This window comes from Podarcis raffonei, chromosome 1 (genome assembly GCF_027172205.1).
Source record: "Podarcis raffonei isolate rPodRaf1 chromosome 1, rPodRaf1.pri, whole genome shotgun sequence".
NCBI classification, from domain to species: Eukaryota; Metazoa; Chordata; class Lepidosauria; order Squamata; family Lacertidae; genus Podarcis; species Podarcis raffonei.
This window is the reverse complement of record NC_070602.1, coordinates 15,809,028-15,912,123: the sequence shown is the minus strand read 5'-3', so window position 1 is coordinate 15,912,123 and position 103,096 is coordinate 15,809,028. Positions and strand designations below refer to the sequence as shown.

The following is a 103,096-nucleotide window of genomic DNA, read 5'->3' as shown; positions in this document are numbered from 1 at the left end:
GGTCTCACTTATTTTTGTACTACCTACCTATCCACTAGCATTACTGATTAAACCGCCCCCCCATTGTATCATTGACTTCCCTTCTAGGATAGGTGTTCACCTCTATATTTTGGGGAATCTGATGCTTTGGATGATGGTCATAAATTTATTTATACCAGTAATACACAAACTACTTTCCTTGTTAGAGAGAGTTATAGAAGTGGATTTCATTTCAAAAGGGTAGAATATAACAAACCTTGAGAGTACCATTTCAAAACCCTGTATTTTAATAAAACGGCATTTTTATTTTTCATTTAAACGGTCATTCTGAAAGCGACTTAAGAATTTTCTTGTCCCTGGCAGATACAAGGCCCCTCCCCCACAAAATATACTTTCAGATATTATTGGCTCTTTTAGCACAAATGCACAATGTGTTCTTTGAAGTGAAATTGTATTGAGCATGTGACAAATCGTATTTTAACTGATAAAGCATGCCCATGCTGTTTAAGCTTCCGTGCTACAGGAATCTGTTGGGAGAGCAACAGCAAGACTAACTTGATCTTACGAACGACGCATGCAGAGAAAATCTGCCCATTTACATAATTTGGAAAATAAATCTTTACACAAGATTGCACTCAAATCAGATGTAACATACTCCAGAAGACACTAAGTAGACTCGGGTTTTGAAACTACCAAACACCTTCCCCGCTGCTTCAATCTATATCTCCACAGTCACATTTACAAAAATACACAAATTCAGTTTCAACACATCTTAAATAAGAAGTACTGTATCGTATTTAATATAAAAGTAGTAACAATTCCATTCCTACCAGAGCAGCACAATTGGAACAAATGTATGACCCACTTAAGAGGAAATAAAATTGTACATCGGGAGCTTTAAAAAAAATGAAGTGCAGACTGAGTTATGAAAACGGTGCTCACGTAGAAAGGCTCCTTTTCCTTTTTTTTTAAAGTTAAGCACAAAAATAATAATATTGTAGCATCTTGCTGCAGCATTTGAGAAGATAAGGCACTATTGCTGTTAGTGTACCTTTCAAAAGTATTGGCGAGCACAAGGGATTCTTAGTCCATCAGTAACCACCTCTTCTTCCCAGAGCAGGCAAGTGGTAGTGTTTCACAGGGGATTTAAATTCCTTCTGTCTTTCAGACTGTTGGTGAGACAACACAAGTTAAAATGGGCTGTTAATTACTTGTCTAAAATTGTACAATCTGATAAGCAAGGCAGAATTACCTTGCAGTGTGTCCCAAAATATGTTATGGGCTGCAACACTTGGACTTGCCCGTTGCTTGCTGGGAGAGGAAAAACTGACTGAAATGGAGGATTAGGGTAAGAAGTCAAGTTGGTTACTTCAGGAACAGCCAGTTTGGGCAACTCCACTGTATAGGGAAATCCACGACGTCCCAGTGGATTCTCCTGGGCTCTCCTAAGAAAGTTCTTTTAAAATAAAAATAAAAGTTCAATTTTTTTTGAAATCAGTATGTTTCGTGTAGGCTAAATGTTAAGTGTTTGACGACCTGTGTTGGTCTGGTTGACATTGCTGCTGTGATGGTCTAAGCATGTATACAAACTTACAACCAAAATGGTTCTTCCCGAGTAGCGCTGCTTGTGTTCTGTGATCAACCTTCAGAAAGAAACACATAGATGGATGTACTTTAAAGGTATTAGGATTAGTGTAGGAGCAAATGTCGATAATGGTAACTACACCAATACTGGTATCCAAACACTACTGGAGAAAAGCTGGAGCATATTGGAAGGTGGATACTTACCAGGAAAATAGATTTTTTGCTGCTCTAATTTTAAGAGAACCAAGAATTTCAACTGTGCCACAAGCTAAGGCTTGATTAAACTTGCTCTGTTAGTAGCATGAGATTAATTTCTAATTTCTAAAACTGCTCCCTAGAACAGCTATTGGAATACCTTTTAAATAAGACAAAACATTGGTTAGATCTGACATAGAATTTGATAGGGAAGGTGTTGTCAACTTAAACCTGGTGCCTTCAGAATTCCATGGCGGGAGGGAAGCTAAGCGTAGTGGTTTCAAAAGGTAAGATCGGGCACATTTCATCCTGCCCCCTCCCCTTGCACAGGTGATCCAATAGATCCTTGAAAAGCTTTATTAGAATAAGTGACCCTCTTTTCCCTGCTTGGATTTTAGTTTGGTAAGCACAGAATCTTGTTTGGGTGCTGGCAAATGGGATACTGATAGCTCAAGTGACAACTTGCATCTGGTTCAGCCAGATTCTTCCGATTTCATAGTTCTATAATTAATGTACAATTTGCAGGGATGATTTAATAAGCCTGGATGCAACAGCAGTCATGCTCACAGAACATCTCGAGAAAAGATGTGTAAATAACCTGTTCCAGCATAATTACATGTGCATCTTCATAAGGTCACTAAAAGTTTTCTGAGCGCCAAATGCTATACTGTATGCTCCTCCAAGCTGTAAATCATAATATTCAGCACCCTGACATTAGCCTGGTAGTGACTGGCAACAAGAAATTCCATGCAGGCAGATGAACAGGCTTGTAGAGAAGGGACAGAACATTTCCCCCATCCACTCCCAAGCTAGAAACTAAACAGGCTGCCAGGAAGCCTCCCTGCAATTCCATATAAATGGAGCAGGTTACTGCAAGAGGGATAGAGCCCTCTTCCCGCAGCCACCAACAAGCTAGTAAATATTTTTGCAGGCTAGTAGCTTTTGGGAGCTTATTTGCAATGCAGTATGTATGCAAAGCCCTCTCTAAAGCTACCTGTCTTGCTTAGATGGACATTGTTTGTTTAGATCAGAAATCCATACAGCCTTGGATCCTTTTGAGACAAAAATCCTAAAATACGTTTTGCCTATTGGACACTATTCATCATATCATCACATTTGACACAGGGCTGTTCTGTTGGCAATTTTAAAATGACATTACTTAATTAGGTTTATTACTTATTCATTGATTTAAAGATTACCTGCCTTTGATCCTCCTTTGAAATACGACGCAAGCTGAGAGTCTCCCTTTCTACTGGGTTTTCTGCTAATCTCATTCTTCTGCGTATGGTCAAAGCTTGTTTCTCTGCCAACCTGTTCAGCACAGAGCCAGACAAAATCCCACCTATGAAACTCAAAATTTGTTTGTGTCAACTAGAGAGTCGAGCCAACATAGCAACTCCCGTTTTTCAGCCGTACTAAACAGTAATTTAAAACGCAGCTGTTAAGTACCCAAACCTAGTGAAGTAGGTCAAGATTTAAGCTTGGATGCTATAGATGTAATTTAAGTCCTCTGGGTGATATCCAGTGTTGAGTTGTGTTTGCACCAGTGGGACTTTCCCTTCCTCGCAGCCCACCCACCTGCCCCTGTGGTCTGCTGTAGCTAGCCAAGGGCCTCTCTGGAGCAGTTTGGGAGGATTAATGAGGTTGTGAGAGGAAGGGAAGTCCTGTTCATGCACTGTTGCAATGGTGGACCTCACTCACTGATTTTAAGTCTGGGATTAAGAAGCTGGAGACACCAGCAACTCCACACTTATTGCTCAATTCAAGAGACACTGAAAGTTTACTTACCTTAATTCTCTGAAGTAAGGGTGCTGTAGGGCTTCATGGGCACAGATCCTCTCGTCAGGATCATATTGTATCATTGCATACATAAGAGTTAGGCTCTTGTTTGACAAGCTAGGCATAAATGGAGAGATTCCTTTCCCTTTTCTGATGGGAAAATCAAAGCTCATCACTCGTGACCTGCATTAATCCAGTGAAAGGAAACACATTCCTGTCAGGAGGCTATTAATGTCAGCCTTACTGGGGAGGATGGGGCAGGGATGCCAAAGAGATAAAGCTGATGTAGAAAATCTTGAAGGCTAAATACACATTTTGCTCTTTGTCTGACCTTCGATTTGCCTACCCAGAAGCAGCAGGTTCACAGTTTGTTTGTGCTTTTGGCTCCAGCTCTGTCACTGCAAGCCTCAGCAGCTTAGAAGTGCCTTTTACCAACGGCAATTGCTTTGACTGCTACAGCCATTCTTGGACCAGAAAAACCTGGCCACGGCAGTTCAGAAACTGAAGACTGGATTGCTGCAGTGCGCTCTAGGTGGAGCTTCCCTCGCACATGATCTAGAAGCTAAAGTTTGTGCAGAGTTGCTGCAGCACAATTACTGACAATAGTGAGACTTTGTCAGCATATAACACTTTGTCAGAGATCTGGCTACCGGGCCGTCTTCAGCGGTGCTTTGCAACCCATAGCCTACTTAACATATACGTAGCATTGTTGAGTGTTCAAAGGACTTCTCATACATTAATGATCCACGTTATTCCCATGTTATACAGGAATGAGGTTGAGAAGACAGTAGCTTGCCTCAGGGCACCTGGCGAGGTCATGGCAGAGGTGACTTCCTGACTCACCATCTTGGCCATTAAGTAAACAGCAGCTATCAGGGTCTTTCCGTGCTTGAGGAGGTATTCATTGATCACAGTTTAAAATACCACAATGCTGGAGTAGAAGCATGTGTGACTTGTGGCATAGGGGTGAGATCTCTGGGGAGGCAAAGGGATAAATGCATGTCCCTCTGCTGGACCTGCTCTGTGCTTGGAGCCTGAAGCTGGTATATCTGTACCACTTAACACTCTGAAGCAGAGATCTAATTTGCTTTTGAATGGAAAAGTAGACAGCGAGCAATCTAATCAATTCACAAGATGACATGATTTGGAGTGTGACCTCAGCTCACAACCGATGAAGTAGCCTCAGGTTACACTGAATTGTTAGTCTACAGTGTTTTAGCTACGAACTAGCAAACAGCTTCCTTGACATGATGTGTGAGCATTCTCCTCTAAATTAAGACATTTATTTGTTCAGGTTCGATCACAGAGAAGATGCACTATTAAATCCCAGAATTCAAAATGTACTTACTGCTTGAACTTATTAAGAATCTTCTTGGGAGGAGTACCTACAATATCATGGATTTTTGATATTTGGTCCAGTTCATTAGATCCAGGAAAGAGTGGGTGGAAACTAGAAACAAGAAAAGAGGAATTGGTTGGCCAGTGTGGGAAATTAAACTGCCAGGGTTGAGGGTTTTCTCCTTGTGAGAAAAACTGTCCAGTCTTAAATTGTGGCACAGGTGTTGGTAGTATTTGCCCCCTGCGCCAACTATTGAGGAGATTACAGGTGGAATTCAGCATTGTGCTATTGCAAACATTCCATCTGTGCAAGCAATGCAGCTTGCAAGACAGAACAATCTTCTCTCCCTCCCCATGTGCTGTTCTGGGGTTTCTTCCATCCCTCTCAAATCCACCCCCACCCCAGTGAAGACTCAAGTATATGTTTACTAGCAAGGCCAAAGACTATATCTAAAACCTCCACGCAAAAGCATGTGCTTTCCACTGAGCTTTACCTGTTGTTGTCCAGCTTTTCACAGTATCTGAAATTGTTTCCGTGACACAACTGTGAACACTTCATGCCATCTACACAATCCTACCCTTATGTGAATTTCACTCTAAGTCAAGGGCGGTGTGTCCCGTTCTGCCGCCCGAGGCAAAATGGGAAGGTGCTGCCCCACTGCCAATGCCTCCGTTACCTGGGTTGCGAAGTGGTGGCAGGAAGCCGCCACCGCTGCTTGTCTACTAATGACGGGGCAGACAGGGGTGCCACCTCATGGTGTTCCACTGCCCAAGGCGGCTGCCTCAGCCCACCTCATGGCTGGGCCGGCCCTGCTCTCAAGTCAAACCACCAATTCCTTTAAGATAATGTACCTTGCAATTTCATAGAACACACAGCCAGCACTCCACATGTCCATTTTATAACTGTAGTACCCATCTGTGAGAAGACATTCAGGTGCCCTGTACCAGCGCGTAGAGATGTACTCTGTATAAGGCTGCTTGGAGTGTATACTTCTGCAGGAACCAAAATCCCCAAGCTTCAGAAGATCCTGCTGCAGTTAAGATAGTTGTGGCATCTCAAATGAGAAGGCATTCATATAAAATCAATCATGTGTAAAGGTGCTTAATTTGAGAATTAAATCTGGCTATTACATTGCAATGAACTCTGGTCCATGGCTATTTTGGGCAGAGTGCTTATAGTCTTTGGAAATGGCGAGAAAATGTAACTGCAGGAGCACTTAACATGGTAACGGGGTGTAAAGGTAAAGGGACCCCTGACCATTAGGTCCAGTCGTGGCCGACTCTGGGGTTGCGGCGCTCATCTCGCTTTATTGGCCGAGGGAGCCGGCGTACAGCTTCCGGGTCATGTGGCCAGCATGACTAAGCCACTTCTGGCGAACCAGAGCAGTGCACGGAAACGCCGTTTACCTTCCCGCCAGAGTGGTACCTATTTCTCTACTTGCACTTTGACGTGCTTTTGAACTGCTAGGTTGGCAGGAGCAGGGACCGAGCAACGGGAGCTCACCCCGTCGCAGGGATTCAAACCACCGACCTTCTGATCGGCAAGTCCTAGGCTCGGTGGTTTAACCCACAGCACCACCCGCATCCCCATAACGGGGTGTACTTAACTGGGGGGGGGGGGGGAAGCTTGAAACTTTGGTCACAAGAAGACTTACCAGGTTATAGAATATTACTTACTCCACTTCATCAGTAGTGTTTGGGAAAGGCTAGGGACAATACTGCCACTTATCTAAACTGGGCACCTGTAGTTCCACATCCAAAACTAACAATGCACTTTTCTCTTAGGTACAAATGCACTTCCAAACTGCAGTCTTAGCATAATGAATACAGAGTTTCAACATATTTATCGCTTGTGCTACGGCTGTGTTTCCCAAACCTACAACAAACCTCTTTTGAGTTTAGTCTTACTGGTGTGACCCTTCTCAAGCAAATATAAATTGGGGGTATTTTTAATAATACTATTTTATTTATGATAAAATAATAAATTCTGCCTTGTACTCTTTGAAACTCTTTCACGTACCTGGAGGGGGGTGAGACACATTTTGAGAAACACTGCACTAAAGACTGCTTACCTTTATTAATATGTTTTCTGGTTTTACATCTCTGTGAAATAACCCATTCCTGCAAGAGAATTATTCAGGGCAAGTAAGTATTTATATACCAAGAATAGCGTACAGAAAGTCCCCTGTGCGTTGGGGTTTTCCTGCTCCCCACTGTCCCATTCCCAGTCCACCTTATGAACACTCCTGAAAACCACCCCTGGCCTAGAGATTGGGGGATGCTCCAGAGAAGAATTTGCAGAGCCAGAGGCTGCAGCTGGAATAGATACATCAAGGCCAAACTGCATGGATGTTACATGCAGAGCCTGCTGCTAGTGGCTTACTGGTTTTTTCTGTGCATAGTGTTTTTAAACTGTGATTTAAGGTTGTTTTAATGTGAGTTTATGAAGATTGTAAGCTACCTGGGCTCCCATGGAAGGAAGGACAGATATATATATATATTATATCAAGATAGGGGGATTAACTTGATTCCTTTTATTTTGGAGAAAACTAGAATGGGCTCCCAATCCACATTGGAGCCCTATACCATTCCCCCACCTGCTGAAAATCATTCTCTTATGGCTGTTATTAGCCCCAGCAAATGCTGTATATTGCCATCAGTAGTCTACTTTTTGGAGGCAAGCAGATGAGCAATTTTCATGAGTGTGAAGTCAGAATAAATGCACATTCTGGATAGGGGCCCCAAGGCTGCTTTTTCTCCAAAATAAAAGCAGCCCCACGACTAATATCCTATGTACTTTGACCCTCACAGCAGTACCTTTGGGGTTTTCACTGGACTCTCCAGATCCCGGCTCAATAATATAGCCAAATACTACATTTGCAAAAATAAATACAAATGGCTGCCTTACCTGTGCATGTGATCAAGAGACTTGCATAACTGGTACATATAATTCATTATTTTTCCTTCAGGCAATGGTTTTTTCCTCCCTAGAGGAAACAGTCAAATGAACGTGGTACAGTTTTATACAAAGTTCACTTTATGATGGAGAGCTTGCAGTCACTTCTGCCAGTTAAGTGAATTTTAAATACAGATGTGAGATGGTTTGCCTATGAACCATGGTAGAGTGTTTGTTTTCTTTTTACATTTTCCATAGTGGTGAGGAAGAACACACTGGGCTGGTTTAATCTGTTTCTAATATACTGTTGATTTTTTAAAAAATGTTTTAAATAGTTGTTTTTAACTGTATTCTCTTTGTAAACCACTTTGAGGGTTTTTGTTTACAATCAAGTAGCATATAATTTTTATTAAAATGCATTCATTCATTTAATGAGGCTACCATTAAGAGTTCAGCAGTCATCTATCCCCCTCCCTAGAGCAAATTCTCCTGCTCAGCCTTAACCACTGTTAAAAGAAACACAGGCACTCACCTAACCACAGTTAACACATGCCAGAGTTCTGGATAACTGCAGACAGAGTCAACGCGGACTCTTCTCTTAATAGTGGTCAACATGATATGAAGGTTTGCTCCCCAAAAATGTGGGCAAGGAGGAAGTGTTGATTCCTAAACTGGCTTTCCAATCTCTGCTGAAAGGGCAGCCACTGTTGGGAATACCTAGGCCCATTCTGAACAGTGTCAAGTACATGCCTTAGATGTTTACTTGCCCTCCAGGAACAGAAGAGCAAACTTCCATGCCTAGAGGGAACCTACTATCGGATACTCCCTTATATGGTGAGCTCAACCACATGATACGGTTGGTGCATAGTAAACCTGACAGGAGATATATCAATCTAACCAAAGCATCTGAACTTTGGGAAATGCGGAGCAGAATGCCCTACTCCAAGATGGTGAAACTGTGGCCTCTCAGAAGTTGTTGGCTTCCCAGAGCCCATTGATCCTAGCCAGCATGGCCAGTGGTCATGAATGATGGGAGCTAAACAGCTAGAAGGCCACAGGTTCCTTTCCTACACAATAGGCAGTAGTAGCCTCATCACATAACCACACCTGCCCTGATATGGCTCCTCCAAAGACTGCTTTCAGTATTACAGAGGATAGATATAACAGGACACCAAGGGTGTTTGGATGCTGGCAGTAGGATGCAATGCATGAGAAGGAAAAGCTTTGTCAAGACCCCAAAGTATCACAAGCATGCGTATTTTTTTATCTTCCTGCTCAAACTGCTACATTGCTTCATTTAAGGTAGCATTGGCATACTTGAAGCAACCATGACTAATTTACTCACTGCATTTTCAGCATGAACTTTACTTCTCAAGTTACTGCTTGAATAACCTACAGCTGTTTGGGATGTTAAGGGTGAATGAATGCTCCTGACTGACCAATGTACAGTGCTACCTCGGGTTACAGACACTTCAGGTTACAGATGCTTCAGGTTACAGACTCTGCTAACCCAGAAATAGTACATCGGTTTAAGAACTTTGCTTCAGGATGAGAAAAGAAATCGCGCAGCGGTGGCGCAGCGGCACGGGAGGCCCCAATAGCTAAAGTGGTGCTTCAGGGTAAGAACAGTTTCAGGTTAAGAACGGACCTCCGGAATGAATTAAGTACGTAACCAGAGGTACCACTTTATTCAATTTGGGATGGGGGGGGGAGGTAACATTGGTCATACTTGGATCCAGATTAAGATAGTCATGCTTTAGTCTCACTGTAATCAGTGGGATTAAAAGTATGACTAATTTAGCCTGGATTCAACCTACAATGTAGTAACCTGACTCCTAAGACACTTCACCCTCAACTATTTAAATACAAAATACCTTTATAGTTAGCCATCAAATGAGCCATAAGTTCATGAAGAAGCTGAACAGCCAGACATCTGGATTTTATATATATTGTCCCATAGATCTCCTGTTATAATATTGTGTCTCTTTTCACAGACATTTTCAGAATATTCATCATGGAAACTCAGTCAAATTTTCATAAGCCTTAATTGCTTATTTTAATGCATTCTAGATGACAGACTCAATTGGCTTTCTAACTCACAGTTATTGCTATGCAACTATCGCCATTAGAAAACTATTTCCATTCTAGTTGTTGCTTCTGTGTATTGTACTATCAACTTATTATTTTTCCTTAGCTAATTTAATGAGTGAATGCAGTAGATTATTCCAGTCCTTACAATCTCACCCGAAGAAATGATACTAAAACCCCAGCAACTGTGGAGCCTCATATTCTGCAGTTTGTTCACATTTAAGATCAAATAATGATTTAAGATTGAACCCCCAGTATCTATGTCACTCCTTTCGAAAGGATTATCAAATGGAAAAGACCTCAGCCATCACCTTGCCATGCTAAGTGCCAACTCATACATACCGTATTTTTTGCTCTATAAGACTCACCTTTTCCTTCCTAAAAAGGGGAAATGTGTGTGCGTCTTATGGAGTGAATGCAGGCTGCGCAGCTATCCCAGAAACCAGAACAGCAAGAGGGATTGCTGCTTTCATTGCGCAGCGATCCCTCTTGCTGTTCTGGCTTCTGAGATTCAGAATAATTTTTCCCTTGTTTTCCTCCTCCAAAAACTAGGTGCGTCTTGTGGTCTGGTGCATCTTATAGAGCGAAAAATACGGTACATTATTTTACTCTGCATCTACAAACAGAATATGGATTCACATCAGCTTGTACTAGTGTGAGCTGACTCTCCTGGAAAGCATCGCATCTGAGGTGACCTCCGGAGCAATGAAAGCATCCATCTATGAAGGCCCACTCAGACAAGTGAGTCACCGCTAGGTGTTGTAGTCACTAGCTGCTGAACATGTATGAGTGAACTGTCCCCCAGAAGATTCATCGCTGAAGGAAATGGAACTGGCATCTAAAGAAAGCAAGCCACATTTTCTTTATGTATGATACATATACCAAATGGCCTGAAGGACCAATGGGTTGATTAAACAGAGGCAAGAGGGAAAGTCTATTTTTGCAGATTCTCTCTTCTGGAGAAAAAAATTAAGGTTGGAGGAGGGAGGGGTAACTGGTGAAATTTATCTCCTGCGTTCTGTTGGGAGGGGCCTCTGCTAGATCAAAAGCCCTTCCACAAGCAGGAGGACATTGGCTGCCACCCAATGAGTCCTTATAAATATCAATACAATCAACGAAAGCCTTACCCTGTAGCAACTCAAGGACAAAATTATTATAAAGGCACTGAACTGAAGAAACTTGATTACCACCCTTAGAAAGTGGCTTGCATAGAGAAGCGTGCTTTTTAGTTTAGAAAGCTGCTTCTGTCATCATTCTGCAATTTTTTGCATTTGTATGTGCGGCCACATTCAATACTAGCTAAGACAACCGTGAATACTTGTCTTGAATTCTGAAAGTTCTGAGTTCCTAAGACTCTTTAGATAAACATAGAGTTAGCCTAAAAAAGGAAGATGGTGGAGCTGGAACTTTTAAGATTCATTGCATTAAAATTACTTGCGGCTCATGGTACCAGACTTGTCCAGCCTTTCATTTTTCATCAACATACAACCAGCATTTGAAGCATACACTATGCCATTCCCTCCAATACTCAGCTATATTTTACTGCCGGGGGGCAACAACCACAGGCCAAGATCCAAACAGTGCTCAGACTTGAAAGTGATTCCACTTGTGGTGAAAAGGATTGCTGCTGGAAAGGAAAGTCAGTAACTGCTATCTACCCTTGCTCTGCAGGGACCCTCAGCCAGTGGCATTGCAAGGGGGCGCGCGTTCGCACCGGGTGCCATGTGTGGGGGGTGACAAGAAGGCACCCCACGGGGTGCTCACCCCGCTGCCCCCGGGCGCGGTGGCGCAAGCAGCCATTGCGCTGCAGCAGCCGCATGTGGAGGATCCTCTGTTCACGGCTGCAGCTGCAAGCAGAGAATCCCGCTGCCGGCCGTACAACATTCAGGAGGCGCCACCGGCAAACCACTACGTACAACGCATGCACAGTGTCGCACGCATGTGCTGTACGTAGCGACGCTGCACACGCGCCCTATGTAGTGACACCATGCATGTGTCGTACATAGCGGTGCAAAGCGTGTACAGCCGGCGGTTTCCCCTGCCCCGGGTGTCGGTTAGCCTTCGTTCGCCCCTGCCCCCAGCCATCAGTAATAAGTTTTGAGGTGTGCAAGAAAGCAGGTGAGTGCAAACTCCTGTTCTCACACACATGCACATGGCCAAGAATGACAAAGGAATGGCAAGAAAAGATAGGGGAATTAATCTCTCAACAGCACTGAAATGTGATCGTGGATTTCTAATCTCAGCCAATCAGTTGTTTTGAATTGTAAATATATAGATTTGTGATGTGTGAGCTGTTATAACAGGACTCTTAATTACAGAGCAGAGATGACACAATTATTAGCTGCTGTTCCCTTTCTACACAGTCTTCCCACCTGCACCTGTTTCCTCCTTTCCAACACCGTCAGGCAGGTGTTTCCCTTCAGTATCTGTAATTATATGGAAATGTCATCTCCACATTTCAAAATCTCTCTCTGCCTTCACCTACTGGGAAGAAGACTATGAGCGGTAAACAGCCGAATTGCACAAACAGAATGACTTCAGCTTGGGCAACAGGACTGGCCAACTAGAGATATCTTGTGGTCCTCCAGATGTTGTTGGACAACAACTCCCTGACAACTGGTCCTCCAGATGTTGCTAGAGAAAAACACCCTGACAATTGGCTATGCTGGCTGAGATTGATGGGAGTTGGAGTTCAACAACATTTAGTGTGTCACAGGTTCTCCACCTGCCCTATTTTATTCTTTTGGTCAGTCATACTGTACAAATAGTTGGGTTTCTGCATAAATAAATAAAGATAATCTCTGCAAATGACTTTCTCATTGGCATGATCTACATACCTTTGATTAGTTCATAAATGTTCATGTCCATGAGTTCACATATCAATGCCACAGCACCGGCTTTCTTGTCACTGAAGGGGGGAAAAGAGTGATCTTATTTAACTACATGGAAGAAAGGATAAAACTACTTATGAAATCTTTTGGTGGATAGGAGGTGTTCTCATATGTAAAAAGGCTAGAACTCAAAAGCAAAAGTTCTGAACTTATGTGGAGACAAAAGTCACTTTATTCAATAGAATGCAACAGCATGAAAAACGTTTTGTTATCATCCACTGACCACCTGTAGTCTTTTATTGGGCAGGTGGCATAAGATAGCCCACCTTACAATACGGGCAACTCCCCATTTACACAGGGGTTACATTCTGAGGCACCGTGTGTTTAAGTGAAATCACGTATATTGGGAACACCATTGAAAAAGCCTGCAAGTACCCTCCTAACCTCCTTGCTCAAGCTCCAACTCTCGACAGGCCTCAAAGTTTGGGGCAAAGGCTCCTGGGATTGCACTCGCAAAGGCTTGTGGGATTGCTAGACACTGTTTTCATGCAATTTCTGCTGTTTTTTGCTCTCTTTTAGGGCTGTTTTTGCCCCTTTTCATGCCACTTCCAAGTTCATAGCAATGCGTGTGCGCATGGTCACACGTGCCTTCAATGCATGTAAATTGGGAGTTGCCTGTACATGTAATTCTCCTAAATAGTGTCATTACTTGAGTCCTTCATTGTACTTTTCTTGTACTGTTGGTGCTGCCATCATCTACACTACCAGAGAACACAGATAAAGATGGAATAAAAGCAAGTTGTTCCTTAAAACTTGTACATGTAGAGTCTCGGTGTTCATGCTACCAGTGGCTCAATGGCCTTACTTAGATATATTACTCAGCCATTCAAGTGCAAGTGATTGGCAGCCCCAGTAGGCTCACTTTCCAACGCAAGGGTATTTGCTGCCCTCCTGGGAGCAGGGGTGTAGGAAAAGGCAGAATCTCATTCATTTTGCCACAGGAAAATAGAGGAGCTGTTGCCTCAAGCAACTGTAACCAGATTAAGACTGGTCTGGCAAATGAAATTGTGATTCACCAGCTCCGCATCATCTTAGGGAAGAATACTTAGGGTATAGAAAGGGAAGGTGAAAGAAAGCATGCAGCACTTACAATATCACTTCATGCAACGTGAGGATATTTGGATGTGGATTCAGTCGCCTTAGTGCTTGTATCTCTCTCATACTGTTCACGTGGTCAATACTTCAGAATATATAGAAAAGGGAAAAGATTAGGCTACCATGTTAAGGTCGCTTTTGTTTGTTAAAATTACAGAAGAGTAAACACTTCATCCCCCCTCCTCTTTATTGTTGCTCTGCTCAGTCTGTGAATTGGGTCACACATAATCTCAAGAGATGTGTGAGACACATGCTTGGATGAGTGAATTAGAGCATTTCAGGGTTTTCTCTTCCGGTATCAGAAGAGTGTTATTTATTTATTTTATTTATGTATTACATTAATAGCAGAGGCATCTCATGGCATTCCCCCAGGTTATGAAAGCGGCTTATAAGACAGCATGTAAAGTACTTCTGTAAGAGATCACAGGGAAGCCTCTGTCTCTGGTCACCAGCTCCTACACCTTTGATGGTTGTGGGATCCGGAGAAGGGCTACATACTATGTTTAAAGCTCGGGACAAAAGAGAGACAAATTTGGATATGTCAGCCGAGTCCATTATTGAGAAATGTAGTGGTTGTAAGGTTAGTTGTCCTCTTTGAAGGCACTCTTTTTCTGTATAATATTTATAAATATTCAGAATCAAACTTTGATCATCCAAATTTCAGTATTTCAACATTTAAGTAAAAAGAAAATTAAAAAGCAGCTGCACCTACCTTTCAAAATGCTGTTTCATTTGTTTACATGCATAATATTGTCCATCTTTGAAATTTTGTACCTTCAGAACATCAGAAAATGTTCCCTCGCCAATCTTACCAATCGTTTTATATTCTAAAAAGGTCAAAATTTTAAAAGAAAACTATGTTTTAGTATCGATAGCAAGCTTAATATCCTCAAGATTGCTTTCATTGGACATGTTTACAGTTATAGCTTACTTACTTATTCAACCAACTCTCCTATCATCACTGTATCTATCAAAAACTAAGGCTTGCATCCCTCTACGCTGTATAAGGATTATGGAAATACAGCTTTTATTTATGGACAGCTGTGTGAGGAGCTCCACCTTGCTTAAAATTGCATTTGCTGTAGTAACTCGAAGCTTTTCTTTGCTTAACTGCCTATCAGATGCTTCTTCAGCAAAGTGTGAAATAGTCATTTTACTCCCATGGTCATTTATGAGATAAAATGTTAATCAAATTAGTGTCAATTTAGTTTTCAGAGATTTGAGTTTGCTGTGTAAGAGTATCAGAAATTTTTAAAGCTTGACCACTATGGCGTTTAAATTCATGCCTATCTAGCCTTTAAGTTGGGCTGTTTTGATTCTTAGAATCAAAGAATCATTTTTATTATTATTTATTAAATTTCTATACTGTCCTATACCCAGAGGTATATTGTTGGAATCCTTTAGTGAAATGTAGCACATGTAAGCTGGGATCACAGCTGTAGCTACATCTATAATCTCCTAATGCTCTGCTATGTAATTCAGAGCGTTTTACTCATGTGTGACATTACCACTCACACAGGGATAGCTGCCCATGGATATGGCTGTTGGCACCCATATAGACAGCATCCCTCTTGCTATCATATTGATCACTCTCTTAACCATTCTTTAACCTTCTTTGGTGTTAAGCATCTGCAGACTGAGTCAATTCTAACTTTCTTTCCAATTGTCTTCTGTAGATACCTCTGTCCTCTCTAATTTGGTTTAGTCATCTCCCATACATATCACCTCTACAGCAACTGCTTCTAAAAGCCTCCACTGGCTAACTTCTTATGACAATTAACTTCTTCAGACTGCAGCTAGCTGTAAAGAAAAAGTAGTTCTTTCAGGGAGGGATGCGGGAGGCTCAAATTGCTCTGCAGCTGGAAAAGCAGATGCAGGTGTCTGCAACTCAAGGAGTGCATTGGCTCATAACTGTACACCATTGATAGCTTTGGAAACATGTGTTTAAAACAGTTGGTTAAAGCAAATAACCCCACTTTTAAAACTTTAGATTCGTTGAAGATTATGGAGTCTGAACATGTAGACAATGAATTGTGCGCTAGCATCTAAACAGGTATGGGGTCTTCCACATATTCTTGGAGTAAAAAACTTATCATCCTTAACTACTGGCCATGCTAGTTGGGGCTGATGGGAGCTGGAATGCATTGACATCTGGAAGGACACAGCTTGTCTATCCTCACCTACCCTTCTTTTAAATGAAGTGTGACTATCAGAGCCACTTATCTAATAATGGCAAAGCACCTGGAATCTGAGCCTATCCCCAGTTCAAACAGTAGAACACAGACTACAAAGAGTGAAGTACATACCACAGTCATGGTAAGAATTGCTTGTGTACCCCACCCCCCTATTAAAGATCTCTTTTTACAATATATATCACTGCTTGATAATAAATCAGACCATTGCTGTTACCACCTTAGGTATGTTTACTTGACAACTCTATATAGTAACAAAGGCAGAGTGGGGAAACTGTAGCCCTCCAAATAATGATGGTCTGCAACAGGTGTGGGGAACCTTTGATCCACCACAGATTGCTGAACTACAACTTGCATCAGCCCTACCAAGCATGGGTGATGTCCAGGGATGATGGGAGTTGTGGTTCAGCAACCTCTGGAGGGACGAAAGTTCCCCACAATTGGCTATGTTGGCTGGGGATAACTGGAGTTGGAGTTCAGCACCATCTGGAGGGTCAAAAGTTTCCCACTCCTGAAGGAAGGCTTGTGCTTGATACATACATGAAAGGAAAACCCATTAAATTGTGTTTTGAGTAAGCATTATCAGATCAGGGGCTAGGAAGAGTTTTAAGGCTGGACTGCAATCTGAAACATTTATCATGGCATGAGCTTTTGTAGATCATGTCATATAATTCTCCAGATGTATAAAGCAGGCTGAAAATATGATAGGCGTTCATATACACCTGAATTGAAGCACACATCCTAATTCAGGCATCCCCAAACTCCGCCCTCCAGCTGTTTTGGGACTACAACTCCCATCATCCCTAGCTAACAGGACCAGTGGTCAGGGATGATGGGAGTTGTAGTCCCCAAACAGCTGGAGGGCAGAGTTTGGGGATGCCTGTCCTAATTATTGAACATGAAATTAGAATAGGATACATACAACAAAGCAGAAGAAACACCACCTACAATCTCTGTTAAAAGCCTGAAAAATGATGTCCTTTGAGAGGCAGTACCTAGCCCAGGCTTTCTAAACCTCTGCCCTCCAGATGTCTTGAGACTACAATCATGCGAGTTGTAGGCCAAAACATCTGGAGGGCTGAAGTTGAGGAAGTCTGACCTAGCCCAAGGTCACTCGGTGAGCTGCATGGCTGGCCCAGAGGGGATTTGAATTCTTTTATCTCCCAGGTGGTTGACACTCTAACACAGTTTTCCAAATTGTGTGTCACAACACATTAGTGTGCCAGCGTGTTGCATGAACACTCCCCGCACTCCTCCTGCAGCTAGAAAGGGGTTAGTTTAACCTCCGGTTTGCTAGTAAAAGGTTACCAGATGTCCTCGTTTCCCGGGGACAGTCCTGGATTTACAAACTAGTCCCCATACAAAATCCATTGAAGTTGAAAAGTGTCCCTGGATTCATTGAAAAAAATCTGGTAACCTTTAGTAAAACTGAATTACTGCGTCACAAAATGATGCATGTCTAAAAAGTGTGTCACCAACATGAAAAATTTGGAAAACTCTGCTCTAACCGCTATTATTGTTGGCACTCTACTGCCTCTAGAGACCATTGAGTGTGCCTCTGAGGGTGAAGTCAAACCACTGCATTAACAGCACCAAAGTGACCTCCCTGGGGTACAAGCCTGGGCAGCGTTTGTGGAGTTCCAGGGCTGCCTAGTCGATGACCCCCCCCCCCCGCTTGGCCTCGCTGATATGATCCAAAGGAAAGCAGAGCAAAATGTTGGGCACCAGCTTGGCTGCAGCAGTTGCTGGATGGAGGCGTACAAGGCGCCATCCAACCATCTTAGGGACTCCTTTCTGGATTTGTGTAGGGTTTTTACTCCTAAGCCTTGTCTTCTCCTGAATAAATCATGCAAGGCAGAGGTTTAGGACTGGAGTTCTCCTTCTCCAAACGGGCTACCTTCCCAGGTTGGCAAGCCCCATCTGCCCCTCGATTCCCTCTACAGCACATGCAGAAACCACTATACCACACTGTTACAAACACCTCTTCCCCTTCCCGACTGGCTTCCCCTCCCCACCCCCCTTTTTCTTTGCACACAGCTCTCATCCCCTCCCCTCCCCATCCCCCACCAAGCGGGATATCGAATCAGACACCTCTCGCTATAAGAATTTAGCATCTCTGTTTAACTAGCCGGCTGCCAAAAGATATATGCCGGCCTCAGCAGCCACCGGTCGCATCCTTCCAGGACCTGGAACAAACTTCTCCGACGCGATGTTGTAGATCATATACGTTACACACGTGTACACACATACACACGTACACATATATATTCCTTTAACCCCTCCTCCCCCGCCTCCTCGCGATCCGCCTTGAAAGGCGAGCTGCACCGGCTCCTCTCCTCTCTCCCCCTCCCCCCCATTCCCCTCAGGGAGACTCGCCGCTGCCGCCGCCCCCAGCGAGGCCGCCCCCTTACTGTTCATCCTCCGCTTGCTTTCCCCGCGCGTGCCCTCCGGTGGGGAGGGGGGTGTGGGGCGGCGAGGGTCCTCTCTGAAGCGCCAGGGCCCCCCGCCCTCCGCTCCCCGCGCCGAGAACTTGTCAGCGCGCCATGTTGTATCCCCGTCACCCTGGCAACCCCAGAGCGTCAAGCTCCCTCAACCCGGGGGCGCGACCGTGTCAGCCCCGCCCTCGGAGCGGCGCAAGCGCAGTTGCTAACCTCCGCCCTCTCCTATTGACTGCGGCAGCCGCAGGGCGGGCTTCATGGCGGCGGCGGGGCCTCCGAGGGGCGCATGCGCACACCGCGGCGCCTCTCCTTTCTGCGCGCATCCTCAGTCGCCTCGCCCTATGAAACCCCACCCACCCCCGCCCCTCGGGCGATCCTTGCACATGCGCAGTCACGGGAGAGCCTAGAACCTTAGCCGAGTCGGAAGGGGCGCCCCAAAGGTCATCTAGTCCAACCCCGCTCGGCAATGCGGGAATCACACTCCATGACAGATGCAACCTCTGCTTTAGAATGATCAAATGAAGGAGAGTAAGTTTATCTGGGAGTAAGTCGCCGTCGAACTTCCCTGTAAGCATGCTTAAGTTTGAACTGCAAGGGGCAGCAGGTAGAATTACTCAAGGAGCTATACATGCGGGCAAGTTCCATTGCACTCAGCGAGGCTTACTTCCGAGTAAGCATCTCCTGCTCCATGAAGACACATCTTGAACATAGTTAAGCAAAATATAGTTGTTTTGAATAGGAGCTATGTTACCAAAACCAACCACCACCCACTGTCAGAATTACAAAGTAATTATTTTGGAGTGGGAGTTGACGTGACAAGCATTCAAAAGGAAAGAAATAACATGCTGGTTGAGTCGCTCTTGCAAAAGTCGCCACTTCCAGTACAGAATTGGGATTGCAGGGGTGTCTGCAATCTGAATAACAGATTTTGAAAATCCAGATTTGGAAGGTGTATCCAGCTCTGAAAATCTACCAGCTGTTACATCGTTTGCTCATAACCCTTTTCTCTAGCTGTTAAAAAAGGCAAAGCATAGTGTTGACTCGTGTAGTCGATGCTCTGTATGTAATAAATAGCCATTAGACAGTCATTAAACGAAGCAGCCCTTTTTCATAACCGCAGCTACAATTTTTCTCACACTCTCAAATGGATCACTTTTGAACAGCATGCAGATCTGCTTCGTTTTACAGTGAAACACACATTTGTGATTCAAAGAAACGACATGCAACTCTAGAAGCACAGCCATTAATACTGTATACGAATTCCAATCTTCAAAGTTGAGTCACCGAGTAGCAGAAAGAAAGCCAAGGCAAAATGTTCTCCCAGTGGCCGGTTAGCTCAGTTGGTTAGAGCGTGGTGCTAATAACGCCAAGGTCGCGGGTTCGATCCCCGTACGGGCCACAAGGAAGCCTTTTGCTTTTCAATAAAATGTTCGTCCGCCACAAAGCAAAACAAACAAATGCTCCGTTGCCGTAAAATGTCGCTTAGAAAAAAGCAAATTTGTTCATTTTGCAAACAGCAAAAAAGGCGACGGTTATACGATGTTGAAAAACTGTTTCTTTTTTATGTTTAGGATTTTAAGGAAAAAAAGGTTGACTTACATTTATTTTTAAGTACAGCAACAAAAACAGAAACCTGTGCTCCACCCCGTTTAAGTGAAAACCACCCAGGCTTCCTTCTGCGGAGGGGCTGTGCACATTTCCGTACAGTACAGGCATTTCTAACAGATCGCTTTGGAGACAAAAGTCAGAATACTCATGTTTTGTCAATCTATTTAATCTGCTCGGCGTTTAGAACCTCGACTTTGGCAATACCTTCCATTTTAATAATAACAATAACAATAACAATAATAATAATGAATTTAAAGCTTCCCCCTTGGATAATGCAAACAAAACACGGCCCCTCCAGGCATAAATAAGTTGCGATTTTATTTATTCCCATTTGCCCGAAATCCAGAACGTGCCCACCGAGTTCGCGTCAAGGAGATGAGCGAGCATACGAGGGGTTCGAAGAGAGCACTAGGACTCTAGGGAAGCGACTAAACGCTTTTGAAGCTAATTTGACCCCGCTCGGCTCCCACCGCGACGCTCTAACTCTTGCTCCTCCTCCCCACTCCACCCCTTCGCTGTCGTCCCGTACCCCAAACAGCCGAGCCCGATTCCTATTGGTCCGGCGCTGTTTGTTCCTCATGCGCGCGGTAGGGGCGGGGCTTAGGGAGACTTCCAACCGTCTCCCCTGACAGCAGCTACTCGCTAAGATGGCGGCCTCTGAGGCGAGGGGGCCTGTGGACCCGGACTCGGCGCTCGGCCTACAGCAGCCGGGCGAGACCTTGCCCCTTGGGAAGCAAACGGGGAGGCCCGTGGGCCCCCGTATCGCCGGGGCTGCAGCATCGCCTCAAGGGCGGGAAGACTCTTCTCCAGTAGCCCAGGACGACGGCCTCGCGGCTTCTCATCCCCACTTCCCGGCTAGGGGCTTCTGCTCGGCGACTTCCGCCTCTTCGGCGGACCCGCCGGTGTCCAGTATGCCGTACGACGCGGCGCAGCGGCTGCAGAAGGTGCCCCGTGTCCCCGCCAGGCTCCTGCCGCCCAAGGTATAAGAAATAAGCCTGTGGGGTTTATGTGGGGATTTTTCGTAAGGGGGATCGCTGATGCTTAAGTCGTAGAATGGTTAAATCGCTGCTTGCGGGGCGGAGGGCTGCTGCTATTTATTTATTTAATACATATTTATTTATGTATTTATTTAATAAATAAATATACCGCTTTTAATCCGAAGATCCCAGAGCGGCTTACAACATAAAAACACCAAATACGTATTATTATTATTATTGCTATTATTACAGTATTGTTAAGTATTTGGTGTTTTTATGTTGTAAGCCGCTCTGGGATCTTTGGCTGTAGGGTGGTATATAACTATAATAATAATAAAGTAATATAGGGTCACCAAAGTGCTGCTTTACATGGAGGCGAATAGTTTAGTGTCCTCTTGGGAGGAAAAGAAATTCTGGATCTCCTGTGTACAAAGCAGGCACGCCTTTGAAGCAGTAGATTTATCAGAGAGCAAGGTAAGCAGTGCTTATCCATCACAACCTCGCCTGGGGCGGAGCTTCCCCAAAGTTGTGAACTTCTTTGGGGAACATCACCAAAACGTGCTTAGCTCCGACACGCTCCAGCCCCCCATCACGCCCTGCCCTCCCCCCCCGCCCACCTCCACTACTGCTTTCTGCCTATTCTAAAGTTGCACAAGCATCTGCTCCCTCTGCTGAACTGAGGGGTGTACAGTACCATAAAGAAATGAAAGGAGATTCCCAACTTTCACAAATCCTGTCAATTAATTTCCCATGGATGAAACACCAACTGACCATGCCAGACTTTTACCCAGCAATCTGCTTAACAATAGCAGGTCAGTTAGTTAGCAGTTAAAACCACATGATTTCTCCCCTTCCTGTCCTTGATCTCCTTCAGGTCACTATTAAAAATTTACTCCACTCCCCATAAAACCTTAACTTTAATCCTTACAATGATATGACAAGTAGATAAACGTGTATTATACTAGTTTCAGGAGTATGCAAGCTAGAGTATTATTTTTTTAAAAAGTCAATTATGCTACAATTTCCAACCAATCTTGACTTTGTTTACTTGGATTAAAAGAGACTTTTAAAAACTAGTGTGTGGTCATCTAGATCAGTTTCATTTTCAAGAATGTATAGAAAACCTTATATGACTTTGTGCTTAAACAAGCTTTATTTTTTCTTACAGCCATTGGAAACCATCTGTGTCCAAGTACAGCCAGAACAGAAAAAAGAGAAAGAAAGATCAGAGCTGTCTCTTGCAGCAATTCAAAGATCAAAAAATGTAACTATGAATCAGCCATTTGAGAAAAATTCCAGGATTGTAGCACTCAGTGTTATTAACCCACATATTGCTACAATGCCTAGATCACAGCAATTTTTGTTATATAAATCTTCTGAACCTACCCTTCAGCTGCTTCTGCAGAGACCTTTACATCCTCTTGGACAAGTTTCCTCAGGCAAGATAACACATGAACTACTCAATGGCCTCGCTGTCAATGGACAGAAAAACATATCTGTTGCAATAGCTGCTTCAGATTCTCCAAATGTTACTCGCACCCCATCTTGTTCAGCAAATTCACTCACAAACCACGAGAAGTACAAATACAGAGTTAAAAAATCTCTAAAAGTGAAAACTCGTTCTGGGCGGATTTCAAGGCCTCCTAAATATAAAGCTAAGGATTACAAATTCATTAAAACTAAAGACTTGGCTGACTGTCACCAGTCTGATTCTGATGACTATGCTGAGCTAAGTCTAGAAGACGATGAAGGAGGCGGCAAGGAGAAGGAAGTGTGCTCGTTATTTGGTCCCTTGAACTATGACCTGAAGCCAAAATTGTTTAAATGTCAAAGCTGTGAAAAATCCTACATAGGAAAAGGAGGATTAGCACGGCATTATAAACTTAATCCAGCTCACAGGCAGGAAGAATCTTCACAATCTTCTATAAATAGACAGTTGCTGGAGTGTACTGGGCAGACAAGTTGTGAAAGTGTACATCAGATGCTTTCACCACCACCAATTAGTGCCCCTTTAATAAATGAAATTGGATCAGCTGGAGACTTGAAAAATAATCTTCCTATAGAGAATAAGCAACAGGTAAGAGAAATATATATAGTTCTATTTCAAATTATCCAGGGAATGGTCAGCTCATGCCCTCTGCCTTTCCAGAGCAAGCTGGATCTCCCTTTGCCACTTATCTAAATCCAGTTCATGGCTACAGGAATCTATACAATAGGCTTTACTGAATGGGATTGCTGGAATATTTTAAACAACTGCACTATTGATGCTTCTAATTCTAAATGCTAGTAGCTCATTAAAGTTAGGAGAAAAACAGATGTATGCCATTCTTATCCCTGCAATATGAAGAGGGAATTAGTCTGGGATAGAGGCTGCTGGTAATGTTTAAGTATTTAATGGACACTCTATTCTAAAGGCAATTTCTAATCAATGTAATGGGGAAGCATACTATACAAAAAATCCTTTTCATGAATGGCATTTGTCATATGAAAGCAATAGAGTATTGATACATGCATGTCTTAAAAGATCTTCAAATACTGTGAATTATTGGTAATGATTACTGGATAGATAAGGTAACTGGTGTAAAAGTGTTGCTAGTGGTCTCATTGCCTTCCTCCTTCTAAATTGCAAGATTCATTTTGAAGCTTCCTTGCAAGTAGCAAGCAAATAATAATAATAATAATAATTTATTATTTGTACCCCACCCATCTGGCTGGGTTTCCCCAGCCACTCTGGGTGGCTTCCACAGAGACCAAAAATACACTAAAATGTCACACATTAAAAACTTCCCTGAACAGGCTGCCTTAAGATGTCTTCTGAATGTCAGGTAGTTGTTTATCGCTTTGACATCTGATGGGAGGGCGTTCCACAGGGCGGGCACCACTACCAAGAAGGCCCTCTGCCTGGTTCCCTGTAGCTTTGCTTCTCGCAATGAGGGAACCGCCAGAAGGCCCTCGGTGCTGGACCTCAGCGTGCAGGCAGACCGATGGGGGTGGAGACGCTCCTTCAGGTATACTGGGCTGAGGCTGTTTAGGGCTTTAAAGGTCAACACCAACACTTTGAATTGTGCTCGGAAACGTACTGGGAGCCAATGTAGGTCTTTCAAGACCGGTGTTATGTGGTTTCGGCGGCCGCCCCCAGTCACCAGTCTAGCTGCCGCATTCTGGATTAGTTGTAGTTTCCGGGTCACCTTCAAAGGTAGCCCCATGTAGAGTGCATTGCAGTAGTACAAGCGGGAGATAACTAGAGCATGCCCCACTCTGGCGAGACAGTCCGCAGGCAGGTAGGGTCTCAGCCTGCGTACCAGGTGGCGTTGGTAGACAGCTGCCCTGGATACAGACTTGACCTGCGCCTCCATGGACAGCTGTGAGTCCAAAATGACTCCCAGGCTGCACACCTGGTCCTTCAGGGGCACAGTTACCCCATTCAGGACCAGGGAGTCCTCCACACCAGCCCGCCCCCTGTCCCCCAAAAACAGTACTTCTATCTTGTCAGGATTCAGCCTCAATCTGTTAGCCACCATCCATCCTCCAACCGCCTCCAGGCACTCACACAGGACCTTCACCGCCTTCACTGGTTCTGATTTGAAAGAGAGGTAGAGCTGGGTATCATCTGCATATTGATGGACACCCAGTCCAAACCCTCTGATGATCTCTCCCAGCGGCTTCATATAGATGTTAAAAAGTGGGGGGGGGGGAGGACAGAACCCTGAGGCACCCCACAAGTGAGGGCCCAGGGGTCTGAACACTCATCCCCCACCACCACTTTCTGAACACGGCCCAGGAGGAAGGAGCGAAACCACTGTATAACAGTGCCTCCAGCTCCCAGCCCCTCTGGACGGTCCAGAAGGATGTTATGGTCAATTGTATCAAAGGCAGCTGCGAGATCCAGCAGAACTAGGAAACAGCTCTCACCTTTGTCCCTATGAAATGAAAACTGCTTACCAGCTGCAGTAATTCCAGAGGCACCATTGTTTTGCCTTGTTGCTCTATCAATGCTCCTTACCGTGTCAAAAAGTAGGTAGTCCTTGTTTCTGGAAGTAGACAGGGTTATGTGAAAATAAATCCTAAAACAGCAAGTTAGCAGCACATGCACACCATAATGATGTGACATCACGGTGCATTAAAGGTAGGAGAAAAGGAATTTGCCATCTTCCTTGCCTTGCAAGTGAGATGTGGGAAGTATATGTGCCTTTTAACTCAGTTTTATAGGATAATGTTAGTATAATGATTCCAAACTGAAAAATTAATACATAAAGTCAAAACTGTTTAAAGCATTCTTATGAACATTTTTTAAAGTCTTCTACATCTACAGAAGATGGAAAATTAATAGAACATCAAAACACCGATTTATTGTATTTGGGTCCTGGAAAACCCCGACAACCAAGAAGGTGTGGCCGACCAAAGACAGCTGAAAGATCAAGGTATTCTGGAAGATATAGCAGACGCAGTCAGTTCTCTTCAAAGTGTCTTAATAATATGTCAGCAGATCACCACAGTATATTTAGAAGGAAAGCTAGGCTAAAAGAGGTATGGTTCCTTTTCACAATTGTTCATGCTCGCTTGCCTAGTGATAGTTTCTCCATTAGGCTACAGTGCTCACAATACAATCTTAAGCATGTTTACTGAGAATTGGGTCTCAATGCGCTCAGTGGGACTTACACCTTAGTAAAAATACTTAGGATTGTGAACCTAGAGAGGCCTGGACGTTCCCCACTTCTGAACTATCTAGCCCTCTGGATTCACACCAGTCCGTCTCCTCACTCTCCTGGAGTGACTTTGCCTAGCTGGAATGTGCTGTTGTACCTTAATAGTACCTTACTTACTTGAATGGAGAGATATGTGTGTGCATGTGTGTTGAAACCTATGACTTTTGTGTAGTTGGAAAGAGATCCTACAGTAACCACTTTTGCCAGCCGCCCTTGCCACCATTGGCACATGGCTTCAAGAACGTTGCTCATGAGGAAATGCTGCTCCAGGATTGACAAAGGTTCCCCATCCCTTAGTTAGACCCAGCCATTTAAAATGTTTTGATAACTTGAAAAGGTGTCTCAAGTTGGGCAACACACATTCCTGAAATTGATATAAGTATAAAATGGGGAAATGGCTGGTGCTATCTTATAAGAACCATCCCTTTCTCTTCAAGCAGGAGGAAATGTTTCTAAGGGTGCCTGCTGCTTCATCTAAGAGGAAGCATGCCTTTCTCATCTAAGCTGTTTATACAAATGTGACCATTTATGCAGATTCAACCAGTGTGGTGTAGTGGTTAAGAGCGGTAGTCACGTAATCTGGGGAACCGGGTTCACGTCTCTGCTCCTCCACATGCAGCTGCTGGGTGACCTTGGGCTAGTCACACTTCTCTGAAGTCTCTCAGCCCCACTCACCTCACAGTGTGTTTGTTGTGGGGGAGGAAGGGAAAGGAGAATGTTGGCCGCTTTGAGACTCCTAAAGGGGAGTGAAAGACGGGATATCAAATCCAAACTCTTCTCTTCTTTTTCTTAAAACTCCTACAACTTATTTAGTTATCTGGTGAAAGACTTACTATTTTTTCTTTCAGAATCTTCCAGCTAAGATCCTACTTGATAGCTAGCCTTTCATGTAGTAAATGAGGCTTTGAAGAGGCTCTCTTGAAAACTTGGATAAAGTGTCTGCCCATGGCAAAATAATCCAATTGTGTGTGCTTCACACAAGTTGTACAGGTTTTTTGCATTAGTTTTGATAACCTCCATGAAGGACAAATGTTGTGTGAGTTGGCCCCTAGATATAACTGCTGGGATTTAAAAATTGAATTTATTCTGGCAATGACTCTAGGAACTGTCTCCTAACATTGACACTTCTCAGTGATTTATCTGTTTTCTATAATAAATTGCTCAGATATCATGCATTTTTCTTTGTTCATTTCCATGTATTTAGACTTGGCGTTTTAGCGATTTGACTTTATGGCTTCTCTAAAGAAATTATTATGGTCTTTAATAGCTGATTCAGCAATGTGCTAATGAAGATTTTATGGAGCTGGCTCTTCCACGCTTTACAACACTTGTTACTGTATCTGAATTCCTATTGATGAAGGTAAGATACATCTTGCAAACTTAGTGTAAAATGCACAATATAAATGAATAATAAATACTATCTGCAAATGTGCATTTAATTTCCTATAGTCAAACTCTTTAAACTTGAGTGTCTCATGCGGGTATGAACAAAAATTGGATGAAACCAGATTAACCAGGAGGAGTACAAGGAATTACATGGTGGAAGATTGAAGAAGTGGGACACATCACTTTCCCTGCCCTATTTGAAGTTATAGTTTAGGGGAAAGTCAACAATTTTATTTCACTCTTTATGGAAATATAGATTAGTACAGTAAGTTATTCCAGTGAGATATTTTTCTCATAATGGGTAGATAGGAGTTATGGTTCTTAACATAATCTTCCTGGACCTTGAACCACAGCCTCTGTTGTCTAGTTTTCTTAACTCCACAGTCCCTACTTCTCCAGACTCTGTTTAACATAAGATCAATTTAAGCCAACGACAACCAGATGGACTGACAGCTCTGATCCAAACCAATGTGGTCAAGATAGGGGACTTGCTGGAGAGGTTCAGATAGTGCTTTCTGCCTTTAATCGCCTGTTACTTGTTTGCATTATAATAGGCTTGAATGATACTTACAGCACGTGATTGTGAATTTGCTCATATTCATGTAGCTTTTGTTACTAAACAGGTAGAAAAAAATTATCCAACCAAAGCACTTTTTCCAGAAGTATACCGGGAATTTGAAGAGCTGCACACTATAGTAAAGAAAATGTGCCAAGACTATTTGAGTACTCCTGAATTAAACAACCCTCTGGCAATAAAAAACCCAAAGGTATGTTGGGTAGTTTCGTGTGTGGCTGTGAATCAAGATCCAGTAGCTAAACTGAGTGCAGCAGGTGAAACTGAACACATTTTCTTTAAAAGAAGGAGTGTGAAGATAAATAGCAAATACTGAAGATAAGCAGAAATTAAGTACATCTTATTTTATATTTGCGCTTCTATCTTTTGCTTTTAGGCCTACTTGCTAAGATCAAATATAGTACCAGATTTTGAACCCCCGCGACGGGGTGAGCTCCCGTTGCTCGGTCCCTGCTCCTGCCAACCTAGCAGTTCGAAAGCATGTCAAAGTGCAAGTACATAAATAGGTACCGCTCCGGCGGGAAGGTAAACGGTGTTTTCGTGTGCTGCTCTGGTTCGCCAGAAGCGGCTTAGTCATGCTGGCCACATGACCTGGAAGCTGTACGCCGGCTCCCTCGGCCAATAAAGCAAGATGAGCACCGCAACCCCAGAGTCGGTCACGACTGGACCTAATGGTCAGGGATCCCTTTTCCTTTACCTTTAAATCAGCTTTATTTACAAACATGATACTCAAAATATTAACAAAGAAGAATTGGTAAGGTCTAATAAAACCATCCTCGAAATAATCAAAGCAGGTACATGCCCTGCTGACTTACCGCCTGTAAATAAGAATTTTGAAATAATAAAATTTACTGTGAATAAATTGTGTATTATGGGTCTAGAACAAAAATATTGTGTCTCGTCTTTCATAGGTGGCTGAATCTCTAGGAATTATAGGCAGTGATCTTGAAATGCAAATGGTTCAAACAATAGGATCTTCACCTGAGTGTATTAAAATTGCTGATGCACCTGTATGTACAGAGATTCTGGAACAGAAACGAGCAACTGAGGTATAAAATAGGTGAATTCTGCCACATCAATAATACTGTACAAACCTTGTAGCATATTTAACTTTTCTTGTGCTTTTTTGCTTGTATATGTCTTGCTGAAAATAAGCTGTTGCATATTTCATCTTCCATACAAAATTGGTCTTTATAAGCAAACCATACTTTTTTGGCATAAGTTCATTCACTTGGATTCTTGTGCGGCACAAAGTGCTGCCAAATGAATAGAGCTTTTTAAAATATTGGAATAAGTTTAAAAAGTTGATGTTTGATGAATATGCTGGTAAGTTTATTTTCTCTCTCAACAGGGTTCAGATGAAATGTTGCCATTTGCAAAAAAGATCAGAGCTGAAAATTTGTTAGAAAGTGTGACTATCAGTTCAAGTCAAGGTGAAATAAAGGAAAGAAGTCCTGCATATGAAGGTAGTGGTATGTGAATTCTAATATCTCCACTCTCTCCTGAAGATAAAGTTACATGCAAATAGCTAGGAAGCTGAAAGAGTACAATGACCTTTTAAACTGTAGCGGTATAAGTCTAAAAATAATGTTGAGTAGGGAGAGAGAGAAAGGAAACTTAGCTAAAAATTTGCTGTATCCTTCACACTTGCATTCTCCTTAAGGTACTTAATGCATAGGTTTTCCAAAAGTAGTTTTTTTTCTTTATTGGTGATTTGAATCCAGATTTCACTAAATGAATGTCAGTATTGCTGTTTTAGAAACACGAGCTTAAAGCCCCACTGGGCATACAAAACTAACTATACCTTTGTTTAACTCTTAACCTGTATTGGAAGGAAATGTGATATAATGCAAGTATTTATTATTGGTAAATACTCCACCACCTGGCTACTTTCTGGGATAAATGTTAACACTGCCAAGCAGATTTTTAAAAAAATCTGTTGCCAAAGTAGAAGCTGTTTGTTTATAAACTATTTATTCTATTATACTACTTAATGCTTAATATAATATTTAAACAGCTTAATTTTTTATATGGGTAGCATATACCACAATTATATACCACAATCAGGTGGTATATAATTTTTATGAAATAAATATTTTATAAAACACTTTCCTTTTTGTATGTTTTGAAAAACATGCATGTAAACTGAAGTTTTGTGTTTTGTAACTTGATTTTTTTAGGTTTTCCCCCAGAACAGAACTGCGGAGCAAACATTTGCACCGAAAATACATTACAGCAAAAGGAGCACCACAAATCACTTGAACTAGAAGCTTCAAATGAGATTGCAGATACAGATCAGTTCCTGCAAGGGAAGGCTGAGATCTTACAACCTTCAAGTGTATCAGGGTTGGATTGTTCAGGCTACCTATTCTCACGGAGTGAAAGGTTGCCACTTGCCAGTTCAGAAAGTTCACAAGAAAAGATGGTGGCAGCGTACTCGGGTAATGCAGCAAGCGGACTAAGTGTGTTTGAGATTTGTAACTCCACAACATCAAAAAAAGCTAATCAAAATCCTTCCTTGTCAGAGCATGAAGAAAGCAATCATAATGAAAAATATCAAGAATCTCAGGAAGAAGCGAGGATTTTGTCATTAATAGATTGTGAACATCCTAGGGTATCTAATTAAGCAAAATCTTCCCAAATTAGTAACATGGCAGTAGCTAATCCATTTGGGTCTCAATGAGATAACATTTCTATATGATCTTAGAAAACTCATTGACAATCTATTAAAAAGATGACTGGATGAGCTAGAAACTCTTCTCTAGGGCTATGAAATAGTTCAGGCTTTGCCCCATCCTGGTGCTGCTGTCTTTTTCAACCAGTGTTGTAACCAAATTGATGATCCTGCTATGCACTTACACATTCAAGTTCTTTGGAAAGTACAGAGGCTCTTTTAACAACATTGTTCACACAGAGAACTTGCTCAGAGTAAAGCCGTTATGAAAATATATGGTTTTTTTAAAAAAAGCAATTTCTTAAAATGTCTATTTTTGTTATTAAATCTTAATTTTCTGCTGCTTGTGAGCTTTGTGCAATTACAACTAACATGACTGAAGAGTAACTAGAATTCCAAGTAAACTGCACTGTTTACCAAACTGATCTGTTTTTTTGGACACAACTTATTACCAAAATTACACTGCTTTTTGACTAAACGGTAAGATCAAGAACCAGCTCATTGGTAAGAATCTTTTTATAAAATTGAGAATCTGTGCAAACAAAGGTAATGGCATTCAGTGCTGGATATCAAACTGTAACTGATGGTTTATCTGGTTCAAATTAAAGGCACTACATATACTATCCTTGACACCTTGGGTGTGTCAGGTCATTTTGATATTTTGAACACAGGAGCTGCTCTAAAGCTGCTAAGCATAGAGAGATTGTATTGCAGTCAGTTACGAAGTGAAAGCTTCAGTCTGGTAAGTAGGTCACTTTCATATTTAGATATTATCATCTGGAAGAGTGGGCCTTCATGTCCCAGAGATGAATCCAATCCCCCAACATACAGACTTCAGTGACAGACTTCAACGAGGCTGTTCAGATTTAGATAATTTCCCAGAGTAGCGGCAATTCTAAAAAGCATATGCCTCTGGGCACAACCTGAGCCGAAATGGTAATGTAGCATTTGCCTAATGTTAACAATTTTCTGTTCACTAAGGTAGAAACGCAAAAAGTGCCTAATAGCCATTGGTGCCTGAAAAAAATGGGCCTGGCAGCTAGGATTCTGAGAAGGGCAGGAGGCTGTTAGTGCTTTGCCTCTTTCCTGAAATCCCCAGAGGCAAGGATGGGCCTTTATGTGATTTAAATATCGGCCTTGTAATTCAAGGCATGTGTTAACTTTCTCATAGCCCTGGTGAAAGATCCAGCTACAGTCATATTTAGATTATAAATGAGAAGAGAGTGCTAGTGCACTCAGGTATTGCTAGCAGGCTTTCCACAGGCATATAGTTGGCCATTGAGAACAGTATGCTTGACTAGATAGACCATTGGCCTACTCTAGCAGGCTCCTCTTATACTCATGGTGTGAAAGTTCAGACTTTAAAACAAAAGAAAAAGGAGTTCCACTGGATATTGAAATCTGTGAAAGCAGATTTTTAGAGACCCTAAAGTTAATCAAGCTCTGTTTTAGAATTGTTTTGATTCTATTATTTTACAAAATTTATATAAATCTGGATGGTACTAAAACCTCTTAAGTGGTTTTGTTTGTTGTAATCCCAATATGGGACCTGCTAGGTAGATATAATCTTAGAAAATAAAACAGACTTTATTAAAAAGTTGGAACGATACAAAAATAAACACAATGCAATTTATATAATGTATTAGCAGTGCAGTTCAAGGCAAAGGCAACTTTATAAAGTGGTAGGAAAGGTTAGACCAGCCTGTGTCCCGTTTCCAATAGCATGCTTTCTAGTAATACTTGGCTGGTATTCTCAATGTAGGGCTGGTATAACCATGACGACAAGTAGGCCATCAGGAGATCTTGGTCAGCGGTATGAGCAATCTCTTGCACAATCGTTTGCTTGAGTTTTAGTTCCTTTGAGTACATGTTCAAGAGCTTTCCAGAAACTTCATCTGAAAAAGATAAATTAAATCAAGAAGTAGCTCTGGAAATACATAGGCATTCCGAATATGGCTTAGGACAGCAAATGAAGAGAAGAATGTGCACTAACTTTGTCCCCACCCTCCTCTCAATTAGATGCTGTGTTTCCTAGCAACTGTCTGCAGTGGGAAAACATCCTGTACCCCTGTGCACTTTGAAAGCCTGATTTTTTTTTTCCAGGGTTTCAAAATGCATAGATGCAGCCATGATTCCAGGAGGCTTCTCTGCTGCAGACGGTTTGATAGGGAACCCATGGCGAATGTGGTACAGCTACCACACCCTCAGAGTGCATACTCTCATATGTATTGACGAAGCCATAATTCAGAATGCCTGAGTAGTGCTCTGATTTTGCTTCATATTACAAATGCTGAACATACTACATTGCTAGCTAGATTGCTTGCCTATAGTTTTTAAGCTTTAGAATTAGTTAATTCATCTTCCATCCCTCAAGTTCCATATTTCTCCTGTTGCGCAATTTTTAAAAAGATTATCTGGTTTCAACATATGGAATTCTAGGAATTGATGTGGGTTGATGATGTGAAGCATTCTCTCCTGAGAGCTATAGTTGCCTTGCAAATTTGCAAGTCAAGCAATATAAGCTAAATTTAATTTCTTTAGCTCACAGTATTCCACTCTCATTTTCAAATGAATATGCTTCAGCAGAAAGAAATAGCAGTATCTCAAAAAGGAAGAATTTACTTACAGAAGTAAGGAATGGGCCACGTGTGAAAGAATGGTGTCTTCTGATCTCCATGATATGCTTCTAAGTCGCAGATCCCTTTAGTAGTTGAACATAGTTTTTCCATTTTCTGTTGTATTTTTGCCTAACAAAGTTTTTAAGTGTCTGTGTAAGAAGCTAATATTTTTGTAAACAACAGTACAGAAGTCACATTGAATTTTATGTTGGAACTGCCCTGAAATCTGCAGATGAAGAGCGGTATGCAAATTTAATAAACTATAATTAATAAATATCATATTTATGTGAATCTAATGCACCTTCAAGGGACGCGGGTGGCGCTGTGGGTAAAAGCCTCAGCGCCTAGGGCTTGCCGATCGAAAGGTCGGCGGTTCGAATCCCCGCGGCGGGGTGCGCTCCCGCTGCTCGGTCCCAGCGCCTGCCAACCTAGCAGTTCGAAAGCACCCCCGGGTGCAAGTAGATAAATAGGGGCCGCCTACCAGCGGGAAGGTAAACGGTGTTCCGTGTGCTGCGCTGGCTCGCCAGATGCAGCTTGTCACGCTGGCCACGTGACCCGGAAGTGTCTGCGGACAGCGCTGGCCCCCGGCCTCTTGAGTGAGATGGGCGCACAACCCCAGAGTCTGTCAAGACTGGCCCGTACGGGCAGGGGTACCTTTACCTTTTTAATGCACCTTCAAATCTAATGTGCACCTCAGTTTTCAAAACCTTAAAACCAAAAAAAGTACAGTAGTACCTTGGGTTAAGAACTTTACCTCAGGATGAGAACAGAAATTGCATGGCGGCAGGAGGCCCCATTAGCTATAGTGGTACCTCAGGTTAAGAATGGTTTCAGGTTAAGAACGGACCTCCAGAACGAATTAAGTTCGTAACCAGAGATACCACTGTATCTGCTATGTCTGTGTTTTTCAAGCTTGCAATTGAATCTAATGCACCATCAAATCTAATGCACACACTAATTTCCGTGACATAATTGGGCCAAAGTGGTACACACTGCATATGAGTAAATAATGTAGTAATAATAATAATAAATGTGTTTTTGTCCTGAAGTGGCAATCCTAGTCCCACCTACCTGGCCTAACCTCAACTGAATTCAGTGTGACTTATTTCTGAGTACACATGAATACGACTGCAGCTTAACATATGTTCTATCTGTGCAGGCTACTCAATCCCTACTTTCAGAAACTTCACAACCAGGGAACTTTTATTACAAAGACTGGATAACTGGATTAGAGACAAATCACTAATTAAAGTATTCAGTCAGTACTGGACTAAAATTAGTAGTTCTCAAAGGGCATTTTTCACAACAAAACATTAAGAATAGCTTCAGTTCTCCCTTCTGAATATTTTGCACAGAAGAGATTCATTTTTCATTTGGTTGATTCCTCCATTAGGTAGATTTGCATATAATTCTTATACCTTCTCTTGTGAAGGGATGTTGCCTTGAATATTCATGGAAAACATTGTTGAAAAGAAGACCTCTAGATCTCCCACAAGGGGCTATGGCCTCTCCCTCTCCAGAACAAGGGTTCAGAAACTGTCCAGGAGTTTCATTTAGGTGGTCAGCAATGTGTCCATAAAAATACAGTGGTACCTCAGGTTACATATGCTTCAGGTTACATACACTTCAGGTTACATACTCCCCTAACCCAGAAATAGTGCTTCAGGTTAAGAACTTTGCTTCATGTTGAGAACAGAAATTGTGCTCCGGGGGCGCGGCAGCAGCAGGAGGCCACATTAGCTAAAGTGGTGCTTCAGGCTAAGAATAGTTTCAGGTTAAGTACGGACCTCCGGAACGAATTAAGTACTTAACCCGAGGTACTACTGTGGAGTTAAAAATCACACAGCATCTAGCAGTGTGTGTTATAATTGCTTCAACTGGCAGAAAAATCACTTAACTGGTCCCCTGGGCTGGGGAAAGTTTTGTGAACCACTGATCTATAGGAGGATGGTGGAAACAGAAAAATGCAGTGGTGGTTCTAATAAGAAAAATAGTGTACCATGTTTTCAAAAGTATCAAGTAGTTCTGTACAGCACTCCTCCAATTCTACATTGTAGTCAACTGGTCGTCTTCCGGACTCTGAAGCAATATTATCATGTTCTATTTCCAACTTGCTGTCTTTGCACCTAAAGAAAAATATCATTCACTGTACATAATAGAAGTTCTGTTCCTCTGACAACTCCTACCCCTTGTTGCCTATAATATATAGGGTCAACTGTAGTCAGTGCATAATGCAAGGTAAATTGTTACATTCATATCATGCAGATTTTAAAAAGTGATGGCCTAAGGTAATAAATTTGCACTGGAACCATCGACAAGATCTTTCAGTATACTTACTCTGCAGAAATTTTGATGTTCACGATTTTGGTGGCAGTGGTAAATCCCTTATTATTCAGAGTTTCCCACTTCATCATTAAATTATGCCAGTCTGCTGCATTATCTTTAATTTTTCTTGCACTGATGGATAATACAGGTGTCTTGGGAGTCGAGCCTTTGGCTAATCAAAAACACAACAATAAAACCCTTTAAACAGGAAGAGGGAAAATATTTATGTGAGACATTTTAGGCTGCTGGCGACATTTTTTTTGTAATGTAATAAAATAAACAACACCACCATTCTCATTGTTTTGTGAAGTTTCAGCCTCTACACTTGGCACATTGCTTCAAACTTTCAATAAGAGGTTTTATTTCATTGATAGAAAACTGACAGGTCTCTGCCCGCTGCAACACCGTGCGCCTGCCCATTGCCCATCACCCAAACGTGTGAAGAAGATGACCAACCCAACCCAACCGGAAGCCGGGATTGTAGTAGCATCGCAGGATCATCTCACTTCCTTCGCAACGCCACAACCAGTTCCCAAAATTCACCCTCCCCCCTGCCTACATTCAGTAACAGCCTCTCTCAACTCCTGCCACGGCTGCCTTGCAACATCTCCAGTGTCAGATTTACGTATAAACTAAACAAGCTACAACTTAGGGCCCCACTCTCTTAGGGGCCCCAAAAAAAATTAAAGGAAAAAAACCCTGGATGTACATTTCCAAAATATAAGATTAAAAAACAAATAAAACCTACATACAGCAACAGTGTTTTGTGCTGTGTAGGCTCCAATGATGGGCCCCGCCTGCTAGCCTGCTCCCTAAAATATCACTGGTTTGCTCATTTCTATATATAGGGTGCCTACATTCTGTATTGTGCAAATGGCTTTAGATACCTATTAGGTCCATAAATTACTATATAGCAAAAATTCAACGCAAAAAAGCGACTATTTGTTGTTGACAAAGGACAGCTGGACATATAAAGGGCCCCATTACCTTCAGCAGCTTAGCGCCTCATCAAACCTAAACCCGGCCCTGAACATCTCCTTATAGTTCTTAAGCCGGAGGCCAACCCTGCCTCCAGTGGCGGGGAGTTCCACCGTCCCGCTACCCTTTCATCTTCAGCTCCATCGCACGCCCCCCCCCTCCCATCCCAGTCCTGGTACAGTATTACTTGAGAGCGAGGAAAAAACTGCTGGGTTTCTCCAGCAACCGCTTTCCCCGGTGGAGGCACCCGGGGCCTCCTTCGCTGAAGGAGGTGCAGGCCGCGCTCCCGCCCGCTGCCTGGGGAAGAAGCGCTTACCGGCCATCTCCGCCGACACCCGAGGCCGAGGCCGCTCCCTCCCCTCGGAAGTGCGCTCACGTCCGGCTCCGCCCAGCTCCGCCGCCCAGCGCTGGAGACCCAGCGCCGCTGGGCCTGGGGGCGACGCGGGAGCTCCGGCCCCGGCCCTTCTGAGGTGAGGAGGGCAGCCTAGCGCGGCGGGGAGACGGGGTGGGAGCCTCCTGGCTGGGCGGCCCTCTCTTCTTCCCTTCCCTGGCTGCAGGAGGCGATAAGAAGCGGAGAGAAGGACGCTCACCGCCCGGAGAACCCCCTTTTTACGCATTCCTTCCCGGGTTTCCCTCGAGAGACCTGGTGCTGGAAACACGTGTCGAGGCTCCGTCCTGACGAGCCCTGGGCGGTTGGTCGGCTTCTCTGCCCGCCAAGGCGCGCACAGAGAATGAGGCTTGCCTTGAGCATCTCTTGCGGGGGTGAAGCGGGGGCGCATGTTTGGGAACCGCCGTGTGCTGGGTTTGTTTACCTTCTTTAGTGTATTTCGGCCGCCTGTCTGCCTGCCTGTACTCTTGTTTGGTTCATGCTTCAGGTGGGGTGGTTGGGCTTCCCAACAGTGCTGATTATTAAGCTATCGATTAATGGGATCATTTAATTCTGCTCTCTTTTATCACTTATGGGTTAGAATTGTCACTCTGCATTGAGGAGGAAGGACAAAAATCCACCCAGAAGTTTTCCCTTCTCCCATTAGTCCTGTCTTTCTTTCTTTCTTTCTTTCTTTCTTTCTTTCTGATTTGTGCTTTCCTCTTCATGCCCTTCTTAGCAAAACAAATAATACAACTTCTAGACGGCATTAAAATGGGGGTGGGTGGGAATGATATCTCTTTAAGCAACTCCTCTCACTGCTGCACAGTTTGCAGAATTAATATTACAGCATCCACCCGTAACAGCTCCTGGGTTCCTGAAATGAAAACATATTCCAAGAAGCTTTTCCATCCTAAATATCTGTAGCTAGGAAAGTGGCAAGGATCCTGATACTTGAGCTGTGCATTTACTAATTCTGCAAGCTGCAGATGTTGGCACAGCTACCTTGTAGTCCAGTGTACTTTGGTTATTTACTTTTTTCACTGTTCTGCCTGATGCCTGTTGAATTCTTCCTTGGACAAAGCATTTATTTGTTACAAATGTATGCTTTTGAAAAAGGTAGCTCCCCTGGGACCTGGTTTTATGTTCGTTTAAAAAGCAAAACAGTTGATGCTGTCCCTTCAAAGTGATTTAATGGTTTCATTATTTGAGCTTCTGTTACTTCAACAGGAGGATAACACACATTGTTTTCCAAAATTGTCGTCTGCAACAAAGATGTATCCTGCCTTAGGGTAGTGGACTGAATGTGATGAACTGGCTGCTTAAAGCCATAGGATTCTTCGATGGAAGACTAGCAGAGTGAGTGCACCATAACCCTTGGTTTTGACATGAAATTTAATATTCTGTTTTGAAAAAAGTACCGGTATCCGAAATTTATTGTAACCTTAGCTCACGAAATAGAAGTTCCCTAAAAACTCTTAAGCGCACTGTGTTAGCAGAGCTTAAGCAATCCAGAGGGCTGTCACATGAGAACTGGGTGTGAAAATTAGCAAGACATTCACTTTGACCTTTAATGGTGCCTAATTCCAATGCTGGTTCTTCCCTGTGCGTACATAGGCAGGTAAATGACAGCTGGCCACCCCATGTTCAGTGATGAACTGCATTTGGGTTGTACATAATTTTCTACACTTAAGGCAACTTTATAATGTATGAGGAGGTCTTCAATGCATATTTAGATGTCAGTAGTAGGAGTAAATCATATGACCGAATGCAAGAGGGATGCCAGGATTTAACTAGACTCCCCCCCCCCTTCTCCACTATTAGCAAGGGACAATATTTATTTGGAACTTTTACTTTCATTTTATCTCAGAAGTGCCTTTCGAAAGAATACTAGTTCGCTCAGCTTCTTTTACTTGTATGTGTGGCTTTTACTTGTTATGGTCTTGAGTGCTTGCATAGACATTAATTCTGCATAATTTCCTGTGGTGGCAGAGATGGAAGCATTGGCATTGGCTTGAATGAACAGGATTGCTGATCTAGCACATAGTGGCTATGTTTGCAAGTTGTGGCAAGCCATAGTTAATGGTTTTCTGTCAGCAACACATGTGACTTCCACATCACTCCTCCCCAAGCATGACTGGGAGGAACAAACCATGATCCCTGACTTAGTGTTACATCCAAGCTGAGTACCATGGTTTGTTTTGCTCCAAATAAACCATGATGTGAAGCCAACAGTTGTTCTTGACTTACCATTAGGTGTGGGGATGGGGAAGAGATTTGGCACTAACATTAAGATTCACTGTTACATCTTTGGATCAGCCTCTTAGAGAGTATTTTTGTTTTTAAACTGTGTGGGATTTATAAATGGGACCCAGGGCACAGAGGGAATCGTGAATTTTGCATTCTGTGGGAACATTCCCCAATTGTAGTGATGTTAAATCAGGGGTCGGCAAAGTTTTTGTGGCTTGGGCTGGTTCACTGTCCTGCAGATGCCTCAGTGGGTCGGAGTGCGCACGCACGCACAAACACTATTTCCGGCGTGGAGGAGGCGTGTGCAGCTTCCCATTGGCTGCAGGAGCTTCCTGCAGCCAATGGGAAGCCAGCCAGCGTCGCGGAAGGCGGTCCCCGCTCTGCTCTGTGCCGCTTTAGCGTGGCGCATGGGAGCCGACTGAGCGGGCAGCGGGGGTCCGTGGGCCAGTTAAACGACCCCCTTAGGTTGCCGACCCCTGTGTTAAATGAAAGACAGGAATCTTGTGCGTCAATTCACACTGCTATTCGCTGTCCGAGAGCTTGGTTCTGGAGGAGAAGAGGGAAGCTAGGTAAAATGCATGTCTCCCATCCCTAGCTTATTGAAGCAAAGCTCCTTTGTAAACCACAGTTCAAAGTTGGCTTATTTCTGCAAACTATTGTTAAGGCTAACCACAGTTAGTCTGGCTTTGAATGGAACTCTGAACCGCAGTTAATGGAAGCGATTTTTTTCCTACAAAATATTGAGAACACCAGTTGGCATTCATCAGTTTTGGAGACAGTGGAAGAGTGTTGGAACATTTGCAACTAATTGCTTTGTGTTCTCCTTTTCATAAGTTGAAAACCTTTGTCATGCATAAAAAAGAAATCACAAAGTATTGTTCTGGGTTATGAGACACAAAATGTTATACAGCGTAAGCATTATGTTAAGCCAACTAGTTGCAGAACTGTGGTGCAGTAAGTATTACTATTAAACTTTTCATGAGGGAGAAAAACCACTTTTTCCCACCAGCATTGTACGTACTCCCAGTTGTATAGATACTAAGGGTGGCCGCTGAAATAAATACTTCTTGTTTTCATGGGCTTCAGGAGTACATGCAGTTTATCTTTTCCAGCCTCTAGGTAGCACATACAGATGTTTGCCATGGCATCGGCGACTCCATCGTTTACCTTCAAGGAGTTCTGTCCCTTGTACTATCTTCTCAATGCCATTCCTACAAAGATCCAAAAGGGATTCCGTTCCATTGTGGTATACCTCACTGCACTTGACACTAACGAGGACTACATCGCTGTGGGCAGCAGTATTGGAATGTTGTATTTATACTGCAGGCGCTTGAACCAGATGAAAAAGTACAATTTTGAGGTATGAACCAACACTTAACAGGACACCTTCATTTTTTAAAAGGTGTGATGAGGCTTATGCCTTGGGTTTTGTCAGTTTTAGCATATTGAAATGTGCAGAAATGTAAAGCTATAGAGTTGGTTAACTTGAGGAAAAGTGGTTGCTCTGGCTGTTGCTAAAATTAGATTAAGAGTCAGCATCTATTTGTGGTCTATAATTATTTTATCTCACACAGCATGATTTAGGGGTTTGTTCTCAATTCTATATACTTGCTTCTCAGTAAGGCATTCTGTTGTTCATCATCTGTTTATTTATATGCTGCTTTTCCACTAGAGATAGACCCCATAGTGGTTTGCAGGGCATAAGGAAATGAGAGCTGTAATATATTGCAAAATATAAACGTTAGTACATCAGAGTTCAACAGCAGTTTCATACCATATAGATTGCAACAACATAATATCAACCTATTTTATTTATTTATGCTATTTGTTTATTTTTTATACTGCCCTATACCCAAAGGTCTCAGGGCAGCTCACATAAAATATCAAATACATAAAATCAAAACAACAACAACCCAATAACCCCCCCCCCTCAAAAAAAGAGCCAGCATTTTAAAAAGGGTATAGGATGTAGATCAAGTCAGGCAAAGGCCTGGTTAAAAAGAAATGTTTTTGCCTGGTGTATATTGAAGGCGCCAGGCGAACTTCCCTGGGGAGAGCATTCCACAGACAGGGAGCCACTGCAGAGAAGGCCATTCTCGTGTTGCCATCCTCTTGACCTCTTGAGGAGGCACACAATTATAATTCATATTGATATTTCATTTATTTGGAAAAATTTATAGACCACGCTTCATCACAAAATTCTCTAAGCATTGCACATGCTAAAATTGCCAGTAAAACACAGCTAAAATCCACAAAACTATTTAAAAAATACATAAAATAATTATAAATATAACACAAATTAAAATTGGTCACTATGTAAAAGCAACTTTAGGTGACTAAATTGTATGTTTGGGTAGACTTGCTGAAATATAACAGTTTTCAGCAGGCATCTAAAACAAAATAGTGAAGGCTCTTGTTTAATTATCAGCAGACAGGAAGATTGACACCTTATATATGGTAAACAATAATTCATATAGCATATCAAAAAATTCACACAGCTGATAAAAAACAGGTAATAAAACAGTTTGTTGCAAAGTCAGCTATCAACACATCAAGACATTCAATAATATGTTTCAAACATTAATATTATTATAATAGCCAGTGCAATCATAATTATCCTATAAAACATACAAAAGAATACCAAAAGTGGCAGCAACAACACAGCACTTGAAAAACAAACAAATGCCTAAGCGACAAGTAAAACCCTCAGAAGCAGCAGCAATACGATATACTCTCAAGAGCATCCCAGAGCCCAGCAGGCAAGTCTGAGAGTTTAAAAGCTCTTTCCGTGTTGGGAAAATCTGGTGCAAAATGCGCTTTAAAGCTCTCTGCCTTGCATGTAATTAATTCGCAGGATTTCAGACTGCTGGCTTTCAACCTTGTAAGGTTGAAATCATGCAAGTTAATTGCACGCAAGACAAGATTGTTTTGTACTGTGCATCCACAGTATAAAAATATGTACGTTATGAGCAGTTTCAGCAACAGAGCAAATTTTTATTCAGCATTAGCTAGAGATCAAACCGCAGCAACAGGCCCTTCCTAGTCCAAAGGTCCTTCTAAGCAAAGCGGTCTTCACTAGCCTATGGAAAGCCCCCAGAAAGCTAGCCAGCTGAGCCTTCTTAGGCAATGAGATCCACAGGGAAGAAGCCCACCACAAAGACAACTCTGCCCCAAATCTCCACATACTTGAACTTCAGTGGTGGAGAAACACGCAGCAGAATTGCCTCAGGATCTTGAGGTCAGCAGGTGAGGAGCGAAAGCTCTCCTTCAGGTATCCCACTTTTGTCTCGGCCGATACGAATAAACACAGCATCTTAATTTTGCAGCTGTCTTTTTTTCTTTTCCTTCTCCACCAGGGGAAAAATGAGTCTATCACTGTCGTGAAAGTCTTGAGCTGCTTTGATGATCTTGTTGCTGTTGGGACAGCTTCGGGCAAGATTGCTATTTTTCAGCTTGTCTCGTCCTTGCCAGGGAGAAACAAACAAGTAAGAGTCAAACTTGGTTACAGCCTGTGCTGTTTCACATTGTGTGATTAGGTTAATGTTTCACATTAATTGTGTGATTAGGTTATTGTATTTTAGTGTTTTGTTGGAAGCCACCCATAATATTATTATTATTATTATTATTATTATTATTATTATTATTATTATTATTATGCTTCAGCTCAGTGGTAGAGCAGCTGCTTTGCAATCTCCACTGCCTTGTGGTACATCTTTGGGAAAAGAAAAGACTCAGAGGAAACCCAAAGACAATTGGATTCCTCCTTGTACGCCTTTTTCCTGCAGCCAAGCTGGTGCCAAACGCCTTGCGTAGCTTTCCTTTTGACCACACCAGCGAGGTCTTGTCGTCTGGGCAGCCCAGGACCTCCATACACGCTGCCCAGGTTTGCATCCTGGGGAGGTCATTTCAGTGCTGCTAACGCAGCAGTTTGGCTTCACCCCAGAGGTGCACTCCATTGTCTCTCAAGACAGACGGATGCCAATAATATGTTAAAGCAGGGGTCGGCAACCTAAGGGCCATGGGTTGGAAGTGGCCCACGGAGGCCGTTCAACCAGCCCACAAGCTGCCCCCAAACTGAGCCGCCTGCTAAACCGGCACAGTGTGGCACAGGGACTCTCTTCCGTGGCGCCGAAAACCGTTCTGTGCATGCCCAGATGCCGAAAATCGCTTCTGCGCAGGCGCGATTTGTGGTGTCGCGGACATGCGCAGATGCAATTTCCGGCGTCGCGCTGTGCCGGCCCGGCCCACGGAGGATCTCCGTGGGAGTGATCCAGCCCATGCCCAGTAAGCCTTGCCAACCCCTGTGTTAAAGTGTCAGTTGGGGCTTTTGTGACATTGCAATTCGCTAACTGCACAGATCTCTCTGGAAACGTGCATGAGCATTAAAATGAAGTAGCAGGACCAATAGAGAAGTGCCTTTGATAGCTACATCAATGAATAAACCCACCCACTGTAGGCCTTCCGCTTTCTGCTTGGTTTCTCTCGTATGCTCACTGGTGTCTGTCTTTGCAGCTTCGGAGATTTAACGTGTCTGGTATCCACAAAAGTAGCATCACAGCCTTGGCGTGGAGTCCCAATGGAATGAAATTGTTCTCTGGAGATGACAAAGGGAAAATAGTGTATTCTGCTCTGGATCTGGATCAGGTAATTGGTTGTTTGCCCAAACTTTTGGTACCTGGGATACAAATAACAGTGGTACCTTGGTTCTCTAGCTAAATCCATTCCGGGAGTCCGTTCGATTCCCAAAACCATTTGAAAACCAAGGCATGTCTTCCGATTGGCTGCAGGAGCTCCCTGCACTCAGTGAGAAGCCACGTCGGATGTTCGGCTTCTGACAAACATTCGCAAACCAGAATATTCACTTCTGGGTTTGTGGCTTTTGGGAGCTGATTAGTTTGGGAGCCAAGCCGTCCAAGGTACCATTGTATTCAAAGCGTATATAAAAACTTTTCCTATAGATTAAAATTGGAGGGTGGTAGTTAAGATGTAGAGATGGTGGAGCCTAGGGGCTGTAAGTAAGGGAGCAGTTACGTAAAATTCTGCCACTTGTGAGATGGCATTTATTGAGGGTTTATTCCCCTCCTGCCCTGACCACTATCTGTAGTTGTTATGTTTTCCCCAAAGCATTTATTTACTTGAATCCCTGTGGTGGGTGGTATTGATCTGCAAGACCTGGCGTCGCATCTTTGCTCAGTCATGGGATCAGTTGGTGGTCTTGAACATTGTCTGCCTTTCAGCCTTGAGGCTTTTACTTGGAGAAATATCTTAAGCAGAAAGAAGCACTCCAAAATGCTGTGACAGTAACTATGGGAAGTGAATTCTAGTGGATCCCCTACAAATTGTCGAACGCTAGATAAACCAGCTTTAACATAAGCTTGCACAGGCCACCCGGCAAATTTAGACAACTTAACTTGAAATATGACAGCTCTGTATATTCACACTATGTCCTTCCAGGGTCGTTGCAACTCCAGTTTGGTACTGGAAGAGCCTTCTTCAGTCGTGCAGCTGGATTATAGCCAGAAAGTGTTGCTGGTCTCCACATTACAGCGAAGTCTGCTTTTTTACACTGAAGAAAAATCTGTCAAGCAAGTTGGAAGCCAACCCAGAAAAAAGTAGGTCTTCTAGATTTTTGCCCAGACATTTAGAGATGAGATTTAAATAATGCATATAACTCTGTATAATTCTGCTAAGGTATTTCATACACTGTTGCCCTCTTCTAAAGTTGTTACTAAAGGAGGCAAAATAGATAATTTGAAGTACCGTTCATGTTTTTATTCTTTTAATCATTCCAATGGGGAAGGACTCTGCTGAAGTGAAAATGTAAGAAGCTTCCAGCTATGGTGGGCAAGAAATTAGTATCCTGACCCTATTTGGTTCCGTAATTATTTTCTCATGATTCCTGAACTTAAGGGCTAACTCACATTGCCTTGTTCATTCACACAATCCTCTCCCAGTATTTTATTATTATTTCATCCCAAACTCCCCAAACAGGTAGCGGAACAAAGGTTTTTATGTGCCATAGCACTAAGGTGAACATTCTTTTAGCGCAAGGATTTTCCCTTGCTCAGTGGAACGTTCTCCCTTTTCTCTTGCCCACACACTACCACTAAATCTGTTAGGAGTGTTTCCCCAGTCCTCCAGAGCAGACAGGAAACAGCACAGGGCACACACAACAGGGTAGGCAGAATAAAAATAAGCAAAGCTGTTTATACCAAAGCTGTTTATACCAAATTTGCTAATCCCTCTTTGTTTTCTTCATACCCTTGTGTTTTGAGGGTTTAAAATATTTCCCATCCAAGAAGAAGAAAGAGCAAGTATCTATCCAGGTTGTGAACAGCCCTAACTGTGAGCCACAGTACTTCCACGTGCACCTAGTGTAATGGTCAGTGGATGCATTGCATTCTGCTCTGGGACAAATCTTTTGACTCCCAGAAACAGTGTTTAGGAAGACACCTAGGGTTGCAGCAAGAGGAAGAGGATTGGAAAAATCTCTGGAGCATGCATGGTAGACCATGCAGAGCCCTTTGGCTTCCAGCACATGTTTTTCTTTCTCATGTATTGCATGTTGGTAACGCGGGTGGCGCTGTGGTCTAAACCACTGAGCCTCTTGGGCTTGCTGATCAGAAGGTTGCCGGTTCAAATCCCTACGACGGGGTGAGCTCCCATTGCTCTGTCCCAGCTACCAGCCTCGCAGTTCAAAAGCATGCCAGTGCAAGTAGATAAATAGGTACCACTGCAGTGGAAAGATAAACAGCCTTTCTGTGTGCTCTGGCACTCATCACAGTCCTCCATGTGCCATTAGCGGTTTAGTCATGCTGGCCACATCACCCAGAAACCTGTCTGTGGACAAACGCCAGCTCCCGCGGCCTGAAAGCGAGATGAGCGCTGGAACCCCATAGTCGCCTTTGACTGCACTTAGCCGTCCAGGGGTCCTTTACCTATTATTATTATTATAAATATGCTGCAATTATTTACTCGCAGCATAAGAACCATGTTTTCACTTACGCAGTTTGCTGCAAAGTTTTATCAGTTTGCACTTGGAGACAAAAGGGTTTTAGCATTGTTCATCTTACCAGTCCCACCACTCCCCGCCCCTGAGTATAATAACCACGTGGTTTGTTGTTTCTTCTGCTTTTACATTTTTAGTACTGGCAAACTTGGAGCATGTTTTGTACCTGGGCTGTGCAAGCAAAGCGACCTGACCCTGTTTGCTGCAAGGCCTGGGATCCGCCTTTGGAAATCGGATGTTCATGGGACTGTTCAGGCCACGTTTATTTTGAAAGATGTATTTCCTGTTGGAATGAAGCCTTTTGAATTATATCCCCGACTGGAGCCCTTAAGCAACAGCAGCTGCAATTTCCCAGACAGGCAACTTGGACTCATTTCCTGCTTCTTCCAGGAAGGATGGGTGCTGAGCTGGAATGAATATAGCATCTATTTAATTGATACAGTAAACCAGGTGAGTCAAACCAAGAGAGCAGTAGCATTTTAAGCTGGGCGTGCGTGGCCTTTAATCTGGAACAGTTAAATTACATTGATATTTAGAGGTCTGCTAAAACTATCTGATCTGCACAAATAGGGCACAGGTTTAATTAATCCCTAGCATCTCCAGTTCAAAGGGTTTAGTAGCAGGTGATGGGAAGGACTTTCTGCCTGACACCCTGGAAAACCACTGCCAGTCAGAGTAGACAGTATTGAGTTAGATGGGCTGGTGGGTCTGACTTTGTACAGATCAACTTCCTTTGTTCCTATCTCAACATGCTTTCTAGACATAGAATTGCTTATGATAAAGCAGTGACACTTCATATTAACTCACCTGCCATGGAGCCACTGCACATTGCAGAGGAATTCTGGGGCATGCTCTGAGACGCACTGTCAATTCAAACGGGGTGGCCTGTTGGTTGCCTGAGATGAAATCTGGAAGCATCCCAATACTTTCCCCTCTTTTTCCTTAGTGTTCTGTGTACGAGGGCTCAGGTCTGGAGCTGACAAGTAGCCTTGAACATGAGCATTTTGAGTGGCGTGGCAGGATGCTGTAGGCAGGGTGAAAATGTCTATTCCTTCCTAGAAAAATCCTCGTATAATGCAGGGAAAAGTTGCTGATTTTTAAACCCCCACCCCATCTTCTTATAAGCTGTTAAAGGTTTGAGCAGGTCAGTTCCCTCTCCTTTCCTCACTCCCTTCCATTTCCAGTTCCTTTTCTTTCTCAGTTGACACTTCAACGTTCAGTAAATCCTGGACCTTCACAGGTCTTCCTCCTTCCATTTTGAGCTCTTAGTTTTGTTTGTTTGTTTAATTTGCAAACTTGCGTATTTAGCAGTCCCATTTCTCTTCCAAGCTGATGACACGTTCAGCCACCCTAGCCTGCTATTAATGGGAATCATTTTGCACTTGGATATAAAGACCATTGACAGTGAATTCCAAATAGGTCACGCAAATTAGTTGAGTTTATACAAGTTACCTGCATATTTTTTCCCTTTATCTCAAGCAAGTCTTTAAGGGCTTCTGCCAATCTTTTGCTTCTTTGGGACTTGGAAGTGTCTATGATCGGGGGCTGAAGCTACATTTCTTAAGCCAGGAGTGAATTATCACAAACAGAGCTACGTTTATAAAACATTTATAGCCCATTTCTCTTCTTAGCCAAGCTTTACATGAGTCACCCTCTTCCCCCAAGCCTGCATTCGTTCTTCCTTTCTTTGAGGACTGCTGTTTTGCTCCTTGATTTGACTGTATAATATTGCTTGCCAAAAATAAAATCAGGCCTCTGAAGTGTTGCTTGCATCCTAAAATGCTTCCTGGCACATTCATTGCTCAACTTTAACTTCTCTTGCTTTCACAGACCCTGATTGGAAGTTTGGAAGGATCTGGCGATATTGTGTCTGTATCCTGCACAGAAACTGAGATTTTTCTCTTAAAGGGAGACAGAGATATCATTAGGATCTCAAGCAGACCAGAAGGATTGGTCTCAATAGGTTTGCATACATTAGCATACTAAGCTTATAGTAATTAAAAAAAAAAATATGTTAATGCATAGATGATTGTTTTATTCCAAGGAGCTGTGTCTGGGGCTGTGCGTGCTTTGCTGCCACTGCCCTTTTTGTCCCTCAAAAAGTTACTCCTGGAGATTGGTGGAGTTTCTGGAATGGCATGGAGTTATGTGTGGGTAGGTGAAGGGGGTGGCTACACCTCAGGGTCGGGATCAGTAGAAATCGGAGACCATCACATGCAGAATGGAAATGCCTTTTTGATAATGGACTCCCTTGGGCGAAGGCTAGCAATAGGGAGCAGATTTAAGACTCTTATCGGGTCACTCACCCAACTCTATCTGTTGATGGATGGCCATCCTGACTCGGCCCCAGACACACTGACCAGATGTCTGGAAGCTGTGGCTGGATGGTTACGTGGGAGCCGGTTGAAGCTAAATCCTTCGAAGACAGAGGTCCTGTGGCTGGGACGGAGTGATATGGGATTGGGGGGGGCAACTCCCATCTCTTGCGGGGGTGCAATTAGTGCCAGCACCGTCCGTTAAGAGATTGGGTGTAATCTTCGACACCTCCCTTTCCATGGAGGCGCAGATTGCAGCTATAACAAAGGCGGCATTTTTCCATCTCCGCCAAGCTAAGCAGTTGGCTCCTTACCTCTCTCGCCCTGACCTAGCCACTGTGATCCACGCGACGGTCACCTCCAGACTGGATTATTGTAACTCGCTCTACGTGGGGCTGCCCTTAAGACTGACCCAGAAACTCCAGCGGGTGCAGAATGCTGCAGCGAGACTCCTTATGGGGTCTTCGCTGCGAGATCACATTCATCCGGTGCTATATCAACTGCACTGGCTCCCGGTGGAGTACAGGATCAGGTTTAAGGTGCTGGTTTTAACCTTTAAAGCCCTATACGGCCTAGGACCCTCGTACCTACGGGGCCGCCTCTCCTGGTATGCCCCACAGAGAAACTTACGGTCTTCAAATAAAAACATCTTGAAGGTCCCAGGCCACAGAGAAGTTAGGCTGGCCTCAACTAGAACCAGGGCTTTTTCGGCTGTGGCTCCGACCTGGTGGAACACTCTGTCACAAGAGACTAGGGCCCTGCGGGACTTGACATCTTTCCGCAGGGCCTGCAAGACAGAGCTGTTCCGCCAGGCCTTTGGCCAGGGCACAGCCTGACTCCCTCCCTCGGCAATCTTTGCGGAGCTCTGGCCCAATGGTGGCCAGTGGCTTGAATTTAATTAATTTTATAATGAATGATTTTAGAGTGTTGTTTGTGTTGTACTTTTGTATTGTTTTATTGTTGTTAGCCGCCCTGAGCCCGGCTTTGGCTGGGGAGGGCGGGATATAAATAAAATTTATTATTATTATTATTATTATTATTATTATTATTATTATTATTATTATTATTATCACTCAGCCTACAGATTCTACTTCCTCTTGTTCTTGTCATTAGAATGGGTTGGATAAATCTTTGGAGAATAGGGCTATTGGTTTTATTTTGGGCTGCCCTGTCTTGTAGCAGATTACCTATTGGAAGGCTATGACCAAGGTGTTCGGGGACAAATGTTGGGACTATCTCGCTGATAAAATGTCACTATAGGACAAGATGCTATCCTAATTAACCCAAAGCAACATGCCAGGATACATTTGGGAGCCACGAACACAGGACACCTCTTGCATGCCTCTCTCAGCAGCCAGATGTCTCTGACAAATGTGCAAAGCTCCCATTGAAGCAAAACAAACAAACCAGCCTTGCCCTAATATGAATGTGGCTTTGTTTACTGCATGCAAGTCTGTACCAATGCATCACAATAAATTCTGGCTTGCTTAGAATGATTTTTAGGACACAATAAGACACAGCTTTTAAAGAAATGATTTGAATTTTCCTGATATTTTTTGTTGAATTGCAGCCTTTTAATGAGATGAGTTTCAGTGGTATCACTTTACTTCAACAGTTTGTTTGTTGTTATTGTCAAATTTATCTTGGAAATCACATGCATAAAAGCATATTTTTATTTTGCTGTTTTGCAAACCCCTTGATTGGACCAAATCTGGTCAACCATTTCTATTTCCAGTCAGATGCGTCTGTGAAACTTAAAAGCAACACATGAAGACATTAGCCTTCTGCTGTCCATCACCTAGCAATCTGCTATATATTTTGGAAAGTCGTTCGTTCTCTTTGCATTCAGACAACTCTAAAGATACCATAACCAGATTTTGCATGATGGTTCCTGAGACCAAGGAGCAGATTGCCTTCTGCTTGGATACATTTTGAGTCAAGTTGCTAGGCTGAAGCTTTGAAAACTGCACTGATCTCAATTACTAATTTCAAAACAGCACTGATTTTTTGTTGTTCTTCCTTAGAATACCGTAGCTGCTAGTCTGAGAGATAGATTGGCTGCATTCTCACATAACACTAAACTATAATTTAGTACAGTGTTCACAAGCTAGAACTAGCCCAAAGTTTACCCTCGGACTCGCATGCTCCCCTTACTCCTCCTGCAACGCTGGGAGGGAGTGTTCAGTTCTAATTTCAAATAATCCTGACTTAATGTTACTTACAAACTAGGGATCATGGTTTAAAACAAACTCTAGTTAGCTGAACAAACCAGCTTCATAAACTGCGGTTTGAAGTTGGCTTGTTTGGAAAATGTGCTAAATTGTTTGGAATTTGCATTAAACCACAAACTCTGGGGTCACATCTACACCACACGTTTAAAGTGCCTGGCTTCCCCCAAAGAATCCTGGGAACTGTAGGTTGTTGGGAATTGTAGATCCATGAGAGGCAAACTACAGTTCCCAGGATTCACAGAATTGTAGAGTTGGAAGGGGACCATGAGGATCATCTAGTCCAACTCCCTGCAATATAGGATTTTTTTTTGCCCAGCGTGGGGCTTGAACCCACGAACCTGAGATTAAGAGTCTTCATGCTCTACCAACTGAGCATAGGCAGATGCAGGGTCTTTCTTTCAGGCTACAGCCAACCAGACATAGCTGTCAACCGTCCCTTATTTGGCGGGAAACTCCCTTATCCCAGTGCTGTGTCCCGCTGCTGTCCCTTATTGATGATGTCCCTTAAATTTCCTGGGTTTCAAAGGAAGCAGCTCCTCTCCCTCCCTGCTGGAGGAGGGAGGCTCCAACTGTGTTGCTTGGCTGCGTTCCTCACCCAATAAGGAGTCTAAGAACGACTGGGGGGGTGGAGCTTGCATGCCTTGTGCCCGCCCCGTTGCCTTTGCTCAGCGCTTCCCAGCGGAGAGGTGACAGTGGTTTTCCTTGCTGCATCCCCTTTGCCGGGTTGCTGTTCTGTGGGAAGCACCGCTTGAGGCTTCGTTTGGCTGCTGGCTGGGCTTTCTGCCTTTGGCTCGGAGGGGCTCAGAAGTTGAACATACCTGTGCTTGGAAAATCCCTTATTTTGGCTGCTGGTCCCTTATTTTCGAGGCTGCTGGTCCCTTATTTTCAAATCTGTAAGTTGACAGCTATTCAGCCAGGACATGATTGTTAAGCCATGACTGTGCTTTAAAAGGTATGGTGTGAATGTGACCTGGATCATAAATTCCTCAAAGCTGGGATTCTTTGAAAATGAAAGAAAGGCAACAAATGTCCCTTCTTCTGACCTGGGGGGGGGGGCGGGAACATTATCACTTGTGTGCACAAATTTACATTTTAGCATTGTATGCAATCCAACCCTCATTTCGTCTATCATTGCTAACAGCCAGAAATCAGCAAATGCATGGGGGGCCTGGTCTAATTCTTTTTTTTTAAGCTGTCTGAGCTAGCAGCCGCCGCTTCATCTTGCAGCAGCCAGTCCCCTGGATTAATCATGTGTTCTTCTGTCTTGTGTGAGAAAGAAGAATGAAGACAGTCCATGAATTTCATTGAGCATCTCCCAAGTTCTAGCATTACAAGGAAGGGAGAAAAATTCCTTTCCCATTAAGCCATGGTTATATTAAGGGAAATATAACCATGGCTTAATGGGAAAGGAATTCTTCTTCTCCTTCTGCCGATAAATATCTAGTTATCTCCCGCTTGGACTAGTGCAATGCGCTCTACGTGGGGCTACCTTTGAAGGTGACTCGGAAACTGAAATTAATCCAAAATGCGGCAGCTAGACTGGTGACTGGGAGCGGCCGCCAAGACCATATAACACCGGTCCTGAAAGATCTTCATTGGCTCCCAGTACGTTTCCGAGCACAATTCAAAGTGTTGGTGCTGACCTTTAAAGCCCTAAATGGCCTGGGTCCTGTATACCTGAAGGAGTGTCTCCACCCTCATCGTCCAGCCCGGACACTGAGGTCCAGCGCCGAGGGCCTTTTGGCGGTTCCCTCGCTGCTAGAAATGAGGTTACAGGGAACCAGGCAGAGGGCCTTCTTGGTAGTGGCGTCTGCCCTGTGGAATGCCCTCCCAGCAGATGTCAAGGCAATAAACAACTATTTTGCTTTTAAAAGACAACTGAAGGCAGGCCTGTTTAGGGAAGTTTTTAATGTCTGATGCTGTATTATTTTTAATATTTGGTTGGAAGCCACCCAGAGTGGCTGGGGAAATCCAGCCAGATAGGTGGGGTATAAATAAATTATTATTATTATTATTATTATTATTATTATTATTATTATATCATTCTTTGTGCTCCAATTTCAGATAGGAATGGAAAATCGATTAGCCCGCTATCCGATACGAGCCCGAAGTTACAGAGCCCGTACTCGGTTGCTGCAGCGTCTGTGTCGTCCGAACCTTCTCCAGAAGCAAGCCAAACGCGGAACAGCTTCCCTTCGTCCCAAACGCCTGGTGACAGGAATGGCTCTGTCGCCAGAGCAGACCTGGAAGTGGCCCTGCTCACAGAGAGGATCCGTTCCCAGAGCTTCAACGGGTTCGGGGACTTGAGCACCGACCCGAGAAGGCGGGGCTACTCAGTGGCCAGTGAGCCCAGGAGCAGGAGCACCTCGGTCAGCTCTGTGGGCAGCGGCTGCAGTTTTGTGACCAGTGGAGAACAGGCCTCAGTCCAGGTCCAGAAAGAAGGTGTGCTTTCTTTGCAGCGGTTCAGTGTGATCAGTTCTGAAGACTTCAACCAGGAGTTGGTCGTCAAGCCAATCAAAGTGAAGAAGAAGAAAAAGAAAAGATCTGGTAAAAAAAATATTATTTTTTAATTTTTGCTTGGCGGTGGGTTTCTTACCCACTCCTTATCGTGCTCTGAGCGGACAGATTTGTATACCGCCTTTCATAGATCTCAGGGCAGTTCACGACATAAAAATGCAATATAAATAAACACAAAATGCATAATGATTTATCGGCTACTTTTAAAATGAGGCTTCATTTTAAATTGCATTTTAACCTGTATTTTAAATAGTCCCCCCCCTATTATGTTTCTACTGTGATTTTACTGGTGTTAGCTGCCCTGAGCCCGACTCTGGCCAGGGAGGGCGGGGTATAAATAAAATTATTATTATTTATTATTATTATTATTAAAATAGGAACAAAAAACCCACAAACCAATAACCCCACTCCCCATCATAGTTTCACTGCTGTTCGAAGATGATAAGCAGTTTAGAGCAGGGATGGTCAACTGGTCAACCGTGATCGACAGGTTGATCCCTGATTATTGCAGTCGATCGCGGGCTCTTTTTCTCCACGGGGGAAAAGGAGCATCCGCCCCGCCCCCTCGTTCTGTCCTTTATTCACACACGATTTCAAGAATGGAAGACGGTGTTACCGCTGGTGGGACTACTACTACTACTACTACTATTGTGATGTTTGTCGTGCACGTCCTGCCCCCCCCCAAGCAGCAGAACTATTGGGTTCCCCTCCAAAATGTGTAGATCACTGCTATTTATTTTTTCCCAGGAGTGAATTGCAACTCTTGGGAGTTGGACGTCCCTGGTTTAGTTCATTCAGAGTTTTGTAATACTTAAAATAACCCTGCAGTATAAATCAGTGTTACTTCTCCCTCTTGGAGAGTGGGGACAGAGGCTGAGAGAGAGGATTTCCCCTTTGACAGCAGTGGGGTAGAGGTGACATTCAAACCAGAAACTTCCTGAATCACAGCTCAGTCCCTTGGCTACTACAACAGAACAGTTAAGATTGCGTTGATGTTCTGCTTTGGTGGCAAGTTCCGCACTGCCGAAGTAGGCAGTTTGGCCTGCCAATATATTCCTGGTTGGTCAAATTCAGGAGCTTCAAACAGATGGTTTCTTGTTTTTCGTTGGCCCTAGAATGGCATTCCCTTAATTAACAAGCTTCTTTTCTCCCTCTCCTCCTCTCTGCCCCTCGGCGTACCTATTTCCCTCTCCCACCTTTCCTGGCTATGTGTGAGCTTAGAAAATTCGAGATACCTCAGCTCTCTGGAGAGCACACCGTCCTGTGAACGTCGAGACTTTGCTGACAGCCCTCACTCTGTAAACGTGGACTCTTTCTCTATTGAATCTAGCCTCATGGGCAGTTCTGAAGACCAGGAAAGTGTATTCTGCATCGAATCCCAAAACGTGCCACAGGAGGAAAATGGTTCTCAGACATTCAGCGTCCTTCATTCGCCGGAGTCGGTAGCTGCTCTGACGCCAGAGGACAACGATGCGCCAGAAGTCCTGAAAGGTTCCAACGGCGAGAGCGAAGTGGGCACATCTCCCGCTAGGAGCTCTTTGGCTTCCGGTTCTCCCTTGCTTTTCGCAGGAGATAAAGCGCTTAGCGATGGCGCTGAATGTAATTGGAGCCCTACGTCTGAACAAAACGAAATCGTCTCAAAACCGCCAGCCCAGGATGAAGAGCGTTGTTCTATCCTGCATAAAACAGAAGGCACTTTAGCTAAGTTAGGTGTTTTAGATTCTCTGGAAGAGACAAGCCCTGAGAAAGGGATGTCTGGAGATATGAAAGCCAGCCTTAGTCCTGAGGACTCATCTGGTCAGGAGGCGGGAGTTGAGACCCACACGGAACAGAAGCAGCAGCTACCTCTAACGGACCCAGTCCCCCCCAGTCCCCTTCCTGCCCCTTTTAAAGAGGAGAGCGGTCTTCAAGAGAGTGCATTACCCGGGCAGGATTTCAGGGAGCCACTGACGGCTAACCCCAAGGCTAGCGCTGCCAGTGAATGGATAAGCAACACCTCTGATGCAGCAGCTGAGAGATCTGCATCGAGTGATGAAGAGGATATCTACAGGCACGGTTTGCCTTACTCATCCTCTGAGACTAGTGTGACAGAAATGGGGGGCTGCCTCCCGCCCCAGGAAAAGGTCAGAACCAGCTTAGATGAAGGAGCGCTTTTAAAGTCGGATCAGGTATGCGCTTGAATACAAACTTGCATCACACCCTAGAGCAGGCATAGGCAAACTCCGGCCCTCCAGATGTTTGAGACTACAGTTCCCATAATCCCTGGCCACTGGTCCTGTTAGCTAGGGATGATGGGAATTGTAGTCCCAAACATCTGGAGGGCCGGAGTTTGCCTATGCCTGCCCTAGAGGCTCCCCGGCGTGAGTGGAAGGTCCATGCGGCCCCACCAGCCATTTCCCCATTGATTTCTCTCACTTCTGCTGCAGCCCTCCAAACCACAGTGTTCCCTGCAATCCCCACAAGTGGATTCAGGCAGCGGGGGGGGGGGGGGGGAGAAGCAGGAAAGCCATCTTGCGCTCCACGTGTGTTTCCTCTCAATCCAGGCCCTATTTTATTACATCTTTAAAATGAAGTACAGTGTTTAGGATATTGGGGCCAGTCTCTTATGAGCCAATGCCACAAGTTGACTTTCTAGAATACTGGCTTTCCAGAAGCTTAAAAAAACAAATAGGTTTCAACAACTAGAAACTGCAAATATGCTTTTGTTTGGTTTACGGAAGTAGGAAGAGAGCCATGGGACACTGGAGGCGTTTGTTATGAAGGAGAAGACGGTTGCAGTGTAGCAAAGAATGATTACCCCTTTATTTCTGGCACTTAAATTTATTACACCAAGCCAATTTATTCTTGAAGCTTCAGCACAGAGCATCCATACCCTGTCAGACTTTACCTGCCTCTGGTCAGCATAAGAAACGTACTTTTGGATTCACATCTAGGAGCCATCATTCCAATGTCTAGGAATTAATGGTGTTTTCCTGGGTCTAGAAATCCCGCCATAACTATCAAAACAGTTACCAGGGTGGGTGATAAAGCTGAGAAAACTCACATTGGATATAACTAAATAAATTTATGGAGACTGCATTGTTTAATGTTTGTCTTGCAGAAATCAAATGATCTTTTTTTAATGGAGCATTTCAAGAAGATACAATGAATGCACTCTCCCCCCCCCTTTCGTAATGTCAAAATTTGTCCGATTTCTTGCACCAATAAAGATTCCTCACCTGCATTCTAACTCTCCAGTCTTTAGTTTGCAGAAAGCTGGATGGGCTACGCAGGTCCTGGCTATGGAATACTGAGCCTGGTTGTCTCTGAAAAATACATCTGGTGCCTGGACTACAAAGGCAGCCTGTACTGCAGTGCTTTACCTAGTGCTGGTCTACGCTGGCAGAAGTTTGAAGATAACGTCCAGCAGGTGGCAGTCTCTCCTTCAGGTTAGTTAGCCTGGCGTTGTTTTCATCATCATCACCATCATCATCATCATTTTGCCTTCTGTACTTGGTTTGGTGGGAGGGGAATGGCTTCTGCAACTCTGCTGCAAAAGCCTCGTTGCAGCTGCCCTCTGATTAAACTTTGTTTGCCTTTTCTTGTATACAGAGATCATTCTTCCCACAGACAAGGTCCATGTGTGACCCTTGAAATGATTATGAGCAATTTACAAATCTCGGTAGCAGAACCAGTGCACTTCTGGTGCATACTTCTAGAGCCCAGAATTAAGTTTGGGGCTGGGGTTAATAGTCTGTTACGTTAATACAGAAAACAATAGGCTGAGGGCGTCTGGTTGCATGTTGTAGAAAAGCAGTCAAGCTTCCCTGAACTGTTCCACCATAGGCTGCAAATATAACCTTCCCCTGTTTTATCAGTTCTCCTGATTGTATGTTCTGACTCTCCTACCTGCCCCTTAAGCTGTGCCTGATTTTCTGTGACAATTCTGTTCAACGTCTTTGGAATTTTAGCAGCATGCAGTATAATGCTACAGGGGGCAATGCTGGTTTATTTAATTTTTTTACCAGGGCTTACCAGGCATCTCTCAGTTCAAATAAAAACCTAGTGCACCTCAAACAATTGTAAAATAATACGATAATGGTCAAAGTACTAAAAGCAGTGTGCCTTCTAATGGGTTTAAGACCTTTGGGGGACATTTCCAGCAAAACATTTTGCATCCACAGGGTGGATAACGAAATTATTCCAGTAACACAAGACACAGAGTTATACAGGCACATCTTCAGTAGCTGTCCTGTGAACTACAGCTGTGAAGGCCTTTGGGCCCTGCTTAAAGGAAAACCTTGCAAGCAACTTCTGTGGCTGTGCTGTCCATAAAAATGCTCTTTGCCGGTATGTCATTGCGGTGAGCTCCCGTTGCTCTGTCCCAGCTCCTGCCAACCTAGCAGTTCGAAAGCACACCAGTGCAAGTAGATAAATAGGTACCGCTATGGCGGGAAGGTAAACAGTGTTTCTGTGCGCTCTGGGTTCCATCACGGTGTTCCGTTGCGCCAGAAGCGGTTTAGTCATGCTGGCCACATGACCCGGAAAGCTGTCTGTGGACAAATGCCGGCTCCCTTGGCCTGATATTCACTTATGACGACTTAATCATCCGGGGTCCTATATATATATGTATATATATACACACACACAGACACACACACACACACACACACACACACACACACACACAGTGGAACCTTGGTTTTCGAACTTAATCCATTCCAGAAGTCCGTTCTTAAACCAAAGCCATTCTTAAACCGAGGTGCACTTTCCCTAATGAGGCCTCCCGCTGCCTGTGCCCTTCCACCATTTGGCTTCCGTTTGTAGACCTAGGTAAATTGTGCTAACCAGGACACTACTTCCGGTTTTGCAGAGTTTGTATACAGAATAGATCATAAACAGGGCTGTTCTTAAACCGAAGTATCACTGTATATACATATTCCATAAAAGTAGGTCTATCAAGCTTTAAAATGACTGTAACTAACAAATAAAATTGGAGCGCCTAAGAAGGTCCAGAGGTGTTCCCTTGTGCTAAACATGATTCATCTGACTAATGTGAGGCTCCTTCCTCAGGGACTCTTCTCTGGAAGGTTGAGCACAAAACCAATAAAGCCTTTGCCTGTGGAAAAGTGACTATTAAAGGAAAGCGTCACTGGTACGAAGCTTTGCCTGAGACAGCGTTTGTATCTTTGAGTGATGACACTGCCTGGATTATCCGAACAAACGGCGATCTGTACCTGCAGACAGGTACCTCAGTTAACTTGCTTTTTTGCTTCTTCTAGGGTGGTGGTGTTTCCCTCTCCGCCCCCCCCCCAAAAAAAGTGCATTTGGGAGAACCCTCTGGTTCTTTGGAAACTTCTCAAGGTTGTGACAAAATAAAGCAGACATTTTTCCTGCCATTTCCCATCCTCCTTCACCCCCTCCCCTTGCCAAGGCACATCATGACTCAAGTTATTGAAAGCAGTGTTATATACGCAGATAAATATAGATTTTTTAAAAAACCATTTTTATAATTGGTAAATGTCACACAAGCAAATACGTAAGGGAGAAACAAACAGATCAGTAATATTTATTTATTTATTTATTTTAAAACTTCATTACCTGCTGGCATTAACAATAAGAATATTCCATCAGTCCTGATTTAAATGTATACATTCATTTAGGAAGTCCAAATGTCTAAAAAGGTATCTAAAAGAAAGGGATGATTGTGAGTCATGCATTCATATGGAAAAAGTGTGAAATCTTCAGACCACTGGGCGATAGACATTTTACAGCAGAAGTCTCTTAGGCACCGTAGAGGCTTGCAGAACCCACTTTCGTTGCCCACAGGAATATGATTTAAGAGTGTGCGAACATCCACAGATATCAAGGCTTTTTTCAGAATGAAATTGATAAGAGCAGTAATTTCTGACCAGGAAGAAAACACCACAGTCCGTTCCCATAAAGGAATGTGCTAAGAGAGTACACTGTGAGCTTAAAGCATGGCCATAATAACCACAGGAAGATAATTTATGAACCCTGAAGGTGAGCACCGTAAGCATAAAAAGTGAGTTAATGCAATTTATTTCTACTCTATATTTTACTTGAAGGCCTGAGTGTGGATCGTCCCTGTGCCAGAGCAGTAAAAGTGGACTGTCCCTATCCGCTCTCGCAGGTCACAGCCAGAAATAATGTTGTCTGGGCATTAACTGAGCATCGTGCGCTTCTGTACCGCGAGGGGGTAAGCAGCTTCTGCCCTGAAGGGGAGCAGTGGAAATGCGATGTCATCAGGTAAGCAGTGTTTAATCAGCAGGTATGTTCTGTAATAGTTGTTCCCTGATCTTGCAACACCTTAGTTTGGATTTACACATCTTTCGAAGGCCACTTTCCTAATCGGGGCACTAGGTTTCATTGACCTCGCGTTACATTGCGCTCTGTTCTGAAACTGTACAAGAGGCTGAAAAGCAGCCCATTTGTGGAAGCAGCACGAGGAAGTTGTATCAGCTGGCATTTAATATTGCACAATTTGATAACAGCTGTGCATTCATGTGGTCATGTTCCAACGAGTACTAGAAGCTTCTTTGATTTACCTTCTTAGACGCAGGGCTGTGCGTTTTCAGGTGTTGGGTGGTGTATGCACTGTGGAAGCTCAGCCAAGCGATTAAGCTCACCACAGAAAACAGCTATTTAGCGGAGTGTCTTTACAAGGCCAACTCCAGCATACAGTTCAGTTGCTTGCAAAGTTCTGCAACTGATAGAGTTCTCCGAGTTCTGGAAATTTTCCAACTCCTTCCTCAGTACGATCTCCTCTGAATGCCTTCCCTCGGATCCACGGTTCCAATAGATAGCCTTGGCAGTTTCTGCGATCTCTTACCACGACCCACACAATATGCTGCAACCTGAGCCATACATATATTTTTTTTAAAAAAATATTTTTTATTAAAGAATTTTTATAACCACAAAAACATAAACATTACAGTACAATAAACACAACAAATACACAAACAAACAAAAACAAAATCAAAGAAACAAGTACAATTTCATATCCTAGTTTCTTATACCTTTCTTCTCCGACTTCCTCATGCCTCCCTTTTCTGTATTCCAATTTCTAATCAATTATTCAGCAAATCTTCCCTTAATTTAATTTAATTTAATCTTCCTTATTCTCCTTGTCTTAACCATTACTAATAGTAACCGTTTATTTTCTGGTCCAACATCATTCTAACTCTCATAAATTTTGTAATATTTCTTTAAATAGTCCTTAAATTTTTTCCATTCTTCTTCCGCTGCTTCTCTTCCCTGGTTTCGGATTCTGCTCGTCATTTCTGCCAGGCCCATGTAGTCAATCACCTTCATCTGCCATTCTTCCAGAGTGGGTAGATCTTGTGTCTTCCAGTACTTCGCAATGAGTATTCTTGCTGCTGTTGTAGCATACATAAAAAAAGTTATATCCGTCTTTAACACCCCTTGGCCGACAATACCCAAGAGAAAGGCCTCTGGTTTCTTAGGAAAGGTATATTTAAATACCTTTTTCAGTTCATTATAGATCATTTCCCAGAATGCCTTAATCTTCGGGCACGTCCACCAGAGGTGAAAGAATGAACCTTCCTTTTCCTTACATTTCCAACATTTATTATCAGGCAAATGGTAAATCTTTGCAAGCTTGACTGGGGTTATGTACCACCTATAGATCATTTTCATAATATTTTCTCTTAAGGCATTACATGCCGTAAATTTCATCCCGGTGGTCCACAACTTCTCCCAATCAGCAAACAAAATGTTATGACCAATGTCCTGAGCCCATTTAATCATACTTGATTTAACCGTTTCATCTTGTGTATTCCATTTCAGCAGCAAGTTATACATTTTTGACAAATTTCTAGTGCTGGATTCTAACAGTTCAGTCTCCAATTTTGATTTTTCCACCTGGAAGCCAATGAGCCATACATATATATACCGTATGTTTTGCTCTATAAGACTCACTTTTTCCCTCCTAAAAAGTAAGGGGTATGTGTGTGTGTCTTATGGAGCGAATGCAGGCTGCGAAGCTATCCCAGAAGCCAGAACAGCAAGAGGGATCGCTGCTTTCACTGCGCAGCGATCCCTCTTGCTGTTCTGGCTTCTGGGATTCAGAATATTTTTTTTCTTGTTTTCCTCCTCCAAAAACTAGGTGCGTCTTGTGGTCTGGTGTGTCTTATAGAGCTAAGAATACGGTATAGAGAGAGAGAGAGTTGTGTGCAAGGCTAAAACAATAGCATTCTACTGAACCGTCTTAGCTTCAATTCACAGAGCTGTAAATAAGTAAATCAGAAAAATTGGCAGGGCATGGTACGGGCTGTATATTTGGGGAGGGTGGAAACACTTGTGTGCAAATGTGTTGTGACTTTTGTTCATTTTTGCAGTGAAATGCAAGCTCTAGAACCAGTGTATGTGACTCTTGGAGACCAGCAGACCATATGGGTTTTAGACATCCATGGCAATCTGTGGTTCAGAACGGGCGTTGTTTCCAAGAAACCACAAGGGGATGATAACCACTGGTGGCAAGTAGGCATTCCTTCTTCTACTTTCAGTAAATGCAGAGGGCAAAGTACATGCTTTGCACGTGTAAGGTCCCTGATGCAATATGACCTAAAGGATCTCGGATCTGAGAAAAGCCTTGGAGAGCCACTACTGATCAGATGCTGGTCCGGTTTGCATGTCACGCTTAAGCCAAGCATGAGAAGAGATTGTGGACACTTTGATCCTCCTCCGGTCCTGCTGCTCCCCCCTCCTGTCACAGTGCTGTTCGTTGAACCGTAGTTTGGCTTAGCCAGTCGTTCAAACCCATGCTCTTGGTATGCCCCACTGCAGACAAGCCACGAGGTGTAACCATGGTTTGTTCTTGATTTACAGCTCATGGTATGTTTGCAGGAAACAAAACCGCAAGCCTGGGTTCAGATGACACACTAAGCCATGTATGTCCAACGTATTGATCGCGATTGACTCGTAGATCGTGTGATGGATCTTCATCTCAATCACCCTGCTTTGCCCGACGCCCAATCAGCTGGCTGGCCCGGAAAGGTGCAAGGCACCTCCCCCCCCAAGCCTCAGCCCCAGGCAGGGAGGCAAAGATGAGGTGTGCGGGCTCTGCACAGGGTGCATCTGTGGAGGCGCCCAGTCAGCTGGCCAGCTGGAAAAGGGAGCCGAGAGAAGGGCAGCGCATGAGAGAGACAATGACATCCCTCTCCCCACTCTCGCCAGTTCCCATGGGAAGAAAACACCCTTTCCTTCTTAGTTCTACATGGAGCTTTCCTCACCTTTCCAGCTCCAGCCTAGCTGTGTTTACTCAAAAGTAAGCTGCTCTCCCTTTTAGTTCTGCGTGGATGCTGAACTTTCCCCACCTTTCCAGCTCCACCCTATCTGTGTTTACTCAAAAGTAAGCCGCTGCCCCCCTCCCTCCCCAAGGAGCTCTTCATCGGTAAAGGGGGAATTGGACATTTTAGGGCATGTTGCCTTCCCACGTGCACCAAAGGCCCTGGGGGGTGTAATAATTTGTTATTATTTTTATTATCATCATCATAATTTATTATTTATACCCTGCCTATCTGGCTGGGTTCCCCCAGCCAAATATAATATGTTTAAGTTGAAGAATGACAGTGGGAGAGTGTGGTAGATCACTGCCAGATTTTGATACTGGATGGTGGATCGCAACCTATTGGAATTTGGATGTGCCTGCGCTAAGCCAAACTATGGCTTAGCACACCACAGCAACAGGACTGGAGGAGGAGAAAAAGCAGCCTCTATCTCCTCTCCACCCAGGACGCAGGTGGCGCTGTGGGTTAAACCACAGAGCCGAGGACTTGCCGATCAGAAGGTCGGCGGTTCGAATCCCCGCGACGGGGTGAGCTCCCGTTGCTCGGTCCCTCCTCCTGCCAACCTAGCAGCTCAAAAGCACGTCAAAGTGCAAGTAGATAAATATGTACCACTCTGGCGGGAAGGTAAATGGCGTTTCTGTGCGCTGCTCTGGTTTGCCAGAAGCAGCTTAGTCCTGCTGGCCACATGACCCGGAAGCTGTACGCCGGCTCCCTCGGCCAATAAAGCGAGATGAGCGCCGCAACCCCAGAGTCGGTCACGACTGGACCTAATGGTCAGGGGTCCCTTACCTTTATCTCTTCTCCAGGAGCCTGGTGTTCACAGTAAGGTCACAACCATACCCTACATATAAAGAACTCTTATTCATGGCTTCTCAAAGCATCCTGGGCGAGGAAGACCCATCCCAGAGAAAGTGTCTCTGGTGGCACAGGGCTGGTGCTCAGCAGCCACTTCTGATATTTTTAACTTGCTGTGAGTTTGTATAGAACTGTATTACTTAAATGACGAATTTGTTTTCTGTGCTATTTATATGCTGTTGTGCTTTTGATGTGACTATAGCGATTGTAATGTTTGCTCATTTTAAAGGCGGTTACTGTTGAGCTGCTCAATATGGTTGTCGGGAAATTGACGTACTACAAACATTGAGTCAAGTAAAAAACATCCGATCAGCCCTGGGAACTGCAGTTTTAGGGTGTCGTTGCAATTCTTGGCTCCCTCAACAAACTACAGTTCCCTAGGATTCTCTGGGGGGAAAGCCATGACTGTTAAAGTTGTTTTTGCAGGGATTGTAGTGTGGAACTGCCAACAGACATGGCTTTATATATGATTTCTCTAATAGGTTAGTTCCTAAACGCAAGATAAAGGAGTCTATCTGGTCCTGTTCCCATTAGAGCCACTGAAGAAAAAATAGAGATAAAGAACTAAACTCACATTTATCTTGCTAAGTGAGGTATCTGAGCTCCTTCCTTTTGCTAGTCGCAGTGTTCTCACAAACCTTCACTAATCTCCAGCTGTGGAGTGAGACAAATGTTACTGTTTCCTCTTTGCAAAATATCAGCCCTGTTACTCGGATTTTCTTGTCAGGTGTAGGGTTTTCTCCCTGCTCACCCCCCCCCTTGTTTTTGCACATACTTTCTCAAAAGGAACAGCTTGGCTGCTTGCCTTTGATGTAACAACCAACCCTTCCAAAGGAATTGAGGTGCCCCTTTGCAGTTTTCACTAATCTACACATTGTTCTGCTAGGATATTTCAGAGCCACCTAATTTTTTGATTAACAGCACTCCAGATTGGAGATCTATAGTGCTTGTTTCTTTGTCACTTCTCTGGTTCCGAAGCATAAAACTAAAAAGCATAAAACTAAAAACAGCTTCAAGAGCGAGGCAAGCAGAATTCAGTATTACACAAACTGCCTTCTGCCCGTCCTCACTATTTGTTGTTGCCAGTAGCCAGAATAACTGCAAATATTCAGGAAGGGCAATAACCCAATTGTACATCATATGCGGGGGGCGCTGTGGTCTAAACCACAGAGCCTAGGACTTACTGATCAGAAGGTCGGCGGTTCGAATCCCTGCGATGGGGTGAGCTCCCGTTGCTTAGTCCCTGCTCCTGCCCACCTAGCAGTTCGAAACCATGTCAAGTGCAAGTAGATAAATAGGTACCACTCCGGTGGGAAGGTAAATGGTGTTTCCATGCGCTGTTCTGGTTCGCCAGAAGTGGCTTAGTCCTGCTAGCCTGTCTGTCTGTGTACAAACGCCTGCTCCCTCGGCCTATAGAGTGAGATGAGCGCCACAACCCCCAAGTCGTCTGCGACTGGACCTAATGGTCAGGGGTCCCTTTACCTTTATGCTTTGCATGTAGAAGGTCCCGGGCTTAATCCTCTGCATTTCCAGATAGGGCTGGGAGCGACCCCCGCCTGAAACTCTGGAGAGCCGTTACCAGTCAGTGCAGACCAGCGTTCTTCAACCTGGGTCCCCAGATGTTCTTAGACTAGCACTCCCATATTCCACAGCCACCTGAGCCCAGTGGGTCAGGGATGATGGGAGTTGTAGTCCGCCAACATCTAGGAACCCGATATTGAAGAACACTAGGTAGGCAGCTTCCTATGTTTCTATTGGACACAATGCAGACAAAGTGAGGGTGGTCTTTGGTTTGGACTCAGTCTGACCCTTATGTTTCCCTCCCCTTATGGTTTTGATCTATGAGCTACTATTAAAATGAGGCTACATTTTGAATTTGATTTCTAACCTGTATTTTAAATTGGTGTTCTCGTCGTCGTCGTCCCCTTATTATGTTTTTATTGTAATTTTACTGGTGTTAGCTGCCCTGAGCCCGGCTCTGGCTGGGGAGGGTGGGGTATAAATAAAATATTATTATTATTATTATTATTATTATTATTATTATTCCCACTGATTTCAAATGTGGATTTTTCTCCTCTTGAAATCAGAGAGACTTACAAACCTCATTGATAATACATTGGGATTTTGCCTATTATCCAGTCTTATCTTTCTATTTCGCTGACCTGGTTCTTTTCATACATTTCCCCCCCCCCCCCAGGTAAGCATTACGGATTATGTAGTCTTTGACCAGAGCAGCCTTTTCCAGACCATCATCCAGGCAACCCAGACAGTAGCCACAGCAGCTCAGGCCCCCGTCGAGAAGGTGGCAGACAAACTCCGCACAGCTTTCTGGCCACAGCCGCTTCAGTGTCAGCCAAGTCTCCTCGCTGTCAGCAGCGGCGGCGTCTGGATCTCGTCGGGGAAGAACGAGTTTCACGTAGCGAAGGGAAACCTCATAGGTAGGCACGCTTTTGGTTGCTGGCTTCTGTTTGCAAAAGGCGAAGCCAGGCGGTTTGTCCACATTTAGCAGCACAACAGTGTGTCTTCATTCATGCCAACTGCTTAGAAATGGAAGACTCCCTAGAACCTCCCATGGCAGCATGTACTTGCGTTGTAATGGGATAGCTCAGTCAGTAGAGCGTGAGACTCTTAATCTCAAGGTTGTGGGTTTGAACCCCACATTGGGCGAATGATTCCTGCATTGCAGAGAGTTTGACTAGAGGACCTTCAATGTCCCTTCAAACACTAAAGTTCTGTGAGAAACGGTGGTCAACCTCTTTGGTAATTCTGCCATTCCAAAGTGGGCAAAAGCAGAAGTGGATCATTTAACACCATATTCTGAGTAATACATATTTTTGGAAACATCACTGTGAGTGGAAACTCTACTCCATATCCACAGCAATTTTCATTATATGAGAGAGATGAATGCATAGATGATGATGATGGTGATGAAGAATATTATTACAAATAATAATATTGACTAATAATAATATGACCAATAATATTAGTCACTTCTTTTTCAGAAAGGTGAACTCAGAGCAACTTACAAAAGCAAATAAAGACGTTTCTGCCTGGCACCTAAAAACAGATAGTGATGGTGATGCCAAGTGTGCCTCACAGAGCATTCCACAAACAGGGGGCCATCCCTGAGAAGGCCCGCTCTCACACCTCCCTTGGAGGGAAGGGTCTAAGATGAGAATTCCATGGTGTTTAGAATAAAAACTTGAAGCAGGAATCTCAGGAGCACCAGAAGAGTTTGGGAGAAAGCTGGCTGTTTCCATGCTAAGACTATTCCTCCTTCCTTCTCCAGGTACTTATTGGAATAACGTCGTGCCTCGCGGCACTGCTTCGGCCACAAAATGGGCGTTTGCGTTGGCTTCCGCAGCTCCAGCAAAAGAAGGTAACGTCTGTCCCGGGGCTGCCTTGCAAGTTTATTCTGCTTTTTCTGACACACCGGCGAAAGATAACAAGCTCTTTGCATCAATATACTCCATCCATTGATATTGGCAGGTTTTTCTAAGGGCATTAATGTGTACTGGACACAGGGGTGGAGGAAGGGGGTGCAGTGGGGGCGGTCCGTCCCAGGGGTCACTACTGGGGGGGGTGACAAAATGCCGGGCGGCACTCACCCCAGAGCCTGCAGCATGCCCGAGCCACACGCATCTCTCCTAGGAGTGACGTGGTTGCTTGGGCACCCGCCACCTCTCCACTGGCCGAAACGGTCCACCTGCCACCTCCCCCTCAGCTGTAGTGTGGCTGAGTGGAAGGAGGCAGGCAGACTCCTTGGAGGCCTGTGGAGCGTCCTGCCCCAGCTCGCCCCGCCCTGTGGGCAGCTGGCCCCGCCCCTGGGCGCCGAGCATGTGCCCCAGGCGCCCAATCGGCTTCCTGCGCCGCTGACTGGCAGGGCCTTGCAGAGCCAGGCAGAGGCCCAGGCCAGGTAGATAATGTGCCCCCCCTTTTTTTTACCCTGGGGATAACTGTAGTCTTATAAATAAGTATATAAATTTTTTCCACAAAAGTTATGCTGGCATATAATTTTATTTCAAGGCTTGAACCATATCTGCATATAAAGACAAAATGGAAAATATAGATATACAATAGTGCTTTTTCAAAATACATAGGGAAAAGGATTATTTTAAGTATTTACATTTAAAAATGCTTTCCTAGCTTTCTTTTCTGCAAATTCTTGAATTACGCAGGAAAAATCAAGCAACTTCGCCTTATCGTGGTTTATGTTTATCATTGCGATAAGAAAGCCAACACATCTTTAAGATACGTGTGGTTTTAATTTTTGGAAACAAGATTTCAAACAAAAACTCACCAACTTTTAACAGCATGAAAAACATGGTCCACCATCACGTTCGCGGCGCGCTGGCTGCTGGAGCCTTGGTTGCCTCCACCCACCCGGCGCCCGTTCTGCACTCCTCTGCGGAGCCAATCGCAGGCCCCGCCCTGGACGCCAGGGAAGCTTTTCTCTTGCACTGCCAGCCAGCCATGGCCCCAGGGAATCTGCCCACTGCCACCGCTGCCTTTACGCCTCTGTGTTCACCCCAGTGCATCCCCTGCGATTGTGAATATGCTGACCGAGGCCCCCTTTGGAATCGGAGGCCCGGGCCAGGTGGCCCATATGCCCCCCCCCCGTCTGGGCCTGCTGACTGGACAGAAAGGAAGGGCAGACCTGAACAATGGATTCTAACCCCATGGCTTAGCCTTTGCTCTTCACTGCGGCACAAGTAGGAAAAAGAGCACAGGTCAACTTAGCTAGCCCCATAAATAATCATTAACGTGGGCAGTTAAGATTTAAGGTTCACAAACAATTAACAAAAATGAAGCATTAAAAGCGTGTGGTCTACTTTCGGTTCACACACACAGACAGACACACGGTTTTAATTGCGCTCACTTAAGCCAAACGATGTCTGCATCTTTGATTTTCACATTGCCATGTTCCTTTTGTGGTTAAGCTGGTGCCTTGTCTGCACTGTTAACAGTTCTTTTGGTCGTGTGATGGAGTAATCCTGAACAGAGAAGGGCAGGAGGGATGTTCCACCACTTTCCCAAACCTCGCTGGCTTGCACCAGCCAGAGCAGGAGCTGTGTTGCATGTGGCGTGGGTGTTTTTCCTTCAGCCCTGATGATTAGCATGTGTTTAATTCCATCACTCCCATTATTGAAACCAATGGAGCATTGGTGAGATTATTCACAGCAGCTCCAAGCTGGCAGAGGTAGTGAGCCTAATTGCGGGTTCTCTTCGCAGGAACAAAAGAGTTTTTGGATCCAAGGCTGCCTCCAGCCCAGGCCCAGAATGCATTGCTTCAGAAATTAGCACTGGCTATTGCTGGCTGAAATACAGGCAGCAGTAGATCTGGACCCAAAGGGTTTTCTGCAGGTGTTGCAGGGGCTTCTGCCGCAGGTGTCTAGGGTGGGGGCCAGAGGGGTACTGCCATTATTAAACCATCAGTGGAGAGGCACTTCTTCCCCATCCTAACTCATTTCAGCCAGGGGTTAGGATTATTTGAGGGCAGTGATGATATGCCAAGAGTTCCTGGCTGATTAAGCAGCATAGGAAATTGTCTTCTCCTGAATCAGACAATCAAGCCCACTATTGTCACACAGCATGGCAGTGACCCTCTCCACTGAGTTCCAGGCAGGGAGTCTGTGCTTGGCCCAGAGATGCCAGGAATCTCCTGCATGCAAAGCACTATTATTATTATTATTATATTAGGTAAAGGTACCCCTGACCGTTAGGTCTAGTCGCGGACAACTCTGTGGTTGCGCGCTCATCTCACTCTATAGGCCGAGGGAGCCGGCGTTTGTCCGCAGACAGCTTCCGGGTCATGTGGCCAGCATGACTAAGCCGCTTCTGGCAAACCAGAGCAGCACAAGGAAACGCTGTTTACCTTCCCACTGGAATGGTACCTATTTATCTACTTGCATTTTGATGTGCTTTCGAACTGCTAGGTGGGCAGGAGCAGGGACCGAACAACGGGAGCTCACCCTGTTGCGGGGATTCAAACCGCCAACCTTCTGAATGGCAAGCCCTAGGCTCTGTGGTTTAGACCACAGTGCCACCCATATCCCTTATTATATTTATTTATACATACATACATACATACATACCACGCCCATCTGGCTGGGTTTCCCCAGAGTGTCTCCCAACAGAATATAAAAAACACGATAAAAGATCAAACATTAAAAACTTCCCTAAACAGGACTGCTTTCAGATGTCTTCTAAACATCAGATAGTTGTTTATTTCCTTGACATCTGGTGGCCACTACCGAGAAGGCCCTCTGCCCGGTTCCCTGTAACCTCACTTCTCGCAGGGAGGGAGCCTCCAGAAGGCCCTCGGAGCTGGACCTCAGTGTCCGGGTTGAACGATGGGGGTGGAGATGCTCCTTCAGGTGCATTAGCTCCCTGAGCAACTCTGGAAAACTCATTGTGTGTGTGTTGATTTGCCAGACATAAAAAAAAACTCGCCTCCAGTAAATGGTCTTGTGTAAAAAGTATAGCATGAAATGAAGCAAGGACATACTTAAACTGTGGAGCTCCCTACCCCAAGATGCGGTGATAGCCACGAACTTGGATGGCTTCAAAAGGAGGTTGGACAAATTCATGGAGAATAAGGCTGCCAGTGGTACTAGCTGTAGTAGCTCTACATTACCTCCAGGATCAAAAGCGGCATGTCTCTGAATACCAGTTACTGGGGAGCAGCAGTACAGCAGCAAAAGGGTATTTCTTTATGTCTGCTTCTTGGCTTCCTGAACTTGGATGGGCCTTTGGAATGATCCAGCAAGACTCTTACATTACTAAGCAGCTATCTTTCAGCCTCAGCCTTCCCATCTGCATTATGGGGATAATGCAGCCCTCCCGTACAGGGCTGTTTTGCCAAGATACTGTAAAATTTATATACTGTTTGACTGTTGAAAAAACATTAAAGCGGTTTATGTATGCAAAGTTTATTGAGCGCACGGTAGAAATAGTAATAATACAGTCATACCTCTTGTTATGTTCGGTTCAGGTTATGTTTTTTCAGGTTGTGTCCCGCGGCGACCCAGAAGTAACTGAATGGGTTACTTCCGGGTTTCGCCGCTCACGCATGCACAGATGCTCAAAATGACGTCGCGCACATGCGCAGAAGCAGCAAATCGCAGCACGCGCAGACATGGATTGCGTTCTGCTCATGTTGCAAACGGGTGTCCGGAACGGATCCCGTTCTCAACCAGAGGTACCACTGTAATAGTAATTATTTACTACAGTGGTACCTTGCAAGACGAATGCCTCGCAAGACGGAAAACTCGCAAAAAGAAAGAGTTTTCCATTTTTCAAGGTGCTTCGCCAGACGAATTTCCCTGTGGGCTTCCTTCGCAAGACGAAAGCCCATAGGGAAATCTCCGGGGACAGCGGGGAAGCGCAGCGCGTTTTCCCCACTGTCCTCGGACCTCCTCCGAAGGCTGGCGGTGGGGCGGAGAGACCTTCTACCCCCCGCCAGCCTTCGGAAGGCTGCTCCGAAGGCTGGCGGTGGGGCGGAGAGACCTCCTCCCGCCGCCAGCCTTCGGAAGGCTGCTCCGAAGGCTGGCGGTGGGGCGGAGAGACCTCCTCCCGCCGCCAGCCTTCGGAAGGCTGCTCCGAAGGCTGGCGGTGGGGCGGAGAGACCTCCTCCCGCCGCCAGCCTTCGGAAGGCTGTTCCGAAGGCTGGCGGTGGGGCGGAGAGACCTCCTCCCCCCGCCAGCCTTCGGAAGGCTGTTCCGAAGGCTGGCGGTGGGGCGGAGAGCCCTTCTCCCCGCGCCAGCCTTCGGATGGCTGTTCTGAAGGCTGGCGGTGGACCGCCAGCCTTCAGAACAGGCCCGGGGACAGAGGAGAAGCGCAACGCGCCTTCCCCTCTGTTCCCGGACCTGTCCTGAAGACTTGCGGTGGGAGGAGGGTTTTCCTTCCCACCGCCAACATTCAGAATGCTGTTCTTAATGTTGGCGGTGGGGAGGAAAAACCCTCCTCCCACCGCAAGCCCCGGGAACAGAGAAGTGCTGCACGCCTTCCCCTCTGTTCCCGGACCTGTCCTGAAGACTTGCGGTGGGAGGAGGGTTTTCCTTCCCACTGCCAACATTCAGAATGCTGTTCTGAATGTTGGCGGTGGGGAGGAAAGCCCTTCTCCTCACCGCAAGCCCCGCAAGCTCCGGGAACAGAGGAGAAGCACAGTGCGCCTTCCCCTCTGTTCCCGGACCTGTCCTGAAGGCTTGCGGTGGGGAGAAAAGCCCTTCTCCGCACCGCCAGCCCGGCAAGCGGTTTCCATAGGAATGCATTAATTGGTTTTCAATGCATTCCTATGGCAAACCGTGCTTCGCAAGACAAAAGACTCGCAAGAAGAAAAAGGTCGCGGATCGAATTAATTTCATCTTGCGAGGCACCACTGTACATTCAGTCTAGGTTTGAATACTGATACTTAGACACTGAATGGCGAAGGCTTCTGGAAAAGCAGATTTAACCATGAAAGTGTTGTCCCTTCCACAGGAAGCTTTCTGTGGTTGTGCCAAAGCAGCAAGGATCTCTTTTGCGTCAGCGACCAAAACCCGCAGTTTCATCCTTCGACTGTTCAGCTACCCCCTGATGATGAAATAGAATACTATTCAGCCTGCCAGGATGCCATATGGTGCCTGGACCACCTGGGACGAGTCTTCATAAGGACACTCTCGCCAAATTGCCCAACAGGGATGCACTGGACCAGACTGGACCTTGCCCAGTTAGGTAAGACTCCTTATGAGCTCCTTTGTCACCTGCAAATTTCCCAACTTAAACACAGACTGACGGGGAGCATTTCCTCTGCATACCTGGTGAGTATTTGAACACAAACCTGCTCTGACCCGTGACACCTGTGGATAAAGCATTAAACATGGATTTGGCTTCATAGAATTCTTTGCCATCTTAATCTCAGAGAAAGGGTAGGACAGAGAACTGCAGGGCCATTTTGACTTGGCTGGTTTTTGCTGATGGAAAGAAAAGATGATCCAGATTTTCAAAAAAGCAGAATAAAGGTGCCATCAGAGCAAGGTGTGATGTGCTCTTTGGGAGCATCCTTGTGTGGACATCCCACAGGTGCGATGGGGAACCTGTGATCCTCACATCATCCCTGACCTTTGGCCATGCTGGCTGGAGCTGATGATAGTTGGTAGTCGCAACAGTATATGGAAGGCCAGAGGTTCCCATTCCCTGCCCTACAGGATGAAGGTAGATCAAGAATTAATGCTATCCTGGCCCACAGAGGATCAGGATGTCTGCCACTTCCCTGTGGCTCTGCCCCACTTCTCCAGCTGTGATAAAACTGGAAAGGGTTTCTTCCCATATGAAGGTGTCCTGCCCACCAATATCTTGCATGCTTGTGGTGTGTTAAAGGGAAAACTGGATGAGCTCATCTTTTTTTAAAAAGAAAGCAAAAAGTCTTCTACTTGAAATGTAGATTCTACTGGAAATCAAACTCAAGGCAAGTAACACCTGATGAAATGGCATTAGCAAATAAGAGGCTTAAAATAGCATACCAATAGGTTTTGAGACGTCTCTTGCGCAGATTTCTGAGGCATAGCATTTGACGTGATCAGAGCTGCCCTGTCATATCCCGGAGTTCCAAAAAATGAAGCGGGATTCGCTTTGACAGTGTGCTAGCAAGCAGAAAGATTTGTTTCTCTGGATGAGCAATTAGCATCAGCTTTGGAGAAAGGAGGGAAAACCCAAGGTGCAATAGGAAAATAAGCCGAAAACGTTACATAAGAGAAGTGCGCATTTGGATATCGGATTGTGCTGCATATGTTAATAAGTGCCCAGCGATGCAGAGCAGGTGATATGTGACCCCTTGTTCAGAGAGCCCTGATGCTTAGCTAGATCAAAACCAACAGCTGAACCACTGAGGCCCAAAGCCACCGTGATCCAGGATGTCTGTGCCGGGAGGAGTAACAAGACTTTATTTTAAATAGCGCTGCTGAATGTCAGACCCAGAGGAGCAGCAGAATTATGCTGATGACTCTCTTCCCCACCCCACGGCTATTTTGAGCCGGGCAGGTCTTATGTAACGGTGCTAAAATAAAGATAGAAATCAAGAAGAACCTATATGAGAATAAGCTAGGAGAATTCAGGTGCTCAACACATTGGTTGTTTTAACCCATTTTGAATAAAGCCGCTTCAAATTGTCATTTTATCACTTAGCATATTGGTATCCCTTTCAACCTCTAGGGAACATTGGGACAGTTCTGAGCCGCCGCTCCCCCCCCCCATTTTCTCTGTGGTCTCTTTCTTTGACGTACAGTGGTACCTCGGGTTAAGTACTTAATTCGTTCCGGAGGTCCGTTCTTAACCTGAAACTGTTCTTAACCTGAAGCACCACTTTAGCTAATGGGGCCTCCTGCTGCCGTCGTGCCGCCGGAGGACGATTTCTGTTCTCATCCTGAAGCAAAGTTCTTAACCCAAGGTACTATTTCTGGGTTAGCGGAGTCTGTAACCTGAAGTGTATGTAACCTGAAGTGTATGTAACCTGAGGTACCACTGTACATGTGGGCTTCTCCCATTTATGCAGGAGTTTCTAGACTGCAAACTCAGGACAGAGCTGGTGCCATTTCCCTCAACTGGAGAGATTTTATCTTTGTTCTGTACATGAAGGAAGTGAGCTGAGTTCTTTTGAATACCACAAGACCAACAATGCAGATACATATCCCCCCCCCCCGATAGCTTTTCCCCTCAGTGAATCCTTTCTTTCTCTCTCTACAGACCTATTACTTAATTCAGTTTATATTTTCTTTCTTTTCTGCCACGCACCTATGGTGCGAAGGCCTTCTTTAAAAGCCACAATTGCATTAGGGATAAACCTGCATTCTGCCACGGCCATTCTGAGGAGAAGAGCACAGATTCCATTTTTGCACTCAGAGAGAGAAGCCATGGGTTTGGCTTCGCATGTTGGCCAAACATCGAGTTGTAGTCACAGTTTATCCTTGACTACAGCTCATGGTTAGAAAGGAGAGACCTTTGCCATGAGCCTCAGTTCAGACATCAACCTTAGCCCAACCTTGGCTTAGCCTAACATGGGATTTTTTAAAAAGAGAGAGAGAGAGATAGAAGATCAAAGTGACTGTGAGCTGTTCTCTGGGATCCCACACATTTGTGTGGCTGAAGTAAGAAGCCATGCTTTGTCTTGCTGTGATGTGAGAACGAAACCGTTGACAAGAGATGCAAAAAAAACCCTCCACGTCATTGCTGCTCTCCCATAGAACAGGATGCCGCTTCCAATTCTGTGATACTTGAGAACGTTAAACTACCATTGCATTCTTTTAAAGTGCCTTAAAGAACTACAAGGGAGGTGGAAATTTGCCTGTGGCTTATGTGGCAAAATGGCATGTTCCTTGCTCGTATTTTATTTTTTATTTTTAGTAAATTTTATTTTGCTTTAAACAGATACAGATAAATATAAACAACCAAAATTACAAAAGAAAAATCCTTAATAATGGAAAAGGCTAAAAAACTACAAAAAATATCAAAGTACATGGCATAGAACATAAGCCATTATGGGAAAGAAAAAAGAAAAAGGAAAGGAGAAGGAAGAAAAAAAGGGTGGAAGGGTGGAAATGAGCCAAAACACAAGAAGGCTCGTCTATGGTACGCTTCTGTCAAGGTCACAACAGATCATTATTCTTAACAATTCTCTCTGTCTGCATTCCATAGAATCCCTCATCTTGGTATCAGGGAACATTTCCCTATGCGGTATCATTCTAAACATAACCAGGTCTTTATTGATGTACCCTTATCCCCTAGATAATTATTTAAACTTCCCATTTTCTTTCACCATCTAGTTCTTAACGCAACTCAGTTTTTTAGACTTCTCTTTCTCCCCCATCCAGGTGTTTCTGCTACAAAATACAGAAGCACTAGACATGATAAGGTTGGCCTTGGTTTATAAACCGTAGGTGATTTCCCCCTTTTTCCTTGAAGTGCCTTTTTCAGTGTAAATAGCATAGCTGAAGTTTCTAGGAACAAGTGCTCTCGCTGATGGATGACTGCCTAATGACCTGAGAGAGTTGCTTCACAGCTTTACACTTTTCTATTTCAGTCCTCGGGGAAGCAGCAAAGTTATGATGCTGCCGTACGGCTGAAAATAAAAATAACCTGTTGATGGCACAGTCGTTTTTTTGGAGAAGAGCTCCTTGCTTGCGTTGCATACTAGAAATGAAAGCAGGCTAACTCTGAAATACTTGTTCCATAGTTCGGCAGCCACTGTTTGCTAGTAACATTTGGAATGTTAAGCGCTAACATGTATTTATAGACCTGGTCTGTAAGCACGACTGGCTCCCTGGGAGAGTTCACTTGAGGTCATGTGAAAAGTTGCATCTCTAGTTTAGACCAATCGCATTGCATGAAGGGTCCCGCCCCCACCCCCACCTGTTCCTCTTTGAAAATCATCGTTTTAAATGTCAGTGATTTGTGGACTACACTGTGTCCTGTTATCCTAAGGCACTTCATAGAAGGGACCACAAGAGTCATCTGGTTCAATCTCCTGCAATGCAGGAACATCTTTTGGGCCATTGTGGGGCTCGATCCTGGAAATAAGAGTCTTATGCTGTACCCAGTGAGCTATCCCGCAAACCAGCTTCAGTGTTGGTGCTCACCTTTAAAGCCGTAAACGGCCTTGGTCCAGTATATCTGAAGGATCGCATCCATCCCCATCGTTCTGCCTGGACACTGAGGTCCAGCGCTGAGGGCCTTCTGGCAGCTCCCTCACTGCGAGAAGCAAAGCTACAGGGAACAAGGCAGAGGGCCTTCTCGGTAGTGGCGCCCTCCCATCAGATGTCAAAGAGATAAACAACTACCTGACATTTAGAAGACATCTGAAGGCAGCCCTCTTTAGGGAAGTTTTTAATGTGTGACATTTTAATGTATTTTTAATCTTTGTTGGAAGCCGTCCACAGTGGCTGGGGAAACCCAGCCAGATGGGCGGGGTATAAATAATAAATTATTATTATGATGATGAAAAGGACTCGCTAAACAAGCAGAATCAACATCTTACATTGCACCTGCCACCAACCAGCTGTCCTATTTGTTTTGCATTGCTAACATAGTGAAATGTTCTGTGCCCTCCTTAGGGTAGACATAGTATTCTCTTGTGTAAATGATTCAGTTCAGGTGAATTCTCCCAAGTAGTGGCTACATATGGGGTGGGGGCGAGGGAGCCAGTGGGTCCTTCTTGCCCGTCTTGCACTCAGACTCTGCAAAAGTCAATGCAGGGCTCTAACATCTGCACGCGGGTCACAAGTCTGAAATCTTGCAAGCACAAGTCCAACTCGTTCTGTCCGTTTCCTGGATGGCGCACAAGATGTCAGCCATGCAGTTCAGGCCTGGATTTTCTGCTGAGAGGGTCCATATTCTCACATACATCCAGTGAGAGGTAATCTGTAGAGTTGGAAGGGACCCAAGGGTCATCTATTCCAATCCCCTGCAGTGCAGGAATCTCAACTAGATCATGCATGACAGGTGGCCATGCAACCTCTGCTTAAGAAGAACCTCCAAGGAAAGAGTTCACCGCCCATCGTTTTTCTTTGTAGTCTTAAGTGTCCATGAGAGACTCTGATTTTTTTTATTGCAATGGCAGCATTGGGGGAAGGGGTTTCCAGCCCTCCCCTCTCCCCTTGCACCGCTGTCTTCGTGGTCTGACTCCCTTCCTCCTGAAGCTGATTTAGGGGGAAACGAAGGGGGAAACGCAGAGTTTCCAAGCACGATTCAAAGTGTTGGTGCTGACCTTTAAAGCCCTAAACGGCCTCGGTCCTGTATACCTGAAGGAGCGTCTCCACCCCCATCGTTCAGCCCGGACACTGAGATCCAGCGCAGAGGGCCTTCTGGCGGTTCCCTCATTGCGAGAAGTGAGGCTACAGGGAACCAGACAGAGGGCCTTCTCGGTAGTGGCACCCGCCCTGTGGGACGCCCTCCCATCAGATGCCAAAGAGATAAATAATTACCTGACATTCAGAAGACATCTTAAGGGAAGTTTTTAATATGTAATGCTGTACTGTTTTTAACACTGATTGGGAGCCGCCCAGAGTGGCTGGGGAAACTCAGCCAGATGGGCGGGGTATAAATAATAAATTATTCTTATTCTTATTCTTATTCTTATTCTTATTCTTATTCTTATTCTTATTATTAGAGTAGCTTTGTAGCTCGACCCTAACTAGCGTCATAAATCAGAACTGAAGATGGCTGGTTGAATGACTGGATGCCCCTCTTCCTCTCTTTTTTCAATTAGGTGCTGTGAAACTTAAAAGTTTGGCATGTGGCAAACAGCACATCTGGGCCTGTGACAGCAGTGGCGGAATCTACTTCCGGGTCGGGACACAGCCGCTGAACCCCAGTTTGATGCTGCCTGCATGGATCATGATTGAGCCACCAATCCAGGTAGAAAAACAAGTTGCCTTGTTTTTAATTCAAAACCATCAGAATGCCTATATCCAACTGTAAAAGCATGTAAACGTAATAGGCTGTATGGTAACAACTGCAAAGTTGTTTGCTAGAAACTACTTCTGAAAAATTAGATACAACTTCTCATAGTGTCAAAATCAACATTGTGACATAATATATTAAAATGTAGCTTATTCAGTTGACAACCAAGTCCAGTACAGTGGTACCTCGGGTTACATACGCTTCAGGTTATATACGCTTCAGGTTATATACGCTTCAGGTAACAGACTCTGCTAACCCAGAAATATTACCTCAGGTTAAGAACTTTGCTTCAGGATGAGAACAGAAATCGTGCCGCCGCGGCAGCGGGAGGCCCCATTAGCTAAAGTGGTGCTTCAGGTTAAGAACAGTTTCAGGTTAAGACCTCGGGAATGAATTAAGTACTTAACCCGAGGTACCACTGTATGTACAAAATACAAATCCTATTTTGTCAGTGCCATAATACATTCATTTCTAATTTCTTCATCTTGTATTTTACCTTGACTGAGAACCTGTTACAAATAAGTTCCATGTAGCTGTTATATACAGTACTGAACTATGCACGGCTGATGAAGCCCCTTCGGGCGAAACGGGAATATCCAGGAATCCTGCCTGTGCCAGCATCTACCAGTGCTAGTTTCTTTCTTCATTAGACACTTAGAAGATTATTTCATGTCACTCTTCTAAGGAATACGTCAGACAGAAAAATACAAGAGAAGATGAAGAAATCAGAAATGAATGTATTACAGCACTGACAAAATAGGATTTGTATTTTGTACATACTGTGCTTGGTTGTCAACTGAATAAGCTACATTTTAATATATTATGTCACGATGTTGATCTTGTTTTTAATTCAGCCACTAATCTTTAGGCCTTCTGACATGAAAAGATCCCAATTGTTCAGTGGCGGCAAGTGAAGATTCTCAGGTCTGGGAGTGCTGTGGGGCAGGAGGGAGGGCTCAGCTATGGACTTAAGGCTGTCATAGACTTGGTAATATTTAGTAGAAGATTGAGATGCCAGAATGAACCCTGGTGTGCATGGTCAGAGCACCATTCTGTCTTTCCAGCATAGATCCTAGCTGAATTCCTGCATCTGTTTTTGAAGTGGACGGTGGGGTAGCCTTTAATGGGGGGAAACTGGACTTTTGTAGCTGGAGGTGAACTTGATACTAATAATCTTTTCCAACCTGGTTTCTCCTCCTGTCTTGATATCCCATTCCCCCCCCCAAAAAAACTGGAAATTCTTCCTTTCTTGCCAAACATCAGCAATGCAAGCCTAATGCAGTTGATCTCAAAAAGCAAAAAATTTGGGCTATTCCCCGCCCCCAACCTTCCAGAGAAGTAATCTCTTGGTTACGTAATAGCATCTGGGAGAATTCCAGTTCATTAGCCCAAATGGGTATAAGAAAATGTAAAAAAGTGCAACTTCATATCGCCTAACGCCCCAAAGCCCAGCTCAAATCTAGCTTTCGGCCAACAGATGTTAGCAGGCGAGTGTCTTCTTAGCAAGTCATTCAGCAAGCTTTGCAGAACCCCAGTTAATGTCATTTGGGCTGCACTTCACTTACTTGACCTAGGAGGTTACGTTACATCTTGTTCACAGCAATGGGCAAAAGAAGGAATGGCACAGAGCAGGAAGGGAGGGTGAGACAGAGGGGTGTTGCCAAGGCTTTCAGTGGCTTCAGGTACAACCCTGCTCTCAGAATACAGCCTCTGCCATCAGTGAGGCAGGACAGCCTGATCCTTCAGCCAGACAGAATAATTTGCTGTTCCTCAGAACTCGTGAGTCATGAAATTTGCCTGCAAGTGGCTGAATTTTCATCTTTAGCTGCACCGCTTGTGTAACACTCCAAAATTCTAGGGCAACACGACTTCTGTCAGGGTTGATACGGATCATAAATCTGTCGCCTAAAATAACATCGCCTTTCTTGGATTTTCGCCGGCGATTTGAGTAACTAGACCTTACCTCTCCTTGTGAATCTGAGCCTTGGCTTTAAATGCTGGCTTATAACTGATAAATGTGCACATGCTCCTTTCATCGTGTTCTCTCCGCAGCTTGTGGGATGACTCCCGACCCCTCTCATGTGAAAGCAGATCGGCTGTTTACCATCCTGTTTTTCTGTTTGCTGAGCCGAGATCAGCGGTCAGCAAAATGACAGGCCGGGGAGCTATTAAAATAGGGAACAGTTGTTTATCAAAACATAGCCTGTTCTGCTCTGGACTTCTAACAGTATACAAACAAGCTGTCAGAATGCCCTTTTGCTCTGTGAGAAGTGCACTTTTAAATCTCTTGTCAGGTTTGAGAAAAAGTCTGTTCTCTGCTCCGGCATTTGAGCATCCCAGAAGTAAATCCATTGTCTCTTTGTTTTCATTCATCACAATGGCATTTCTATACTTTTACTATGTAAATCAGATTTTGTTCAACTTATAAATATTAGGGGTCTGGGGGGGTGTATTTACAGCACACTCTTGTTGGGTAGAATGAAGTTCTTTTTGTTTTATTCCTTTAGCAATTCTAGTAATCTGTAGCCATAATAGATGGGGAGAGTAGTAGGAGTAATAATAATAATAATCACCATCATATTCATCAGGGGAAAAAATGCACTGGGTGATCTGATTCTGATGATGTTAGTATATGATTGTGTTTAGTTCCCAGTGCATTTTAATGGGATGTCTGATCCTGATGATCACAGCATAAAATTGCAATACAAAAAGCACAAAATGCATGATAAAAAAAGAATATAATCAAACCAATAACCCTCTCCCCTCCCGGAACACATTTAAAAGGGCATTGAATGTCAATCAGCCAAAGGCCTGGTTGAAGAGGAACGTTTTCACCTGGCGCCTAAAGGTGTCTAATGATGCTTCCATGATATGGTCGTTTCATGTTTTTGAATGTGTTTCTTCACTTTTATGGCCTTGGGTTCTGAGTTTAACCTGAGGGAAGTTTGCAGAAGTTTCCAATTCCTGCAGCTACCTGGATCCCTCCCTCAGAGCTCCTCCAGGTGGGACGGTGGGAGAGGGTCTCCTGAAGACTTTCCTTCCAAGAACATCCTTAGATTGATTTATCTTTGCATCCGATAATTTCCGCCCCCGTGTCAGGACTGGTCGTCTTCAGATCACCACACAAATGCTTCTTGTTCTTTTATAAAACTTTTTATTGCGTATTAACAAAACATTCTTATAAACGGTTCTTAAATATTATTCCTCAGAGTCACTTCTTTCAGATACCTTCTGAGCTCTGCTTCTCCAAGACCAGCCACTCTCAAAATGGCGAAGGCGCCTTTCCCTTCGTTTTCCCGCTCTTTTTTCTAACCTCCTGGCTAGAGCTGGCTTGTATCTCCCCTCCTCCGAATCTGAGCTAGAACTGAACCCTTGCCTTTCCTGGGAACAGCCGGTCCCTCCCTGTTGTTCCTCTTGCTCCCTTCTCTTCAATTCACTGCTCTCCTCCCCCCCTTGGGGAATGCTTTCTCCCTCTGGGAAACTGGAATCTTCTAACTCTAACTCTTCCCTGACACCCCGCTTGTCTCTCAGTGCTGTGCTTAAGTCAGAAAATGTGCACTATTTAGTATGGCAAGAGAGAGACATGCATCTGTAAAACTGTTCTTCAATGACTCATCCCTGTTTTATCAAGGGCTCATGTGGATATCTGTTGTTGTTGTTATTGTTGTTGTTGTTGTTGTTGTTGTTGTTGTTTTATGCATTGCCTTCGACGTGAAGGACCCTAGGCGACTTGCATAGAAAGAAAGCCCACTGCGTTTTGGTGCCTAGGCAGCACATCTAACTATTACTTCCCATGATGGTAAAAATGAAATAATAAACAACTTAATTCACAATTAGCTTCTCTTGCTCCATCCTGCTGAAAGCTAAGACTGACTCCGGCTTTAAAGAGAGAGAGGCAAGATAATAAAACAAGTGTTGCCTTGTTCATGCAGGGTGGGCGGTTTATCCTAATTTTGGTGTTGGAATATGTTTTTTGTAGCTTTTTTCGTTTCCTACTGTGCCTCAGGTGCAGGAGGCGGGAGGTGGTGGCTCAAGTAAGAGAAAAGGGAACAGCTGATGGGTGATCCACTCTTTCCAATTCTCAGGTGTTCTTGATCTTTATCTCAGATGACACAGGGAATGTAAACACTGCTGTAAATAAACAGCAGCAGCTTGAAAGGGGATCCAGGAGAGATGCTTAACTAAACTGGAGTGTGAGTGAGCAAGGTGACTCATGTGGGCCTCTTGCATTTGGAATTTCTTAAGGCATTGGGGGATTCTGTGCCATGACTCTGATGATGAAACATCCCATCAGTACCTACTAGAGTAGACAGTTGACAGGTATTTTAGCTCCTCACCCTGTACCAAAAAAAGCCATATCTACAAAAGGAGTGAGAAAGTGAACTCTATTTAGAGCCAGTATGGTTTAGTGGATGAAAGACCCCTGTTCAAATTCACACTAGGCCACAAAGGTTACTGGCATAACTTTGATCCAGTCGCTATCTTTCTTGCCCAGCCCGCCCTCGCAAGGTTGCTGTGAGGATGCAAAGGAGATGGGATGGAAGCACCCTCGCTAGAAAGGAGTGCAATAAAAATTTGAGGAGTAATCACATGAATATTGAACTGTTAGAGCATAACATAAAAGGGTAAAGGGACCCCTCACCTTAGGTCCAGTCGCAGGCGACTCTGGGATTGCGGCGCTCATCTTGCTTTACTGGCTGGGGGTGCCAGCATACAGCTTCCAGGTCAGCCGCTTCTGGCGAACCAGAGCATCACATGGAAACGCCGTTTCCCGCCAGAGCAGTACCTATTTATCTACTTGCACTTTGACATGCTTTCAAACTGCTAGGTTGGCAGGAGCAGGGACCGAGCAACGGGAGCTCACCCTGTTGCGGGGATTCGAACCACCAACCTTCTGATCGGCAAGTCCTAGGCTCTGTGGTTTAACCCACAGTGCCACCCGCGTCCCTGCCAGTCCCTGCCGCGGCCTAGCCCTATCAATTGCCCAGAAATGGAGCAGCTGCAGAGAGCTTGCTTCGTTCTTCCTTGCCAGAAAGCAGGAGTGCCTGGGTGTTGCTGTTTTCCCCTCCTTCCTCCCAGTCACTTTCTCCTTTTGTGCCATGTCTTCTGTATTGCACAAGGAGCATGGAATCGCAGAATTGTAGAGTTGGAAGGGACCCCCGAGGGCCATCTAGTCCAACCCCTGCAATGCAGGAATCTTTTGCCCAGCATAGGGCTCGAACCCACAACCCTGAAAAATTAAGAGTCTCGTGCTCTACCGACTGAGCCATCATCTTGTTAATGATCATTGTAACCCCTTTCTGGAGACCTTTTCATCTGGAGAGCAGGGTAAAAATACTTCCAATAATAATAATTAATAATTGCCTTTAGGTCAAGGAATATATGGGCTTTAAAAATATTATTTTAATAGAGTGGAGTGGGCACAGGAGAAGGTGCATGCAGCAGAGCAGAGTGTGGATCTGTTTAAGGGTTTTCAGAGGACACCCACGTGTCTGCCTAAGCACATGTTCAAACTTGCAGCACTAAATTTTCCTCCAGGCGCCCAGTTGTACTTTTGGGAACGAAGCTTGTAAAATGAGATTGCAGGATAAAGGTGAGCGATGGGCCCTGCTCACGCATCCTGCCTCGAGTGATTCCCAGTGCAGCCCCTGTTTGGTGGTCTCTTTGAGACGAGGAGCCTTTGGATGAAGGGCTAGCTCATCTTGCTTGTGCCACCCACATTTGATTGCTTTTTCATTCCTTCTTTCTCTCTCTCATTTTTGCTCACTTCCCTTTTTATCTTTCAAGTCTTCTTTTCATAACATGTGTGTTGGGGATGCACGAATGGCTTATTAAAGGCTGGAAAGGATTTCTAAATAATTATCCTGAGTTTGGAGTGATAAAAGTACTGTTTCTGAACACTTACGGGCAGGATTTGCCTGTGCAAGGACATCTGATTGCACAACAGGGCTCCCCTACCTTCTCCTGCCCCCCATGCATGCCCTGGTTCTCCCAGAATAATATGGTTGGCGGGGCGGGGGGTGTTTCTATATTATATATTTTGTCATCTCATTTTTCTGTTGCAAACCGCCCTGTGTTCTTCGAACGAAGGGTGGTATACATCAGGGGTAGCAACCTAAGGCCCATGGGCCACAAGCAGCCCACAGGGGTCATTTAACTGGCCCACAAGCCGCCCGCTTGGCAAGTCCCCGCATTCTGTTCTAAACCAGCGCAGCATGGGGACTCGCTTCCATAGCACCGGAAATTGATTCTGCGCAGATGCCAGAAATCGTGTGCATGTGCGCACTCCAGCCCACGGAGGGATCTCCGCTGGAGTGAACTGGCCCAGGCGAGGTAAACCTTGCTGACCCCTGGTATACATAGAACCATAGACTTGTTGGAAGGGAACCCCAGGGGTCTTCTAGTCCAACCCCCTGCAATGCAGGAATCCTCCCCACAGCCGTCCCTGGGTGGACTCAAAGCACCAACTTTCTGGTTAGCAGCCAGATGCACTGACCCATTGTGCCACTGGGACACACATTTAATAATACAGTCATACCTTGGATTACTGGAGCTTCAGGTTGCGCCTTTTCGGGTTACGGACACACCAAAACCCGAAAGTACCGGAACGGGTTACTTCCGGGTTTCGGCACTCGCACATGCGCAGAAGCACTAAATTGCGCTTTGTGCATGCGCAGAAGCGCCGAATCACAACCCACGCGTGCACAGACACGACGCTGAGGGTTGCAAACGTGCCTCCTGCACAGATCACGTTCACAACCCGAGCATCCACTGTAGTAATAATAATAATAATAATAATAATAATAATAATAATAATAATAATAAATAATCTGCAATGCTTGCACAGGTGGAACAGCAGGAGCGCAGTGTTCAGTTCCACCCTTTATCCTCCAAGTTGATGAGGCTCGTTTGACATCACCATGAAACAGAGCCTTTAGTCTCATCGGCCCAGTCCTATGGGATGCTCGTCCAGCAGAGATTCAGCAGGTGTTTTCTGCCTAAACTTTCACATATTTGCGGGGGAACGTTTTCTGTGCCGCCAGGCTTACGCAGACAATTAAGAAACTATTTCCTGTAATAGTTAGCTGATGATCCGCTACCTTAAATTTTGTCCGCGGTGTGTGTGTGTGTGTGTGTGTAATGCTTGTGAACCGCTTTGATATTTTTTATGATGCAGTATACAAGTATTTTTTTTCCATAAATGCAATAGGTTTATAGTCTAAGCAACAGCATCTGGTGCATTTAAAAGCTAGCAGGTTTTTTTGTGGCTTTTGCGAACTAAAGCCTAGTTCGTCAGATGCCTAAACCATTGGCAAAGAGCGGCACGGTGCTTGACTTTGCTGCAGGGCTAAGATTCAGCAACCACATAACCGGAGTCTTAAAATTCAGCCTTGGATTTAAAAAAAGAGTCTGGCTTGCATTCCATATTACTGGCCAACATGCATGTGGGGAATATGTGATTTGGAGTGGGGGGGGGGACAGAGGAAGGAGGACAAAACATAAAAGTAACTGTTTGACCCATAAAGAAAAATCTCCTAAGTTGGCTGCTAATGTGTAATGAGTAAAAGATCCCTTGCAATACCCAACAGCTATTCCTTCATGTTTGTTATTGTTTCTGTTGGTGTTCGGAAGGCATTTCACAGCTCATACTCAACCGTGCAGTTACACAAGACTGGGGGAGGCATTGTGTGGGTGTGGGACTCTGAAGAGCCTCATACAAAACTCTCCTGCTCGACTTCCTATGTGCAGCAACGTGCTTGCTATCTGCCTGTCCAGCTTACTGTGGGTGCTTCAAAGTGATAAGAAACGATGTGTTCCGCATAAGATACTGGTAACGTCAAAAACTTCAAAGAGCTGGCTAACATTTCACCTGCAATGCTCAAATGGCCCTTAAAAGAAGTTGGCATCGGTGACATTTGCAGTAGCCGTTGTTGACACACACAGCGATCCTTCTCACGATTCAGCAGCAGAGGCTTCATTTATAAATGTTTGCTTTTTTTAGAGAACATGATAATTTCCCTCCTATTTTCTTGTCGTCTGTAGACCAGAGCATGGTGTGCTAGATCAACAGTCTGTGTTCAGGACCCAGACATCATAACACAGGGCCAAGAGTGGCCTGACACCTGTCTTCCACCTCATCCCCAATGCATAGTCATCCAGACATTTAAACCTCATCGATAGCTAAAACTAGGGTGGAGAGCCAGAGGCTGAATGTGCGGCCCTGCAGGCTCTCAATCTGGCCCTTGGCACTCTCCATAAGCACACCCTCTCCCCAGGCCATCCCCTCATGGCTTCTGCTCTGCTCCCACCTTGAATGTTTTTACCTGGTTCTAATGTGTCCTTGGACTCCAAATAATGCTTCTTGCTTGCCTGCGTAGAGGCTGGAGAGTATTTTGCGTATTTTGGTAGAAACCTCAGGCTTTTGGGTGTCTGGAATTTAGCCTCTTGTTGTTGCTGTTGTTTAGTCATTTAGTCGTGTCCGACTCTTCGTGACCCCATGGACCAGAGCACGCCAGGCACTCCTGTCTTCCACTGCCTCCCGCAGTTTGGTCAAACTCATGCTGGTAGCTTCAAGAACACTGTCCAACCATCTCGTCCTCTGTCGTCCCCTTCTCCTTGTGCCCTCCATCTTTCCCAACATCAGGGTCTTTTCCAGGGAGTCTTCTCTTCTCATGAGGTGGCCAAAGTATTGGAGCCTCAGCTTCACGATCTGTCCTTCCAGTGAGCACTCAGGGCTGATTTCCTTAAGAATGGATCGGTTTGATCTTCTTGCAGTCCATGGGACTCTCAAGAGTCTCCTCCAGCACCATAATTCCAAAGCATCAATTCTTCAGCGATCAGCCTGCTTTATGGTCCAGCTCTCACTTCCATACATCACTACTGGGAAAACCATGGCTTTAACTATATGGACCTTTGTTGGCAAGGTGATGTCTCTGCTTTTGTACAAGAGGTGATGCCTCTTGTACAAAGGTAATAATCTCCCTTCATCACCCACCCCCTTCTCATCTCCCCGAGTGCCACCTGCAACGGCATGTATCCCCAGGAGGGTTCCCTATTAGGGCATGGGGCCCTCGGGCTGAAAGCCTGATGTTGCCCTGGGAGGGGTCCCTAGGGCAAGGGCAGAATTCAGGATGACTCGCACGCTGCCGCCGTCGTGGCAGTGCAAAGAAGCGGGGCACAGGCAAGATCTTGCTTTGTGCAAAGAGAGATAGAGATCACACACCCAAAAACTTAGTTGCACACTGATCTTGTACAGTGGTGCCTCGCAAGACGAAAAGAATCCGTTCCGCGATTCTCTTCGTCTAGCGGTTTTTTCGTCTTGCGAAGCAACCCTATTAGCGGCTAAGCGGATTAGCGCTATTAGCGGTTTAGCAGCTTAGCGGCTATTAAAGGCTTAGCGGCTTAGAAAAAGGGGGGAAGCGGGGGGGAACGCAAGACTTGCAAGACGTTTTCGTCTTGTGAAGCAAGCCCATAGGGAAAATCGTCTTGCGAAGCAACTCAAAAACGGAAAACCCTTTCGTCTAGCGGGTTTTCCGTCTTGCGAGGCATTCGTCTTGCGGGGCACCACTGTAGTTCAGATCACACAGCACAGGGGAAGGGGTCTTTGGGTCACTTGCCAGTTTGAGCTGGAGGAGAGTTTTTCATCCCAATCGCTGTGATCAGATTCTGACTGGAAAGGGGATGAGATTCTTTGGCTCCTAATACACTCAGCATCCATTCTCCCGGTAGCCATAATTTCGCTAAAGGCTAAGATACAGAGTGTAGATCGAGTTTTGCAGAATGGCGATAATTCAGATAGGCAGCTTTTTACTCCAGAGCACAATGCCTACGTATTCTATAATGTAGAAATAATAGGGAGCCAAAAGAAGCAAAAGGCATTGACACTGCAAATAGCAAGGGCTTGTGCGCATGTATCATATTTGGATGTATTCTGCATTATTTGATATTTAAATTGAAACACGATGGGAAACTTCTGGAGGATGCAGTCATGAAAAATGAAATGTGTGTGTGTCAGAGAACAAGAGACGGAGAGAAGAGAATCTCTTTGTAAGAACAGTATGACATGGAGTCTCTCCCTACCATATTTCTCTTTCCATGACAGATTTGCTTCCTGTTGAACTTAACGGAAATTTGGCACCGAGTTCAGATTTTAAAACAGAAGCATTACATAAATATCATTAGTTACTTTGGGTTTTTGGAGAAAGTGATATTGAGCCTGCATTTTACGGGTGTTTTTTGCCTTCCCAGAGGCAATCAAATGGAAAGTTATCTATCGTAATTTGCTTTGAGTTTGCTTTCTGCAATAAATAACAATAATGCTACTTTTTCTGAGGCTCTTTTGACTGCCAATATACATCCAGCACTTTCTCTCCACTCCTTCCAGCAGTTCATCTTTAATTTAATTTCCCACTTCTCAGTCAGTGCCAATCCATTAGAGAGGGTTTGTATCAAACGGCAGAGGATGACATTGACCGTTGTATTATCTTTTGCAGCCAGTTGGAGTCAACTTGGTTAGTGTGTTCTCAAGTCCCAACGATCAGAGCCTGTGGGCGATCGACAACAAATGGAACGTCCATGTTCGCACGGGGATTACAGAGGAGATGCCTGTAGGCACAGATTGGGAACAGGTTCCAGGTGAGAAGATTTTGCCTTCATCATTTGGTTGCTGTTGAAATGCCATTGGGAAATGTGTAACGTCCCTTTCCCCCATGAAATTAGAAGCAGAGGAAAAGGGAGAAGCGGTGTGTCGCTGTTCCTCCTCCTCCTCCCTGCCTTCTTTTTGCATTTCCCTTTACTGACACTGTATTTTGCTTTTGTATTCGCTCTTCTCTACTTTGACCAAACTTATCCTTTGGCTTCAGGGCTTCAGGCATGCCAGCTGGCGATAAGTACAAGGACTGTTTGGGCACGTTGTCCGAATGGCGACATAGCACGTCGGTACGGCATCACGGATAAAAACCCCGCAGGAGATTACTGGAAGAAGATTCCAGGGAATGTTACTTGTTTGACAGGCGAGTTGTGTTTCATTCTCTTTTTATATATATACATGCTCTTGCGGGGCTTGTAGTGAGAATTGCATCCAGTACACTAGTACCTCTGGTTACGTACTTAATTCATTCCGGAGGTCCACTCTTAACCTGAAACTGTTCTTAACCTGAAGCACCACTTTAGCTAATGGGGCCTCCTGCTGCCACTGCGCCGCTGGAGCACAATTTCTGTTCTCATCCTGAAACAAAGTTCTTATCCTGAGGTACTATTTCTGGGTTAGCGGAATCTGTAACCTGAAGCGTATGTAACCCGAGGTACCACTGTACAGTCATACCTCAGGTTACAGACGCTTCAGGTTGCGTGTTTTCGGGTGGCGCACCAAACCCAAAGCACCGAATTGCAACCCGCGCATGCAGACACGGCTCTGTGGGTTGCGAACGCTGCGGGCTGTAAATGTGCCTCCCGCATGGATCATGTTCACAACCCGAGCGCCCACTGTACTTGAAACATGAAGCATGCTGGTCTGAGCAGGATCATAATTAATAGCTGGATTGCTCAGTGGGTGGAGCATGCAACACTTCATCTCGGTCATGGGTTCAAGCCCCATGTTGGGCAAAAGATTTCTGCATTGCAGAGGGTTGGTGTAGATCACCCTCAGCGTCCCTCTTTCCAACTCTACAGTTCTATGTTGTTGTTTTCAAAGTGTTGAATGTCCTCTTCTTAAAGAGAACATTGGATGAATACAGTCATACCTTGGTTTTCGAACAGCTTGGTTCTCAAACATTTTGGCTCCCAAACGCCGCAAACCCGGAAGTGACTGTTATGGTTTGCGAACTATTTTTGGAAGCCGAACATCTGACAGGGCTTCAGCGTTTTCCGATTGGTTGTAGGAGCTTCCTGCAGCCAATCGGAAGCCGCACTTTGGTTTCCAAACGTTTTGGAAGACGAATGGACTTCCGGAACGGATTCCATTCTTTTTTTTCTTTTTTCTTTTTAAATTTTTTTTATTCAAAGTTATAACAAGACATATTATCCAAAAACATATCCTTATTTTCCCCCTATTTTCCCTCCCTCCCCCTCTCCCCCACAGAACTTCCCTCAGTTCCAGTCTTTGGTTTCTCCAATAATGCTGTTTTCTGCATGTTACAAAGTTGTATAGATCCTCAATCTGTTTAGCTGATTATTATCAGTAAAAAAATTGTGAATGTTTATTCAAAACCTGCCAAGGAGTCCAGTTCGCTTTGTTGCGTCTTCAGATACTTTGTGAAAGGTTCCCATTCATCCTTAAAGTCACAGTTATACTTGTCCCGTAGCTTATATGTCAGTTTTGCCATTTCTGCATAGTCCATCAATTTTTCTTGCGGAACGGATTCCATTCGACTTCTAAGGGTTTCCACAGACAGCCTTGCGGAGAGCTTACTAGAAAGTAGGTGGAAAGGAATTGATCTAGAGCCGGGCACCCGGCTCTTCAGTGGTGAAGCATCCAATGTCCCTTTGGGCACTGCTTTCATAGGTGTGCTTGCCACACATACGGGATTAAAAATCAGGTGGTAGGCGCGCTCTTCTCGTGGGCAGTTTAATCAGGTCTGTTTTGGCCCTTCCTCCGTGTGGCATTTAAGTAGGAATAGTTGCAGCGATGCGGGTGGCGCTGTGGGTAAAACCTCAGCGCCTAGGACTTGCCGATCGCATGGTCGGCGGTTCGAATCCCCGCGGCGGGGTGCGCTCCCGTTGCTCGGTCCCAGCGCCTGCCAACCTAGCAGTTCGAAAGCACCCCCAGGTGCAAGTAGATAAATAGGGACCGCTTACTAGCGGGAAGGTAAACGGCGTTTCCGTGTGTGCTGCGCTGCGCTGCCTCCCCAGAGCAGCTTTGTCACGCTGGCCACGTGACCCGGAAGTGTCTGCGGACAGCGCTGGCTCCTGGCCTCTAGAGTGAGATGAGCGCACAACCCTAGAGTCTGTCAAGACTGGCCCGTACGGGCAGGGGTACCTTTAAGTTGCAGCGATACTGTCAAACAACTCCCCACCCCCTGCCTTCAGCTGAACTGTTGAACCTGTTAGGCTTCAAACGGGATCTTTAGCACAGGAGACACAGCAATGCAAAGCAGGCAGTGCTTTTGGGAGTTGTAGTACAGGATGGGATGGGCTCCTTAGCTAACAGCCTGTTTGTTGGCCTGCTAAAATTGAACCTGGCAACTTTTTTCTTCCTCAGCTACTCCTCTAGATGAACTGTGGGCCGTCGGTCCTTCAGGCTGCCTCCTTCAGCGCCTCACTAAGACCTTCCGCCATTCTCACACGTTGCAGAAGCATAGCGACGCTTCCATGTCGTTCCACTCAGACGAAGACGAATGGGAGGTAATATGAGGCTCCCCAGGACCTGGAGCGCTGAAACAGCATGGACATGCACGTGGGAGAGTTGGGCCAGCGTCTGACAACAATTAGCACTTTGATATATAAAACACTGACTTTGTCAAATATCCCCCAAACCGTGTAGTGAGGTGTCTTGTTTCTGTATCTCTTGGGCGAGATGGGCAACGTGGCTTTAAGAAGTCTTTGCCGTAGCTGTACCGTTTAAAAATACTTATCGATTTAACCTCGTTAGCAGCAAAACAAATGTTGCTCTAGCATGCAAATTAATATCTGTACGACATTGGGGAGGACGTCTGTTACATAGGCTGAACAGCAGAAATGCATTTTTTAATGTCCTTGTACTTTTACACCACGTAGGGGGAAATGGGTGCAATGTGGAAGACAGTTACATTTCAGAACGAGAGAACCTTTCTCAGTAGAAAGTCAACTCGGCAAGGCACAGTTTGGCAATTGAGGTGAAAACCTCTTGGGACCATTTTTGTCGTAACTTCCAGGGTTCCACTGAACCTTCGCTCTTCGGTTACTAATTTCATACCTTGCTGAAAAGTTTGGGTTCATCCCAGGCTTTGTGCAGACATTGGCTCCTCTTATGCCTAAAACCGGGACACTAATGGCTTTTGTTTCATAGATAGCCATGAGAGGATTAGGCAGAACATTGAAAAGCAAGCTTGTAATATGAAGGGGGCGGGCTGTGGGTGCCCATTGAGATCCATGCTTGGCCTGACTGAACTGTAACCAGAGGAGACTCTGAATTTCCACTTTTGTATCACGAAACAAAACGAAAATAAAGAAATTGCATCTCACGAGAGAGTCTCTGGTATTGGTTAGGTTTTGTCTTCAGAATGGTCCTTTTTAAAAAAAGCTATATTAGCTGTATCTTGCAATGTCTTATACTTGAGATGTTTACAGCAGAAGTGCTGGATAATTTACTAATCACTGCAAATTACCGTATTTTTCCATCTATAAGACACCCCCATGTATAAGACACATCCTATTTTGGGGGGCTCAGATTTAAGAAAATGGGGGGAGATGTAGCCGTGTATAAGACGCCCCCTAATTTTTGACATTATTTTTTGGGGGGGGGAACCTAGTCTTATACATGGGGAAATACGGTATATTTCATGGAGTTAAAAAAAACAAAGCAACCTAAAACTCTAGGAGAGAGCTTGATTCCAATGGCTTGGATGGGAAAGCCTTCCCTTATAGTTTTAAGGATATGTTTATTTTAGGAACAGAAGCACCCTTCGTGGTTTTTAAGCAGCTGCTAATGAACCTGTGGATGAGCCAACTTAACAGCAGGGACTGGGGGAGGGGGGGCACGTGTGGAGAAGCTTTGGGGACCCAATGCCCAGGTCAAGTGCCACGCCTGTTTCCTCCTTAAACTGCCCTGTGGTAGATTTTCTGGGGAGAAACCACTGCAAACCAAGAACACAGCACCTCTGCATATCGAGAACTTAACATTTGGTCACGGCAGATACCTGTTTTGCAACAAGCGCTTGCGTAATGAGTGTTACACTTCTTCCCTTTCAGTTTTGGGTGACTAGCAGGTCATATTTGTTTCCCTCCGAGACCTGATCTGTTTTGCTCGATCCCTTCCTCATCTATATATGGAGCCGGCCTCAGAGTTTCTTTTTATAGTCTGCCACTGGATCGTAACCAACTCAGCTGCCGAGGTTCACCCAGGTCACTAGATGGTCTGTTTGGGGAGCTTCGTCGGCAAGCGAGATGTCAAGAGGCATCCAAGACATTTCTCTGAAGTCGGGAACTTCTGGAGGGTGGAAACAGGGCTGTTTTGCACTCCTCCTGGTCAAGAACCAGATGTTCATGTTACAATACTGAAATATTATACTTTTTTAATTAAAAAAAGACCTCATGATAACAGCTTGGCTTGCTAGTTTGTATTCTCTGTAATAGGGCACCTTGCTTTGTTCATTAATATTAGCTGGTGTTTACAACCCTTTTAAGCCAATAAGTTTTTTTTTATTATGTTTCATCCAACAGACTGAAATGTTTACCATCTTTAGTTTCATTTCTGTACACCTGTGCATGTGGTTTTTCCTCCCCATTGTGCTTTCAGATAAGTGCAATAAACTATCCTTTTTCTTAAAAAAAAATGCTTGGATTTTTTTTTTTTTTAAATACGGCTTTCGTGGGGCAACATAACATCACTAAACCAATACACAAACTGCAATGTGAGCTGAAATCGTGTAACAACTTCTGCTCATCTAAGATTCAGTTTTCTTCTGCAAAGCCTGGAATAATTTAAATGCGACCGCATGGACCACTCAAGCTGAGCATACACCAAAAATTCTGTCCTGGTGCACTGCAAACACGCAGTCACTCTTGCATGGTCAGGGAACACGCAGCTCTCCAAATGTTGCTGGACTGCGGCTCCCATCGGTCTCAGCCAGTGTGGCCAAAGCTCAGGGATGATGGGAGTTGGGAGTCCCAGCAATGGAGGGCCACTGGTTCCCCATCCCTGCTACATGGGACTCTCCTGTATCTACAGCTCTTGAAGCCATGTGTCTGAAAAGACAAGACATGCATCTTTGGAGTGGTGGGAGATGCAGGTATCTCTGCTTAAGTAACATTAGGCTGAGGTGGTGTAGTGGTTTGTGCACTGAGCCAAGACCTGGGAGATCAGGGTTCGATTCCCCACTTGGCCATGAAGTTTGCTGGGTGGCTGCCTCTCAGCCTAGACCACCTCACAGGGTTGTTGTGAGGGTAGAATGGAGAGGAAGGGGAATCCACCTTGAGCTCCATTAAGCTCCATTAAGAGCCAGTGTGGTGTAGTGGTTAAGAGCGGTAGTCTCGTAATCTGGGGAACCGGGTTTGCTTCCCCGCTCCTCCACATGCAGCTGCTGGGTGACCTTGGGCCAGTCACACTTCTCTGAAGTCTCTCAGCTTCACTCACCTCACAGAGTGTTTGTTGTGGGGGAGGAAGGGAAAGGAGAACGTTAGACGCTTGGAGACTCCTTAGGGTGGTGATAAAGCGGGATATCAAATCCAAACTCCTCTTCTTCTTCTTCTTCCATTTGGTACAAATGTAATACTGTATTTTTCCGTCTATAAGATGCCCCCATGTATAAGATGCCCCCTATTTTGGGGGGCTCCAATTTAAGAAAACGGGGGAAGATCTATCCGTGTATAAGACGCCCGCAAATTTTGCACATTATTTTTTAGGGAACAAACCTAGTCTTATATACAGAAAAATACGGTAAATAAATTCCTTTCCCTGATGCAAAATATTAGGGGGTAACTGGACAAAAGGAAGCATGGCGCTTTGATCCCTTGCCAAGCGGAGAACATTTCTGCGTATTCTCCTATCTCGTGGCCGTCTTTGTATATCGACGTTGCTAACTGTAATCAAGGTGTCTAGATGACCAAATAACCCTAAGTGTTCCATTACGCTAGCTTTATTTGTTGATGCGTGTATAGAGATCTCGAAGAGCAGAGGACAGTCAGGAAAGAGTGGATTTCTGCAGTGTTACCAAGGAAGAAGGCAGAGAGTTTGGCAGCAGGACTGAGCATGCGAAATGGCAATTTAGTGCCTGGAAATATACTTGATCTCGTACAGGCACTGCTTAATAATGGCAGGCGCATTAATGTCTAATGAGGCCAACACTGTTGTTACTATAACTATGAAGTGAATTAATAATGGCTTAAAACGATTCCCAGTCATGTATCGCATTCCAAATAAACTTGTGAAAAACAAGCTTTTAGTCACAGACGTTTAAATATAATACAGGTGGCAGAACCTTGCTGTCACTTCTGGGGACAAAAGGCCAGTCTAGCAGATAAAAGTTCTGCTTCCTTGGGGAAATTTTCTTTTGAATAGTTAGATTTCCTAGATAAATAAATGGGCTCTTTCTTTCTTTCTTTCTTTCTTTCTTTCTTTCTTTTGTATCCTGCCTTTCTCCCACAGACCCAAAGCATCTCACAGCATTAATACTACTACTACTACTACTACAACAACAACAACAACAACAACAACAAATACTACTACTACAAATACTACTACTATTTTATTTATGCTTATACCCCGCCCATCTGACTGGGTTGCTCCAGCCAACAAAATATTAAAAATGCAATAAAACATCAACCATTAAAAACTTCTCTAAACAGGGCTGCTTTCAGATGTCTTCTAAAAGTCATGTAGCTCTTTATCTCTTGGACATCTGATGGGAGGGTGTTCCACAGGGTGGGCGCGACTACCAAGAAGGTCCCTGGAACCTCACTTCTTGCAATGAGGGAACTGCCAGGAGGCCCTCAAGAGCTGGACTTCAGTGTCTGGGCTGAACGATGGGGGTGGAGATGCTCTTTCAGGTAAACGGGGCCAAGGCATAAATTAAAACAAGTCTTTAAAATAATGAGACCTCAGCTGCAGTCTATAGTGTTATCCAGTACAGTGGTACCTCGGGTTGCAGACGCTTCAGGTTACATACGCTTCAGGTTACAGACTCCACTAACCCAGAAATAGTACCTCAGGTTAAGAACTTTGATTCAGGATGAGAACAAAAATTGCGCAGCAGCAGCAGGAGACCCCATTAGCTAAAGTACCTCAGGTTAAGAACAGTTTCAGGTTAAGAATGGACCTCCAGAACGAATTAAGTTCTTAACTTGAGGTACCACTGTAGTGGATTCCAGCATCTACTATTTCTACATAGTACATGGAATAGTCTTGTGACGTCACAGCAGCACTTGACATGGAATTGCAACAGTTGGTATGATAGATGACTTCACCTCCCTCCCTCATTCATTTTTTTCCATAAGGCTCTGCCTATGTTAACTTGTAGATCAAGGACTACACATGAAATTTTGCCTTTCATCTCTCATACCAATTGAATTATGGTGCCAAGATGGGCTGCTCATCTTGGCAGAGCTCAAAGCAGGCTCTTCCTGCCTCCGAAATTACTGATTTATGCCTTCTGAGATTTCTTTGGCTGTATGATATACTCCAGTGGTTCTACTGGAAAAGGGGATCTCATCAGAGTAGCTCTGATGTACCTCCCGACTCTATAATTCCACTGGCTGCAGAACAAATTGAATATGCTATCTTTGAAACATTATAGTCTTACAATTCTGCCTTACAAAGCAGCATGTGTCATATTTCTCTTAAAGTGCTTTACATTTTCATTTTGCCCTGTCATTTGTTATGCTTATTTGTTAATTTATATATATTAAGTCAGAATACTGGACCATCTAGCTCAGATGTCCCCAAACTAAGGCCCACAGGCCAGATAAGGCCCGAGGGACTCATTTATCCGGCCTGCGACAACCCCTGCCGCTTGCTGCCGCCGCTTGTTCTTACCGGCACAACATGGCACGGCTGCCCATTTCTGGGTCGGAGGAGCACTGGAAATAGTTTGTGCGCATGTGCAAGCGTTATTTCCGGTGCACATCCGGGTCGTAGGAGGCCCATGCACATGCGCACAAGCTATTTCCGGTGCTCCTCTGACCCGGAAGTGCGCTGGAAATCGCATGTGTGCATGCGTATGGGTGCGCACTCCCCCGTCCTCCGGCCTGCCACATGATCAGTGCTGGAGACACCGGCCTGAGGCGCGGTAAGTTTGCTGACCCCTGATCTAGCTCAGCATTGCCAGCAACTGACTGGCAGCAGCTGTCCTGGGTTTCAGGCAGGAGTCTTTTCCTAGCCCAAACTGGAGATGCTGGGGATTCAAGCTGGGACCTCCTTCATGCAAAGCAGATACCACAGAGCTATGGCCCTTTCCTCTGCAATGCCAGTTTCCCAAATCTGGCCGCTCTACCAGTTAACTTGCAAAATCAGCATCTCTTGGGAGGAGAGTCAGTTCACCCTGTGGCTGGGAACCTTCTTCCCATTATAAGAGAGCCCCCTCAGCAGCAGAAGGAAGCAGGGCCTTGAGTCATCCTGAAGGCTGAAGCCTTATCCTTGCCAGGGAATCGTTTGCCTGCGTCCCCAGGGCCGAAGAGAGAGCAAAAAGCACCAGGAAAGATTCTTCTTTGGAGAAAAAAGTTTTATTGAAATCTGTGCACAGAGGTGGCCAGTGGGATCGTTCCCAAAAGACTGGCCCATAGATACAAATAAACAAGCATCTTTATACCTGAGAGTCTGCCCATCTCTTCCCACCTCTTCAAATTCTCCAATCAGCTAGCAAGGTTAAGCTTATTTCCTTATATGGTATATAGCTATCTGGCTAGCTAAGCCCACCTCCTTCCCTTGTTCGTGTGCTCCTCTCTTGCGTTACTGCAGCAAAGAGCATGCGCAGAGAGCAGTTCCTGGTTTGCAGAGCTCAAGCAATTGCAAAGAGGAAGTAGCTCCCAGCTTGCAATTGCGGTTTTTTTGCTAGCTGCTTAACCACAACTGCAGAAGTTAGCTTAGGTGCAGATAGTATTGAGATTAACCCTTTCAATTCCCTCCTCTTCTTTTGGACAACCTATCTCCTAGGTTCGTCCTGGTCTCTTGGGTTTATAATCCTGGGGGAGAACAATAAGGGCCATGATATTTTTTTTTTTTTTGCATCACACCTTGTAAGCATTGCACCAAGCAGGGTATACAGAGGCAAAGAAGCAAAAGGATTAATAGCGGCCTTGCTAATAATACCACAATATGCCTGAGCCAACTGCCATGAGGCAGCCAGGAACATACCCAACCCCATAGATCACCTCCTGTAGTTTTCAGCGGGTTCCTGGCTATCATTGTTTCCATGTGATCAATGGTGGCTGAAATGCTGACATTATTATCTGGGACATATCTATTTTATTGCTGAAGGGCCCACTGATACTCGTGCTCTATCAGCTGCCTTGCTTCTTGGGAGGTTGTGTTCCACCTCTCTGAGGAGGAGCCTATTATCTTAACCAATTTTCCCACCTGTCCTTGTGGATGCTTAATACTCTCATGATTTCTTCCCAACACACTGTATCCGAAAGGGGCTTCTCCCTCTACATATATTAACATATACCCACAGGAATATATATCCACCCTTGCAGAGGCCTGACACACAGAGTGACTATATCAAAGAGTTCTGGCCCCAATATCAAAAGTCCTGGCGGTGCCTTCAAATTTGCTGGGAAAAAAGTCTCTACGTTGGGGACGCTGCCCGCGGGCGTCCCTGCCATCCACTTGTCCAGCCGTCTGGCGCTCTTCTGGAGATGGTTAGCTTCAGAGGATCATCAGGATTTGGTGTAACTGTCCAATCTAAAATAGCCTTCTTCACTTAAGTGTGGTGGACCCAAGGGGTGAGGTCAGCAACTTCAACAGCAGTGGGCCTGGGTCCACCTGTTAAGAAAGAGAAAAAATCTCGGGAGAATTACTGCACATAATTATTAAACTGCACATTTTGACTAGCATGGGGGGGTTATTGCAAAACTGAGTGGACAAAGGCTGGTCCATTGTCAGATCCTATTGACCTAGGTAGTCCATAGCGGGGAATGATCTTCTATAACAGGCACCTGGTTACCTCGGACGCCCCCTCAGTTCTGGTAGGCCAAGCTTCAACCCATCCTGTATACGTGCAGACCACCACAAGCAGGTAGCGGTATAGTCCACAGCGGGGCAATTCAGTGAAATCCACAACAAGGTCTTCCATGGGTGCAGGTCCACTATGCTGAATCCCCGGGGGAGCCAAGGGTCCGGTTCTGGGATTATTCTTTTGACATAGCGGGCACTTCCTGGAAATCTGGGCTGCCAGTTGATAAAGGTGGGCTATGTAGAAGCACTGCTTCAGCTGTCTGGTTGTGGCATCTGGTCCCATGTGGGTGGACTCATGGTATCTCTGAGTAATCTGCCGAGAAAGGGACTCTGGAATCCATATTCTGTCATCATGAGTAAGGTACCATCCTTCTTTGGACATGGTCAGCCCCTGGGCATCTGCAGTGTCCCTCTCCTTTTGGTGTATATTGGCTTATCAGCGGTGTTCAAGATCCTTCCAGGGACCAGTGCTCCAATAACTGACGCGGGAGCTGGTTCCCGGGCTGCTTCCTTGGCCACCCTGTCTGCTAGTCGGTTTCCTCTGGCCACTTCTCCTAGTCCAGTTTTGTGTCCATAACAATGGATAACTGCCACTGCCTTGGGCTCCCATACAGCATCCAGAAGGTTCAATAAGGCTTGTGGGTGGGCCACCTGGTTTCCTCTGGAAGTAAGCAAACCTCTTTCCTTCCATAAGGCTCCATGGGCATGTAAAGTCAGAAAGGCATACTTAGAGTATAAATGTTTATCTTCTGTCCCTTTGCTAGGGTCAGGGCTCTGGTGAGCGCTGTTATTTATGCCAGCCGGGCCGACGTTCCAGGCGGGAGTGGCTGCACTTCGATCACTTGGTCTTCCAAGGCTACCACTGCATAGCCTGCCTTCCGCTGTCCAGCCTTAACAAAGCTGCTTCCATCCACAAACCATGAAGGCCAATGGGGGTTTGCCTCCTCTTTGAGGTCAGGCCTGCTAAAATATTCTTCATCCATTATTTCAATGCAATCGTGCATCTGCTCCTCACCTTCTCCTACTGTCAACAGGGTAGCTGGGTTGAGGGCGGTGGTGACCTGAAACTTCAAACGCGGATGCAGCAGTAACATCTGGCACTTTCTCATCTTCGCTTGGGAGAGAAAATAGGTACCCTTCATGTCAAGCAGAGCTGGGACTGCATGCGGGGTCACACAAACAGTGTCTTGGCCAAAAATAAATTTGTCTGCTTTGTTCAGTAGGGTGGCTACTGCCACAACTGCTCTCATGCACGGCGGTAAGCCTTGTTCTGTAGGCGTCAGGCGCTCAGATAGGTATGCCACTGGCTGTTGCCAGCTTCCCAATTTTGGCACAAAACCCCTTTCGCTGTCCCTTGGTCCTCATCCACGAATAGAGTAAAGGGTTTCTCAGGGTTTGGGATGCCAAGCGCTGGGGCTTGCTGTAGTGCCCTCTTCAAATCCACGAAGGCTTGCTGTTGTTCTGTGCCTCAAACAAAGGGGTCTCTCTCAGTTCCTCTGGTTGACTCATGTAGAGGCTTGGCAATGATGCTGTAATTAAATATCCATATCCTACAAAATCCTGCAGACCCCAGAAAGCCACGGAGTTCTTTGGTTCTGGTATCAGGATAATAGCCTGCTTCCTTTCTTCACTGGTAACAAAAGGGTGTTCCACTATGATTGGCATTGCCTCAAGATCCTATGTTGGAGCAGTCGCTCTAGATGCACCCACACTCCTTCAGTCGCCCTTCGTGGGATGGGATACTTATTTACTGCAACAGGATTGACAAATGGCTTGGGCTTCACAATTATTGGTGGGATATTCTTTGCCATTCCTGGGGGGTTCACTTGTTCCAGAATACTGGCGGGGATGGGTCCCTCCTCTTCTTTTACCATCATGAGGCGCCAGTACTCCCTCAGGGGTGCCTCCACAACCAGTTCCCCAAGTGACATAGTGGACAATGTGGCTTCTCCCGATGGCTTAAAAATAATTTGGGCTTGCAACTTTACCAACAAATCTCTTCCTAATAATAGAATAGGGCATTCTCTCTTCCAGTGCCCTTCCTGTTGGCAGATGGCGCACTGATTCCTCCCCAGACGGCTTCGCCCTCCTCCCCGGGCACTTCCTCTTTCCTGAGGGGTGGGTGTGGTAGCCTGTAATGCCATCAACTTCCTTGTTTGATACTTCTCCTTTTTTCTCTGGGCCTCCTCATCTCTCTAATTGTAAGTGGTTTGAGCTATTTCCAACATCTATTCCAGCCCATGGCCGATGAACCCCTTATGCTTCTGGATTTTTTTTTTTTTTTTTTTTGGCGAATATCGGACGCTGCCTGAGCTACAAAGGCAGCCTTTATAATGGGGCGTTGGCAATATCATCTGGGTTCTCCTCAAAGGTAGGGTTCTAATTTCTCCAATTGCACACATCAGCACTTTGAAAAAGGCACATGTTGGACTGTATAAGTGCATGGTGGTGCTTCCCCACCCTGTCCTGGGGGGCTGGTGGGTCATACACTCTGCATAGAGGCATCATTGCAGTCCCACCCTTTTTCTGTGCCTTATGGGACTTATGGAGGGACGCCCTGGTTGCTGCTTCTATCCATTCCTTCTGCCATTTCTTCCCTTGTGTTGGGAACATCCTGCTGCTGCCAACAAATGGGAACTAACATCCACTTCTTTCGCATAGGGTTGTACATACTGTTGCAATCTCAATTGTCTGATACTGTGTCCACATTTTTCCTTTCTTTGCTAACTCAATTAGTCCCTTCATAAACTCCTCATCATCCTCTTCCTCTTTGCTCTCTAATTCATCAACCTTGGAGGGTTCAGGCTGAGGGCTGGCTCCTCCCTGGTCCTGGGGCCCTGGGCCTGGGGGATTCGCTAGAGGGGCAGTTGGTGGAGCATAGGGTGGCGGCGGTTTAATGACTTCCCCCTTTTCTCCTTCCGGTTCTGGTATCACCGGGGGGGCCTTTCTGACTTCCCTGCCGGTCGGACTGCACATATTGTATTTTGTGGGGCGTCGCCTCGGCAGGCTTTCAGCCACGGTGGATTATTTTCTACATTGATTTTCCAGGTAGAAATATAAGGGATCTGGTCTGGGTGGACGTTCAAGATATTTTGATATAGTGGGTTGATTAGTTGCAAATTAAAACTGCCCTCCGAGGGCCAATTAGTTCCTTGGGTGGGCCAATCAACCTCACATAATGTCCTCATCCTCTCTCTTCTCAATTTGAACCCAATCATCATGCTTCGTAGCTGCTTTCCAGTTGGTTAAAAAGCATTTCAGAGGACTACGTTAGCTTGCCCCAGACCCCATTTTTTTTTTCCAGATACTCCGCTCCTAACCGGGCTTAAGATCCTTTCACACACCAACCACTACAGGCTGTGACTTGGCGAACTCTCGTTGCCAAGAAATGCACAGCCCTGCAATCGCTCGGCCAAGGGGACGCTAAGCCCCGGCCCACACTTGACAATTCAACCACTGGAGTATCTGACATGCAACATACAAAACACACCCCAATATAATTCCAACATGCAACACACAAAACACACCAAAATAATTCCAACATGCAACACACAAAACACACCAAAATAATTTTCCCTCTGTTTCCCCTTTCACCAACCTTACTGGTGGCACTCTACTGCCACCTCTGTTTCCCCTTTTCCCTTTTCCCGTCCCTGTCTGGCGGGGCGGCACCTTATTGCCACGGCCAGTTCCCTTGTTCCTTTTCTGGCGGCACTCTACTGCTCACAGCCAGACCCTTTATCCCTTTTCTGGCGGCACTCTACTGCTCACAGCCAGGTGAAGCTGTCCAGGCTTCCTACCACGCCCTTTCCCTTAGGGTTACCTGTTCCGCTGCGGACCCCTCCTTCGGCCGTCCTCTTTTCTCCCTCGACCAGGTGTCTCACTCCGGAGCGGTGTGGCCGGCTCCCCCCACGAACAGGCAGGGGTGCGCACTTGGAGCCGCGAACGCCGGTCCGGGGCTGTTCACCGAGGTCGGGCCTGGCCCTCCCCGGCCCCCTGGGGTGGGGCGATTCCCGGCCAACGCACCAAAATGAAGGCTGAAGCCTTATCCTTGCCAGGGAATCGTTTGCCTGCGTCCCCAGGGCCGAAGAGAGAGCAAAAAGCACCAGGAAAGATTCTTCTTTGGAGAAAAAAGTTTTATTGAAATCTGTGCACAGAGGTGGCCAGTGGGATCGTTCCCAAAAGACTGGCCCATAGATACAAATAAACAAGCATCTTTATACCTGAGAGTCTGCCCATCTCTTCCCACCTCTTCAAATTCTCCAATCAGCTAGCAAGGTTAAGCTTATTTCCTTATATGGTATATAGCTATCTGGCTAGCTAAGCCCACCTCCTTCCCTTGTTCGTGTGCTCCTCTCTTGCGTTACTGCAGCAAAGAGCATGCGCAGAGAGCAGTTCCTGGTTTGCAGAGCTCAAGCAATTGCAAAGAGGAAGTAGCTCCCAGCTTGCAATTGCGGTTTTTTTGCTAGCTGCTTAACCACAACTGCAGAAGTTAGCTTAGGTGCAGATAGTATTGAGATTAACCCTTTCAATCCCTGTATTAAACGAAAATCTGCCCTTATTCCCTTATGGGGGACACAAGAGCCCTTATAGAGTCCTTTGTAGGTTCTCCATCGGTTGGAGAAAAGAACAGAGGCCAACCAGAGAATATTGAGAAGCAAAGCAGCTAGTAAGCCTGATC

At 44.9% G+C, this 103,096-nt stretch overlaps 4 protein-coding genes and 1 non-coding gene across 19 annotated transcripts; 3 read left to right on the top strand and 2 right to left on the bottom strand.

The window, feature by feature from the left end:
• Positions 1–243: 243 nt before the first annotated feature.
• MOK (MOK protein kinase) lies at positions 244–18,782 on the bottom strand. 8 transcript variants are annotated; one of them, XM_053370913.1, is made up of 12 exons: positions 18,689–18,782; positions 14,558–14,672; positions 13,841–13,930; positions 12,697–12,767; positions 7,784–7,862; positions 6,948–6,996; positions 5,728–5,906; positions 4,886–4,987; positions 3,547–3,720; positions 2,962–3,100; positions 1,232–1,435; positions 244–1,148 (listed from the first exon to the last, which is right to left on the bottom strand). In XM_053370913.1, exons 1-12 carry the CDS (start codon positions 18,732–18,734, stop codon positions 1,071–1,073), a joined length of 1,326 nt encoding a protein of 441 aa, XP_053226888.1. In that variant the 5' UTR covers positions 18,735–18,782; the 3' UTR covers positions 244–1,070. The 8 variants fall into 8 exon arrangements, with proteins under 8 accessions (XP_053226888.1, XP_053226973.1, XP_053227053.1 ...); XM_053370998.1 differs by having other exon boundaries at positions 2,958–3,069; positions 18,689–18,777; XM_053371078.1 differs by lacking the exon at positions 18,689–18,782 and adding an exon at positions 18,449–18,637.
• Positions 18,783–19,800: 1,018 nt separating this feature from the next.
• TRNAI-AAU (transfer RNA isoleucine (anticodon AAU)) lies at positions 19,801–19,874 on the top strand. Its single transcript has one exon. It is a non-coding gene; the product is annotated as a tRNA-Ile (tRNA).
• Positions 19,875–20,686: 812 nt separating this feature from the next.
• On the top strand, positions 20,687–31,030 carry ZNF839 (zinc finger protein 839). 4 transcript variants are annotated; one of them, XM_053370340.1, is made up of 8 exons: positions 20,687–21,063; positions 22,229–23,137; positions 25,357–25,587; positions 27,034–27,126; positions 27,776–27,919; positions 28,638–28,775; positions 29,078–29,198; positions 29,907–31,030. In XM_053370340.1, the coding sequence occupies exons 1-8, from the start codon at positions 20,731–20,733 to the stop codon at positions 30,350–30,352; spliced, it is 2,415 nt and encodes an 804-aa protein (XP_053226315.1). In that variant the 5' UTR covers positions 20,687–20,730; the 3' UTR covers positions 30,353–31,030. The 4 variants fall into 4 exon arrangements, with proteins under 4 accessions (XP_053226315.1, XP_053226580.1, XP_053226494.1 ...); XM_053370429.1 differs by having other exon boundaries at positions 20,688–21,063; positions 29,078–29,192; XM_053370605.1 differs by lacking the exon at positions 25,357–25,587.
• Positions 31,031–31,963: 933 nt separating this feature from the next.
• On the bottom strand, positions 31,964–36,717 carry CINP (cyclin dependent kinase 2 interacting protein). Of its 2 annotated transcripts, none has more exons than XM_053370174.1 (5): positions 36,638–36,717; positions 35,356–35,515; positions 35,018–35,144; positions 33,027–33,147; positions 31,964–32,295 (listed from the first exon to the last, which is right to left on the bottom strand). In XM_053370174.1, the coding sequence occupies exons 1-5, from the start codon at positions 36,642–36,644 to the stop codon at positions 32,093–32,095; spliced, it is 618 nt and encodes a 205-aa protein (XP_053226149.1). In that variant the 5' UTR covers positions 36,645–36,717; the 3' UTR covers positions 31,964–32,092. The 2 variants fall into 2 exon arrangements, with proteins under 2 accessions (XP_053226149.1, XP_053226225.1); XM_053370250.1 differs by lacking the exon at positions 36,638–36,717 and adding an exon at positions 36,331–36,470.
• Positions 36,718–36,837: 120 nt separating this feature from the next.
• On the top strand, positions 36,838–91,768 carry TECPR2 (tectonin beta-propeller repeat containing 2). Of its 4 annotated transcripts, XM_053369681.1 has the most exons (21): positions 36,888–37,123; positions 37,919–38,047; positions 40,051–40,298; positions 42,295–42,423; positions 43,451–43,582; positions 44,393–44,550; positions 46,085–46,397; positions 47,778–47,910; positions 52,558–53,040; positions 54,232–55,178; positions 56,255–56,438; positions 58,063–58,236; positions 59,079–59,259; positions 61,371–61,512; positions 65,374–65,614; positions 66,466–66,555; positions 71,658–71,891; positions 77,416–77,564; positions 88,103–88,244; positions 88,472–88,621; positions 90,808–91,768. In XM_053369681.1, exons 3-21 carry the CDS (start codon positions 40,071–40,073, stop codon positions 90,957–90,959), a joined length of 4,362 nt encoding a protein of 1,453 aa, XP_053225656.1. In that variant the 5' UTR covers positions 36,888–37,123; positions 37,919–38,047; positions 40,051–40,070; the 3' UTR covers positions 90,960–91,768. The 4 variants fall into 4 exon arrangements, with proteins under 4 accessions (XP_053225732.1, XP_053225798.1, XP_053225656.1 ...); XM_053369757.1 differs by lacking the exons at positions 88,103–88,244; positions 88,472–88,621 and having other exon boundaries at positions 36,838–37,123; positions 90,808–90,922; XM_053369596.1 differs by lacking the exons at positions 36,888–37,123; positions 37,919–38,047 and having other exon boundaries at positions 40,046–40,298.
• The last annotated feature ends 11,328 nt before the right edge of the window (positions 91,769–103,096 follow it).

What these genes read in the sequence shown, in the direction of transcription:
- MOK (XM_053370913.1), bottom strand. Translation starts at nt 18,734, where the DNA reads ATGAAGCCCGCCCTGCGGCTGCCGCAGTCAATAGGAGAGGGCGGAG. An exon ending in TCTCTTGATCACATGCACAG is followed by an intron (nt 6,997 to 7,783) that starts GTAAGGCAGCCA and finishes ATTCTCTTGCAG; the next exon opens with GAATGGGTTATTTCACAGAG. An exon ending in CCTTACTTCAGAGAATTAAG is followed by an intron (nt 3,101 to 3,546) that starts GTAAGTAAACTT and finishes TGAGTTTCATAG; the next exon opens with GTGGGATTTTGTCTGGCTCT.
- ZNF839 (XM_053370340.1), top strand. Translation starts at nt 20,731, where the DNA reads ATGGCGGCCTCTGAGGCGAGGGGGCCTGTGGACCCGGACTCGGCGCTC. An exon ending in CCAGGCTCCTGCCGCCCAAG is followed by an intron (nt 21,064 to 22,228) that starts GTATAAGAAATA and finishes TTTTTCTTACAG; the next exon opens with CCATTGGAAACCATCTGTGT. An exon ending in GGAAAGCTAGGCTAAAAGAG is followed by an intron (nt 25,588 to 27,033) that starts GTATGGTTCCTT and finishes GGTCTTTAATAG; the next exon opens with CTGATTCAGCAATGTGCTAA.
- CINP (XM_053370174.1), bottom strand. An exon ending in TTGATACTTTTGAAAACATG is followed by an intron (nt 33,148 to 35,017) that starts GTACACTATTTT and finishes AAACTTTGTTAG; the next exon opens with GCAAAAATACAACAGAAAAT. An exon ending in GTGGCCCATTCCTTACTTCT is followed by an intron (nt 32,296 to 33,026) that starts GTAAGTAAATTC and finishes TATCTTTTTCAG; the next exon opens with ATGAAGTTTCTGGAAAGCTC.
- TECPR2 (XM_053369681.1), top strand. Translation starts at nt 40,071, where the DNA reads ATGTTTGCCATGGCATCGGCGACTCCATCGTTTACCTTCAAGGAGTTC. An exon ending in CGATCTGTACCTGCAGACAG is followed by an intron (nt 58,237 to 59,078) that starts GTACCTCAGTTA and finishes TTTTACTTGAAG; the next exon opens with GCCTGAGTGTGGATCGTCCC. An exon ending in TGGAAATGCGATGTCATCAG is followed by an intron (nt 59,260 to 61,370) that starts GTAAGCAGTGTT and finishes TCATTTTTGCAG; the next exon opens with TGAAATGCAAGCTCTAGAAC.